Source organism: Sinohyriopsis cumingii, chromosome 19 (assembly GCF_028554795.1).
Source record: "Sinohyriopsis cumingii isolate HCF-2022 chromosome 19, ASM2855479v2, whole genome shotgun sequence".
Classification (NCBI taxonomy): Eukaryota; Metazoa; Mollusca; class Bivalvia; order Unionida; family Unionidae; genus Sinohyriopsis; species Sinohyriopsis cumingii.
In genome coordinates, this window is record NC_142979.1 from 51,565,887 (window position 1) to 51,710,065 (window position 144,179).

General features: G+C 37.3%; 3 protein-coding genes and 1 long non-coding RNA gene across 7 annotated transcripts; 2 read left to right on the plus strand and 2 right to left on the minus strand.

Annotated features, from left to right (window-relative positions):
• The first annotated feature begins 13,998 nt into the window (after positions 1–13,998).
• LOC149775699 (glycosyltransferase 1 domain-containing protein 1-like) lies at positions 13,999–44,486 on the plus strand. 3 transcript variants are annotated; one of them, XM_089943562.1, is made up of 13 exons: positions 13,999–14,037; positions 14,725–14,892; positions 16,303–16,451; positions 19,629–19,734; positions 21,059–21,110; positions 23,628–23,667; positions 27,047–27,202; positions 30,757–30,812; positions 33,522–33,565; positions 34,366–34,486; positions 37,318–37,416; positions 40,564–40,749; positions 41,443–44,486. In XM_089943562.1, the coding sequence occupies exons 2-13, from the start codon at positions 14,819–14,821 to the stop codon at positions 41,458–41,460; spliced, it is 1,101 nt and encodes a 366-aa protein (XP_089799688.1). In that variant the 5' UTR covers positions 13,999–14,037; positions 14,725–14,818; the 3' UTR covers positions 41,461–44,486. The 3 variants fall into 3 exon arrangements, with proteins under 3 accessions (XP_089799688.1, XP_089799690.1, XP_089799691.1); XM_089943564.1 differs by lacking the exon at positions 37,318–37,416; XM_089943565.1 differs by lacking the exon at positions 13,999–14,037 and having other exon boundaries at positions 14,730–14,864.
• Positions 44,487–48,553: 4,067 nt separating this feature from the next.
• On the minus strand, positions 48,554–63,185 carry LOC149775700 (uncharacterized). 2 transcript variants are annotated; one of them, XM_089943568.1, is made up of 2 exons: positions 63,060–63,185; positions 48,554–49,258 (listed from the first exon to the last, which is right to left on the minus strand). In XM_089943568.1, exons 1-2 carry the CDS (start codon positions 63,070–63,072, stop codon positions 48,876–48,878), a joined length of 396 nt encoding a protein of 131 aa, XP_089799694.1. In that variant the 5' UTR covers positions 63,073–63,185; the 3' UTR covers positions 48,554–48,875. The 2 variants fall into 2 exon arrangements, with proteins under 2 accessions (XP_089799694.1, XP_089799693.1); XM_089943567.1 differs by lacking the exon at positions 63,060–63,185 and adding an exon at positions 51,827–52,007.
• Positions 59,264–72,551, plus strand: LOC149775701 (uncharacterized). The gene is made up of 3 exons (XR_016416514.1): positions 59,264–59,341; positions 61,786–62,038; positions 72,433–72,551. It is a non-coding gene; the product is annotated as an uncharacterized LOC149775701 (long non-coding RNA).
• LOC149775702 (uncharacterized) lies at positions 65,944–103,779 on the minus strand. The gene is made up of 6 exons (XM_089943566.1): positions 103,556–103,779; positions 94,957–95,097; positions 84,779–84,847; positions 79,183–79,377; positions 76,198–76,332; positions 65,944–72,563 (listed from the first exon to the last, which is right to left on the minus strand). The coding sequence occupies exons 1-6, from the start codon at positions 103,703–103,705 to the stop codon at positions 72,366–72,368; spliced, it is 888 nt and encodes a 295-aa protein (XP_089799692.1). The 5' UTR covers positions 103,706–103,779; the 3' UTR covers positions 65,944–72,365.
• Between the last annotated feature and the right edge of the window lie 40,400 nt (positions 103,780–144,179).

Here is a 144,179-nt window from a genome sequence, read left to right on the forward strand (position 1 = left end):
CTTGTACCAGGCCACTTGTCAGCGACGCCTAAAGTTAGAACAGCAAGGATACCAAGTGGTGGAAATGTGGGAACACGAGTACGATCACCGTTTGAAAACCGATCCCGAGTTTAAACGCCTCGTGGAAAGTTACCAGTTCATGGACCCGCTGAACCCAAGGGATAGTTTGTACGGAGGAAGAACCAATGCCACCTGTTTGCTGTACCAAGCCGACGAAGAGAAAGGGGAAGAAATCAAATACTTGGACGTGTGTTCGCTGTATCCCTACGTGTGCAAATATTGTCGCTTTCCTGTAGGGCACCCGCAATTGTTTACGGAACACATCGACCTGAAAAACATTCGACAATACGAAGGCTTGATCAAGTGTAAAGTTTTGCCTCCCACGAACCTATACCATCCCGTGTTACCTCACCATTGTCAAGGCAAACTGATGTCTCCATTGTGCCGTACTTGTGCCGAAACGTGCAACCAAGACCAACCTTGTCAGCACAGCCAGGAAGAACGGGCCTTGACGGGAACCTGGGTCAGCGTAGAATTGTTCAAAGCTCTGGACATTGGATACCAACTGTTAGAAGTGTACGAAATTTGCCACTTTCCCAAGACACAACAATACCACAAGGGTGAACCCACTCAGAAAGGCATTTTCGCCCACTACGTGGATGCTTTTTTGAAACTGAAGCAAGAAGCCAGCTACTATCCGTCCTGGTGTCACACTCCCGAAGACCAAATACAATTCAAAGAGAAATACTATGAACAAGAAGGCATCTCTTTAGAGCACATCGAGAAAAACGAAGGCAGGCGATCGTTTGCCAAAGTGATGTTAAATTGCTTGTGGGGTAAAATGGCACAACGACCGTGTTTACCCAAGACGGAATATTTGACAGAACCTTCCCGCTATTTCCAGATGATTCACGACAAAACCAAATACATGAAACACGTGGACGTCGTTCGCGAGGATTTGATCTTGGTCAATTACGAAGAAGATCTGGACTTTGTACAAGACGACCCTTTTGGAAATGTCATCATTGCGGCTTACGTGACAGCTCATGCTCGCTTAAAATTGTACGAAGCTTTAGAACTGTTAGGGGAACGCGTCCTGTACTTTGACACGGACAGTTGCATTTACATCCATCACTCTGAATTATCGTACCAACTTTGGTCAACTTTGGAGTACTGAAAAGAAGCCTTGCAGTCTGGAAAAGATCAACACTTTAAAGTGACTACCTATCAACCGAACAAGATTGTACGTTTACCCACTCACCACATCGTCAGTCGACCCTTGGAAAAAGTCTATCAAATCGTGTACCAGAAGCGAGTGCGACTTCCCAATCATTTCACCTTACCGTATGGACACGTCGGTATTGGTCTGTATATAAAAAGGAACCCTAGGCAAGATCGATAGTTCATTGTAACTACCAAGACCGAGCGAACAAGATGAATACTTTCAGAGAAACACAAAACAAGTTATTTAGAAAGGCACAATTCAAGTGTGGGGCTTCTGAAGTGGAATGTGATTGTGAGCCTTGCGATGGGTACGATGCTGTACGTTGTGACCTTAGCGATTCCGTAAAGCATCATGGGAACTTTAGTGTCACTACCCTATTATGGAAAGTGATGCTGTGCGTGTCAAACCTGAAGGATGCGAAAGCGATCCGCTCGTCCTCTTGGACATTTTACTGGGTTTCGTTTTAAAGGGGAATGTTCACCTTCACGTCTACCCCCCTACGGATGTCATCCAGCCCTGAGCAAACTCCTGTTCATGTCACCCAACCCTCATCGAAACGAACCTGTGAAAGACGAATATTCGTTGCCTGTGCGTTTGTCGGAATACTGCGACTTTGAAAATCGTCTTCAATCGTTCAAAGGAAAATGGCCTAAGTATCTGGGAGGACCGACCCCCGACGAATTAGCCAGAGCCGGATTTTTCTACTTGGGCGAAGGAGATAAAGTCAAGTGCTTCAGTTGCGATGTGTCACTTCACCACTGGGAACCGCAAGATTCGGCCTACGTAGAACATGCTCGATAGTCACCGAATTGTCATTACTTACCCTTAGTGGGACCGAGACATTGAAGTAACTTACCATAATCTGTTCATGGATACTTTACACGAGAACATTCGTGCTTTGCCTGTGGAGTTGAGAGAACGCATTTACCGAGAACTGGTCAAAATACAAGTGAAACGTAAAGAACAATTGCATCCGTTACGTCACCGGTGTTTGAACCACTGGTACCTGAATGCTTTAAAAGGACTGATTCAGTTGAAAGTGTTCCATTGGACAGACATTGATCAACGATCCCCTAGTTTTAAAAAGGATTGGTTTGCTATTGATGATTCTATCTACTACATTGTAAACTTACTGCATCGAATTCCAGAGGAAGAGTTAATTAATTACCAACATCTTGTTCACAATGTCAACTTAGTGAAACAGGAAACTTCTGAACGAATTGTAACGTGTAAATTAGTAACTAAACGATTTAAATTCGACACTGAAGTAAAACCATGTCTGTGCAAACAATACATTTCTTGTGTCAGACAAAAGAGGATTTAGTATGACCTATTCATGGATACGTTGCTAGAGAACATTCGTGCTTTGCCTGTGGAGTTGAGAGAACGCATTTACCGAGAACTGATCAAAATACAAGTGAAACGCAAACGCAAAGTTATTCAACCGTTTTTAAATTATGCTCTGTTTCAAATTATAAGAAGACTGATTATGAGTGGATATTACATCAGACACAAAGGTAAACGAGGCTATTGGCCACCACCCAAGGATTCCAAAAACAGTGTATATACTTATGGATACTTTACAAGAGAACATTTTGGGCTTGCCTGAGGAGTTGAGAGAAAGGATTTACCGAGAGCTGGTCAAAATACAAGTCAAACGTAAAGAACAATTGCATCCGTTACGTCACCAGATCTTTAACCACTGGTACCTGAATGGTATAAGAGGACTGATTCGTCAGAAATTGTTTCAGTGGTCAGACCTTGTTGAACACTTTGAGTTAGTGAATGAACTAAACGTTCGTAATTTTGGTTACTTCGAGATTCACCTACTGCAACGCATTGAGGAAGACGAGTTAAAGGATTACCGACATATTTTACGTGGGATCTACTTAGCGGAAGAGGAAACTCCTAAACGAAGTCTGGCGTTTCGGTTACAGTATGCAAGATTTAGATTCCCTACTGGAGAACGAAGATGTCTAGTTAGAAATTACGTGTATTGCTTCCGAAACAAAGAGACTATAAAATCAGGTTGCCATGCCACAACTTTTATCACATGTTATCCAACAGATTCCGTGGAAGGAACTCAATGACCATATTCAAACCGTGGATCATTACCATCGATTATTACAAGAACTATATCCATTCAATTTGGGTCGACAAGTGGTGTGTGTCTTAGTGACTTGTTTTCTGGGATTTCGTTTACCAGCCGATTCTTTGTGGACTCTTTACGATCAGTACTTACCACACCCCCCATGGCCTTAAATGGTCACGAAAAACTCCTTTTGCTCAAAGCCTTGCGTTTTCATCTGGATACTTCTCGACCTCAACAGGAAAAAAAGATTCGTCAACTTTTAGCTACCGAAGACGTGTATGACGATGTGTGTGTAGCTTGTGACTAAAACCCCCATTGGACAGATGTCCGTGCCTGGAAAGAATGGGATTTTGAAGCTTGGACCCAAGAAATGGCCCAGTATGCACGAGAGTTGTTCAAGGAAAAAAGTTACTTTTCAACCCGTGTTAGTGACGGTGCCAGAAGAACCCGTCACACTGGACGGGACTGTCGTGGACAGGCCTGAAAGACCCTTTCGGGAGGACACTTGTGTGACCTTACCCCCTACTATAGAACTGGTCAGAACTTTACCCAAAACATGTTGTACAGACACTTGTTTTTATTCCACGCTAATGGTTATCATGTGCCTTTTATCCTTGTACTTAAGCCTTTGGCTTTTATGTATGTTGTCCTTCGTATTCATGTTTAAAACATTCAATAAACGTGTTCTGAAAAAAGTATATAAACTCTTGTCTTGTTTGTTTTCGTGTCACAAGTGACATTTCTCACACTATGGCTACCTCTGCTGTCTCTGCTCCCTCTTCCTCTACTGTCAAAGTCATCGACGAACACTTAGATCGTGCCAGTTGGGAGGCTTTGTATCTTCGCCATCCCTTTAACATGCTCAATGCTGGACCTAGCGGTTCAGGCAAAACCGAATTCGTCAAACGTTTGATCGAACATAAACATCATTTGATCGATCGACCACCTCAGCGCATCGTGTGCTGTTACAAAGAGTGGCAATCGGCGTACAGCCTCTTGCGAGAAAGTCAAGGCGATTCCATCGTGTTTGTGGAAGGCATTCCTAAAGAAGACGACGTCATCTTCCTTGACTCCCGTCAAACCCATTTGGTCATTTTTGACGACATGTTAGGAGAAGACGAAGAAGAAATTAAACTGTGGTTCACGCGCAAAGGGCATCACCGTAATGCCAGTGTCGTTTACATCATCCAAAATTTGTTTCAACAAAGTAAAGCCCATCGCACCATCAGTCTCAATGCGCATTACGTGGTCTTGTTTAAAAGCCCTCGAGATAAATCGCAAGTGCAAGTCTTAGCCAAACAGTTAGGAACGCCTTGGCTGACTCAGGCGTACGACGATGCCACTCAAACGCCACACGCCTATTTACTCGTCGATTTGAAACCTACGACCCCCGAGGATTTGCGATTTCGTACCCACTTGTTTCACCACTGGTGTCAAGACGGAGGGCCTGTCCTGTACACGTCTCCGTCCTCGACTTAATTTCACTCCACAAAAAAATCTACAAAAACCTCAGACCCTTTTCGTCTGTCTCACACACATTTTGAACATGACGTTCCTTCAGTCGCATCTTCCCGTCAAATTGATTCGTGCCTTGTATGGCATCAGTCGAGAAAAAAATCCACAAATACGAGCTCGTGTCTTAGAAGCTAGTCTCAAAGAAGTCTTACGATGGTTCACGGTGACGGCACGTCAAATACTCCAAGGAATCATTCAGATTCCTCATCAAACTAAACGCTTTTTCGATCGAAACAAAGTTGCTTTGACAAAACTGGCCGATCCCCGCATCGACACTCAAACCAAAAAACAAATCATTTTGAAACCTGGAGGGAGCGGTACTCTAGGAGGGGTCATCATTCGCTCTCTCTTAAGATGAGATCGTAATGCCCCCAAAGTTCTCCCCAAGAAAAAAGTCAAAAGAAACTCCAAGAAGAAGAAAAAAAAGACCAGGTCCCCAAGGAGAACTTCTCCAGTGGCGAAACCCTCCTCTTACCAGACGCCACCCCGGAAAAAGAAAAGAAGCCCCCAGAAAAAGAAACAGAGAAAAAGTCCCCAGAAAAAGAAAAGGTCACAGAAGAAAACTAGTCGCAAGAGAGGCACTTCTTCTTCGGCCAGGACGCAACCTTACACTCGCAAACCACGATCTGCCACGGCGGTGACAGCGTCTTCGGCAGCCTCACGTTCATCCACTTCTCCGCTGATGACACCAAGAACTGAAGAACTGAAGAGTACTTGGAGACGTTGATCACACCAAGAACTTCTCCGTTGATGACCCCCAAAAGAACTTCCCCAGTGGCAGGACCCTCCAATTTAGTGGCAGTGGCTGCTGCTCACAAAGTACCTTCTCCCAAAATCAAAGTCCAAGAAAGATCGGGCATGTTACAAAGTTTACTGGATTTGTCCAAGCAAGAACTGGCTCGATTTAGTCCGTTGCGAACCCCTCCACGACGTGTCATGCCTGTCCTCAAACTGATACGACGTAAAGACAATCAGTGGCGACGCGTTCCAGTATAAAAAAGTCGGGGGTATCAGTGTTTTTTGGTGCTCCTGAAGACTCAAAGATGTCACCCTCCAGAAAACCCCAAGGAAAGAAAAGGAAAGGACTATCACCACGTTTAGTCAAACATGGGGACATGTTATCTGTCCTGTCCAAAGCTTCTCCACCTCTACGAAAAAAACTCATTCAATCGGCCTCCAAAGAGGTCATCGATACCGTGTGCGAATGTTGTTTGAACGTCTTGAAAGGCACGATCCCTTTGTCCAAACACCATAAACAATGCTTAAGCAAACATCGTCACGTTCTTCGCCAAATGGTTCAAAAGAAAATTCTCATTCGTCAAAAGAAGAAGATGTTGGTCCAACGTGGAGGCATTTTACCCCTCTTGTTAGGTCCCTTGCTGAAAGGAGTCTTGGGAACCATGTTGGGAGGGCTGGTGGGAGCAAGATAAAAAGACCCTCGGAAATCCCAAGATCTCAGAATCGACCCCTGACAACCCCATGGAAGGACGAAACCTAGCTTTAGTGCCTTACAAACGATGGATGGAATACCATCGGTGGCAAGAACAACGCACCCCGCATTTACCTCCCAATCCCAATTTGAGCGAGATGTCCCAGTTACAACACGAATTGCAGTCCTTGATGGATCGCCAAGATTTGTCCGAAACAGAAAAATCGAAAAAGTACGGTCAACTCTTGCAACGACTGCAACTCTTTCACCAAAAAGCTTTAGACGAAAGAGCTCTACCCACTCTGAAAGATTTTAAGACCTTGACGAAAAGTCCAGCACCATCACCAGTACCAGTACCAGTACCAGTACCAGTGACCAAGACAGAAAAAGGAGAAGAAGAAGAAGGGTTTCAAACTCCACCAGAAAAAGTACGCAAGTTAACAACACCACCTACCTCCAGAATTGGATGGATTAAAAAGATGATGGTCACCCCTTCTTCATCACAAGAGAAAAAGAAAGTGAAGACAGAAGTGAAACAAGAACCGATATCCCCCGCTCAGACATCCTCCTCTTCAACACCTATTGCCGGTCGCACACGCAAAGCATTGCAATCCAAGAAAGTACCCCAAGAGAAAAAGAGTAGCATCCTCCAAGAGTGGGTGTCTTATTAACACACAAACACAAAAAAATGGAAAAAGTCTTAGCCAGCATTTACTACGATCCCTCCCATCCTGCAGGTTACGTAGGAGTTCAAAAATTGTATCGTGCTGCCAAAAGTCGACTGAAAAGTCTCCGTTTACCTCAAGTGCAACGATGGTTACAAGAACAAGCTACCTACACTTTACATAAACCCATTCGACGCAAGTTTGCCAGAAGTCGCACCCGAGTGGAAGGCATCGATCATCAATGGCAAGCCGATTTAGCCGATGTCTCTCATTTGGCCAGCTACAGTCGTGGCTACAAATATTTGTTTTGTGTCATCGACGTCTTTTCCAAATTTGCCTGGGTCGTGCCCTTGACTTCCAAATCGAGCAGCGAGTTAGTGCGAGCCCTGCAACGGGTGTTGAAATGGCAAACGGACAAAGGCACCGAATTTCTGAACCAAGCTTTCCAAAAAGAATTAAAGAAACGTGACATTCATTTTTTTACCACCGAGAATCCCGAAACCAAAGCCAGCATCGTGGAACGTTTTCAACGCACTTTGAAAGAACGCATGTGGAAATATTTTACTCATCACCACACTCTGAAATACATCGACATCTTACCGCACCTGGTGCAAGCGTACAACCAATCTTACCATCGAAGCATCGGACGTGCCCCGCGAGAAGTGACTCCCGACAACGAAGTGCTGGTGTTTGAGCGTCTGTTTGGTACGTCCCCGACGAGGGCTGTCCCCACGAAAAGTGTAGAGTTGACAGTAGGAGATTGGGTGCGCATTGGCAAAACCAAACGCACTTTTGACAAAGGTTACTTACCTAACTGGACGACCGAATTGTTTCGCGTCACTGGACGAGTGCATGGCCGTGATCCTACCGTCTATAAATTGGAAGACATGAACGGAGAAGTGCTCAAAGGAACGTTTTATTTGCCCGAGTTACAACGTGTGACCAAAAAAGAAGACGACGTGTACGACATCGAAAGCATTCTTCAACGCAGAACCCGTAAAGTGGGCAAACGACTTGTCAAAGAAGTCAAAGTACGTTGGAAAGGATATCCACCCAGTTTTGATTCTTGGATCGACGCTTCGCAAGTCATCGACTATAAAAAGAAGTGACCGTCATGCCCTTTCACACAGACGCAGCTACGTCGACCACTCCTTCACCCAGTTCTTCTGTGCAAGATTTACAAAAACAATCCTTGTGGTGTGTGTTAATTTCCCTTGTCGCTCAACAGTCTCACGATTTTTCTCCATGTTAATTTCCCTTGTCGCTCAACAGTCCCACGATTTTTTCTCCATGTTAATTTCCCTTGTCGCCAGATTGTCCCACGATTTTTCTCCATGTTAATTTTCCATTGTCGCCAGATTGTCCCAAGGGGGTCTGTAATGCTAATTTACATTGTCGCTTGGGTATCCCACTTAACTACTTTCATGTTCTCTGAATAAATAATGTTTATGCATTAAAATTATTCTTCATTATTGGTTATGTTTCCAGATTCAAATTCGTCTGTTTCTATTCCGAAGTATTCTCTAAAATAAGAACATAAACTAATATTCATCAGGTTTATGGCAGGTCCTTTTTGTCATACCTGTTTTGGCAGAACATGATCTATTTTATTGATCATTATGGTGTCGGTGTACGTGTCTTGTGTCCATCCATTCATCCACACGCCAGATTACAGTTCATGCTAAAACTGTTTGGATTGAGCTCTTTCTCGTTAAAGGAAAAGTGGTCTCAACAAATATGTTGTTTAATATCTCTTTGGGTTTTTCCTATACAAGAAGGTAGACTACCTAAATAGGCCATTGCTGTTTATCAATGTCTGTATGATGCGCTCATAACTAAAGATTCTTATGTTTTTAAGTATGTTATTAGCTAATCATATATTGCTTTTTGCAAAATTATTATCAGTACCAAGTTACCTTCCTCGTCATAAACTCCTCTCTCTCTCATTAGAATGATTTCACATAAACGTTTGATCATCATATGGTGTTGAGGCATCTTGTTACATATTGGTTGAGTTCCCTGTTTAGATTGGCAGCAGTGTGAAATCTGTTTGATATGGATAGGATAACAGAGCATGAATTACAATGTTCACACATTTGATCTCTATCTTCTTCTTGACCCATGTGATTTGGGTCTGTGACATGTCAACACTGTAAGACCAAATAGTTTATATTATTAATGATCCATGACTTTCTTCCTTTTCTGTAGTTGTAAGAAAGTATCGTCCCTGCAGTAAAACAAAATATGACTCTGTTATGTTTAATTTGCAGTCGTCATGACCCATTGATTGTGTCAACATTAACTCGTCGAGAAACAAACACGTCCTGGAATGTTTGATGTAATTGAAACAAAAACAAAGAAAGAAGAAGAAAGAAATTTGTGAAATTTGATGATTTATACAGCACACTGAATTTAAAATATCCTATTAAAGATGCTATGGCATGATAATACATATTTGAAGTCGGTTTGGTTCTCAGCGGGGATGTTGTCATCGAAGACGCTAACGAGGATGCTATCACCGATGACGTAAATATCCGTATTCCACATATTACCAGCACATTATTGGAAAATGGACGTTACGTTGTATGGAGCATTCAAGCTCTTGTTCCTTTGCCATTTGTTCTGATAGATGTATAGGAGACGAATATGTAATAATTATAATTCTCTTTCAAGAAGAGGTTTTGGTTCTGGGCGCGGATGCCATTCGAAACTTGTGCTCATGGATAGACTTAGGTGGATTGTTACACGTCTGTAAATACTAACGTTATATCCTCTCTGTCTAAAACAAGGACTAGTGCTTATTTAATTTACTGGTGCATAGTGTAAAATATCATAATATACAGATATGTATTTTGGCTATCGACTTAGGTAGTGATAAGCATTGCTTAGAATGTCGAGGTTCTGAGCGCGGATGCATATCTTCAAATATACGTGTAAGAACGGATGCAAACATTTATACGGTACTTCAAAGCTCAGGTGCATGAATCATTGGTGTAAGTAAAACAACATGAAAAGAACGAACTATAAGAAATTTGTAGTTGTCTATAGAACACTGAACTTTAAATATGCAAGCAAAGATGTTCACTATTATGATAATTCTCATGACCCAGGCTTTTACAAAGAGAAATACATGCATTGGCTCTGAGCACGGATGCAAACATTGATACGTTATAGTATTGCTCAGATGCATGAATATTTGATGTAAGTTAGAGAACATGATAATCAGGAACAGAATGAAATTTCCTAATTTATCCAGTACACAGAATTTCAAATATGCTATTATAAATGTTACCTAGAGCATGCTATTGCATATATGAAGTTGTTTTGGTTCCCAGAGGGGATCTTATCATCGATGAAGTCAATGCCCGTATTCAACATGTTATCGGCATATGACTGGGACAAGTATGTGAATTTACATGCGGCAGTAAACATCTTATTCATTTTGTCATTTGTTTAGAAAGATGTATGAGTATCGGAACTCTACTTTTGCGTAATTTAATTTCACCAGGAAATCTTGGTTCTAAGCACGGTGGTTATATGTGAACTTGCAGCATTGAACAGACTTTGGTCGATTGTTACACTATATATCCTCGTGAAACGATGTTTTGTTTCTAAAATAAGGAACAGTCCTTTCATTTACTGGCGATTAGTATCAGCTGGTTATTGGAAACAATAGTATTATTGATGTTTATTTAGGCATCAACTTGTGCTGTGACAGGCAGTGGTAAGAAGGACGTGGTTCTGAGCGCAGATGCATCGCTTCAAAGAAACGAGTGTAGGAACCTTGCATAGGAATCACTTCTTGTGGTCAATGATTTAAGAATGAAGCTGCTAAATTATAATACCTAAAGATGAACAGATGTTAGATGATATACATGGAGATAATGTGACGTTTGCAGTTGTGTCAGAAACGAAATGTATATGACTCGGGCTTTTACAATGAGAAATATACAAAATTGGTTCTGAGCACGGATGCAAAAATTGATACGGTACTTTATAGGTCAGATGCATGAATCATTGCTGTAATTGAAATAATATGAAAAGAACGAAGAGTGTGAAGTTATTTGATTTATACAGGACACATATTTTTAAATATGCTATTAAAGATGTTACTTAGAGCATGGTATTTCATATATGAAGTTGTTTTGGTTCCCAGAGGGGATGTTATCATCGATGAAGTAAATGCCCGTATTCAACATGTTATCGGCACATGATTGGGAAAAGGACTTGAATTTATATGCGACTGTAAATATCTTATTCATTTTGTCCTTTGTTCTGAAAGACGTATGAATATCGGAATTGTACTTTTGTGTAATTTGCTTTTTACGATGAATTGTTGGTTCTAGGCACGGATGTTATAATGGAACATGCAGTCAAGAGTAGACTTTGGTCGATTGTTACACTACATACCCTCGTGGTACGATGTTTTGTTTCTAAAATAAGGAATAGTCCTTTCATTTACTGCTGATTAGTATCAGATGGTTATTGGAGACAATAATATTACTGATGTTTATTTAGGCATCAACTTGTGCTGTGACAGGCAGTGGTAAGAAGGACGTGGTTCTGAGCGCAGATGCATCGCTTCAAAGAAACGAGTGTAGGAACCTTGCATACGAATCACTTCTTGTGGTCAATTATTTAAGAATGAAGCTGCTAAATTATAATACCTAACGACGAAGAGATGTTAGATGATAAACATGGAGATAATGTGACGTGTGCAGATGTGTAAGAAACGAAATATACATGACTCATGCTTTGACAAAGAGAAATATATAAATTGGTTCTGAGCACGGATGCAAAAATTGATACGGTACTTTATAGGTCAGATGCATGAATCATTGCTGTAATTGAAATAATATGAAAAGCACGAAGAGTGTGAAGTTATTTGATTTATACAGGACACATATTTTTAAATATGCTGTTAAAGATGTTACTTAGAGCATGGTATTTCATATATGAAGTTGTTTTGGTTCCCAGCGGTGATGTTATCATCGACGGAGTAAATGCCCGTATTCGACATGTTATCGGCACATGATTGGGAAAAGGACTTGAATTTATATGCGACTGTAAATATCTTATTCATTTTGTCCTTTGTTCTGAAAGACGTATGAATATCGGAATTGTACTTTTGTGTAATTTGCTTTTTACGATGAATTGTTGGTTCTAGGCACGGATGTTATAATGGAACATGCAGTCAAGAGTAGACTTTGGTCGATTGTTACACTACATACCCTCGTGGTACGATGTTTTGTTTCTAAAATAAGGAATAGTCCATTCATTTACTGCTGATTAGTTTCCATAAGGCATCAAATTGTTAAATAATGTGACGTGTGCAGATGTGTAAGAAACGAAATATACACGACTCGGGCTTTTAGAAAGAGAAATATTTAAATTGGTTCTTAGCACGGATGCAAAATTTGATACGTCACATCTTAGATCTGGTGCTTTGATGTAAGTGAAATAACATGAAAATCACCAACATTATGAAATTTGTTGATTTATTCAGCACGCAGAATTTCAGATGTGCTAACTAATATGATAAAACATACGTGAAGCTGTTTTGGTTCCCAGTGGGGATTTTATCATTCATGATGTGAATGTCGTTATTCTACGTGGAGATAAATTTACGTCTACAAATGAGAAAGAAACCCAATATATATTAGTCATTTTCGTAGAGAAATACACAAGTTGGTTCTGACCAGGTATGCTAAAATTGAAATGTTAGGTTGATGTGAAGGAAGCCCAGTACATTTTACTTATACACATACAAACACAGATGAATAAGTTGGTTGTTTATACTGGTGCTATAATTCATATGGTACTTCATAGCACATGTCCATATATCTTCTCAGGAACACGAAACAATAGAATTCCATGATATTCGTTGATTTCTGTACATTTGCAGAATAGACTATATTTATTATTGTGTTGTAGAGAAACACGAATCTAGTGGCTGGTTTAAAGTACGGATGCAAATATTTGAGTGGTATTACATACCCCATATTAGTAGGCGCTACATGACAGAGCAAAAGCGCTTCGTGAAGTTCCTAGATTGACTAGATTGATTATTGGACACAGAATTTGAATAAACTTAGGAATGATTTTGAGTATTGCTAGAAAATGCCTTTAATTGTTTGGGTTACTGGTGAAAATGTTATGATCGCTGATGTAAATGCTCGTATTCCACAATTTAATGGTTACAGGATTTAAAAAATACAACCCCCCAGCCAAAAAAAAAAAATGTTCTGAATTTGTACAGTGATATAGAGATCTGAAACTTTGACATTTCTTTTGAGATCTGTATGCGAGACTTATAAAGAAATTTAAACATTCTGAAAGAAGTGGGGCTAGTTCGAGGTGAGGATGGTGTAAGGGAGACTGCAATACGATTTATAATTACGTCCATTGTACTACGAATCGTTTGTTCGTTGTCAGGATTTACCCATATTAATCGAGGATTCCAAAAGGTCCCTTAATTTCACCTGAATTTTGTTAAGGTGCGGTAGCTCGTGCGCTTATTTAATTCATATCGCGAGTGTATCTAAATGAGAGAGATAGAGAGAGAGAGAGATAAATTTGTGAGATTCACTGTTGCTCTGTGTGACGTGTGTGTGTGTGTGTGAGAGAGAGAGAGAGAGTTACTGATGATGTCATATTTAGTAGCAGAAATAAGTTTTGAGGTTAATATTTTGGAAAGAAATGTTCTTTGTAAACGTAAGAAATATATGTGGTGACTTAGTCATGTTGAATTGAAATATCAAATATGAGAGAGAGAGAGAGATGTGTGTTTTCATATGCCTTCGCTTTATTACAGTACTCCGTGCACGAAGAAATATTGTTATTTCACTTTACTTGAAGAGGCAGAGGTAACACATTTATTATCTCTTTTGTTGTTAAGAATCCTATTTACACACACTCACACATGATCTTTTTTGTTCTAGTTCTTCTTCTTCGTACAATTGCTAATAAAGGGAAATTACTCTTGAATTGGTTCTCAGCGTGGATGTTTGGCAGTGGTTCTAGCTGTGGACTTCCGGTTCTTCTCGCGGATGTGCACTGCAAGACACTGTTGATGAAAAATTGTACACGGAAGATCATGACCTGATACACGGTAATGATGGTTTCTTTGAAATATTTTCAAATCGTGTCTACAAGCTTTCGTTACAAGTGTACTTGTATGCCCCAGATGACTGCTGCTTTCGTTTTCCGAATTAATATGTAAAATATAAACGTGTAATAATTGGATCATATTTGTAGAAATTTTGATTAAATTTTTTTATTGAACTGCATACTCTCTAACATTTAATTTGAAGAAATTATGCCAAGTACAGCACTTCAGAATCAGTGCATACTTGATTTTTTTACAATTGTTAGATATATTCCAGTTAAAAATTAGAATATTTGCAGAAGTTAGTACTTTGTTATTCATTAATTATGCCTTTAAATGATAAGAAAAATATATTTCTTCACTTAAAGAGACCTATCTTGTCAGTTTTTGAAAATCAGATATTTTTGCAAAGATTTAAACTGCTGAAACATACTTATTGACAAATATGCACTTATTGTCATTTGTCAAGATCTTGAATTAGTCTACCTGGCACAGGTAAAAGTATAGAAACCGCAAACAAGGTTTATATCACGAAAAATTCTGATAGTTAAAGTTTTTACATAAAACCTATCCTATGCATACTTTTAGTAAAGTTGATCAAACTCCTTGACTTGATTCTGGGAAAGCTGTCTTTTGACATGATCAAATTTCACATATTTGTTGGGGATTTTTTTTTGTTTTTTTCTTCAGGAAGTACATGGTCTGACGTGTTGAGAAGATATACCATTGTGAAATATTTAACATGGTCAACAAGTAGCTGTATAACCCAGCATAGTGGCCAGCAATGACTGTCAGTGTTCTTCTGATCACCCCCATGAAATCTTGCGCTGGTAACAGCACAACCATCCAGAGAATTATGTAATGATAATCAAATAATTATAATACAACAAACATCGAGACAGTATGTCACCGATATTATTATTATTATCATTACCACAATCATCATATGATTATTATTGTAGTTGAATGATGATCATGTCACTCATTTTCATACTGTAATTTCTGCATCTTATCCCAGTTTTAATTGCTTTGTCGGTTTCTAATACGTACAAGAATCCCAGTGTATAGATTCATGAAAAAGTTTAGCCAGAAGTTTCACTGCTTCAGAGAATGAAGTCAGTGAAAAATATAAATTTGATTTTGGTATGTAAGGATACAACTTTTGAAAGTCTTGTGATATTTGTTAATAATGACGTGCACTAGTGTTACCTTTCATCTTATGGACATTATTTGAACATCTTTTAACCAATTACACACTTTAAAGAAACTTTAAAGTTGTCCTGCATTAGTGTTTCTAAAGACTAGCTAATGCTTCCCTTTGCTGTGATGTCACTTGTGTTTCGTTGGGTTGAGATGGCTTACTTGGTATTGTGCCAAGTCTGACATTATAATAATAATAATACCGGTAATAATAATGAGGACTTTGTATAGCGCCTAATCTGAGGTGGCTTACTTGGTATTGTGCCAAGTCTGACATTATAATAATAATAAAACCGGTAATAATAATGAGGACTTTGTATAGTGCCTAATCTTTAGAAGCTCTAAGCGCTTTACAACATTAGACAACACCTATAAGATAAAAAACATATATAATGATATGATTACAAACACAAACACCATGAAATTAGAAAACATAGAAAAAACATGCTTAGAATATTTAAGGTAGGAAACATTATTAGGTCTTTAAGTTTGTTCTTGCAGTCGAAATAAGTAAGTTTTGAGAGCCCTCTTGAATGTGATCACTGTGTCTTTATGTTCAGTGGGCAATTCATTCCACATTGCTGGGCCCTGGTATGCAAAAGAACGCTATCCATATGACTTTGTTTTCATACTAATAACTGTTTGTCTCTTATTTGTTCATCTGGGTCTATGCATTTTGCAGTTTGATCTGATTTGTACATGATTATATACAATATATTACTGTATTGGTTCATGAAACCATATACACATGTATAGTCATTTGAAAATTTGGTAATTAATGAATCATTTATTGAATTTAAAAAAACAGTATGATAACACCTTCAGTCATAAGTTATGAAACAATGCATTTTTTTCTGGCAGCTGCTTGTGCTGTTTTGCATGCAATTTACAAGTGTAGCCTCTGAAGTAAGAGTCACATGATACAACACCAAAGAGAGTGATCTTTTGAAATTCATTGTATATTTTTGTTATAAAAGAGTTGATATTTTTTATCCATTGGTCAGTAAAGGGTTAACTACCTAATTATAAAGATAATGATGTCACAAAATCAGTTAAATATCTTTGCAGATGCCACCTTGAACATCAGAATATAGAGTGTTTTCTCCATGTCCCTGGAGATTTTTCTGACTTGCATCACTTTAAGACTTTTCTGGATGAAAACAAAGTTGGACTTGTCATCGGAATTCATGCTTATAAGTCTGGCATTCTTCTCAAAGGTACAGAAACTTGACACAGTAAAAATGAAAGAATTTGTTGCTTTTAATTAAATCACAAATAAGAAATTACTGTTTGCATCCATTTTTCATTAAACTTAAGAATATTTTATTCAGCATAATTCTTGTTCTGTGCACTTAAAACAATATAAATGGTTAAATTTCTTGAAGTTAAAACTCGTAATGATAAGTGTAATCCAACAAGGACATAAACAGTTCACCATCATATGAATACTCATACTTGGAGAGTTAGGTCTAATTCTCAGAGACTTACCTTTTACGGTGCATTATGTCTATCTCACTATGGTCACACTGTAGTTGTTGTTGTGGGGTTTAATGCCATTTTTCAGCACAAGATAGGTTATGCATAGCAGCTAGTATTAATGGTGGAGGAAGATCCCAAGAGAACCCAGGGAAGAACCACCGACCCACGAGAAGCTACTGGTGGCCATGCTGAAAAAGGATGTTAAGGATCGGTTTTTGTGACATTTTACTGACAGTACCCTCCCCCCCTTGCAAATTGCTTCATAGGATTTTTGCCCCCCCCCCCCACTTGCTAGGGTTGCTTGTGTGGTTGCTATATCAAAGCATGCAGTGTGGTAGGTGTGTTGGTCATCTATTTCTTTCTAGTGCAGCATATGTTTATGGGTGGGTTGGATATTTTGATGTTCAAAATGTGAATAAACTCCTGGATCTTTTATCTGTATGAATTTCCAGGACAACCAAAGTGAGAATCAAAATCTCTAACAATAATCAGGTTGCCATCTGTCAAATTTCCATACTCCAGTAGGTTAGGAAACTGCTTCAAGAAGAGTTATTCAGTCCTTTTGTTTTTCTTTTGACTCGGAGAAGGGTAGTAGAGGTAAAAAAAATTAATGGACCTTCGTTTAATTGTGACTGAGGTTTGCACCAGTTCTAGCAATGTGTATTCAAATTGAATGTTATAGTGTAGTTAAGATAGTGAATTTTAGAGTTCTTTGTGATGTCAGCACTTCCGTCTCCACAGGAGTGGGATGAGAGAGACTTGATGGAGTAACCAGAGGGTGTTAAATGCACTCACTTTGGCTCATTGCCTGACATTTTTTTTCCACAGTCATTTACATTTAAGTAAAGATGAATGTAGTCCCAGGTTGTTAAATCTAATGCAAAATGTAGTATTGAGTGCCAAGGAGTTAATGCAGTTAATGAGGGTCCTTTATAGCAGACATGGTTCGACTAAGTATAACATGTTGGCTTCAGGTTCAAAACAAAAGATGGTTGTAGTTCAAGTGGGACATAATGACTTTGAAAAAGTCTTAACAGTTCTGCCAATGAAGCAAATGAAGAAACACCCAGATCAGCCAATGCATGATGAAACCACCAATGTAGACGAACACAATCAGCAAATACATATGACATAAGAAACAACAAAAATCCAGAGCACCTGCCTCAAGCCTGTTAAGTGATGGTGGCCATTTTAGATTTTTAATGGATCATCCCATTACATAGTTAGGTGTTACAGTGGACCTTGCATTAACTGTGATGATATTCTTTTATTAAGAGAACAGTTCAAGATCAAATCTCATAAGAATGGACATAAAGCCTTCATATACATTTGGGGAATTTTGATGAATATGTGCTTTGGGTATGTTATTCAGGGAATAGCCTACTTACAGTTCTGATTGGTTGTTATTGTTTGTTTTACCAGTCTGATCTAGTTCAGGGTAAACAGTAATTACCAATCAGAATGTAGGCTGTAGTAAAGTACTTAAATCATAAATGTTGGAAAGTCTTTATGTGAACATAAGTCAAGAGTGACTGAATGTGCCAACAGTATATGGAACTTAATATAAGATTGGTATGTGTCAATTATTCATGTTGTGTTTATTGGGAGAATGGATGTGAGTGTTAATATTTTTTCTCTTTCTTTTAAACAGTAATGAGTACTTGTGTTTTTGAGAACCAGACTGTTTTAACTAGCTCATGTTATATTCTCATACTTAAATCACATTGTATTTTGATATGTGACACCATGATGTAGATGCCTTAGCTATCATTACTGTACTGTTCAGAAGATAAAAAAAGTTAAGTGATGGTACATTTAAATACCAGCAGTGTACAACTTACTGTGTGGTTAGGCAGGATTTTTCTAAAGGACTTTTGTATTGTGCCCATGGTGTAAAAACATGCCCTAGATTCAACCCTGGTAATGAATATTTTATGCATTTTGACTTTGGCTGGTTTGGGAAGGAGGAAGAAGAGGAGGGAGGGTAACTTACTGTGCAACTCTGAATGTAATGTGGTTTTATTCAAACATTTCATTAAAAATTCAACTCTGTGAATTATAAATGGGACATAATTTGTTAAAAATTTTCTGAACTGTCATTCAGAAGAAACTTTTGCTCTGTGGCCACAAAACTATTGCAATCTGGGTTTCTTAAGTCCCTATTGATCATTTTTGTCAAATATTTTAAAGGTAATAAAAAATTTTTATTTTCATTGAAAAGGCTGCTTGTCAAGATCTAATCAGATTTTTATTTTATGAGGAGAATCCATTGCCATTTACAATGTTGCATAGACTTACATTCAGTATTTGATTTAGTAAAGGCAGCCATCTGTTTTACGTGATTAAATGATACAATATTAATATTTATATGGTTTTCACAAAAAATTTGGAAAAGAAATGGTTGTGGTCTTTCAATCTGGAATGCCACATTTTTGTTCTGTCAAATACATTTGTACAACTTTTTTGTTTTTTATTCCAAATGGGCAGCATGGCATACTGACAGAACTTTTTATATTGACAGAACCAGTAAAAATGAAAATAATAAAAGTGTTGTGAAGTATTAATAAAAGGGAAATGTGTAAAAACATGTTTTCAAAATTTCATTAAATATAATATTTGGTCAGTATCATTTTATTAAATACTTATCATTTATACTTGCTTGTAATTCCAACTGCAAACATTATAGACCCTCATTCTGTTGCATCGTGCACCAGCAAACTAGGGTTTGTGTTGTCTGTTCTGATTCCTCCGAACAAATTGCATAGACCAATATCCACTGGTACACAGTGTGATTTTAGATCAGGGCTTTATGCAGTTTGTAGAATTGCAAAATTCTTAAGATAAAAGTAATCCTTTACAGAGTAAAATATAAATAGATCTTAAAATCTTATTTCTGTGGATGGATTTCATTTCAGATTGCCAGACTCCATTTTTGCTTGTGATTGGAGGAACAGATGTCAATGAATTGTACAGAGATCCAGAAAAATTTGATGTAATGTCAGAAACATTACACAGAGCAAAGTAATTATCTCCAGCATATCCTTGCCTTTGTCCATAGTTTATTTTGGTCATCTTATCTTTCACCCTGTTTTAGGGTGTGCTTCAAGCAAAATTATAGCATTTACATAAATTATTAGTTGATGGTCATACCATCTGTTTACATTCATCATTGTTTGTGAAGTAAACAACCTGACATCGATGTGGAATTACTAAATTTCAACATGAATATTTAATTCTGCAAGCCTCAGCTCTTAAGGGCAGTTGTATTATTATATTTTGTAAAGATATCCCACCAGTTATTACAAAAAATAATTTCAGCATTACATGTATGGACTGTTTACTATATTTCATTCTAATTTCTTCCAAAAGAGATTTATGCAAAGTGATCTCCCAAGAAATTTGTTATAGCATCAAGATTATTTTTTTTTAAAGTTAAGATGAATTAAATGTATAAGTACATATCTTTAAATACTATGTTTAATTTCACTGAATTATATTATGATTTAATGGGAAACTTATTTGTCTTTGAATTTAAGTAAAATGACGTTCATTGTTTGTTTACTTCCCTATATATTTTCCTATATATTGTCATTGCCCCATTCAAATTAAAGTTGTTTAGACAAAGTCTTTCTGTACTTTCATTTAATTGTCATCAGGTAGTTTAGAGTTCTTTGTGTGATCCTGTTTGTTAACCCACTCTTGATTCTAGTAGAGAATAACCTTTCACAATCAGAAAAATGGAACATAAAATTTATAACGGGATGTACAAAAAGGTACAAAACTAATTAAGTCCTGATTTAATTAAGTGAATTACTGAGAATAAATTCTTCAAAAGTCAAGACAGTGATGTGTTTTCAGATAATCATGACAGATTAACTAAGATAATATGTATATTTCTATCCATTAGGAACTGCATATCAATATGTTTGTTATTATTTAATTTCTTCATTGAATCAACATCGGGAGCTAAAATACTGTTCAAATGTTTAGTGTTTTATGTAGAAACAGTTAGCGCTAGGGCAGTTTGGGAAGTACTTGAAACTAGTGAATAAATGGATATATTTCATCTTGTGGGTTAAATTACATTGTTTTTCACCCACAAGATGAAATTTATCCAAGAATCACTCTTAGCAAACAGATTTTATTTTTATTTTCTGTACAACATATTGACTAGCAAGATGTATAACAGACTGAAGTAGCGGATGTATAAGGTGAAGTTGCACAACAGTACACATGCCATCACGTTATAATTTCCATTTTTTCTTTAAAAGGCACAAGGACACTGAGTTAATATGTGTTTGTGTTCTTGCCTGCATATTTGTATTGAAGCTTAACTTTTTTGCAGGTATACAATAGTATTCAGCAAGTATCTTCAAGACAGAGTGCTGTCTCTCTGGGTAAACTGTTTACTCCTTATTTTTGCTAAACTTTTCATACTTTTTTCTGAAGATAAGAAATAAATATTAAAAACAAAGCTTACTTTCTTATTATTGAAGATGAATTTTACACCAAACACAGATGTGATGGAAAGAATCCAAACCAGAGAAGCTTTAAAATTCATATGAAAACTTCATTTAGTCAAAATGCAACTGTAGCTAATGGATTGATGTCTGTCTGTCAATCTGTTTTGTGTCAGTACCTTGGTAAACATTTGTGTTCAGTTGAGTTTCTCATACTCTGCTATTTACAGTCATGTAGCTTGATTTAAAGCAGCTTCATCAGGTGTATAAAACAAAACTAAATACTGTGATGTATATTCCAGGCTACATTTATTTGTCTTAAGTTTTGCAATTAGTTTCTATGACACTATTACCAGTAGTTCTATGACTTGATACATATACGTGTCTTAATAAGTAATCCACAATATGTATTCAGATAAAACTTCCGATTGCAGTATGATCATGCTGCGATTTTTACTTTTATTTTATGCAGCAGAATTATAAATTGCCACATTTTCAAGAGTTTCTCTGCTAATTATCTATGAGTCATAACGATCTGAAAATTGTGGTCAACAGTGCCTTTGATACCCAGTCAATGAAAATTGCAGGCTGTTATGGTTTACTGTTGTCTGTACAGATCTGTCTTAGTTCAACGTTTTAACTTAGTTCTAATAGACACAACTTAATAGGTGTGTTTCCCTTCAAATGGCTACAAAAAAGACCTGTTCATTTTGAAATTAGTAGCATGAAGCCCAGAATCACCATTCATAAAAACAGATGTTGCACAATAACTTAAGTTTTATTAGTCATATTTCAGAGAAAGAATTTAATCAATTTATGTATCACTATATTAGTAGCTTCAAGGTCAAAGTCACCTAGAAAAAAGTAGAATTTTTAAATATTTCTTTCTTGCACAAAAACCTTTAGTTTGATGGTTAGAATTTAACAAAACTTTATAGAATTGCTTTTAAACCAAAGAAAGAACATTATTAATTCATAGGTCAGTTTACTGAAGGTCATGGTTGCTAAATAAAAATAGTTGCTTTTGCATTAAATTTCTTCTCAGGAACTTAAGTTTATGTTTATAGTATTCAGCATAATTTAAAATATATGATAGTGTAATTAACTTAAAGGTCAAGGTCAAGGTCACTTATACTAAAATAGATTTTTTTTCTTTCTTGTCTTTATATTTCATTTCTGTATGGTTGTTTAAATTCTGGTTGTTGGATATCAGCAGAATAATGTGGGTAAGTCATCAACAGTGTAAGAACCATACCGATATGAGGAAAAGAAGCTGAAAGTATCAAGCCATTGTAACTACACGGTTCAAGTTAAATGTGATTGGTCTTGTGTCTTATGCAGACTTTTATTTGCGACTACCAGTTTTCTTGGAGTTTGTGGCTTCTTGAAACCAGATGAATATGTTTCTTTTTTTTTCTGTGAAACAATACAAAAAATTTGAATTGATGGTTTGTTTCTTGTTCTTCTGTCGATTCTTATCCTCTATCTGGTTTCAACTGGAATAACCAAAGCTCTGAGCATATTTATTTTGCATGTAAATAACACTGCATAGCCATGTGCTTGTTGTGACAGACTGGGTGTATATCATAATTAAAATAAGAATGATTGTTGATTTGGAAGTGTTAATTGATAATGGAATATAGTAGTGTCGTAATACATGAGGATTACAACAATCATCAGGTAACTGAAAATAGTCTTTTTTCTCTTTACATAAGCTACAAATAAAAACCGCCCTGAATAAATACAGTCTTGTACACTGACAAAGTTTCCTATCTTTCATGCAAACACACACAATCTTGTGTGCATTAACTAAAATATGATCTCAAGTTCTTTATATTTTTTTATTGCAATTTGACAATGAGGTTACTGTTGATATAAGAATACAAATTACACTTAATTTCTTGACAAATGGTCTCATATCGTTGCATTCAGTTTACCAATAAATAATACCAATAACTAATACATGTTCACACCATCTTAATCATTTTGCCAATATTACACAATATAACAGCATAACAGTTGCAAAGAAGTAAAATCTAAATGCAGACGAGCTTGCACACTGTGACATTATCCTCTCTCTTTCTCTCTCTCTCTCTCTTTCATTCACTAATAACAACAAGAATCTTTTTGAGTACTTTTATTTTTATTGTAATTGGATTCTTGAGTTGAGAGAAGAATGAGGCTGAAAATATACATTTTGTTAGTTTGTACCGTTAGGTTGTTGAGTAGCTTGTGTTCTATGGAACTTTTTTGGGTACATTCCTTTTACTGTTTGTACACGGTCAATGATAATCATTTATTAACATATAATTTTTCAGGAAATTAATCATGATTTTTTTTGTGTAGGAAAAATTACATAAAATACACTAGTTTGTTTTTAATACATTTTCATATTCATTACCAAGTTTTATATCTAATGTTTCTGATGATAATTTATTTTATTTCTATTCTTAGCCCAATTTGAACAAAAACTGCATCAAGATAATTCCCCAGGGTAAGTAGTTTTAAATATAGAATTTCATAGAACCATTCACATTCACCCATCTGTATCTAACACCATTACCATCATTCTTTGCAAGATCATCATCATCATCATCATCATCATCAGTCTCATGACCTAGTGTGGTCGTTGAGGCATTGTGCTACTGAACATCTGACCAGTTCCCTCCACTTGTCTTGATCATGTGCCAATGCCTGTGTCTCCGCAAAACTTTTCCTGGTCCATTCTGTGATGTTGTCAGTCCACTTTTTTCTTTGTCTACCTCTCCTTCTGCCACTCTGGATGCTACCCTGCAGGACTGTTGTGGATAGACTGTTGGCTCTAGTGACATGGCCATACCATTTCAACTTTCTCTTTTTGACGGTGGTGAGGAGGTCCTCATATTGGCCTACTTTGCACCTGATGGTGTTACGCACTTCTTCATTTGTGATGTGGTCCATGTAAGAGATGCCAAGGATGGTTCCGTAGCATCTCATTTCAAGTGACTGGATTCTTCGTTGTAATTCTGCTGTCAGGGTCCATGCCTCACATGAGTACAAAAAGACTGAGATGACTAGAGCTCGCAATAGTCTGATTTTAGTTTTCAGACAGATATTCTTGTCTCTCCAGATGGGTCTTAGCTTTGACATAGCTGCCATTGTTTGTGCTGCTCTTGACAAAATTTCTGCTCTTGATCCCTCTTCAGTGATTATGGAACCAAGATATTTGAACTGGCTCACTGTTTCCATTTCATGTCCTCTGACTTTAATCTTGGCTGAGATTTGTTTGCCACTATTTGTCATCAGTTTTGTCTTCTCAGCGCTTATCTCTATGTCAAATCTGGAAGATGTTTCATCCAGGTTCTTAACTAAGGTGGCTAGCTCGTCTTCACTGCCTGCCAGCCCATCAATGTCATCTGCAAAGCGGAGGTTGGTGATGTTACGCCCTCCAATGCTGACTGTCCCACAGTGGTTTTCCAGGGCTTTGCTCATGATGCGCTCTAAGTAGATGTTGAAAAGCGTGGGTAACAGCAGACAGCCTTGACGCACTCCCACTGTTGTCCGGAACCAGTCCCCCACAGCACCTTGGGCAATTACTGCACTGGTAGCCTTGGCGTACAGCTGCTTGATGGTATTGGTTAACTTTTGACCCATATTATACTTCTTCATTGTGCCCCACAATGCCTCATGCCACACTCTGTCAAAGGCCTTTTTGAAATCTATGAACACATGATAGATGTCTTGTTGGTGTTGCAAGTACTTTTCGTACAGAACCCTGAGATTGAATATTTGTTCTGTTGTGCTTCTTCCACTCCGGAACCCGGCCTGTTCTTCAGTGATTATTTCTTCTGCTTGTGGTTTCAGTCTGTTCAAGATGATCTTCAGCATTACCTTACTAGCATGGCTGATCAAACTGATAGTTCTGTAATTTTGGCACAGCTGGAGATTGCCTTTTTTGGGAAGTGTTATAATCAGTGACTGGGTCCATTGTGTTGGCCATTCACCTGTCTGCCAGATCTTGTTGCAGATTTTTGTTAGTAGCTCTTTCACTGATTCTCCCCCATTCTTGATAAGTTCAGCAGGGATGTTGTCTACTCCAGCTGCCTTCCCATTCTTCAGTGCTCTTATTGCTGACTCCACCTCTTCTTTGAGAATGGGGAAGTCATCATCATTTGAGGAGTTTGGAACTTCTAGCACCTCTGGGTCTCCTGTGGACTGATGGTTGTAGTGTTCTTTGCAATACTCAGTCCATCTTTCAGCAATGTCACTCGATTCTGTGAGGCATTTTCCATTTTTGTCTTGAATGGTACTGACTCTTGGTTGTTTCTATCTGGTGAGGTCTTTCACAATTTGGAATGCCTTTTTGCTGTTATTCTTTATCAGACTGTTCTCCATTTCTGTGCACTTTTGTCCAATCCAATTTTCTTTTGCTTTGCTCAAGTTTTTTCTGATATTCTTGTTTATTTCTCGATACTTCAATGCCCCTGTTGTGTGTCTGGTGCTTTTTAGTTCTCTTCGGGCATCACACAACTTCAGAATCTCTTCTGTAACCCAGGGTTTTTTCTTCGGGCGATGGAGGCCAATGATGTCCTTGGCAAGATATTGGTAACTTAATAAACAATGATGATGGTCCATTTGTGATGCAGCTTTCATGATATCACAATGCAACAGCATGACCCACATGCATTTTTAAAACTTCATCAGCCTGTATATCAGTCTGTCTTTTGCTCTATATCCTAAACTTATTGGATGGAAATTTACTTGATATTATGGTAATTTTTGTGTAAAATGGGTACTGTTTTGGCTCCATCCCCAAAGGTTCTTGTAGCAAGCCAAGTGGTCAACAGTACTAAATTGTTACAAATATTTTTTTACAAAGCTTCACCCTCTATATGGGTTCATAACAGGAAAACATGTATTAATGAATTTTGGTTTAGTTTTCTTTGATGACTGTTTGGGATGATGTTGCTATCAGAAGGGGTTGGGGTATAATAGGCCAAAGAAGTTTTGTGTTAGGCAGTATGATCAAATCTACGAATTTGCAGTGGCAAGCTGAAAATTATGAATTTTAATTTAAAGTGATGTGCCAACTCATGAGTGTGCTAATCAGGGATCCTAGCATAAATTTGTCAGAATCTTGGCAGCCCAGTTAGAATAAATAATTGGTTGATTACAAGTGATAATTTGTATACAGTCTTTTGCTGTGAGTCTGTACATACCAGTACACAGTCAGTAACAGTTGAGGTCTAAGGTGAACAAATGGTATATCTCTTGAGAACCTTTAAATCCTTCAACATTTTTGGCCCAAACAATAACCATGAATAAGTTTTTCTCACAAGGATCATCAGCATCTTTCCTTTTATTTTATTTTTGCCACAATTTTTGAAACTATTTACAGTCCATTCTCTGCACCAGTCTGTCATGACTCTGTTCTACAAAAAGCATGTCTAAAAAGTTATTGGAATTTTGTCAGTATGATTCAGAATGTTGAATTTTCACCAAATATTTGTACTAATTATGCAAAATCTAAAATCAATGGTTGTCATCTGCTTGCATTGGATAGGTAGCCTGGCATGTCCAACTGTGCAAATAGCAGTCTCAGACTTGGCCAATGTGGTATGTAAGAAAGCTTGCCAGTAGCTTCAGTGGTTCTTATTTGGGGGGGGGGGGGTTACTTGGTTCTTCTCCACCAGTTATGCTGGCTGCCATCAGCAAATCATGTGCTAACAAAGCGTGTTAAAAACAAACAACATATATATTATATAAATGCACATTGTGTCACTGTTGTCATTAACCAGTTCAAAGTTTGTCTAATACCACCATAGGATTTGCTTTCAGAAATGAGTCATCTTATTTCATGTAACACTTGCTTCTGTATTTATAATGTTTTATAGCTGTTCAGGTGGAACCAACAGATAGATGTTTGTGTCAGTACCTCATCAACAACAACTTTCCCCTCCCCAGACCCACTGAAGATCTGAAAATATTCCTTCTTGTTGGTGGAATCAGGGAGGTGAAGGATCCACTTTATCTGGTGAGACAGTTCTCAGGTGATTCTATTTTTTATCTGGATTAGATTTACAACACTGATTAATTTACTCACTAAATAACCTGTATTGAGTGAATAATGGATATATTTCACTGCTAGAGAAAGTATTTGAGTATTTCACCTATGAAATATGTTATTCACTTGGATGATGTTAATGCTCGACATCTTGGCTATCCTAATTTATAACAAATTGAAGTAGTTGTTTTCTTACAGTACCTCATTTGACAACATCATCTGTTTACTGGTTATGTTCTGCTGTTATTTTTATATATATATTCAGACAAAAAATATCTCTAGTAATAGAATTCCCTTTCTTAATTAAATGAAGAAAAGGCACATCAACAAAATAAATAATTGATAAAAACAAGTGTGAATCACATTGGGGGTTTTGAACTTTGATCTCTGGTATAATAAGTGCCATACTTACTACAGTGGCCATATAAGATGGGTGGCCTTTCCAGAGGGGGACAACATTTATGAGATGCATATGTATCTATAATATATGATTGTGTATATACACCACTCCCTCGATAACTCGCAAACCTGCTTATAATGTGGGGTAAGGTGTAGATCCCATTTTTTAAAAAACCAGAAAATAACACCAAAGAATACTGGTCCCTATTTCTTGAACTTGAAAAAAATATCGTGATCAGAATTGGTAACTGAAACATTGATATATCGTTTGTTTTATGGACGAAAACAGTATATATGACTTGGAAACCTTAATTAACATTTTAAAATTATCAGCTTTTAATAAGAAGTCATATAATTGGTTATATTTTCTTTCCAAACGACATTTTTAGTACACCTTAATTAAAGATATTCAAGGAAATTTTGATAAATGAAAATGTCAATTACTCATAGTGTAGGCAGTACATTAATATTTAAATGCCATTTAAATAACTTTTATTAAGTGAAATTTGTGTTTTAATTCTATCTTTTAGTTTTACTTCAGTGTAATCATCACAAATGCAATATGTATTAAACATAAAATGTGTCAATCTACTGTAACAGCTATGTCTGCAAGCATTTCTCTGAGAACCTAATTAAGTGCCAGCTATGTTTTGATAACTGACTTGTGGAAGTATTTGTTGTGATGTTGCAACGAATTAACAGCTGGCCTCCTTTGTATTAGGCCCTATCATGTTAAGTATGTTTTTTGACTCAAATAAAGGAGGTGGAATATAAAAAATGTTAAAAGGCACGCAATTTTCCTACATGCTTAAAATCTAGCAGCCCTGGTCGTATGTCGGGTGAAATCACTTCAATTGATCAATAGAACATGGTTATAAATTTTATTATGTAACATAAACTACCTTTTTCATAAAATAAAGAACTTGGTTTCACAGATATGGATCATTGTGGGTAAGCAATTTTGTGAGAATTTCTGAACTGGCACTTAGAGATATCCTCAGGGATGATAAGAAGTTTCACTATTACTTTCAGTGAAACCACAACATCAATATTGTACTAATTGAACAATACAGAAATTGAGTTTTGATGTAGGCAATTGTCTCACGAAATAAATGTTAGTAGTTTTTGAGAAAAGGAATCTTGTTTGGTGGTATATCAACAGATAGTCTAGTTTCTGGCTACTTTGACTCTCAACTTCCTAGTATACTATTTAAAACCACTCCAAGAACCAAACTAATCAACAAAACACAAAGCAGTGACATAATACACCTGTTTTCACGTACATGTGATGGTTGTTGAAACCAGTTGGAACGATCTTTTACATGTTGGAAATTTTGAAAAAAAATGTTATTTATACAGAATAATGAAAAACTTCATTAGAAAAAGCGTGTTTTTCACAATTATTATCGACGTGATTGTAAAAGGAGGATTCAGTCATTAAACAGCCCAGTTCCCTCCCCCCCACCCATGGTTTTCTCTCTTTATAAGTGGATTTTTTTTAATTTTGGAGGTCCCTTAATAACTCACACCCTCGCTTATATAACGATCTATGTTTGTGAACCCCACTATGCATGAGTTATCGGGGGAGGGGTGTAGTAAGAAATCTATATATAACTTAAAGCAGTTAATATCTTCATTTAAAATTAGCATTAATTATTCAAATGTTCTTGTCTTAAAAACAGACTTATTTGAAGGTAACATAAATTAATAGTTCTTATTCTAAGGAGCAAATTGTGAGTTTGATATTGTTGGCATGCAGAACTATTCTAAAGTGATATTTAAATCTTGGTACATACATTGTTTCCTATTTAAAATAATTCTCTTTCCATTTATGCCATTTTCCCACCATTACAGAATATTCTTCTTATCTGTTACGATATTGTTTATTGGAGTCTTCCCAACGTAAAACTTATAATCAAGTGAACTCTCCCCATTGTTGTCAAGTCTAATGACTTTTACTTTTCCTTCTGGAGTATTATTTCTCTGTTTAGGTGATGACATGTTAAAGTTTTGTAACGATTTATTTGTATGTTGCTAATTGTATGGTATTGCAATTTAATTATGCAGCCGAAACTTTTGTAGACTAAATGAGATTCCTTGATTATCAAGGATGTGATAAATGTACTGTCACATGATTTTATGGTTTTTGTCTGGTACCCTGTTGTGTTCAAAGTTTATTTCTCAATGTGTGTTAATCCACAGAATCTATATTTAGCCTATGCTGTCCATGTCATGATCTTAACAATTATGTCCAGTCAAAATCATTCTCCAAAAAATGCTGTGTGAAGCCCAAACTCTATCAAAACATTGCTGACCCCATTTCCTCTAATCGTTAGCATTAATAATACTAACCGTAGAGGTACATGTACTTTAGCAAAGCACTTCTTTGAGTAAAGAAACATCTGGAAACAGACATCGTGAAAGATAATCGTATTACTAAACTTACTGTGTGAATTAATTATTGGTTTTGGACACATATTAATAATAAAATTTGGCTGCTTGTGAGGGTTCAATTTTACATTTTTGCACAAATATGTTGTCTGCTGGTCATGTTAGAGGGGTGGCCTTTCTTGAGGGGTACTTTTGAACACAAACTCGTCAGTGCCAAGGGATTCTGGCCATAAAAAGTGGGTGGCAACTGGTCGGGGGGGGAGTTCTTGAGGGGAACTACTGTACTAGATCAAATCAATGTCTTAAAGGTATATCAGATTTCATTATTATATATTATATTACATCATATCATATATATCAGATTATATCATTATGTTAATAATGTCTGTCAGCTGCAGCGTAAAAAATATTTTTGGCAATTCACTCCAGTGAATTATGAATTATTTCTCTTGGAAAATCCAGTAATTCATGGCCTACCATCAAATATTTGGTGTCTTACTTGAAATTTTGTAACCAATAAATCTTCCAAGGCAGAAACTGTTGGGAAAAAAGTACCACACTCACTTGCATTTGACATTTAACATTGTACAGATAACAGGATAAGTCTTTTCTTTCAAGTACAGACCTTTCTATGGGTTTTTTAGGATGAAATATTGTAATATCTCAAGTTAGGCAAAGGATGATTTAATCTACTTGGGGGAAAAATTGAATTAAAAGTATTCCAACAACAATATTTCTATATATTTTCAGAATGGAGTCAAAGCAAACCAGACTATAGGGCGATCTTTCTAATCATTGGACCTCGGGTAAGTTAAAAAAAAATTCTATCCAGTTTGTGATGACTCAGTGGTCTTAAACTAAGTAACAGAAAAGAGGGACAACCAACACGTTTTGTAAAATTACACAGTGCTTTACTTTCCTTACATATGAAGTGAATTTTAAAAGCAAAAAAATTACAGTATTTTGAATTAAATCCCAGATAGTTCTTAAAGTTCTATTACAGGTCCAAATTTGGAGTATTCCTACTGAATTCTATTTGTGTAATGAATGAATAACAATATTTAATGTGTTGGTGTGAATGTAGTCTCAGATGTGCTAATGTGTGATCAGTCTTGATGTTTCATAATGATATAGTCCAATATGTCTTTGATTGAATTTACATTAATAAAAAGATTGTGATTTAGTCAAAAATATTGAGCACTTTTTAATTCCAATAATTTAAAAATAAATCCTCTGAAATTAAAACTGAACACTACGAGAAGACTGATTCCACTTTAGATGTTAAGATAGGAATGAGCAATTTTGAAGTAAACAACATTTATATAAAAAGGTAAGACAATAACAGAACCGGAACAAGTGTCATTTTCCAAAAAGTTATAAACAGCTCGCTTTTAAAACATTCTTAATGTCAAATACATGACCTTGAACTCAACATCTGTAAACCTGTTTGCCTATAATTAATAATGATCTTAATATGTAATATAAAATCAAAGACATTTGGACTATTAGCTATGTGAAATGTTATTTACAAAGTAGCAAGGCCAAAGTCAGGTTGGCCCTAAACTCAATTACTGACCAAGGTCAACCACACACACACACACACACACACATATATATATATATATATATATATATATATATATATATATATACACACATGGAGAAAAGCCAACACAATACAAATTAAATTTACATAAGTTGTATGTACTAGACCAGCATGGACCACCCATCCCTCTTTCTGTTTTTCCCTCCATACTTTTGTCCCTAGGTCTATCTGCCCTGAGCTACAAAATCATATGTTCTGATGGTCTTATCCCAAACTATTTTGATAATGAGTGAAATACACACATAATAATGAGGCCATCTTGCATCTGATTGGTTAAGCTTGTTACCACATTTGAAGTTATATTTCTGACCAAATATTATTATTCAGACTTGAAAAATAATCTAATGAGTTAGACATATCATATTAATAACATGATCTTGCATCTAATTGACTGAGCTTCCTTGCCACTCAAAACTGGATTTGTGGTCCAATTTTAATCATACTTGGTAAATAGGCTTCAATGAACAAGGTCTCAGATAAGAACACTAATAAGCAGGATTCATGGATAGTAATGAGGTGATGTTTCATCAGATTGGCAGAACTTTTCAACACTGTAATAACTCTTATCAGTTTTAGATCAAACGTGGTAAATAGGTATTTTTGTGATTGAGATATCCATTGAGTTTTCTTTGGAGCAGGATCTGTGTGTATTAATGAGGTCATCTGACATCAGTTTAGCTAAACTCTTTTCTACTCAAGAATTGGTATTTCCACACCTGTCATCCATTAAGTTTTTTGCATAATCTTTATGCTATTTTTTACTAAATTATATGTTATATTCACCTTTATATGGACTACATTTTTTGGGCATAAAAAAGAAGAAAATGAAGCAATTAAAGGTTGTGTGTGTGTTTATTACTCTCTCTTTAATCTCACACACGATGTACATTTGATAATTAATAATTGGTGGGGAGAGGACATTTGGTGATGACATTTTTGGACTTTTCTGTCAGTTAAATGATTTCTTGAAACTTTAGCAGATTTTCAGACTCTGGACACTTTTGGCTGCATTGGGAGCATTCATATCTTGGAACTACAGACCCAGTTTACTTTATATATATATATATATATATATATATATATATATATATATATATATATGTATGCTCTTGATATTAAGCAGTAAGAAGTCAATGTTTCATGATTGTATACTTTTCAGATCCCCATTTTAAATCTAATATAATGGTTTTTCTTTTCTATTTATTACTTGGTAATTTTTTTTGTCATAAACTTTTAGGTTTAATTGTAATAGTTTTTTAATAGCCGAACCTGTAAATAGTGGAAGGGCAAAACTGGCTATTGCACACAGGTGACTGTTGTACACAGGTTAACCTTTTAAGATTGATATTTTAGCAAATACCTTACACCAAATATCCGTGTCATTATAATTTTTGTTTTCATTATCATTATTATTATGCATCATCAAGATTGTTTTATCGGCACTGTACAACAAAATCATAATGATGGTTATATGTTTTTCTCTCCGAAATCTATGTTCCACTCAAGATTACTGTTTCCTGCTCACTTAAATCTCTCATGGAAATGAAATTATCACCGACTTCAAAAATACACAGAAATATCTGGATTAGTTATTTGCTAACTCACCAAGATCAAAATATGAGATACCTGTAGGGAAGAGAAAATCAAAAGAAGTCTTGGCTCTTTTGCAGTAACACATGAACCAAACCTTCATGTGCCTTCACAGACGCATACTGACTATAGAATTACCCCTAATCCTATTGAAAATAGGATGTAACTCACATCTCTGCTCAAAGATGAACGTTTTTTCTTCTGATACCTTTGATTCACATTCAGATAGATGAAAGTATCTAACTATACCTGCCATGCTGGTAAATAACATGACTTTCATTGATCTTTCATTGATCTTTTCTATGTTTAATCGTTTTAGGTGGAAAAGAACTTTCAGAAGAAGTTCCAGCAAGAGATAGAGAAGTAAGTCATGTATATCAGCTTGGTTGTGATATATAACTGGAAATAAATTGTCATTACATGGGCTTTAGTTCAGGAGAAGAGGCAGTTTGACAGATGGTTGGATAGACAGGATGCTGTAATATTCCCTCACTAAAGTAAGGAGAAAGAAATAGCCAATGTGGACATATTTGTAAGGACTTGAACTTGTTTGGACAACAGAAGGCAGATACAGGATAATATTTCTTGGTTATAATAGGAGGTCAACTTTGAATGTGATTTAAGCTAGTAATTTGTTCCCCACTTCTTTTTGAGGTGGGTGAACATGGTAGAGAGCTACAAAGAGCTTCTCACAAGTAGCAGTTGGATTATCCAATACAGAATTGTTAATTACATTATGCTTAAAATTGCTAACTCAGTTATGTGAGCTGACATTTGTGACCAAACTGCATTTCTTCTGTCAGTCCATGGTATCATTTTTTTAAAAAATGTTCCTGGTTAAGTAGCAAGAGTTGTATAAATTGGATATATTGGGATAGTTAATTAAAAATGTGCTTGCAGTCAACTTTATTTTTACTCCTGTGGTCTGCATGGTTTTCCACTTTAGGTCAGTTGGTAGAGACTTGGGGTTGCTGGTTCAATACCTACCCATGCCAGCCCAAATCAGCTGCCTCATTGTGTCCTGACGAAAGGCACTTAGCTCTCATTTCCTCTGCATGATATACCTTAATGTGTTTAAAATGATTCCAAAACCAACAAAAAAGCATTACCTTCATTTTATTTTAACCTGGTAAAAGGATGTGTATATACATGTATATTGACAGTTTACCCAGAGTTCTGTATATCCCTGGACTTAGCCTCGGTGACACGCATGCTGCAATTAAGGGGAGCTCAGTGCTTGTGAACTCTTCACTAAGTGAGGGTATGCCTATAGCCATACTAGAGGTAGGTATCAGTTGATAATACCTTGAAACTTGATGTGTGCATGCAGAATTTGGAGAACCTCTAATTATTCATGCAAAATATTGGTCATTGAGATCTTCATTTCTCCATTAAATATGTTGCTCTATATCATTAACATTAGGGGATATAAGGCTGCTACCTCCCAAATACAGGCAGGTTATATATATATATATATATATATATATATATATATATATATATTGTCCTTGACTTTTGGTGCACTTGAGCTGTAAATAGGTGTTTGCACCATTTAAAATTAATCTTGATAATAAACATGTTTACAAGTTAGGGGTAATTTCCCACTGGATAATTGAGTCAGGTGGTTTCTGTTGCAATGTGAGATATTGTGAAATATGTCATGTATGAGGTAATGCAAAAAAAGTAGGAAAATACTGCGAATTAGAGCCACAGTGTGTATATAAGAATGATTAAGTGGACAATTGATTCATTCCTATTTGCTGTCTCTTTTTTTAAAATCAGCCTGCAGATGTATTTAATGTTGAGGTTAGACATAATTCAAGATAACTCATTTGTTTGGATTATTCAGTGGAATTACCAAGTATTTGTTGACTCAGGATTGAAATATTATTCTGGGATAATTGTGAATTTATTCAAAGGAGTTTTGGACAATGCCATTGTGATAAATCAAGACTGTTGGCAATGAAACAGTCAGGGAGTGAAAAATCAATTTTGTTGGCAATTAAACACATTCGATGATATTGGTACATCAGCACATTTGAGAATCTGGAATTTATTCAAAACGCTCGATCCTTTTTCATTTATGATTTAACTATTGAGGATTATTTTGGACTTTGTTCACAGTACTTTATGTTCCTCTTTAATTTTCATTGCATAACTTAGACAATGAAATTGTTTAATGTACACAACTTGTTGGTTTTGCTCCTTTCTGTTAAGACCATAGTCATAACATTTTTTCTGTCTATAGCACGTAGACAAATGGCAGTAACTCTTGCCTATGTTTTCCTCTTGCTGTCACTAGATGTTGGCTAGTTTTTAAGCTTCATTGTCAACATAAAGACACCTTCGATAAATCCATGCCAATATTGTTGTGAATTTTAGAATCTATCAAGGAATTTGGGTTATATTTTATGCATTAATCATTCCTCTACTGGTGGTATATGTTAGTCTTCAATTTTTGAAATATTTCCATGAATTTGTAACATTCATGGACTTTGTCTATTTTGACTGCATGGTACAACAAATTATTTTTGATAGTTGTTGTGATTCACATTTTTGTACAAACTGCACATGGTTCACGAGATGCATTGTTAATTTATCCATCTTTTTTATTATTTTGTTGTTTCATTGAAACATGTAAATGAAATGTAATAAATGTGAAAGTTCAAGGCCAGGAAAACACACACTAATCATATGGTCGTATGAGACTACTTACTCGACCACATTACTTAAAACCCTCCCAGCCACCCTGCTATGTGATTCTAATTTTATATCACTCAGGTTAGAAACTAGCAGCACTGGATGGAGGCAAGGGGAGGTAATGTGCAATAGTTTTGTTATTTGTCTTTGTGATTTAGACAGAAAAGATTGATTTTCATACCTTTAGTAGGGCTGGGTTTGGGAGATAGGAGGCTTGTATCCTCTAACACTAATGTGATTGGGTAAGTATTCTCAGAGAGACATAACTTACAGAAAATTTGCTTTCATGTTTAAATAACAAGTGTCAGCTTTAAAAGGCATGTAACATGATGGTCAGGATCCACAAAGTACTTTTGTGCTATGTCTCGTACTGTGCTATATCCAACCAAGCCAGTCTTCTCAACATAATTGATCAAGCTTATTAATAAAATCTGTATTTATGAGAGTATAAATGCCCTCTTTTTTCCTATTGAATACACTTTATTAATGGATCTGGACTTTGAATGGACTGTTTATGGATACGGACTTTGAATAGACTGTGTAAATGTATCTGGACACATTAGCAGTCAAGTTCAGTTTGTAACAGTAAAAACATCTGAGACAAGACATGCAAGAGGGTAATCCCTGAAATAATATGATGAATAGTTTCTTCTTTATTGTTACTTCTAACAGAAGAAGTGAGCCATAGGGAACATCTGCCATTATTTTATGTTATATGTGTGTCACTTTGTACTGTTACAGAAATAATATTCTATGTGTGCCAATATGCCACTTTGTACTGTGAATGTTATGAATGTGTCACTTTGTACTGTTACAGTCATAATGTTCTGTGTGTGCCAGTATGCCACATCATACTACAAATGATAATGTATGTGACACTTTGTACTGTTACAGGCATAATATTTTATATGTGCCAATTTGCACTGTGAATGTGATGTGTGATGCTTTGTACTGTTGCCAATATGTCACTTTGTATTGTGAATGTAATAAGTGTGTCACTTTGTACTGTTACAGGCATACAGGCATAATGTGATTGATATGTCACTGTAAAATCACAGACAGCCAAGACATTGAATGATTTGAAATCTTTTTTTAGTTGTTTACCTGAACCATGAACTAAAAAGGCATGAGCTAAGAAAAAACAAAAACATGAAATGAAATAAGATGCATTATGCCGATATGCATTTTGGTGAGAGAAAACTATTTTAAAATTAGAATTGAATGTGTGCATGGTGAGTATGAATCTCTCATGATAAAACAATTTTCATTTTAAAAAAACTTGCATGATTTATATTGTTTGTAATATAACATTAAAATTACATTAACTTGGGAAGTAATTTTTTGGGAGAATAAGTCTCATTGAATTATGTGAGGTTTTTTTATACTTTTATTCTTTTAATATACTGTATATATAGGCAATGTTGCTAGGCACACCAGTACTAGCCCGAAGAATTCCAGGCAATGAGACTGTCGTGGAAGATGGTCATACTGGTCTACTGTTTGAATCACCTCAGGTCAGTAAAAGCTTGAGAAAAGTCATCAAATATGGTTATACCTATACTATATTAATCTATTCATAATGTGAATCAAGTTTCAAATTATATACAGACATATTGGCCTTCACATTGTTTAACAGAAGATCATGGTACATATCTATGCTGTTGACTTGAAATTATAGATAGATCAGACAGCAGAGACTGATCTACCATTATATCTTGCAACAGAAGATAGGGTATCCACTGTTGACTTGAAATTATAGCTAGATCAGACAGCAGAGACTGATCTACTATTACATCTTGCAACAAAAGATCTGGTATCCACTGTTGACTAGAAATAACTAGATCAAACAGTATAGACTGATCTGCTGTCATATGCAGCAGAAGATCAGAGTATTGTCCACTAGAAATATAGGTAGATCACACAGCACACCATGATTCTGTCTTTTTCTTTCGAATATGTTCTCCAATCACATTAACATTTGGAATATAATCCTCCAGAATCCAGCCTCTCAGAGATGAAAATTTCTCTTTCTGTTACTCATTACCTCCCCTTGCTTACAGGTGGCACTACTTTAAGGCTTTTGGTCATTGTAGTTCACTTTGTCTCCTGAAAACCAGTTGGAGTTTGTATTATATTCATCCATCTATTGAGGACTGCATTATTTTCAGACTTATTACATTTTATTCTACAGGTGGTATACTATATTATTTAAATTTCAGCCATATTTGTTTGAAATTTCTTCACCTATATGGACTTAGTCTCTGCGTTTCTGAACACACGGTTCTCACATCTACATTGTAATAGAATTACATATTTGTAGTTCATGTTCACACACACTGTCTATTTGCACCCTAGCATATTGGGTCTCTACATTGTTAACATTGTTAACTATTATTTTTCCTCTTTAGTCCTTTGTTGTTTCAGACTATAGCAATGACAACAAAATGTACAAAGTGTAAAAAATAAAATCAAGGCCAGCAATGATTCACATAATCCCAGCATCACCTGTACAAAGTGCAAAAAATAAAATAAAGGCCAGCAATGATTCACATAATCAAACATCACCTGTACAAAGTGTACATTGTCAGCTACATGGACTAATTGGTCAGATACTACAAGGTTGACAGTACTAAGAAAAACTTCAAAGAACAAGGAGCAATGGAGAAAATCAAATCCTGAAAGTACTGATGTATTGAGTATCCCCTCGCATTACAGGTGTCTCTCATTGTTTAATGTTAGCGTCGTTAACTATTGGTATTATTATTTTTCTTTCTTTATTCCTTTGTCATGTACATTTAATCCAACAGGCAATAACAGAGTTGATTAGTTCTGGCCATCTTTTTCCTGACCTTCATCTTATTCTGCCCTAGCTGAGAGTTTAAACACTACGAGGGAAGAATTTCCAGCCAGATCTAGGCAGTCCAGTGGTCATACATCCCTCTGCATATCTGAGAATGGCCTTAGGGCCAGTAAGTCTGAGCACATTGAGTTTTTCAATGAATTGAATGAGCCATGAGGTCTCCCCATACCTTAGTTGATGCTGCAACATGCAGCCATCCAGCACATGATCCATACCATTCAGTGACCATATGGCTTCCATGATATACCATACCATGCCTCATCAAGCAGAGCCATGGATTGTTGGATTTGTTGATAATCATATTGATTGATTTGTCCTTTCTTCTATCATTACCACTAAACTGGTAATGCTGCTGTCTACACTACAAACTAAACGACAGACTCCGGTACCAAAAAGTTTTGATTTTGACAAGCCAGCCATACTGATCCCACAGCTTCATCCAACAGATATGCCTAACCATTTACTCACTGCTAACCTCTGGAGCAGTACTGTGACAGCCTTAGTAAAGATGTTCATGCATCGTCTATACCTCAAGATTTGCATTATATGCATGTAAATCTTTATCAGAACAAGAATGACCCACATGAAAGCTCGAACTCAGCTCTCCTTTGAAGAGGACAGAGTATAGTTTTAAAGCAGCTATATTGGTGTTGTTGAACTCAGAATGCTTACTATGCCCTCTACTACTCCGGCATAGAGAGTCAAGGCCTCAGTCTATATTAACGATGAGGAAATCAACCCCTCCTTTTGTCTTCTACCACAGTCAGGAAGAATCAAGAAAATTGCAGGGAGTTTTTCTGCCAAAATCAGTGATTCAGCCAATTTCAAACCCTTTTTACTGATACTCAAATACCAGTATCCTTAATATTTCACTGGTATAGAACTGAATCCAATGCCTTTTCTGCAGATCTCCCAGTGTTAGACAATATCTATATTGTTGTCAATATAACTTTGCCTATTGAGGGATAAAGAAATTATGCATACCACTTCTAAGATTGTTTGCAACATTATGGCCACATTTTTGTTGTTGGTTTCGGCATTGCTGGTGATTTTATGGCTGGTGGACAAGGCAGGCAATGACCACAGCTTGGAGTCTGGTTAGAATATCCAAGATTAACTGGGCAGCCTACTGCTCATTTGTATTGTGTCAGTTTGTATGTCCATCCATCTGCACATTTGTATTGTGTCAGTTTGTATGTCCATCCCTCTGCTCTTTTGTATTGTGTCAGTTTGTATGTCCATCCCTCTGCTCATTTGTATGTCCATCCCTCTGCGCATTTGTATTGTATCTGTTTGTGTGTCCATCTCTCTACTCATTTGTATTGTGTCAGTTTGTGTGTCCATCCCTCTGTTCATTTGTCTGTTTGGATATCCATCCCTTGCTCATTTGTCTGTCTGTATGTCCATCCCTCTGCTCATTTGTTTGTGTGTCCATCCCTCTGCTCATTTGTCTTGTAACATGTATGTGTCCATCCCTCTGTTCATTTGTAATTTGTCTGTTTGTATGTCCTTGTATTTTGTCTGTTTTGTGTATATCCCTCAGCTCATTTGTTTGCAATTCTGTCATAAACTATTGGGTGAAAAGTCAGTGGACTTACACAAGTGTCATGATGACCATTTGCAAGAGGGATATAGTTTGGGGTCTATCTCATTTGCTAGGGATATCTTTGGACCAGATTTCATTGTTTCTGGACAAATAGTTTAATGGATTTGGGTTCCAAGTGGGGTGGGAGAGTGTTCTCATGAGTAAGTTTGATAAGCAAAAACTGTTGTTTCTGCAATTGAATCTCCTCTCATATAGGACTTCATAAAGAAAGCAGAACAGTTACTAGAGGATGAAGCTCTGAGATTGAGGTTGCAAACCGAGGCTATGGAATATGTGAGAAGAGAACACTGTATGGAGAAGGAGGCAAAAATGTACCTCAGCTTGTTGGAGGAAATTGCTGAGGCACAGTCACTTGAGTCAACAGGAAAACCTCACATAAAAGTAAGTCAAGAAATTAAATAGTGCATTGGCAATGAACTTGCTTTACACATTTTTTTCCTACTTTGTTATATCCTCAATATATTGGACCCTATTTCATCTATACTCTTGAAAACTGATACGTGGATACATTTTGACCATGTAACTTAACCATTCAAATACTAAATCAATATGACCTAGTTTGTAAGAAGCCTGTCCATTTAGAGTCAAAAGGTTAAATGTCAGGGTCTTTGATTGAAAGAAGTAACATGGTTTCTGCACAGATATTTTAGTTTCCTGCATAGAGGTCATAAAGGTACTATTCAGAGTACTATTGTTATTTTTAGATATTTGTGTTTTACATCCTCACTATCTTTAACCATGTTTCATATACTTTATGAAATTTGCCATATGGATATCAGAACTAGGTTATTGTGGCCAATATTTCATGCCATGGAGACTTTTCAGCTATTTATTTGTTATATTCTCAGTGTCTTGCACCTCCTTATACCTATCTTATGTAATGAGACTTTGGAAGCATTTCAGGGAGAGTAACTCAACCATACTAAATATAGTCACTGTAGCTTAATTTTCAGGCTTCAGTGACTCTGGTATTGTCTTTTATTCCAGCATGTATATTGTCATCTACTTAAAATGTGCTTTCCTTAGTGAGGGGATTCATGTTCATGAGCGAAAACTTTGTTTTCTCCATTGCAGCTTAATCACAAGATCTGATAACCCTGGAGTGAGGATCAGTCAAGTCGATGAATCTGGCAAGAATATGTATAGGAACTTCTCACAGGCTATATATGCAAGTGAATGAAAAAATTGTGAAATAATAGAGTACTTATCACTATGCTTTAATGCATAAAATTATGTTTCTTCAAAGTGATTTTCAACTATGAGATCAACTTAGTATTCTATACATCATCTTATGAAGGTTTGTCCAATATAACAAATCCTATTTTCAGGTCACTGCTCAGTATTTTATCATTGCGCTATTCTTTTTTATCTGACTTTAAAGCCATTTGAGGGTAAGGGATGAAATTTCGTATATTTATATACGCTTGGTATACTTTTATACTTATATATCATTATTAAAATGTATGTCATGTGACACATTAGATGTCCTAGCCCTGAGATCAGTGTCACAGCTCAGCATTTTAAGTTTTTCATCATTCTTCCATCTCTACTGTATAACTTTCAAGTTTTATTTTACAGATTAATGCTTGAAACTTGTAGTATGTCACAATGAGAAGGTGTGTTGAGTAGTATTACAATGGAGGTCTTGTCTTCAAGATCAGAATTATTGCTAATTAATTTAATTTTCCATCACACTTTCACTTCATAAGTTGCAAGCCGTTTGAGGTTAAGGTGATATTTGTGTATTTATGCATTTATGTAACTTAGAAAGTTTGTTACGAATTGTGGGGTGGGGTCTTGTCTTCAGTGTCATGGTCATGATTCATTATTTCAAGCTTTCTGCTACACATTCTTTACTTTAGAGCTGTTTGAGATTGAAGGATGAAACTGAGTATTCTTATATGCCAGTACTAGAAGGTTTGTTGCACACTGTGACTGTAATGGTGGCTACTTTAATATCAGCACTCTGCAGGAAAAAAATGGTCCCATCTTAAATTTTTGGAAACTCTTTTTGGTCATTATATCCTGAACATCATGATAAGTGTTTTTCTTTTCTTTCAAGTCATATTTCAAAATACAGTTGTGAGCATGTACATTGGTTAATGATAACAAAACATACATCACTGTGTTGCAAATTTTATTACCTTTTCAGAGATGCATAGTTTTATAAACCTTAAAAAAGAAATAACAGTGTTACTACATTTTTAGTAAACATGGTGAAGGTCATCACAATTTCTGCTGCTGCTGTATGATGCTCCCTTTTACCACAATGTATTTAGAATTGCTTCTCAGGAATCAGGCACTGCAGTTGAAATTGGTAAACAGGATAAAATTGGTTAGAATGTCAGTCTCTTCAGTTCTCTTTTAATTTTTACTTTACATATATAAAGCTGTTTGAAATACAGGGATGAAGCATAGTACACTTTTTTCTGAATTTTATGACATCTCCTGTATTACAACCATGGCTTTTTCTTCAAGGCCAATGTAACTAATCAATTGATTGCTCACTTAGCCATAAGGACAAGTGAGCATATGGTATGCCCAGCATCCATCATTCACTATAAAGTATGCAGGATGACCCAGCATCCATTATTCACTATAAAGTATGCAGTATGACCCAGCATCCATCATTCACTATAAAGTATGCAGTATGGCCCAGCATCCATCATTCACTAAATAATATACAGTTGGGATGAGTTCCTGTTATGAGACATTATGGTTATTATATAATAGCTATAAATAATAAATAGTTATTATGCATTAACAATAACACCTCACAACAAATTGACATTAGCCTTCTGAATTGTAATGGTATTTTATGCTAAAATTATTACATATTATGCCAGATTAGTAGTTACCACATCTGACTGATTATTACCTACCAAGGAAGGAGAAGTCATGTCTGACCGAACAGTAGTTGCCAAGAAAGAAGAAATCATATCTGACGGATTAGTTGTTACCAGGGAAGGAGAAACGTCTGACTGAGTAGAAGTTACCAAGGAAAGAGAAATGTTGGACTGCAGATATGTTGTTGGCCATATTCATATATGTGTTCATATTTGTGTACCTAATAGTTGGGTATTTCAGATCTTTTTTTAATGTGACATGTTTTGTTTGATTAGAGTATAATTTCCATCTGGTACTGAAATGGATACAACCAATATTTGATAAATTTAAGAGTGTGCATGACTTTCTTTGGTAAATTTATATATTCATATCCATTTAGTCTTGCAGTTAATTGCCTTATTGTTGATTGTATTTAATATATAATACATTCTTTAAAGCATATCTTTTTAACCAGTTCTGTGATAGTATGGAGCATATGTGATAATATAATGTGTTTCAGTTTTTATAGTGAAATGTTTCAGCGGTAAATCAAGATTTCATTGTGGCTAGTCCATCGTTGTAAAATATAATTCATTCATATAAAATCCATTGTGAAAACATTTATTTGTGAAAGTCATAAAGACGATCTATAAAGTTTTTGCTGACTAATTTAAGGCAACCCTAATTCTTCAGGAAATTTGGTTATATGTTGTAATCACCAGATACAATATCTTACAAGTCCGGACCAACTGCAAACGACATAGACCCAGATCTGCCAATGCATAATGCACCAGCAGATTCAGATCTATGCAGTCTCTTAGGAGTAATCAGTACAGCAAACAAAACTGACCCTGATCTGTTGGGGCATTATGCAACAGCGGATTATGTTCTGTGTTGTTTACAGTTGGACTTAATTTGTAAATGAGTATAATATATGGTATTTCATTAGAATTAACAACTTCACTTTGATTTTAAATTAACCTTTTTTGAGTTGTTAACAATGGTTTATAAAAGGTCACATTTTGTGCACATAAAGTACAGGAATTGAGATGTTACATGTATGACTGTTACTATGTTCAAAAATTGACAAAATATACTTTCTTGGCTTTCTCCATCACCAAAACATTTGTAAATTAATTTGAGAAAATTGCTGTCTTTTTACGCCTGATTGATTTCAATTAGTAGTTCAGTTCTCAATTTTGATTTTGTTTATTTTACAGTACTTCAGCATGCATTTATATCATTATTTTCATAAAACTTGCTGTCTTTTCAGATAAACATTTCATTTTCAATCAGTCTTGTTTCTCTTCTTGGAAACTAAAGAGGAAAATGTCTTTCTATTTATTTTATATTACTTCCTTTTCTTGAAATACCTCTGATTTTAAAGACTCCTCCAAGGGACTTTTTGTCACCTCTTCTCCAGATTAAGGAGAGTAAAGGTTTTAATACACCCACCCTCAGGTGGAGCATGTTATGTCATGATGTTGTCCATCCGTCTGTCTTTTACAGATTTGGCTACCGATCAATAACTTTAGTTGTCCAAACTTTATGGATGACTCGCAGTTGGAACAAAGAACCCTATAATTTTGGGCTGAAAAGATCATAGGCCAAGGTCACTGTCACTGCAAAAAGTAAAACCGTTTGTATACAATTACTAGAGTGCTTTACCATTTACAGTTGCCTAACATTGTGGATGGCTTACACTTGGTGCAAGAAAGAATCCTATTGATATTGGATTCAAATGTTCAGAGGTCAGGATCACTTTAAAAGAATTGAAATATTAGTTATATGTGACATACCTTAACCTCTCACGGGTCGATGGTTCTTTCCGGGGGTTTTCCCAGTTTCTTCCTCCACCATTAATACTGGCTTCCATGTATAGCCTATCATGTGCTGAAAAATGGTGTTAAACCCCACAACAACAGCAACAACATACCTTGACCAAACTTTGTCGATGGCACGGTAAGAAAGACGGCAGTCAAAACGTTAAAGGTCAAGATTACTGGCCGAAAAAAAAGAAAAATAATTTCACAAAATAATGCTAGTTCAGTGTCACATACATGGCCCAAAATTGTTGTATGGCTTGCACAGGAAGAAGCCTATCTGTTGCATAGTCAAAAGGGCATAGTTCAGGCTCACTCTGACTGACAGAAGAAAAATGGTTTCTACAAAATAATTTTAGCTGTTTCTTTTACCTTGACCAAATTTTGTAGATGACTTGCTTTTGAGAACATCTGTTATTTTAGGTTTGAAGGGGAAAAAGGTCAGCATCACAATTATTCCAACAAGAGTCACTCATATGCCATATATCTAGTCCAGTGTTCATTAGCAACTGCAATTTTAGCTAACTTGCATATCAAACAAGGAAGAAAACTACTGGTTTGGGTTCAAGGGATCAGTTGTCAGGTTGACAACAACAGTGACAGTAAGTGTATACATGGGTACTACATCTGTAAGCATTTTGGGAATATCCAATCAGAGAAAGAAAATCCAATCAGAGAAAGAGAGTTTAAATAAAAAGTTATAATGATACTATTTTTACAACAAGGCAGTATTGAATATTTAAATTGTGTCATTGCAATGAGTAGAAAGTGTATTTGATCCAACAAATTTATATTGAGAAATTAATTTGGTTAGTTTTCCATTTTCTTAAGTAAAATATTATTATGAAATTATTGTTCCACACACCTTTTTGTTTAATGATGTTTAAATGAGAGCTGACAATATTTTGAAAAACTTGACCCATAGAAAAGTTTGTTGTCCCTGCTTTGTTTGAAGATAAAGTTAGGATTTTGTAATCATGCTTCTCTATGAGCTTACAAGTTCATGCTTGTGTAAGTAGTGTTATGCAGCTTTTCTTGAACCATTAAAATGGAAACTTGAAACTGGGATAAGGAGATGGTCCATCAGTAGGCACAGTCATTTCAGAATATGGATCCAAGGGTTGGAGCATGTGGATCACAGGGTGATCAAAACATTTTTAAACAATCCACAAAATATTCACCTAGAAATCCACCATCTAAAATCTCAATAACTTTGCTGCACACAAATTTTTAACAGGGACATTAGGCATGTTCATCTACTCCAAAAATATTTTAATTTCCATACAGCCTTGCATTGTCTACATGTACTTTCTGTACAGCCTTGCATGGTATAAATATACTTTCGGTACAGCCTCACATTGTCTACATGTACTTTCTGTACAGCCTTGCATTATCTGTATTTACTTTCCATACATACCGCTCCAGTGGCCTAGTGGTTAGAGCGTCCGCCTCAGATGCGGGAGGTCGTGGGTTCAATCCCCGGCTGAGTCATACCAAAGACTTACAAAAATGGTACTAACAGCTGCCTCGCTTGGTGCTCAGCATTAAGAGGTTAGTGTTAGGACTGGTCGGCCTAGTGTCAAGATAATGTGACTGGGTGGGACATCATGCTACATGTCTGCGGCATGATGCCCCAGTGCTAGACATCACTATAAACTGCCACACTGCAGACATCGTAGCGATATGACTGAAAAATTGTTAAAGCTACTTTAAAAATCCAAATCACACACACACACACACTTTCCATACAGCCTTGCATGGTATAAATATACTTTTGGTACAGCCTCACATTGTCTACATGTACTTTCCATACAGCCTTACATGGTATAAATATAATTTTGGTACAGCCATACATTGTTTACATGTACTTTCCATTCAGTCTCACACTGTGTACATGTACTTTTCTTAGTCTTGTGCTGTCTACATGTACATTCCATACAGCGTCACACTGTGTACATGTACTTTTCTTACAGTATTGTGCTGTCTACATGTACATTCCATACAGCCTCACAGTGTACATGTACTTTTCTTAGTCTTGTACTGTCTACATGTACATTCCATACAGCCTCACACTGTGTACATGTACTTTTCTTACAATCTTGTACTGTCTACATGTACATTCCATACAGCCTCACACTGTGTACATGTATTTTTTCTTACAGTCTTGTATTGTCTACATGTACTTTCCATACAGCCTCACACTGTGTACATGTACTTTCCATAATGCCCTGCATTGTCTACATGTACTTTAATATTAAAGTCCTTATGCAAATTATGTCTAACCAACAAGGTTTAAACGTTTGAATTTATTGGCCACAACCTTTGATCAGATTTGGTCAAGTGTAAAGAAATTTAAAAGAATTAAAAAGAATTTTTTAAAAAATCAGTAAAATTGCTAATGATGCAAATCTGAAAACTTGGTAAAAGTTCACATTTGTATAAAAATCTGTAGGTAGGCTTCCTTTTCACCGACTGGTTAGGTCTCCTTTGCATGCATGTAAAGTGGATTACTGTGAGATGCACAGAGTCACTTTGCATACATGTAAAATGGGATAAAGATTTTTGAGAGAATGAAAGGGTCACTTTGCTTACATGGAAAGTGGAATAAAGATTACAGAGAGAAGCACGGGGACACTCTGCCTACATGTATAATGGTATAAAGATTACTGAAAGAAGGACAGGGTCACTTTGCATACATGTAAAGTGGAATAAAGATTACTGCGACAAGCATGCGGATAAAGCCGCTTTCCAACAGACTTACAGTTGTTTGTGACTATCTTCTTAATCAGGAGATAATGGGAGATATAAGATCAGCTTTTCTATATCAGTCATCATCTAATACACCTGTAAAATCTTGTTTTATTCTAGTCTATATCTTATTAAACTTTCCAGTTTTATATACTTTTGTTGTTTCTGACAACTTTCAGCACATGGTCAACTACCTGGATATGGTTCCATTTTGAAGAGTTAACATTTAGTTGAATAAAATATGGGTTGGATGGAGATTGTGTGTAACATGCAGTAATATATCAATCCTTGCTTTATGATGTGGTTTTTTTACTGTCCATTTATTGCATCTTCTGTGGTAATTCACTTACATGTATGATGGACAAATGTCCTTCACATCATCTGAACTAGAGTAACCACTATAGAACTCTTTCTTTCTGTATAATGTGTACCAGGACTATTAATGAAAGGAAGTCAACAAACTGCTTATTTTACAGCTCAGTTATAGTTAAAATAGTGTTTGTGCCAAAAGTATGTGAAAGTATGAGAATGCTGAATACTTTATGGTTTGTTTTTATTTTATTTTATTGGTTTTATTAAAACATTCAGCACATGATTTGCAATGTCATGCCAAAACAATGGGAGCTAATTGCCTTTCCTAAAGACAATGTCAACCCAGGAAGATCTGATTGGAAATTGAGCATGCAATCTTTGGATTATGAATCAGGTGCTCTACTAAATGAACTACTGTTGTCCCCAGGTATTTTGTGGAAAAGTAAACTTTAAGTAAATTTTATATAACAATGCCGTAAGTTTTACACTTCGCTTTTAATTTCCTAGGTCAGAGTAAAGATATACAAAGAAAATTTACAATTAGAAAATTGCCATGAATAATCTTATACTTTTGTAAAAAGATGTTCACGACTTCTTCAACCATAGCACTGTAGGATGTGGGTCCTTATTAGAAAACATCCATCATGGCATGATTTTAGTCAAAATGAAGTTCACCACACTCAGTGCATGACAGTACTTAATTTATTGTGTCTCTCAAACGTCTGTCATGAGAATGCTGGAAAGACGCGAATCAGATGGTCCCAGTACAAATGTTCTGGCCTGAAATGACTAAATATATTAAGAACTGAACGCATCCGCAGTGAGTTCTGCATGATTTGCGTGCTTGTCGGTTATTACATCTGCAATATCACCTCTGCCAATTTCTTTCAGTGCACGTTCCAGATCTTTGACCTTTTCCTTATCCTTGGAATTGACACGGAGCCTTTTCCAGTGGAGTAAAAGCCTCTGAGTGGTTTCAACACGCATGTTGTCGGAAGCATTTATTAAACCCATATCCGAGGCTTCGTTGGCAATTTTGACAATAGTTGTGTTGGGGATGTTCAGGTACATGGAGAGAATTAATCCATTGAGCTTCTCAGCACCAACTTCACGTGCAAGCACTGCAAGGCTTCCGTCTGTCAAAACGGCTGACTCTTTATTCTTTGATGTAGTGGTGGACGCTGAAATAGAGACCATAGATTTAGAATGATCATGCAAGCAAGCCGACTTCTTTCGGGTAACTGAAGCTATTATAGTGTGATTTGGATAAAAAAATTTAACGTAGCTTTAAAAAAATTTCAGTCATATCGCTACGATTTCTGCAGTGTGGCAGTTTATAGTGATGTCCAGCAGTGGGGCATCATGCCGCAGACATGTAGCGCGATGTCCCACCCAGTCAAATTATCCTGACACCAGGCCGACCAGTCCTAACACTAACTTCTTAATGTTAGTTATAACATTAATAATAACAATAATGTGTTGTTTGTTTGTTTGTTGTTTTGTTGTTTTTTTTGTGTGGTTATTTTTATTTTATTACCATCATATCCCAACATCTTCGGATTTTGAATATAGTTTTAAGATGAATTTATCTTTTGCTAAATAAATGACCAGATCATCGAATATATGGGTCAGGCTTGACAGGCAGGTTATGGTCAGCTACTTTTTTGTTAAATTTCAATAAGCTGTAGTGCATATTTTGAAGTTAACGAAAGGTCACGTACTCGTATGTGTTATTACAGTCACGGATACTTGGTAATGGGTGGGGTATGCATAAAATCTGACAACTTGCAACAAAATGCTGCATGACAGACTGTTTAGCCCATCATGTGATGCGAATAATCCTATATATCACAACTTGGCAACTGATTTTGTTGATCTTAATCTAAATCATATTTTAATCTGAAGTCCATTAAACTGCTAATTTTGAATATGATCACTTCACAAACCAAAACCATTAAGTCAAAAAGTTGACAATTAAATTCTTGATAAAATCTAGCAACGGTGTTGATATTATGTTTGTTTCGTTAGCCATCTTTTCCTTGTACAGAAAATCATAAGAGTTCAATTTTTATGCATTTACATAAACTTTCAGTTGCAGATGGTTAGAGCGTCCGCCTCGAATGCGGGGATCACGGGTTCGAACCGCCCCCGAGTCATACCAAAGACTTATAAAATGGTACTAGCAGATGCATCGCTTGGCGCTCAGCATTAAGAGGTTAGTGTTAGGACTGGTCGGCCAGGTGTCAGGATAATGGGACTCGATGGGACATGATGCTACATGTCTGCGGCATGATACTCCAGTGCTAGATATCACTACAAAATGCCACACTGCAGACATCGTAGCGATATGACTAAAATTATTAAAGCCAGATTAAAAATCCAAATCACACACACAGTTGCATAATATATTCACGCAACCAGCCAAAGCACCATTTGTTTTGCAACTTGCATACAACGTGCAGAGAGCCAACATGAGCACCGGCATGGGGCGCGAGGGAATTCAGACACTAAATTATAATATTTTTTTTATTTTTTTATTTTTTTGTGTTACATTTACATTACATAAAGTTGTTCTTAAAATGGATATATCATTCTCCACATGAAAAAATATTGTAATTGCATAGACAAGGCATGTCAGATGTATGCCGAACGTCATGAACGCAATTCGTAAACGAGTTCAGCTAAATCGAAGTGAGTAGGGTGGGGATGGTGGAAAAAGCTATGAATTGAACATCATATTAAACAACGATATAGTACAAAAAATTAAACTAGCTCTAGGATTTTGTTCAGTTTACCCAATCTAACTGTGATGACCTTTATGTTCACGAAATTTGGTGTATATAATGCCCAGGCCATATGCAAATTTATCCACAACCTAATAAAAATACAACCATGCATTTTGAAAGATAAATTAGTCTAAATTAATCGTGATGTGTCAACTTTCCTCGACCGCTAAGGTTGCCTAAGTGGTTAGAACGTCCGGCTCAGATGCGGGAGTTAGCGGGTTCAAACCCCGGCCGAGTTTTTCCAAACACATAATTATACTTGCAGCTGCTTTGTTTGGCGCTTGGTATTAAGAGGTTAGAGTTAGGATTGGTCGGCCTGGTGTCCGGATAACGTTACTAGGTAGGACATGATGCTGTATGTCTGCGGCATGATCCCCCAGCGCAAGAACTCTTTAAACTGCTCTTTGTTTAAACGCTCTTAATCAACAACCAAATGGCTTGGACAAAATCATTTATTTAAGGGAGATGACTGGTCAAGTTAAGTCAAATATTAAATACAAAAAAAAATCCACAACAACAAAAGTCGAACACGGGTTGAATGAGAGCTTGCTGTTTCATGATGTGATGTGGCCATTATGAAAATGTATTATATTGGCAAACAACTTCCTGATTATGATCTGTAACAAAGTAGTCAAACGTGCTTTGAATGTCACCTTTATTATATAACCATATGCCTTAATTTAAAATAGATGAAATGTACAGATCTTGTTTTTGCCTTATATCTTTTCTGGGAGATAATACTCGGTTGGAAGGTAAATACAACGTTTGCTAGGTAGTATTTTGGAATCGTGTTACCTGGAAAGACCATTTCAATAGTACTATGTCATACACGCTATAAAATGTGGACACCTTAGAAACTGACGCGAAGCAAGAACTTCGATTCAGCCTATCGAGTGAATCTAGTTTTAATAACAATTAAAAGAAATGTATGTGCACTCTGATGAAAATCAAGTGTTTGCTTACGTCTAGATGCTGGCGTCGGCGTTTTCTTCTTTGTGGGCGATTTGGTTCCTTTCGCAATTGGCGGCATGATTCTTTGCACTGATTTTTGTTTTGCAATGGATTGTCCAACTATGCTCCGATTCAGTTTCGTGGTAAGCAACTCAAATCTATATACATAAAAGGCAGAAAAGCCAGCGCAGTGTTGCAGAATATTGAACTGTTTGAGAAGTAATCAATATCGTTGTTGGTTCACTGCACACTTAGACTTAGTCTATTCGAGGTGATCCGGGTAAACGCAGTGCTGTTAACCATGGATAAAAAGTTTATTTTTTTCCGTCTGTTTTCTTTCCAGTTTAGCAAAGGAAAATGTAATGAAATATTGATCTTAATCAGTGAGAAATCCTTGAAAAGAAAATGTCACAAAGTGTGAATGACATAATATGGATTAATAGGATATGTATTACAGAACACTGGCCAGTTGTGACAAAGTAATATTTTACATGGAAATGGGAACCATGCCTAATACGTTATGAAATTTGGTGTGTGAATTCCTTGCGATATTTTGACAGGTAAATGTGACCGACAGCAACTGCGATTGTAGAATATCACAAAATCTTCACATTGTCTAATTTAACTTAGGTTTGGTTGTTTTCGAGAATAATGTAGAAAGTGGCAAATATGGTTGCATTAAATAACAGTCATTTATGGTGATTCTTGTTTGGGTTTTGAAATCACTGACATTGCCAAGTTCGCGCACTCCTACCTTGCTCCGCGCAAACTTTATTCATTGGCTGATAATGCTGTTAAAGGTGTACTTTTCTGCTCTGAAATATATCATTAAATCTTGCATGATCGATCCTTTTTCGTCAGATTTGACATTATGCACTTGTTCGTACATTTTTTAAATTTTTTGTTTTGAAAACTACTTTTTTTAAATACCCCTATTTAGAACATTTTTGTGTAGCAAATATTTCCTAACTGCAATAATAACTATAATGTACTGCTTATTGTATAAAAACGAATGCCAGATCTTTTAGGAAAGACATTTTGATCCATCCACCCCACCCCCACCCCCACCCCCCGATTCGACCTATTTGTGAAAAATTGCTCGTCTGTGCCCCAGCAAACGGTTGCACGTAGCAAACCATGCTTTATTCCAATATATCAGTATCATAATTTTGGTTCAAACCTGTAACTAAGCACGTGTAAAGTATTGGAACCAAAAGACGAAGCCAGATGGTACAATGTGTTCAGAATACTCTGGCGAAGTTGAAATGTGCCAAACCGTGCGTGAATTTTATTCTTTATAAACTAATTGATTATTCAAAAATGACTGACAGAACTCTAGCTTTCCCTCAGTTTTGATACTTTAAGCAACTAATGCCTCCACATATTTGTCAAATTCCGTGCTTTGATGTACTGCTGTCGCTAGAACTGGCATAACAAAACTAGACCCAACTGTCACGTAAAATTCCAATGGTTAAATCCGTCGCAGAAAAAAAAAAGTTACAAGCGTAAAATTGTCTGAAATCTATCTGATTATGCAAACATAGTTATTACCGCAGTTGTTGTTGTTGTTGTTCTAGGGTTTAACGCCATTTTCAGCACAAGATAGGCTATACATGGCGGCCAGTATAACTGGTGGAGGAAGAACCCTGGAAAACCCAGGGAAGAACCACCAACCCACGAGAAGCTACTGGCAGGCTTTCCCACGTACCCACGCTAGCCGAGCCTTGGACTCGAACCCACGCAGACAGAGTTGATATGGCAGTGATCCGGAACGGTGAGCGCTTTAGACCACTCGGCCACTCGGGGCCCCTACCGCAGTTGCTAATTAGATATTACAGTGGCGTTACTTTGTACCCCCTCCTCACAATAAGACAGTCGCCGAGAAACCGGATTGCATACAGCATGAATTTAAGGAATTGACTCTATCACCAGTCCGCCAACTCACCAATCTGTACATCACAGCTATGAACCGGCCAATCACGCGTCAGCAGCGATTGCTGATAGGAACCAATTAAAATACACAAGCCTTAGACATTCAAACAACTTGCCACATTTATTCTGAATTATATATTAAATGACCATAAGTATCCAACACAATACCAAGGTCCGAATTTAATTACCCAAAGTCATGCTATACTTGAAAATTTCGTTAAAAAAATTACAAGTAAAATCTTCATTATGCTAAAAATGAGGTAGTTAAATATCTATAGCTGTAAAATCAATAAAAACAAATACAAAGTGACATATTTAAGGAAAAGGAAATGCCAGTTCAGATTATTGTGGATACATGAAAATTTTCACCAGTACGATCACTTGTGAACTACCACGTTGTCCCCGATTTCATACCCGATGTTGTTTTGCCTTTTTGTTTTAGTTGCCTTCCACAAATTTATTCGCTGTTTTCTCAGAGTACATTTTCATTCATCTAAAGAATCAAATGTGCGCCAACAGTGTTGTGATTCTTAATGGATTATATTGGGCCAATTTTATAATTTCTCATGTAACAGATGTACTGAGAAATGTTAATTGAAGTGTAATAACTAGTGTCTCGGAGAAAATTTGTGCGAACTATAAGACTAGCCACGCCCAAGTTTGAGCACAGTTCGAGAGTAAAAGGGGAGAGTTAGATCCGGGAACTATTTGGATGAGGTGGAAATTTAGTCTTTTTTGTTCATACTGTCACCAAGTTAGGAAACCGTTTTGCAATTCCAACCGAATTCTACACTTAAATGATGTTGTACAGGTATCGCCGAAGGTCTTGAAAACTCTCAATACGTTGACGGAGATTAATCAAGTATGGAGACTTGAATTTTCTGTCAAATTGGGATGTGTGTACCGATTAAAACATCAGCATTCACCACGTTGAATGGGAGACAACAAACAACAGCTCTTGACGTTTGAAAATGAAAACACCTGTTAGAAGTAAATGTATCAAACTATGACAAATTAAATAAGGGCCATGCCGCGGTGGGGAAGGAGGAGGGGCACACATTTGGTTCAGAAGACTTTGTCCACAATATAAATTATAAGATTGTTTGCACGGTAGAACCCATTGGTGGGGATGGTGAAGTCACAGCCATCTACAAAGAAAGTTTTCCTAAAGTTTTAACTGAAATTATTTTTCTAACATGTTTTACGTCCTTTGACTATGGCTAAGGTTTTGACAAGGGTGGTATTTAACGGTGAAGAGAACCGGCAACCATCCACATGGGATGACCAACCATGCATTCTTCCAAGTGTTTGACCAAGGTTTAATCATGTCTTATTGCAGCAATATTCATCATAACGAAAAATTCACTTAAGGACGAAAATCAGTCGGTACACACTATTAAATGTGACCGTCCACACCGGAATATTCAAGTCAGGACACCGTCATTGACGTTTATGTAACAAGCGTGCCAGAAATTGCTGACCAGGTTTTTACAATGACTCAGCCCAAAGGCCTGAACTATGCTTAACAGGTGTTACAATGACGTAACTCAAAGGGATAAAATCTGCTGTCTGCAGTGCATGCGGAAAGGAAAATATGACAATGCTGCAGAGAGAGAGAGAGAGAGAGATATGTACTATAAACAGGCAAATATATGGTGCAGTTGCTATATCATTTGAATGCGTCAAATGTTCATTATAGAAGAATAGAAAATGTAGGAATTTTCCGAAACAAATATAGAGCGCATTGATAAGTTGGTAAATTCTGCAGTGACCATATAAATAGAACGAAGCAAACTTGGACACATATTTGAGGCAAACAAAATTTAGAAATATTGTACATGAAAGAGTTTACCCTCAAAAGAAACATAACTCGCCCACTGTTCCTGACGTTATTGATGAGGTCAGTGAAGATAAATCAGAGCAAGTTAATTAAACAGGTGCTTTAGGGCCATAAGTATAAGAATGACATCCCAACTCAATTTATGCTACAGAGCACATCACTGCATTGCAAGAGAGAGGCAGTGCAAGCATATAATGAAATTTCTAGACGCTCTCTTCAGATACAAACTGGATAAAATTCACGACGACAGGTTAAACATTATTGAGTACATGTGGCAGTCATCCAAAATTTATGCTGCTGCCGTACTTGATGATGACTCATTCGAAAGACGTTTAACTCAGTACCGCAGAAGGATTTTGTTGTGGCTCCTCTGAGATAGGCGTGGTCAATTATTTGGCAAGGATTGACTTCCAGTTTGTGTTTGCTATGGTACAATTGGGAGTGCAGCTAACAGAAAATATAGCGGTATTTTTGTAAAGTAGATAAACTCTCGCACGTCCGTAAAGAGAAAGCTCCATGACATTCGAATACAGAAGCCTTGTGATAACGGAACGCAACGAATGCAAGGCAACCTGCCTTGGAAAATAAGAACTCCGTGGCAGACCATGCCATTACGAGTTATGCAGAACGCGCACACAAATATTACGCGAGGGATTTTGGGCACGACATTGCTTGAGATGTGTCATTGGAGTCAAATCACGGAACCAACTTTGTCAGTGTTCGGAATCTGTTCTGGAGAACTATAAATTCCGCAGACGAAAATCAATACCACAAACGACTGTGGTTGCCCAAGTATAAGCATAAACTAATACAACAGCAAAAGAAATAGATGAAATAATCGCCGGGATTCAAGCAAGCGTAGTTTCTAATCCTAATAAAATATCAAAAAGAAAACGAACCATTGACAAAATTTCACACTTAGAAAGACGCTTTGTCCTCCCCTTAGTAGAAACATGCCTACATTTTCAGAGCTAAGACAGCACGCACGGCAACATGATATCCACATACCAAATCGTATGAGAAAAGCAGACATATTTAAATTTTTAGACCCATATTTGCGTTGAATTCTCAACAGTTACCAACCACAGCACTACAGCAACAACAGAAAAAACTTAAACAACTACAACAATTTGCGCGCAAGTACAATATCCAAATACCCAGTGACGCAATAAAAACCGACATCCTTGCGATACTAGACTTGTATGAACAAAATCGTCTTCGTGCTGAGGAAGAACAAAAACGTCTCGTCTCTGCTATTGCTACTGAAGCGGTTGAGTCTGTTCATGAAATAAACAACAATACAATTGTTCGAATTCAATCTCATAAACGTAGTGTCGAGTTGGAAAATCACGTGGCCAATATCCCGCCCGCCTACACACCACGTAGAGACGCTCCACGACTGCTGACAAATCTGATTCTGAATCGTAGCGGTGTCACAAAACTTTGGTCACACTGGGGTCAAAGCAGGCATTCTCCTCAGCGTTCTTCTGGTTATGGGGCTTAGTCGTGACAAGTGTGTATTTAAAACTACTACTTCGTGGATTTACAGTAGTGTCCGAGTAATCCTTAACCGAAAAGAAGTTCCATCAGCGATGAAATTGCAAGAGGCATCGAAAAGATTCTGGAAACGCTGAAATCAAAACACCAGTGCAGGATCGGGATGGACTTTCAAGAGATACTGCCATTTTGAGATCCATCTCTCACCGTATCACCAGTTTCGTGGATCCAATTATATGGCAATACCAAAATGGGTCCCGCCAAGGTCAAGGATCAACGTGAAATATTTGAGAAAAAAATGTCCTCAAGGGGAAATTTTGGCACCGCTATACCCGCTAGTGTCAATCAAAACGGGCTTCAAAACCAGGCGAACTTGTGATTTTTTGAAGATGAATCTAGTAAGATGTAAAAGTCAAACGTGAACATCTCAAGATATCATTGTCAAGGTGAAAAGGGACTTTGTGGTATATTAAATGGTTGAGCTCACTGACAACGGTGGAATCGGATACAGTGGTGTGTCAGTTGCGTTTATCAAAAATAATACGCGCAAGAAGAAATCGCTAAGTGCCCACACCACCGCGTGAAATAAGTTCTTTTGCAAGATACGTTAAATTGCTAACGTATCGAAACGTAATGAATTTAAAATAGCAACTAGTCACATTTTTTTTACATGTAAATAGTTTTGATACCCTTTAATCTAAAATATTAAGAGCGCCAGAGTCTGGATCGTACTTATTTATTATATCTGGTTATTATAATGAACGAAGTTAGGTAACAACATCAGAAGTAGCCAGCCTGGCCTAAGAGTAGTATTGTGTCACGAACCCGACATCGGTGCTCCAAAGTCTTTCATATATACGATACCATTATCATTGTTAGCTAAAGATAAAATTCAGTTTGAAGCAAAGCACAGGCATTGACTTCAGCGCCAGATGCAAAAGGACTTAGGGATTGTTTCTACAATGGTGAAGTGGCATTCGCCGATGTATCCACCCCAGTTACGTTCGCCATCGAATATTTTAAACCAACACTGATATACCTGAGAAAATAAAGGCCTCGACTGTTATTCAACAAGGACGCACTTGTTCGTGTAACAGTTATTGAGCAAAGACGATTGTTAGTTGGCAAAGGTTCTGATGTAACCGGCGTGTTTTTAATCAGACAGGTGCTAGGCCACCAGAACGTACCATCGCCAGAGATTTAAGTATTCCCGAAGCTGATTTGTTTTTATAACTGCATGGCAATTGAACCAGTTAAACAGAATAACTGGCTATAAGTGCGTGTGCATTTTGCAATTGCACGTGATGATGAGACCGGACAAGGTCTACCTGTCGTGCAATTAAAATACTCAAATGTATTATTAATAGAACTATGACAGACCCTCAGTCTTACCGACTTAAAAAAGTAATCGAAGCAGAACAACAGCTGTGAAATGAGATCACGAAGAGAACCGCGTTGATCGTAAAGTACAAACGCGCCTGTTTGGTCGCAGATGATATTTGTGGTCTTGCTGCGGTAGCAACTGTTGGTATTGGTGTGACTGAAATCACAACAATATCCACCATTGTATGTGTACCAATCAGCATTGTAGTCGGGGCTCTATTAATAGTAGCAAATTTCGATGCGACTGCATTCCCGAGTACGCGTGTTTTCCGAATTGCTTGCGGACACACGGAGCAGTCTCAATACGATCAATGAACTGTATTCGGTGGCAATAGAAGGTAAAATAATAAATGCAGCCGCGTCTGAGACAGTGTTGGCGGAAATGTAAAGTCACGCGCAACTCCAAGCACAGATAAGAAACCGTGCCGTTGCAGATTTACAGAAGATACAAATCGAGTAAAACAAATAATCTTCACACAGTGTGTTTATCAATCTCTACCATAGGTTTTCCTATTTTGAATACAGCTCTCTCACTCTGCAGTATTTTCCTTTCCACAGTCACTGCAGACAATAGTAGTACGGAAATGCTGCTTGACCTTATTCGATATCCTAAGGAGCATGCACAGCCATACGAGACTCTAATCCCCATGTCTGGCACACTCTAGCCACGTATTTACAACTCTAGCTGCCTCTCGACAAAAAAGTAACTAAATATCTATGGGTTGCGTGGAGGGATAGCCTGTCATTGAGGTTAGAGGCGAGAACGGGTGTCCGGTGACATACAGTGTATCGAATTAGGAAAAAATGGTACTTCCGTCCTACTACAACTGATAATATTGTTACATTACATGGATTAACTCGTCATATTAATTCAGGTAAAAATTGTTTCATGTTGTTATTGGTCTTGCTAAAGCCTTTGAGTCTATTGTAACATATATCTTATTATGTAAATTACGTAAGTTAGGAATAAGAGATGAAACATTTAACACTGTACGTCCATATATGAAAATGTCAAAAAACAGAGTGTGATTCAATCATACCTCATTTGCAGAATTTGTATGTGTATCTACTGTGTGTCAATAGAGTGCTGGTCACCATTTATATTTTATATGTTTATTAATGACATTGAAGAATTTATTAACAACTGTTTTCATAGTTTACATAGTTTCTGATTTTATACACTTGTGACCTAGTCATAATTTTCAGTCCAAACAGGGTCTGCAAAAAGGCCTAATTGTTCTGAGAATATATTGTGACAAATGTGGCCAAAACGTTAATACAAACAAAAAAAAGTATGGTTTCCTCTAAAGAAGGAAAACTATCAAATGATTATGTATTCGTCTATAACAGTTTAGAGTTACATGTTGCTAGTAAATTTATTTTCTTGGAATCGTTTCTTTCACATTTTCCTCAGCAAACTTTATGCGCACATTATTTGCAATGGATAAATATTTATACAAGTTTGTAAATGTGTCCCCCAAAGATAAAGTGTAAAATATTTTACAAAACTAATTTCAACTACCCTTAATTATGGATCAGAAATGTGGAGATTCATTGAAGGAAATACTGTTGCACTTTTGTACTTACATTATTGTAATAAATATTCTTCTTATTAACAACATCTTAATTAAAATGGCTTTGTATATGGAGATTTGGAGAGGACACCCTTACAGATCAAAAGGTAAGTCCGCGTTCAGAATTACTGAACAAAGCTTATCTCCTCTGATAATACAAAATATATATGTCATGTCTAACCGGATGTTTACTGACCTAGATAGCCGTACTAGAAAGAAAAAACAAAGATTGGGCATGGTTAGTCTCATCTTCGCTAGCCATGGTTCCACCTTGGCATATCGAGCAGATATTTCTGCGATTCGAGTCTGTGAATTTCATTGGATACGTCGGCAATCCACCGCATCCAATCAAAATTAAGTTGTTCAAATTTGAACAACGTTCGTATGTGATCGAGATAAGGGGAGCACACAACTCGAATGGACTGATAAATAAGCAATTTAATTTTCAACTGCTCATCTATGCTTGCACAAATACCTTTCACTCAAATAGACATGTAATGGCTTCCCTCTGGTACATAGTCATACTTTGGATGTTAAACTTACAAATTATCATTTTTTAGGTCGATCGCCACCACCGTTTTCGGCCGATGTACGATGCATCACGCTATTGGTTAGTTCAAATTACATACTAAAGGAGGCAACACTTGAAATCCAATAGGTGTCGCAATGACAAAGCAACTATATAGTTAATCGATCCGCCAAGGTGTAGATAGAGTTATCGGAACTTCGCAAAGATGGGTTTGTCTGGTTTTTTTTTTTTTTTTTCAATAGCCTTGGGCTGGGGGAAGTGTGGATAAATCAAGTTTTTTTCTTTCAATTTTTATTAAAAATATTTGGTCAAAGCAACATTAGCTGACCAGCATATTCAAAACTGGCATTCTAGAATCAGAGGATCTAGAGGAGCTAGTTTATTTAGAAATATGTAATCACAGTTTGACTATAATGAGCATTAGGATAGAGTAATAGGGACACACTACTTAGAAATGCCCTTTTAAACTGAAGGATCTCGGCCCATAGTTTACAAATTTAATCGGGGAGGTGGAAGAGACACCATTAAATCAAAGGACTTCTTATAAAGTGATGGAAGAATATTACTTTGAATTAAGTTGTCATTTGCTGGTAATAAAGGAGAATATAAACTCGTATTTATGGAAAGGCCTGAATATGCTGATACGCATCAAATTATTAAATTCAACGAAACTTACAGAGGTTAAAAATCTGCGACATTATCTCCATAGAACACTAATTGAACATAATAAAATAATGAATGCAACTTAATGCCATTGTTATTGTTATTGTTATTATTATTATTATCCTCGTGTCAGGATATTTTGACTGAAGATGCTACATATCTGCGGCAGGATGCGCAAGTGCTAGACTTCACGATAAAATGTCACACTACAGACATTGTAGCGAAATGACTGAAAAATTGTTAAAGCTACGTTTAAAATCCAAATCATACACCCACTCACCCACACACGTGTACAAAGAAAATCATTTTGAATACTGCCTATATATTGACAACACTGTTTGTGTCTTCACCCGAAAAAGCCTAAATCGTTTTGCAGAAACCATTTTTCTTTGTCAGTCACCTTTTTACTACGAAATCAACAGTCAGTTTTTATGTTACTGTACACAGTGGAGAACTAAGTCAGTGTGTACAATACATTTTTCTTCTTTCAAGCACAATGACCTTGACTTTTGACTTTCTGACCTTGAAATCGATGTTTCTTTCTCATTCCAAGGGCAAACCATCCACACCATTTGATAACTTTAGATAGTGGAGGAGTCGAATTATAATGCAGAAACCATTTTTTATTTCGGTCACAATGACCAGTGAATTTGAATTCGACGATGTTCTTCCTGACCCAAAGTGCAAGTCATACACCAAGGCTGTCAGCTGTACGTGGTGAACAACTTGACTGATTGTGCGGAAGCGAAATCAATAAAAGATAGACGGGCGGACATCATAATACAATACGCTCTGCAGTATCCAAGGTAAACTAAACACATGTTCTTATATAATGATTTAAGTAACTTTGCCAGGATAAATTACATAGAACGAGTGTGATAAATCATCTATGTCACATTACATCTAGGTATATAAACCATGTCATAACCCGGAATATGTAAGAACATTTTCTTTTTTCAGCATGGAAAGTTGCCACAAATATTTTCAGACAGGCTGGAGAATATTTGGAAAACAAAGCAGTAACGACAAGCATGCAATCTTCCGATTTTCTGTTCTTCATTTCTCTTTTATTGTATGTTGTGTACACCCTAACGAGTTAGACTGTGCCTTAAAAATGCACTAATTGACACAACAGCATACTCGATATATTGACTGAATTTATAAAGTTAGTCGTAACGAGAGCTAACTTTATTTAACAGTGGACAGTCGGAGTGTGGCACATATGTGGTTGGGTGCGGAAGAAAAAGGATGCTTTTGGTGTTTGTCCACAATTCACCTATCAGGCCAATAATTTTTAATCAAGACAATATCCACCAATGCACTGATAAAATGACAAATGAAAATGAGATTACGACAACTGATATTTGACAATTGGATCATGCTAAAGAGCCGACACTTGCATCTGCTTTTTCAAATATAAATTTTACTTTCAATTAACAAGGACACCTTGCTTGCATATAGCAAGTTAAACACCGTGTAACATGAGTGACCAAGTCACAACACAGAACGATGATTGGCGTTGTAGACGAACATAAATGTATCTTGAAGTAAAGAACACCCATCTATTCTAAATCTAATTGCAATGAAAATACAGAATATACTGACTTACTCAAGTCAAATTCATGCACACATTTCTTCAGATGACTCCATGACTCAAATCTGAAATCAACATTCACAAAAATGATGCATGACAATTGACGTTCACTCCCTCGGTAAAGATCAATCAAGTAAATCACGACCTCTTGTTTTGAAATCGGGTTTAAACTTCTACCTAACTGTAAACAAAAGCAATTAGCGCTAACGACAAGTATATTAATTACAACCCACCTTCTTCTGCCATTGTTTAATCCTTAAGATCACTCTTCCAAGGTTAGGCTTGGGTAGATATTTTCAACAAGATTACCTGTTCAATAGTTAACTCTTGTACTTCAATTGTATTGATGCCTAGCGACGCGTACATAGCAACTGTGATTGACCACGTGTTTTGTGTATTGTACTCTTACCAGGTATATACACTTTGTACGTTGGAGAGAGAGAGAGAGAGAGAGAGAGAGAGAGGTAAATATAATGTGTACTTTGGTTGGGGAGAGGGGGGAACTTCATTGACAGACGTGTAATATGTTCATGTATGACTGACGAAAAAGGTTTCGAGTACACGGAAGCAAAGCGCAGACGGAGACAATGTGCTCAACTTTCACGGAACCATGGATAATTTAACTGCATTTTGATTTTATTTAAATAGGAAATATAACGAATTTCAATGTATGAATGTATGTATGTATTATGAACTTAAGGCACCTATATTCCGTTTTTGGATCTAACTTTAATAAGTAGTTGAGGATTCCAGGTTACGCAGTAAATACTGGAAACTACTGATGGAAATTTGTCTTTGCAGTCAGCGAAGAACAAAAAAGTCCATGTCCCAAAATTCCATCAAATCTAGAAGAATAAAATGTCCACTATAACTGCACGAACATCGAATACGGACGGTCATCTGGTGGCGCATATGCAACTATCATTTTCACGATTTTATTTTTTGTCGTTGTGAGTGCGTGTTTGTTGTTGTTCTAGGGCTTAACGTCATTTTTCAGCACAAGATAGGCTATACATGGCGGCCAGTATAACTGGTGGAGGAAGAACCCTGGAAAACCCAGGGAAGAACCACCGACCCACGTGAAGCTACTGACAGGCTTTCCCACGTACCCACGCTAGCCGATCCTTGGACTCGAACCCACGTAGACAGAGGTGAGATGGCAGTGATCCGGAACGGTGAGCGCTTTAGACCACTCGGGGCCCCGTGCGTGTTTGTGCTTGTATTACAAAGAATTAAAATCAAAGTGATCTGAAAATCTAAGGTGGCCTTCTACAAAGATGCCTATATATTTTTCATTTGTCACGTCCAAAGGTTAACAAATTTGCCCAATTTTTAAAAAATATAAATGTTTGATGTAATACACCTTGCATATAATCAGGTCATCTACATATAATATATACAACTGTGTCTACTAAATGTCATTTATCTACCTTACGTTTTTTTCGCAAATGAGTTAAGAAAGTTTCGTTAAGAAAAGGGTAGAAGCCAAACAACTTTCAAAAATGTTTTTTTTTAAAAAATTTTTTAAAACAAAAGACAAATTGCTGTAATATTATGATAAAAAAACCCCAAGGTCATGTACTTGTGACCGCGATTAAATGTTTAATTTTACACTTCATAGTTTTGGTGCTAGCAGGCTTAAATGGATAAACGGACGCACAGACGTACTCCTTACGCATGGCATGCATCAAAACAATGGACTAAAGTGGAAACGCAAAGAAAACAAGTCACCCCACCCCACCCCAGTTGTCGTGGATGAAATTACGTTTAAAACTTATGTTGTGTGTGTGTGATTTGGATTTTTAACATAGGTTTAACAATTTTTCACTCATATCGCTACGTCTGCAGTGTGGCAGTTTATAGTGATGTCTAGCACTGGGGCATCAAGCCGCAGACATGCAGCATAATGTCCCACCCAGTCACATTATCCTGACACCAGGCCAACCAGTCCTAACACTATCCTCTTAATGCTGAGCGCCAAGCGAGGCAGCTGTTAGTACAATTTTTAGAAAGTCTTTGATACGACTCGGCCGGGGTTCCTCCCGTATCCGAGTCGGACGCTCTAACCACTAGGCCACCGGAGCGGTCGTTTAATACGCATAGTAAGTATGCTTATATCAACAGTAGCGGGAATAGAGCAAGGTGTGAAAGTTGTGATTGCACCGGGCCAGCAAGCTGGGGGAGATGGAGGGGATGGGCGGACGAAATTTTTGGAGTTTATTTAAAACAGATTATAACTAAAGCATATTATTTACAAATAAAATTTGATTTTGAAAACAAACCTGCATGTTCCTATGAATATTTCACACAATTTCTTCAGTGATACAGAAATTAGATTTTGGGGGTCCATTGTTCCCATTTGGCATCAGGCCCACGCAGCCCTAAAATGACCACCGATATATAAGTGGCAGTGTTCATTGTGTATTTGCAGATCTAATCTTAAATGTCCCTCCGCCCTCCCACCAAAGTCTTAATCCACCCCTGCGGGGTGAGGTTACAGCCTCTATCGAAAATTCTTTTCCGTTCCTTATGTCATTATTTTAACAATATCTGATGCTTCGGTCTCTCTTTGTTTAGTTTACACTCCATTGTGGAAAACCAGAACAATATGGAATGCCAAGTGTGGATGTATCATGTCCTTTTTTTAATTTTTAAATCAACTAGTTTAGTGTTATAGGCAAGTATTCTCGATGAAAACTGTACGAGATAGAAATTTGCATAAACATATGACTTCTAATTTGTCTTACTGGTTGATTGGCTCTGTCTCACCAGATCTCTCTCTCTCTGTTGCACAACTCACTGTGTTTTCCTACATGCATCATATGCCTTTCAGTGTGTTCCACTGAGTGCAAGAGAGTGGTGTAATGCATCTGTAAACACTGCTGTTACTCACTGATGCATGTTAATCATGATGATCTTGATGACTGTCTTTGAATATTCTTTAAGATTCTATGAATGGGATTTAGGGACCTAAGCACATGCTTAATAGTAGTATTTTAGTTTATCTGTCCTGACTCCTGAGTAAATCTGCTCCATGTACATAGTCTTCAGTAAGATGTTTCTGAGGATCACATATTTCTGATCATGTACCTTAACTGCATGAACCAAAGCAAAGCAGAAATTGTAGAATTCTTTATTTGCCAGTAAGTACTGCAGGCTACAATCTTTTGAATTCAATTCAGCTTTACAGAAATGACGATCAGCAAACAAATTTCAATGTATTCTCTAACTGCAGCAATTTGTTGCCATTTTTCTTGTGTTTATCATCATTTTCCAGTGCATGACAGACCACACATGATGGCCAGTAGGACTCTGGAGAGCCCTGGTAAGAATCACCAACCCATGGGAAGCTACCTTTACATACCCACCTTGGCCAATCCCAAGACTTGAACCTATGCAGATGTGAGATGGCAGTGATTGTTAATGGCAAGTTCTTGAGATCACTGGGCCATCTGGGGCTCCTGCTGCCAATGTCTTTAAACCTATTTTCATGCATCAGGCAATATGTATTAATCACTCAAATCCATACAATTAAGTACTTACCTTTTCTTTACAAAGTAGTGCTTAGATTATATTGGCAAAAAGAAAGATAAGTCATCACACGTTTTTTTCAAGATGAGGGTTTTATCCACAAACGGATAGAAATTTACAAATCATGTCTTTATTTTCACAGTGCAGTAATATTTTCTCAGCCTGCATAGACAATCAGATGCTTCATATAGCACCTATTCAAAGCATACTGAAAAATTTTGACAGAAGAGTCACTACATTTTCAAGTCACCTTTACAGTAATCTGATTAAAATCACATAAACGTGAAAATCTGACTCAGACCTCTTAGGGGTAATGTTTTGGTGACCTGTTATTATCATCATTGCTAATTTTATCAGCCAATCAGAATAAATCCTATAGTTTCATGTCTGGGAGACAGCAGTGTGGTGGAAGAACATCAATGTGTGCCAAACGATTTGATTCACTTTTAGATATTTGAAAGCTGAATTTCCATTGGCCAATTCAAAGGTCAACAGAACATGACAACTATGCAGTCACTGTTAGATCTTCACATAGGACAGAGGAGATGTGATTTTTATCAGATTGCCTTTACAGTTGTTGAACTATTATGTAGTGGTCAGGAAGTTTCAGAACGGATTTTTTAGGTTGGCCAACAAGGATGTATTGTAGCCCATCTGCATTATACTGACGGCTACAAAATAAAATAACAAACCCAGGAGTTCCTTAAAGGGGCATACAGTCTACTAGGCTAAAAGAATTTCCAGAAAATCAGATAAAACCATTTCAACTTTTTATATGCTGAGTGTTGAAACATCTCTTATAGTCTTCAGCAATAACAAAGTTTTCCAATTAGCTACTATGGTGGACATAATGTATGTGACATCATTAGAATTCTTTTGGTGAAACCCCATGACAAATTGACCATGCCCGTCAGGGGAAGTAGTGACAGCAAGATTTTCCCAACCGCCAACATGGCAGTCATACTGGTTGAACTATTTTCATTTAGCACCAACTAGGTATCATAAGAAGTCTATTTATGACAATCCTATGTTGATATACCTATCCAGCTGAAAGCAGGAGAGACATCATTTGAAAATGGCCACCCTGGCCATTTTGAGTCAATCTGCATCATTTTCATTGGGACCAACCAGATACCATAAGAACTCTTCTGATGATAACCCAACATCCAAATCAATTTCCATTTAAGAGGAGTTGCGATAATAAAATATACAAGATAGCCACCACAGTGGCCAAACTGGACATCAGATTAGCACCATTTTAATTAGGACCAACAAGACATTCTAAGAAGTCTTCTTATGAGACTTTTTGTTTTAAAGTAGTAATAATAACAAGACTTTCAAAACAACTGTCCTAGTCACCATACTGGATATCAGATGCACTCCTATTTCCATTCAGGACCAACTAGACATCATCATTAAGTTTTCTGGTGAACACGCAATGTCGATAGGACCAGAAGCCATAATAATATTTTCCAGATGGCCATTGTCACAGACATATTGGAGGTCAGAATGGCACCATTTTCATTTTGGATTTAACTAGACATCATAACAAATCTTGCAGTGAAAACCCCACACTAACATTATCATTTTTTCATGGGAAATAGTGATAAGATTTTTAAATGGATACTGTGGCTGTCATACTGGACAGACGAGTGACATCATTTTCAATCAAGACCAACTAGACATCATAAACGATTAAAGATAACAAAATTCTCAAAATGGCAGCAGTGGAAGCCATAGTGGATTTGCGAGTGGCACCACATCCGTTTAGGACCAATTAGAAACGATATGACAATCAATTTAGGTGGTGTAGTGAAAAGATTTTCAAGATGGGCCCTGTGGTGGCCACATTAGACATCTGATCAGCACCAATTTCATTAAGAACCAACTAAACATCATAAGACATTCTGGTGAAAACTTCATATCAATATGACTTTCCATTCATCTGGAGTAGTAATTACAAGGTTTTCAAGGTGCTGATGGCAGCCATATTGGACATTAGATCAGCACCATTTTCAATTAGGATCAACTGGACATCATACAAAAACCTTCAGTAGAAACCTCATGTTGACATGACCATCCATTCATGATGAGTATTGATAGCAAAATTTTCAACATGGCTGTTGTGGCAGCCTCGTTTAATGTTCAAGCTGCACCCTTTTCATTTAGAACCAACAAGACCATGTAATGAGCATGTGTGTTAAGTTTCATGGAAACCTTTCAAGCATTTTAGGAGGCGGCGACAACAAACCTGCATTAACAGCTGGATGAATGACAGACAAAAAATCATCCCATTAGCTAATCTAGTCTATGACGAGTGGAGCCAATAAAAAATTACTTAATGAACCATTTTTACACAGTCAAAAGCTGATAAGGATGTGAGAAAATATTGAAAATTACCATCGTTACATGTACATGTTAAGATACAAAATGAACACATACACATTCTCTGAGTTATAAACCATACTGTTTTATATAGTTAAAAATGTTTATAAAGAACAGAAAAAACTAAACATCTATATATCAGTCACTGGAACAGTGCTCACAGCTGCATAAAATACATTTAGCACATGTACATTTTATTTTATATACAATATCAGTATGAATAAACACTAAGTTTCCTAGTAAAATACAAACACCAATGTAAGTAAACATAAAACAGTATAAATGGTTAGTTCCTTTTCTTTCACAGACAAGTAGATATTGCCATCCGTGAAATGCTATAGCGCTGCAAATTGAAATATGTACAATGAATTGTCCTATGATGGGAGTATTTTCAGGACTTATTCAGGACTTTTTCAACACAATACTAGTTGAGATCAATATCACATGGAAACCTTTTACAAACAAAACCAAGAGCAGAACAAATTAAAAAGAGATTCCAATACTCTGGTACAGTATGTGGAACAAGCTTCCACTACATGTAAAATCTGCTGAAAATATTAAGAGTATTTAAGAAGAGATATCATGAGCATGTATGTGCTTCTAATAGATAATGGAATTTAGTATTATAATACTAAACATGTTAAACAGTAATTATTGCTATCTTCATATAATGTGCATTTTTGTACTCTCCTTAGAAGACCTATAGGGAGAATAGTATTTGACTAATGAGTCACCCTCTATAAATAAAGCATTGTTATTATTGTTAGTATTATTATCATTTTACTTGACATTATGTCTGGATATATAATTATAGGTTGCTGTATGTGAATCATCTAGATAAATAATGATTGATTATTGTAGAAATAGTCTGGATATATAATTATTGGTTATTGTGTGCATACTGTTAAGATATATTGGTCATTGTGCGCATATGTGGAGATAAATAATTATAGGTCATTTTGTGTGTATAGTCTGATATCTTGGGTTCATGATTGTTTTTGGCATGTGGCCAATGAGATTTTTAGTCAACTATGCCAAAGAAGAGATCATTTGAGAGACCCATTCCTGACCAAGAAGATCATGTTTATCGGACAATCGAACAATGAGAATATTGTGCATGCAATCACTGCTTTCAAACAGGTAGAACATATTCTAATATGTATATTAAGTTCACACCTGCAAAAGCAGGTGTGTGTTCTCAACATCAGCACACATTCTGGGTATAATGTTCAAGATGTTTGAGTGCCAAGAACAGTAATAGAACAGGTATCAGTGTGAAGAGCTGTCCTCTCGAATGCATCCAGAGTCCATGCAAGATATCAAACTATTATATACTCAATTTATAATTAGCATCAGTTACCAGATCTCTTCACATTACTATTAGAAATAATTACAAATATGCCAATAAATATACTCTCTTTATTTTTAACTTAATTTCTACTTTCAATTATGACATGTATGTCTGGGACTTTGGATGACATAATAATAATGTAAAAAGTTGTATGACATCATGTTGACATAATTGCTCATTTAACACCTATGTTAAGTATATTGGGCAAAATCAGATCGTATACTAAGAAATAATCTGATCTGTACTAAACAAGAGGGTCTACAAAATGTTATCTCACCTGTGAATTATTCGTTCACATAGCCCACCCCCGAATGTATCTTAGCTGCAAGAATGTAAACATATACTTTAAGATTCTTAATAATGACATCCCTTCCATCTCCACAAAGAAATGAATACCTTTACCTCATCACACTTAGGTAAGTGAAACAAAAATATGGTGATGGGCTAAAAGTATATACCGTAATTGATAAAAAGCTATGTCTTCAGTGAAACCTGTCAAATTAAGACAAATAAAACATTATAGACATATGCCCTTGATATGAATAAGTTTTCATAATCAGGTCTCTTCTGAATATTTTCTTTAATAGGTGTCCCTTACATGATCAATTCCACTAAAAAATAAAAATGAGATATTTTTTTAAAAATCCCTTAAAATAATGTTTTCAGAGTTAAATCTGATCTAAAACTTATAACAATGACCATAATCTAGTGTGAACTGAAAGATGGACAGATATGTAAACGGACAACAAAGTTGTTGCTATGTCAAGTTTCCATAGAGAATACAACTGCAGGAATTGTGAAGTGCATGATAAGTAGCTAAGATATAATACATAACCATATATACAAAACAGGATGCTGCCTCTGTGACTTGTTGCAAGAAATGCTATTTCCAACACTGAAGTTATGACTGATTTACAATGATGCAAAAGTAGTTATCATTATTTCAAGCAAAATTTTAACTGAAAATGATGTGCTACCCTTCGGTAAATAAAAACTGATATAATGGTTCAGCACAAAATAAACATTAGTCATTAAGATTAAAATGCATCTAATTTTTATGAACCAAAAGAAAGTAGCGGTAACAAGCCATAAATATTAGAACCAAGTCAAGGAGTTGTAATGCTGTGTTCTTTTTTCTTTCCTAAATAAAAATAATCAGAACTATCCAACAAATCCTTCCCAGGAGTACAGTGGGTATGTGTGTGTATGTGTGATTTTGATTTTTAATGTAGCTTTAACAATTTTTCAGTCATATTGCTACGATGTCTGCAATGTGGCAGTTTATAGTGATGTCTAGCACTGGGGCATCATGCCGCATACATGTAGCATGACGTCCCACCCAGTCACATCCTGACACCAGGCCGTCAAGTCCTAACACTAACCTCTTAATGCTGAGCGCCAAGTGAGGCAGCTGTTAGTACCATTTTTGTACGTCTTTGGTATGACTCGGCCGGGTATCGAACCCACAACCTCCGGCATCCGACCCCAGTAGATGGTTAATTGGGCTTGTTTTTTCCCCACAGCTGAAATGTCCTCATGCCAAGAAGCTTGCTGTTCATATTTGATACATTCTGTTCACTGGGTCCAGAGAAGTCTTATTTAAGGTTTTTCTATTTTGTGTAACAGTGGTCATATCTGAGACCAGATTGGCATTACTTATATAAATCTGAATGGGCTTTAAAGCAATATGTTTTCTGTCAAGTTTAGCCAAATATTAATCATTAGTTTACATAGGCTTCAAAACAGCAAAATTGTTGATCTGAACAATTTGAACAGCCAAATCTACATGATGTGAAAACACCATAAGTTAGACATACAAAGATGAACAGTTCAACAGTACAGGCTTAGGTTTTACTGAACATATTTCTTGTACATAGCAAGACATTTTTTAAAATTTATCTTTTTTATTTTGCTATGTGACAATGAAATTTATTCTAAATATTAAATAGAACACGAGGTCTGAAATAATGTCAGTATTAACTGAATCTTAAACCATTTTATTCTTTAATGAAATCCTTCTGAAATATAGATTTCAAAAACTTTAAATGTTTATTTATATTCTTTAATTAATTCTAATTATATAAAAGTTTCATTGCTGAGTATACAGCATGCCAAAAAAGAGAGGAAAAAAAAGACTTGGAAATCTTAACTTAAAGATAAACAATGAAGATAGGAACTTTGGAAATACCAAATAATATTGCTCCCAAAAACCAATGAGCAATATTGCAATGGTAACTAACCACCATTAAGGTGATTATTAAACTGTTACAGTTTAGGAAGACTTAGAACGTGTAAAATATGAGCTATGCATAGCATTTCCATCTCTGCCATCTTTCCAGATGAAGTACATGCCAACCAAGATCACCATACTGGGAACCACACCAATGTGTAGGATCAGAGACTCACGGAAGCTGAAGGTTCCCTCAATAAAAAAGGCGATGGCCAGGGTGACGCAAAACAAGAAACTGGTCTGAAATATTAAACAGTACATCGATTAGATGAGAATGTATTATAACATTTGCTTTTTTTTCTTCTAAAATTAAATTCATACATTATCTTAAAGCACAAAGAAAGACAAAAACATTAATTTTCAATATATCTGATGCGTATAAGGACTAAGGCTAGACTAATGTACAAACCAAATCTCTCCATACAGAATCCTCCTATGATCTTGATATGACAGTCCATGGTTACATAATTCTGTTATGACTCTATGGTCTTAAACTAAGTAACAGAAAAAGCAAAAACCTTCAAGTTTTTTAAAAATTCAACAAATTTATTTCAACAGAACAAAAAGTGAAAGCTTAAAAACAAATTACATTATTGTGAATTAAATCCAAAATAGTCATAAAAGTTCTATCACAGGTCCAAATGTATTAAGTTCCAACTGAAGTCCATTGGTATTCCAAATAAATTCCAATAATGAATGTGATGATGTGCCTGTTGTATCAAATGTGCTAATGTGCCAATGGCCTGCATTGTGGTGATGTGCTAAGTCTTGATATATCACAATAATATAATCCAAAATATTCTTGTCTGAATTCACTATAATTGCAAATTAATGTTTTAGTCCCAAGAATATTATTGAGCACTTTGTAATTCCAGTTAACAATAATTTGAATAAATAAATCCATCCAAATGAAAAACATCACAACAATAAGATGGATTCTACTTCAGATGTTATGACAAGAAAGAGTAACTTTTTGAGTAAACAACATTATATATAAAGCTAAGACACAATAATAGAGCCTGGATATAGGTCAGTCTCCTCTATAAAACATTCAAAGTTGTGAACATGTTTAGGAATTTCCAAGTGAAAAACTATGTCCTAGACTTTGATTCAAATAAACATACTTACCTCCAAATGTAATGATCTGAATATTTAATCCACAAAGAAATATTAGCTATGTATTATGTTGTTTAAAAAAATAATTACTGGTCAGGTACACAATGACCCTGATTTTGGGCAAAGTCAGCTACAATATAAAGATGTGCATAACATATAATCATTAAGAAAAACCAACAAATAAAATAAATTAAATACACATAACAATTGTCAAAAATTGTATACATAATCTTTTGGTTAATGACTCAGTATTTCCATTTGAATATCATGCTCAATAATAAGGTCATTTTCTAAGAAGAAGCATCTATCATATTAAGGTCAAATTCACTTGCAAATGTTAATACAATAAACTGCTGAATATGCTTATTTAGGATTTTGTATCCTGTTTGATGATTGAGAAAAGTCTTTAGATCTTTCACTGAAAGTATGAATAGTTTTAAAAATCCTAAAAAACTGTTTAATTAGATTCTGTTAATGAGTCTTTCAAAGGGGCTGATGCTATACTGGCTAAAAAAAAAATGTATAGAATTCCATGCAAAGACCATTTCTGTTATCATGGACAGATAATTTCTGGGTTTGTGTCAAATAATGCCAACAAGCAGCCATATAAAAAGCTATTTTAATCCATAATTAAAACATTTTTTTAAATAGGCCCCAACTGACTGAACTGGCACTGTTCCGGATTCATACCATTTTCGTGTTATCATTCTCATCAGCCATCACATTATCGTCTTTATTCAGGACCAATCACATATTGCAAGAGATATTTTAGTGAAGACCCCGTGTTAATGTCAACCTTCATTAAAGAGAAGTGAAAAGAATTTTTTGCCATGTTGGAGATCAGATAAATACCTTTTCATTCTGGACTTGATGCATATATCATAGTGTTATAGTGAAAAGCAAATTTGTCTAGAAAATTATGCTTCTTTGAGATCAGATCAGAATAACATAAGAGATATAAGCCTGCTACCTCCTTAATCTAGCCCTACTTAAAAGACGACAATTTGTCTTTTCTGTTTAAATTACATAGGCAAAGGGTAATAACTCTTGTCCATTACCTGCACTTGCTGCCACCAAGTATTGCTTATTTTTGAGCTCAGCAATATACCAACAAGGATGCTCACATAGCGGGGGTGGGGGTGGCTAGGAGGGTTTTAAGTATTGTGATCGGGTAAGTATTCTCAGACAGACAATCATTATTTACTGGAAAAATTTGCCTTTTCCTTCAAATATGTTTCCGGATCACATAAACATTAGGATAATACGCAATAGGAAGAGGGAATGCTGAGCATTCTACTTTTACCTCGGGTATACTTCTTGGGAAGAAAGATTGGATTCCATATGTGAATAATAACCTGCTCTCCTACTCAGTGCAACACAGCCTATGGTCACTTGATCAGTGACTGCTAAATCAGGCTAAGGAGATGCTTACTGAAATCTTCTTACCATCAAAATTTCTCTGGCAAATCCAGTAAAGCTAAGAGTCTGTGTTGGTTTTAATTGGATCTAGTGGCCATGGGCCCAGCACCTACCAGATTCAGGTTTTGTCCTGGCAATGCTAAATTCCTGAGAAAAAAACCTGGAGAGGGTTGACTCTGGATGTTAGCCAACACCTATGATGTCTTGGATTGAATGTTGCATTCGAATGCAATGCTTGCAGAGATTGCTCTGATATTTTAAGGGAAAATCCTGATGATGTGACTATGATCTGATTGTATCAAAGGTCACGACAAGTAGGTTCAAACTACCCTGGCATATTATTTTTTTCTAAAACTGGCATCCACAAGTCCCACGTATATTTCATTGGAGCAACCCTAAGAATGAAACCAACTATGGGGGGGGGGGGGGGGGGGGGGGGGGCGGGATAGAGAGAGAGAGAGAGAGAGGGAGAGAGAGACAGAGAGAGAAGAGTTTCTATTAAATTATATGCATGACTGAAAGATAGGTGATTGCAATTTCAGGTTGAGTTTAGATGTAGGTGATCTATCAAGACAATAATTCTGCTTTTGACTCACTGGTCCAGGACACTGCCCAAGTCCGTATAAGCCAAGGACTGGTCCAACAGCAAAGTCTGACAAACAAATATTCATTCGAGTGCATTATAAAAACATTTGCTACAATGTATTAATATTAATAAAAGACAGGAAACAATAACAAAATGAATGAAACATTAAAATTCAGACAACTACTCTATACTGCAGATCTGCCAACCCTGACGAATCCGTCTCAGTAAGGCAGTTGATTTTTTTCCGTAAGCAAATATTTTTATAATATGAAGTAACCATAAAAAAGATTTCAAATATGGTTGTCAAAGGTGATATTCTGTTGATTAGATCAGCAAGGTTTCAATACGTAGGACCAACTACATACCGCATGTGACCATCCCTTCAAAAGAAGCAGCTCTAAATGGAATTTCACTACTGCACTGAGGAAACAATTTTGGAAGATCAAATTGGAACCATTTTCATTAGGACCAACTAGATATTGCAAGCAAGCCATAAAATACAGGTCACACAGATCTAGTTTTCAGATACAGTTGTAGTACTAATCAAGAAATGGTTACAAACAAAGCTGTGTGATTCTACAAGCAATAGTATTTGAGAAATGATCTAAATGTAAATCTTAACCTTACTGTGTGACATCATACAGATGGCAAAACAAACATCAACCCATAATCCTTTGCAATCTGACCCCAAAATTATAATTGGGAATGAAAACTATGTATATTCTATGCTTAATAATGTAAATAAAAACTTACAAGGATCTGTGAGATAAAAAATGCATTTTTGTTCTCATCACTTCGCCAACTTGGTGCATACCATGCCTGGATGGAATTGCCAAATAATACAGCTCCAATACTCCGCATGATCACCATATCCAGCCTCTCCAAGGACTAAATACAAGAAAAATAAGAATTATTATATTCATGTGCTGAAAAACTACTCAAATCTCGTTAGGTTTGTAACCTGTTTGTTCAAGGAATAAAGGAAATTTTTTATTTTGAAGAATTCAACATTTATAGATTTTATCCAAATCCTTCATCTTCAATGAATGTTTGATGCCAAGATGATGAATACTGTGAAAACAATCAGCAAATGCACAACCTCAATTTAAGGAACAAATCATGAAGTAGAGTGAAGGGACCCTTGTTCCACACGCTATGTTGTTTATTGTTCACCACTGTGCATATCCGTTTTACAAGAATGTGAGCAAATGAAACTGAATATTCAGATTGCTACTCTGATATGGTCGAATTCAGTATAAATCGTTACTGTCACAGGCAGGATTGGTGTCTGTCAAATGTGTGTGTGTGGGGGGACCACACCAAAAAATGTCAGGGTCGGAGACTGACCACTTGGGTCGGTCGGTGAACCTGATCCAACCATATATTTTGGAAAGTGGGCCTAAACAGCCTACACTACAATCTGATCAAGTGGCACACAATGTGTTATGCATATTTAATTCATATTGTTTGTTGGCTTTTCACCATGATTATATCTTACATATATCTTGTTCGAGTGACCTTGGTTATTAATCAAGTTAAGGGCCTACCTGTCTAGGGACATTTATTTTGTAAACAACAATAATATGTAGCTAATATTTCTCGATGATTAAAGATAAGATATTCTAATCATTATTAATGTGGGTAAACATGTTTAGATCGTTAGTTTTTCGCTTGGAAATTCCTGGTCTTGTTGACAACTTAGAAGGTTTTAGAATGGAAGTTAAACTCCATCCTGGATCTGTTATTGTGTCATAGCTTTTTATGTTAATGTTGTTCCCTCCAAAATTATTAATTCCTACCTTAACATTCGAAGTGGAAGTCTTGTGTTCAGTTTTTAATTTGGGAGGATTTTTCTGTTTACATTATTCACTGGAATTATAAAGTGCTCATTAATGCTTCTCGGCCTAAATAATTATTTTGGAATTATTGTGAATTAATTATTTGAAGACATTTTGGATTTTATCATCACTGTGATACATCAAAAATGCTGGAATATCAGCATGTTCAATATTGGAATTTATTCAGACCACCACTGGAATTCATTCAGACTCTATACATCTGGACTTGTGATAGAACTTTTATGACTATTTGGGATTTAATTCACAATAATGCAAGTTCTTTTTATATTTTCACTTTGTATTCCTGCAAAATAAAAGACAAAGATTCCGTCACACTAGTACATGGCAATTTTTGAACGTAAAATTTGTTCTTGTACCGGAAAAAATTAAACTGTCAGCATTTGTGTACAAACTGTAAAATTTGTTTTAAGTCTTGAAATTGAACTGTCTCAACATCATAATCTGTCAAAAGATGATCTATTCAGCACATGATAGGCTATACATGGTGGCCATTAAAATTGGTGGAAGAAGAATCCGGAAAAACCTCCAGGAAGAACCAGCAACCCATGGGAAGCTACTGGCAAGGTTTCTCACATACCCACATTGGCAGAGCCCAAGACTTGAACCCATGCAGACAGGCGAGATGGCAGTGATCCATAACAGAGAGCACTTTAGACCATTCAGCTTCTCGGGGAACCAAAACTTAATATAGCTGCATATCTTGTGATGTCAGATCTGTGTCTATTCTGTTCTACATACCATTACAAACTTCACAGAACTCGATCTAGTGACACATTATCTGATGACAGATCTAGGTCTACACTGTATATGTGACTTCACGCAAACAACTTAGAGCCTGATGTAGCAACACAGATGTGATGACAGATCTGGGTCTACACTGCTCAAACGTTTATGCATATTGTTACAGATATCTATATCATACATATATTATTTTTAAGTTATACGGTTAATGACATTTTTAAAAAGATTCGTCAACTCTGTGTCTGGCCTGTAATAAAAGATTACACGTACTTTCTCAATTCTAAAAAATGTTCCAAAAAAAAATTTAAAAGAAACGTTATTGCAAATTAAATCACAAATGATTGTAGAATTACAAAAACAAGTCCTAATGATTAAAGTTCTCAATAAACTTTAGTGGAAATCCAAATTAAATTCATCAGTGAAAGCGATGTGCCTGTGGTGGCCCATGTCATGGTGATGTACCAAGTCTTTTGTTGGATCACAATAATGCAACCCAAAAATTAAATCCTTATTTGAAATTCAACTATAAATTCATGTCTCTATTTCCAGAGATGAATTACTTGAATTTAAAAAATTTAATAAATTCCCGCTCAAAAGAATTTCTGGACACAACAATAATACAATTGATTTGGCTAGTGAATTAAAGTACAAATTTATAATTTCATGAAAAACAAGATTATATAGTCCTCTACTTGACCTCCATTCACAATTAGCATTTTGTAAAAGAACAAAACTATTACCTAATGGAAAATAACCTTCCATAAGGTTCATAATGTTTACAAAATAAAATCTTAGTTACAATTAGTACTCAATACAATGTCCTTGGCTCAGGCAAAATTAATAATCCTAATAGTTAAACCATACCCATAGGAATACTATTTAGCTATGTTTTTGGTGTTTACAGAAAAAGAAAATAAATCAGTGATTCAGGTCAAGTAGAAAATAAATTTAATTTTGAACAAGGCCAAGTCCAGCATATAATATTACATTATCAATAGCATACATCGAAAAAATACTTGAGCTAACTAACAAACAACGCAAATTAAAAATACATAACAGCTTGTTGTGTTGTACCTTTTCTTGTTACATAGTTTAAGCCCCTAGGACATATCAATATCATCATTGCTTAATATGATACCTTAAATGGTATCATCACTGCTGGGAAGGCCATGCAGCACAATCCTGAGAAGAACAGGATCAGGAAGTAGATTCGTAGAACAATGCTGACAGGTCCCTTCTGTTCCCGCCCTCCAACAGCATAACGGCCTCGCACCAGGTAACAAATGGTGTTGCCTAGCAGCAACAGAAATCCAAGCAGGTCAAACCACACATTCTGCAATGCAGAAAAATTGAGGATTTACTGAATGTGAATCAAATGTAAACAAGACTTTATACTTCTGAAGACCATACAGAATATCAGAGGTTGTGTTGCTGGATGTGAGATAAATCAATCTGGATGGAAAGCAAATTTTTAAATAATGAACGGTTCTTAGAGAATACCTACCCAATCACATTATGTTAGGAATATTAGATTGCTACCTCTCGAATCCAGCCTTAATAAAAGACGAAAATTATCTTATCTTGTCCATTTCAACAGATAAAGCTTCTCGAGGGTCGGTGGTTCTTTCTGGGGATTTCCCGGGTTCTTCCTCCACCATTAATACTGGCCGCCATGTATAGCCTATCGTGTGCTGAAAAATGGCGTTAAACCCTACAACAACAACAACAGATAAAGGGCAGTAACTCTTGTCCACAACCTCCTCTTGGCATCACTCGGTATTACTAGTTTTTAGCTAAGCATGATGCTAACGAGGATGCTTGCAGGGAAGGGTGGTTGGGAAGGTTTTTAAGTACTGTATATTCTCGTGTATAAGCCAAATAATTTAGCAAAAAATAAAGGCCTAAGAGAAAGGAGGGGGGGACTTGGCTTATCTGCGGGCCAATGTGTAAATTGGAAAATTTTAAAGATTTTTGTTGACTACCATAATGGCTGTAAATCCTGGGACACGAAAACATTAACTTTTTTGTGGATTAATATGTATATGTAAAACAAAAATACATTTTCAGTGTCCCAACACTTATAAACTACTATGACTGTTTTTGTTATTATTTTGCAGGTGCATATTTTCTGATTTCTCAAATACAAAATTAAATAAGGTAAATAAAGACTTCATAATTCACAGGCTGGTTCAAGTCTATCCTGGAGACCAGGCTGTACTAATAATATACAGTACTTAAACACAGTGCAAAGCGTGCATAGTGTCACTTAAATCCTTACTTATTCTCAAACATATTAGATGCAGATTGTGCTTTATTCATTGTTTCAACCAAACTGCATTCTTCCAAATAAAATTTCAACTAGTAAGTAATAGCTGTATCATTTACATTGATCCCTGCGTTCACCTTTTTCAATGACAAAAGTGATTCTTTGTTTATAATTGGCAGATATGTCTGTTATTTTCCGACAGCAGATTAAGCTGGTTATTAAAACCGTGAAAATGGCTTGGGTAAAGAGGGAATTTTGACTGGCAACTATACCAGTACTTTGATGTGTAATTGTCTTTCACTCCATAACATTAGCACAATTACTGTAGTATTGTAAAACTGGGTTTAAGGTCACTTACATCAAAGCAAACAGCTCAGTTTTTTTGGTATAAGCATAAATATTGAAGCATTATTTCTGAAACATCATTAATACATTTTAAAGTTATCATTAAAGCTGACAGTGGTGCCCATGATTTGAATCAAAGGGATGTACTTTATTCAGCCTGTGTACAATGTACATGCGGGGGCACCATTATGTAAATATGTCCACTAGCCTATGTGCAAGTGTTGAATCAAATCCTATTGTTGTTCATTACTGTCATACTGGGATCACATTTTTAACGAGTTAGGTATTTACAATTTCAAGGCACAAAAATACGTAATTACTAGTGCATTGATATAAAAAGTTTAATGCAGTAACACAAACAAACAATAACTGAGCACATAAACAAACAATAACTGAGTCAAAAGAGAGTGATAGTGTTACAAACACCTTTGAATGCTCAATTCTTGTCATTGTCTGATCAAGTTATACACAAATCTGAATCAGGTTGAAACAATAAGAAAACAAAAAATTTAAATAAATTTCATGAATTTCAAACAAATTTGTACCATTTCTATTATACATGTCAACCCTGAGAGAGGTATATGTGTAATTTTTGCTAATATGTTTGCCTAAACAAATGCATTTGGAACTTACCACACAGATCTTGTGATGTCTCCCACTTGTTGGTCAGTTTATATGTAGGTCATGCATGTTTTAGTGTTTATACCAGGGGTCATGCTACCAGGCGAAGCAGGAGATTAAGTCACATAAAAATTGTAAACTTCACCTTCTTCTGTTAGGAAAGCAAAAACAACTTTGCCCTGTGATTTTTTATGGAGCACTGCATCATTTTCCTTTTTGAGATGATCCCTCGACTTGGCCAGGTTAGTTCCAGTGTTATGTTATATATAGCTCAAGATGAAATGTAGACTTCCAGCTATCAAACAGTTGGTGTTGATATCAATTACGCCGACAAACTCATACACATTCACAGGCATGTGTTTTCATAGCTGATTGACCATTAACCATTTCCTGAGTAAGTTAGTAACTATTACTCCTCGACTTCCAAAAGTTATCCTTTCATAATAAAAGATAAAAAAATACAAACTTGTGTTTCGAATCTTAAACTTAAGCAAATAGCAATTTAAGTTTTAGCAGAATCAGTAACATGCCTATTTTAACTGCCTCTTTTCAGACATAATTTTGGTATTCCACAAAAAAAAAGCAGAAAGCTTGAAAGGGGTTGGATGTTCTCTCCCAATGGAGTCTCAAGGGACAGTGCCCCCGATCCGGGGGTTCATGCATTTTACAATCATAAAACAATCATAAAACCTGCTCCTGGTGCAACTTATTATCATAATATATAACAAAATAATCATTTGTAAAACTAACAAACTTATTGTCACATGAATTTGTTCTCCAATAATATTGGTGCTTAAGTTATTTCATGTGGATGTCAGTGTTCAGATCGTAATTAAGTCATAACAATTTCTCAATGCTATAAATAGAAACCAAGGTCAAAAGTTTGAATGTAAAATCAGCATGTTTCTTGGAAATAGGTCAGCTGCTACAAATAGAACATAATACTGTTAGGAAAGTGCATGAAAGGATGGACAAGTGTACTCTTATGTTGTAGTTACGTAGAAGCCATCTTTTCTAGAATACAGTCTGAAAGAGTTTTTTGGGAGGCAGACATACCAAAAATGCGTAATCCAAATATGTTTACATGTAGGGCATAATTTAGTGCAAAAAGTGTAATGATTACACCAAAAGCATAATGGTTGGAATGTATGTGTTAAAGGACTTGAGCAATCCTGGCAGTCACATCCCAAGCATAGCTATCGATGGATTGTTTGGTGAGCCAGAAGATTGCCAATGAGGCCAAATCTAACATAGAGGATGTCGCCATGTTGTCTGGGTCAGCCTGTAGTTGTGCAGAAGTCATGCAGGATAGTATTGCTGACTCCGACTGGTTATATTTAGCAATGTCAATAACTCTCCCTTGAGGGTAGGCAGTGAGTAATTGAAAGTCCAACATAGGTGTCATTTCTTCTGGTGTGAACGGTGTGGTCTGCCTAGGTTCTGGCAATATATAAAATGGTCTGGGAACCCCAGGTACTGGCTGCTAAGAAGGCCTGGCTGAACAGACACATTTCTCATTACAACTCTCCAGTACGGTTGTGATAAGATGCAGACAATGCGGACAGATCTATCACTATGATCCCCATATCAACTATTCGGCTGAACCATTTCAACAAAAATGTCCCCATGCTGGAATAGCTTGACTGCCAGTGACAACTAGACAGCTGGTGATCTTGGGAAAGCCAGTGACAGCTGGTAACAATACAGCAGTATTAAGAGTTGGATCTAATGGATCCGGCATGAACCCCATGCACCCTGACTTACAGGCACAAAGTCCATGCTCGGACATGCAGGGGGATTTAGGCCTACTGGGCTGCCTAAAATTGGGAAAAACTCCCCAATTAGTCTGAATCGCCAACAAGTAACCATAGGTGTTTTCCTTGATTTATTCAGTATTTCCTTTCCTTCAATGCCGAATGGACTAATACTCCGAATGAGCATTTCAAGCATTTAGTAAACATTTCTCCTGAAATGACAAAAGAAGAGAAAGCAAAGCATAGATTAGCAAATCAGTGTGTGACTAAATAGCTAAAATATTAGCCAACACTTCCTCTAACCAAGTATTACAGACTCTGCACATCACAGATGGTGTATACTTAGTACAAACAAAACAAGAGTCATGGCAGAGTTCCATGCTCTGAAGTTGCATATACAGCATTTAAATGACATTCTGCTGAAACAACACAAAAAAGACAAAAAAGGCTGGATTGTCAGAGGATGTCCTGTATGACATGTGCTCTCTACAGAAGCAGAGCTAAAAACTAGCGACACCTGGCAGTGCCAAGGAAAAAACTTATATTTGTCTATTTGAAATGGACAGGATAAGGCAGTTTTCATCTTTTAATAGGGCTGGATTTGCAAGATAGTAGGTTAATATTCCTAATGTAATGTGATTGGCAATGTGGAAACCATGACTAACATGGATGAACTTTATCAGACCTATTCTCTCTCTCTCTTTCAACAATTTCATAGCCAACATTTAGATTTTGTGTTAAAGTTTGGTATTTAAGTTTCATTTGAAAGCCATTAAACGTAGACACAATTTACAGATGAGATACAGCAGAGTTTCATGAAATCCTTATTGGGCAAATTTTACAAGATCTTTCTTCAATTGCAACAATGAACATATGTCCCTAAAAGTCGTGATCTCTACTGGCCACAGCCAAAAAGAATTTACAGGAATTTAAGATAAGAACATTTCTTACCAAGTGCTGAAAGTATCTCAGACCATCCATTCAAAAGCGAAAACAAGATCTTGAAGATGGCCACCATAATGGCCATAGCAAACTTCAATCAGAACCATTTTTATTTAGGACCAACTAGATATACGACTTTCTATTCATGAGGAGTAACAATAAAAAAAATAATCAAGATGGCTGCTGTGGTGGTTATACTGGACATCTTATCAACAATATTTACACTAGACCATGGAATGAATATGTGTAGCATTGTAGAGCATTTCTTCAAGTAGTTTAGAAGTGGAGACAACAAACCTGTGCTAACAGATGGAAAACACACAAAAGGTCACCTCATAAGCTATCCTGGTTTATGTCCAGTGGAACCAGAAACTAATTTGTGGAGCAAAATGTTTCTATGATAATAGTTATCATTATAATACATTCGGTGAGGTTTGCTGATATATCTATTTATATATTGTGAGTTGTTTACCATGATTTGTACAATATGTGGCAGAGGTGTACCGAATCACACCCTAGTGGATGACTCAATAGATAGAGATAAATATAGATACAGAATGAGTCCCACTGAGGTATCTGTTAATGTACATTTGAGCAAGGACCTTGACTTCAATTTGCTGTAATCAATAAGGCCTTAAATTGAAACCAGCATCTACCAGGAAGTTAACCTGTGATTCAATGATGTCTCATTCAGGAAGCATAAGGTACTCACAGTTGTGTCATGCTGTGGAAAGTGGTGGAAAAAATGCAACCTTAAGGGCAATCTGATATTTAGGAGGGCTTAACTAGTAAAGATAGCACAATACCTTATTTGATGGTGATTCCTTGGACTGCCAAAACCCTTGGAAAACCACAAGGAGGAGAACCAAAATTCCCTGCAAAATATAAAAAAATATACATCTGTACTCAATTTTTGATTGAGTCCAACTATATTTTTTATGCATGCATCTTGATGGCCAAATAAATTATTAATCATTCCTAGTGCATTATAAATAACATGAAAGTAAAATGTTAACTTCAATAAATATTAGCCAAAGTACACATGTGCTTCCCTAGCTTTAAGGTAGTGTCCTACTGAACATGTCAAATGTTCAAAACATTGAAATAATATGCTGTTTTATTTGTGCTATTACTATAACATAATGGAACAATGTCCTTTTTAACACATAATAAATAGGTTATTAACTGAATGTTGAAATATTAAAAAGTTTTGGGGACTTGTTCATATGTTAGCAAGAGAGAGAGAGAGAGAGAGAGAGAGACTCTAGCGCTCATGGTTTTGGCACCCAAGACCTTTGGTGCCTGGGACAACTGCCTGTCTGCTACCCCCACCCCCTGTTAGTACACTACTGAGAGGGAGAGAAAGAATTACAAAAAGAACAGAAAGTGTTATCATAAGATTCTAGAGAATGCTAGATAATACTAGGCAGAATTAATAATAATACAAATACAAATAATATTATGATGCAGGTTTGAGAATTTCTAATTAAAAATTCCCTAACCTGTATAATCCAGTGCGACCCTGCAATAATGCGCCCCGCACTAATGCAAATTCGGAATTTCATATATTCATTCACACATGAAAAAATATTTTTTTGTTCCAAGTACATGAAATAGTGCATAAAAAATTTATTATCATTTTGGGGAAGATATTGCATATGAATTAAATATAATATGATCGTGGTGTGGTTCCTGAAATTTTAAATACATGTACATGCATTTTTCTCGTACAGGGATTTTTTAAAAGTACAGTACATGAAATAGTGTGTAAAAGGTTTATTATCGTTTTGGGGAAGAGTTCACGTATGAATTTTAACTTAATATGATCATGGCGTAGCTTCTGAAATTTAACAATTTCACAAGGTTCTTGAAGTGTTATGCCAAAATAAACATTATCGGAAATGTTACTTATTACTGGTCCAAGAGGAAAATCAGTAAGTTGACTTTGTGGTTGTCTTCAATTAATTCTGTATACCATCCTTGCTCAAACAATATCCAACGTGTTTCTTCTTTAACTGCATACACAACCAAGCAGCAGACAATGAGGTGGTTGATAAAAGATTTTCACAATTTAATAAACATCAAAAAACGAAAGCCACCAACAGTTATCGGACACAATCAGTTGACCAGTAAATAATGTCCACTTTATTAGCTGGAAATTGAAAGAATATGAAATTGTACATGCATTCAGCTTAATTTTTTTTATCATATAAAAGCAACTCGTGACTATTGCAGGCCCACTCCACTTAGTTCTCTGGTTTTACATGTGTATGGCGTTTCACTGTTTGTTTACGAACTTGTTATTACTTTCCTACTTTTTATAAAAATATTTTATGGAAAAGCAAGTTCACAAACACAAGTCGTTCTCCGCACTTTGCGCAACGATTAGTATAGTAGTTTTCACACATTTTTTTTCGATATTCACAAAATCTGAAGTAAAAGATATAGGCACGCTGAAAGCTTGTGTTGATTGTGAATTATTCTTGCTGTAGTCGTTCAAAAACTAGGCATAGAAGCATTAATTATTGGAAATTTGCAATGGATAAATGTACACGGAAATGCATGAGAAAATTTTAGCAGTATGAAATTTGTACAGACACCATTCATAGACCCTGAAACCTAATGAACCGTACTTGTTCTTCAGCTTTCTTAACCTAATTTTGCTGTTAATGCTTCCCATTGAATTCAGACACATAATGATCTGTGACAAAATTATTGAATAGTTTATATATGCATACAATTTTTGTAATGGAATTACATTATGGAATAACTGCAAGCCTCGACGGCAAGTAAACGGTGTTACTCTGTTCATGCTGTATATTAGACGTTGAATTCAGACACAATGATCTGGGACAAAATTACTGAATATTGTAAATCTATGCAATTTTTCAATGGAATTACATGCATTATGGATGAACTGCATGCCACAACGGCACGATAGTAAACGGTGTTGATACCCTATTCATCATATACATTAGACATGAATACCTGTATATGTGCCAATGACTTGTTCTCTAAAAAAGTAAAATACTGTAAAACCCATCATTAATGCGACCCCGATATTAACGCGATCCAATTTTTTTTACCCCAATTATCGCGTTATAGCAGGGTTCCACTGTATATATATATATATATATATATATATATGATCCTGCTCAAAACTGAAATGTTAACCATTATAAATTAATGAATCACCAAACTCTATACCTAATAATTGTTTTTTTTATATTATTATTCAAAATTCAGTGAAGCACTGACCACTGCCAAGCCAGGCTTTGTGTGATTTAATATGTAACGGAGTATCAGTGCATAGTTCATCTAAGAATAAGGCAGCATAGCTCAGTGATGGTCTGACACTTTGGTTGCTTTTGGTATACATAGAGTATAGGAAAGCTCGGGGATTTGAAGCTCGTGCGAGCTCGATAATTTTTTCGAGCTTTCGAGCTTGAGTAGTATGAAAAATAATTTTCTTTATAATTTATTTAAATCTCATTCTTGTTAATATAATAGTATTTCAAAAAGACAAGAGCATGCAGAGATTTATCCGATAACTTTGATCGCAATTTTGTACAGAAATTAGTAGCAACTGAAAATGCTCTTTCTGAATCAACTGAAGTCGGTTTGATTGTACTGATGGCATCTGATAATCGCCTCAAATTTTCAGTCAGTTCACCATTACTTTTTGACAAGGAAAATTCTTGGCGTAATTTCTTAAATCAATCGGTCTGAAGAGATCCCTGAGTGCTAGAAGCTTCCAATCGAAATCTAAGTTCATCTTCAAGTGAGAGCTCGTTATGGTTAATTGTTATTTTCTCATCATGTGCTTCTTCATTTGCAGTATTTGCTGATGGAAATAGCTGCTTCATCAAATTTGTCGCTAATTCAATAGAAGTTTTGGATGGAACATTATCCAAATGGTGCAGAGAAATCATAAGATCCATAAGTTGTTGATTAACTCTACCGTCGATGTAATGATCAATATTTTCTAAAAGAGTACGACTGATCTCTGTTCCTTGTGCAGACAATTTTTCCCTCATGAAGCTAACAGCAACATAAGCGGATCTCAGAGAAGCTTTTTTTTCGCACATAGCATTAAAAGTAGCCTCAACCGGTTTCAACGCCAAAACTATGGATTTCAATAATTTTATGTTCAAATTAGTTAAGAGATGCTCGGATCCTATTTCACTCAGCACTTCAATGGTGACATCGTATTATTTAACAAAGATTTCTAGCATTTTTAGCATGGAATTCCATCTAGTTTTGCAGTCGAGGGACAGTTGCTGTTCTTTGTTAAATTTTTCTGAGCTTTTAACAAAGAACAACAACTATCCCTCAACTGCAAAAGTTCTGATACTTGTCCATTCGTCCTATGATATTGAAAATCTCTTTGATTCTGAGAGTTCTTTCTTAATGTCCTGTATGACTTGTTGCTTCACTTTTTCTCAAAATCGCGAATAAGGGCCATCACCGATCTTTCATCAGCAGGTAGCTTCATTCAACTTAATGACAGCGATTGACGAATAAATTCTGAGTGATTTTCCGAATCGAGAATCCATCGACTGCAGCGAGTTTCGAGACTTTCTTCCAGTGAAGTTTTGACAACAAAGTTATCCATTGTTCTCATTTTCTTCAGCTCTATTTCAGACTCATCCTTGTTGACGTCAATATGATGAATGCTAAGCAGATGTCGATGCATTGTTGAAGTGTTTCCTTGTGGACATGAAATTGTCTGCTTACATTCATTGCAAGCTGCGAAATTATCCTTTTCGCGCTTGTTAAAATAAGTCCAAACAGCTGATTTCTTACTTTTTGACATCGCTACTGCTTTAGAAATAAAATATAAGTAAAAATTAACAAACAAAGCGCAGGTACAATATGAAAAATCGCTGATAACACGTTTATGTTGTTTGAACTGTTCAAAAATCAGTTTAAAAGAAATCCCTCGGGTGTCAGTTGTGCGCCTACTGCCTCTCCGGCACCACTCATTGTCAGGCCAAACGCTTAAGAAGTTCACCGGTTCTCTCGCTTGCAGAAGTTGAAAAACCCCTTCTCCCAGTCAGCCGCAATCATAATAGTCGGAATTATTATCTTAGGAGCCCCCAGCGATGACCGTTGCAAAGCAACGACTGCCCACTGGTCGACCAACACATGGGGAAGTGTAGGCCATGTGAATCTGTAAAGCCGCTCATTCCCACAGTCAACTAATTATTGCACGGGTTTATCCGGTCCGATAATATCAAAAAGCGGAGAACTTTTCTAGGCGTAAGCTCAAAGCTTGTCAAGCTTCGAGCCCCCGAAAATGCTCCAAAATTAACGAGCGTTGAGCTCGAGCCTAGGCTCGTCCCAAACTCTAGGTATACATGTACTTTAATAACAGTACCTTCTTTTACTCAGTTTATGTGAAATTTATAACAAGAACCAATAAATATTCTCTAATGTTGAGGTAACAGTTTAATAAACTACATAACTTCAAAGAAAATGATATGTTAATTAACAGACCTGATTACCTCTTACTTAGTAGAATCATTAATTAGTGTCAAATTTGACAAAACATGAAAGGCATGTTCTCATTTGGTGTGTTTTGACTGAACACTAGTAAATACAAGGCCAGGGCAAGTATGATCCAACAAATAAAGCACTGCTGTAAGATGTGTGACCTTGACTCAAGGTCACAAGGTTGAACAAGCATGTCATAAAAGTAATTGTCTTAGCTATACAATGATTCATCCAATGTATAAGACCCATCAAAGGGCTGAGTAAATCTAAGCAAATAACAAAAAAAACTTACAAGAAACTAAATGCAAATTTTCTATAAATCTGACCTTGTCCTGAATTGATGCGGCTAAAACTTTCATTACAGAACGAATTCCTATAGCTTCATAATGATTCATCCCAATTATTAAAAAATGGGGTTTAGGAAATATAAGCAAATCAAAAACATTCATCAAACTTTAATGTACTTATTCATCAAGCAGTGTAGGAGATATAAACTCAAACAAACCAAACATTTTACCAACACCTTAATGCAAATTTTCTAAGACTGAGCAATAATGCATCACAGGGTACATACAGATCAGGAGAACTGAAATTCAAGGACTTTGCAAACAACAATTTCAGTTTTCAATGAATACTCGTAGTATCAAGTGCTCCAATTCAGTTTTTAACTTAAATACAAGAAACAAATTAAAAACAATACAGAAATAAATAAATGTAATGAAATATGAAATGGAAATTATATTTATAATAAAGTCGCTGTAACTGGACCCAGATGTTAACTTCTCTTTAATTGCTGTGCTTTCTCCTCCTAGTGCAACTCAAATGCTTTCATTTGCTCTTCTTTTTCTTTTCCTATTCTTTGGAGACCACAGGACTTCGATATTAGCGTGAGCGTTCCTTTCTATTCTGTGCATCTGCCTGTTTGTCAGCTGCCTTTTCCAGGCAGCTGACATTTTCTTCAGTCTGCATTTCTAGTCATGTCAGAGTAGCTTCAGATGGGCAGTTCTTCTCACAAGATAATTACAGTAGAGATTAGCTGTTAATTTGTCACATTAGTTTCACGGCTGTTTACTAGCCTTTAGCTGTTTCGCTGATTGGTCATGGGGAGAGCATCCCAGATGAAAATGAGGTGTGTCACAGCTAAATCACTACCTTCAGCTATTTAATTATTTAAAATCAAAAGAATAAGATTATTCAGCTTAATGACACTTAAAATATTTCAGCCATTGGCACATCACTGCTATGTATACAACATGTCACCGAAACTGTACCCCTATTGTCAGTTGTTTAACTTGCAGAACCCACTGATCAAGTTGAAACCAACTTTTCTGATGCAGACAACAGTAATAGCAAAGAATTAGATGTATTTTGTTCTGACCATATGAATGCTGACATCAAAACAGTGGGCTCATGTATTTTCATTACTTCCAATTGTTTGTTTCCTTTTCTGTGGCAACTTTAAGAGCCCACTCTTGCAATGTTTTTCTTGCACACTACACAAAGTGTTCAGTGCTGCGAGGTTGTATCTTTCCTCAGCTGCTTTATAAAGTCCCCTACATGTCGCCAACTATCGGTGAATGTTCATTTTCCAGGCTTTATGCAACGATTGCTCATTCAAATGACTGTTGCAAATAAACCATCCTTGCCTGGCAGAAAATTTTAAACTTTGTGACATGAAAGGGTGCAGATGTGTTAATGATGTCATATGAAAGGGACATTATGCATGATATTCAATTACTTCTTGTGGATTCTGATAATGAAGGAATGGCTAGCATATGATGGAATGTCAAATCCATACTTAAAATCCTCAAATAACGTAAAAGAAATGACTCATAAGTGAGATTTTCCATCATATTTTCTTTTAAAGCAAAATCTTTCAAATTGTCTTTCAATAACCTAGGTGAAAAATCAATGACTTTCAAGGTCTTGAAATCAGGTGCTCATTTCTCAACAACTTTCAATGACGTTCATTGAAAAGTATGAAAAAAAGATGGAAATAAAATCAAAATAAAAACCTTAATAATAAAAAGCAAACGTACAATAACTGTGATCACAAGATAAAGGGATCATACTGAACAATGATTTGTCTTAACGAGTAGGTGTGTGCGATTTGGATTTTTAATGTAGCTTTAACAATTTTTCAGTCATATTGCTACGATGTCTGCAATGTGGCAAGTTATAGTGATGTCAAGCACTGGGGTATCATGCCGCAGATATGTAGCATGATGTCCCACCCAGTCACATTATCCTGACACCAGGCCGACCAACATTCATGGTATATCAAACTGTTTTATGCAATCCATTTAAAAGCCATGTTATTTTTAGTGCCTGTGGGATGTATGTGCATACATGTATGTGTGTGTGCATGTATATATATATATATATATATATATATATACGGAAAGCCAGAGCTGTCTTGAGATAATTTTTTATATAATGTGCAAACCTCTTTATATGATGTCGAACTTCTTTATGTGCAGTGCCTTCGTCTCTATATGATGTGCAAACTTTTTTATTTAATGTACTTTAGTCCTTATATGATATGCAAACTTCTTTATAGCAGTGCTTTCGTTATGTGCAAACTTCTTTATATGCAATGCTTTCGTATTTATATGATGTGTGAACTTCTTTGTATGATGGACTTGTGTCCTTATATGTGCGAACTTCTTTATATGATATACTTATGTCCTTCTACGTGCAAACTTCTTTATATGTGGTACTTTTGTCTTTATATATGTGCAAACTTTATATGTGGTGCTTTCATCTTTATATATGTGGAAACTTCTTTATATGTGGTGTTTTGTCCTTATATGATGTGCAAACTTCTTTATATGCAGCACTTTTGTCCTTATATGATGTGCAAACTTCTTTATATGCAGTGCTTTTGTCCTTGTATGATGTGCAAACATCTGTATATGGAGTTGTTTCATCTTTATATGATGTGCAAACTTCTTTATATGTGGTGCTATTATCCTTATATCATGTAGTAAAACAGAAAAATCTTATATTCGGTCAAAATGTCCTTATATTCGATGTGAGCATCTTTATGATGATGAGCAGAGACTGAACTTTCACAGCCGTGCAAAGAGTCATAATGGGGATATAGTGTCTTACTACACCGATTAACTTGTGTAGTGACTGCAGTAAAGTAAAATGGCAGACTCTTATGCCATATGTTCTCAAAGAAGTGAATTTAGATTCTTACATTGGAATATTTGAAGAACAGAAAGTCTTGTCCATTAATGTGTGAGATTTATAAGGATCTGACATGCTTCTGGTGCAAAAGAATGTTCACGATTTCAATATAACACTATTTGTTCATTTTAACTCCTGAGTGTTTAAACCATCTCTGATATTCTTCAGCAGTGACAAGATTTTCAAACCAGCTGCTCTTTGTCACATTGGCAACATGTTAATTTATAAAAAACCAAGACATTATTGAGGAAGAAAGATATTTTAAGAAGTCTATTGTAAAAGCAAAATATCAGTATGAGTTATCTAGAAGTTGCTATAAGAAGAAATTCAAGATGGCCATTACAGTGGCCATATTGTAAGTCTGGTCAGCACCATTTTCATTTTACAACCATCAACACATCAAAATAAATATTTCAGTAAAACATCATGCTGGTATGACAGTTCCTTGAGAAGTAGTGATACAATTTTCAAGATGGTGAATGTGGTGACCATACTGTATGTCTGAGCAGCAATATATTTATTTAAAATCAACTAGAGACATCGTATGAAGTCCTTCATTGTAAACATCATGTTGACATGACAATGCATTAACTAGCAGCAATAAAAAGATTTCAAGATGACTGTTGTGGTAGCCATATTAAATGTTGGAGCGAAACCATTTTCATTTACGACCAAACAAGACCATAGAATAAATGTGTGTATAAAGTTGCATGACAAGTGTCCAAATTAGCTTACGATAAGTGGTGATAACAAATATACTAATGGACAGACATCATGCCATCCTAAAAGCCTCGAAATTAATGGTAGTCTGCTTGTCCAAGTATATTTTCTGTCTGACTAGCGATTTACATAATTTCAATAGTTCAATGGCTAGTTAATCTTCATAACTGTATGACTGTGTTGTTTGAAAGACCTGAAGGCTTAGCAGGACAAGGAAATTTCTCATTCTACTAGTCCTTATGGCTACAAAGAAACGTATTTTCATTTCTGAGCATGTAGGTTGCTCATTTCAAATGAACGTTATGAATCAAATAATTTGAAACGATGAGACATTTTTATGCCAATTCTGAACTTTCTTTCCAAGTGAGCACAAAGTAACATTCTGTTTATCATATTTAAACAACCATTGCTTTATTTCAAATAGAAGCTAACTTAACGCTGGTTAGTAACTGAATAGAAGAGAAAAGTAGACCCCTAGCAATGTTACCAGCCAAGTTCTCAGAAATACCTAAGAAATGAGAACAGGTTGAAATGTAAAGTATAGCACTATACCAACCATATAATAAATATTTTGTGCTACTGCAACATATATGGGTGCATAATCATAGCCTCTTTCACAGAATGTTTTTTTCTCCAATCATTATCAATTCTAATGTGCCATCTTTCACTGAAAATCTTCATTCTGTGTGTTTTTCTCACTGAACTGTTTTCGTTCTAGCACATGAGTAATCCAGTGCAATTTTATTGTCTGGAAAAAGTGTGCAAAATAAATTGCCAGCAACACTAGTCATGGAAAGAGGAAGGTTCATTTCTAAAATACATTCAGTAAACTGAACTTAGATCAAATTACATCAAGGTTCTCTCTGGTATTGATAAGTTTGGGCTGAGTTGTTGACAACAATGCAGCAAGCTGATGTTTAATGGCTTTTTCATGCTGTTTTAATGTCATGGGCACCTCCATGCCCAATAGCAAAATCCCATTACACAATTTGCAAAACACATAGTTTTCTCCTTTACTATATAAATCTAACCATGACGGCATAATTTTCTTTTCAGTTGTGTTTTCTTTTCGTTGCTGCAGAAAATTCTGAATCTTCTGCTTTCCTTTTCAACATAAGTTGAATATTACAAAGATGAGATCCACTGATGGCAGCAATTGATTTGCGGAATCCAATATGGTGGTTAAAGACTGCCATGGTAGTCTTGATATATATATATATATATATATATCCCACTTACAATTCAGTCTAGATACGGGGCCCCGAGTGGCCAAGTGGTCTAAAGCGCCCTCTCTCTTAAGGATCACTGCCATCTCACCTCTGTCTGCGCTGGTTCGAGTCTCGGATTCAGCCTATGTGGGTATGTGAGAAAGCTTGCCAGTAGCTTCTCATGGGTCGATGGTTCTTTCTGGGTTCTTCTTCCACCATTAATACTGGCCGCCATGTATAGCCTATCGTGTGCTGAAAAATGGCGTTAAACCCCGCAACAACAGTCTAGATACAAGAAACAGGTTGATACTACTTTATCTTTAACCTCTCCATCTTCACATATGTTTTTGAAAATTTTAAATTACCATCAGTCTTGACCAGAGGATTGTCCCCACAACAGCATCATCCACAGTTCTCCTGGTCAAATACCAGAGTAAGACCTGACCCAACATGAGGGCACCAAACAAACGGACAAGATAAGATTCCATCAACCCGCCAGATTCCAGCTGAAAAAGACCATAATTATAATGAAAGAAACAAATCTATTCACTCTAAATTTATTATTTTAACGCTGATTTCAATTAATATTGACTGATCTTCCAGGTCCAGTAAAGGTGAAATTCTCAAAGGATGCGCCAGAGGCACCTGTAGAAACATTGGGGGGGGGGGGGGCAATGGGGGGACTGGTAGTGGTCAGCCATTAAATTTGATGGATGTAGGCAGAATATGTTTAAATGTGAAATTGGGGGAGGCGGATATTGCCCCCACCCTCTAGCCCCAATATGTGAGCACCCACGGGACGTGCCAATTCTCCCTGTGAGATGCCTTATTTTCCCCCAGGCCAAGCCATTTTCATATTCTGATCAGCTGTGACTAAACTGCATAAATAGCTAACGGTTCGACTTAAGTATGCAAGCATAAGGCCAGTTGAACAGTTCAAATCTGCAGTCACAAGTTACTGTACATGTGGCAACTGTTTCATATTCCACCTTATTTCCTTAGCTTTCATTCTTCAGGCACATAACACTGTTTACTAAATAAAATATTGACTCTCAAGTATTTCTTTGGGGGCACATACTGAGTGGTATATTTTGATTTATTCCTTCTTTTAATTTAATCATGGTAATTAAAGTTTACATATACAGCAATGGAATGCCAGGTGTTTATTGGCTGTGTTTCTTTGGCGGAAATGGGAGATAGGATTTTATTTGCAGAAAAACTATTTTACAGCATTCATAGAGATCATTCATGAGATTAAAACTAATTGGTGACAATTTTTTTTGTTATAGTACTGTTATCAGGGATTAACAAATCTGAAATTTACATGACTAATGTTGAATCTTAACATTCTGTTTACTAAATTAAAAAAAACTTTGAAGCATGATATCAAGTATTTTGTCACAACAGTATTCACAAGTGATAGAATATGGCATCTGTGGATTGCATACTATTTACACCACTTCAGCCAATTCTGCACTTCGGGTACTTCTGTGCAACAATACATCATTTCTGTAAACATTGGATCATGTGTTGTTTTTGGTTGAATATACAGTTTGTATCAAGAAAGAACAATCATCATTTTATTCATAAAGTGTACAAAACTATCCCACATTACTACCCTAACTGCATAAGAAAATGTGATTTCTAAATGTCGACATGAAGACCCACTCCATGGCCTTCTTGAACCTGTAATCCAGAAAATCATATTTACTATGTATCTTTTAGAATCATACAAATAAATATATTATTTAAAAGATGGAAATTTATACCTTAAAAAAATTCATCTTATTCCAAGTTTTGAAGTTTGCAAGAAGTTGTCCCACACATACAAAATTGTCTGCTACCCAACGTGTCAACTTGCCCCTACAACGAGATTCTCATGAAATTCCCTGGCGAATAGTCTGTTTCTAAATTCATTAGTATTTTTTCCCCACAAACAAGACGTTGTAAACATATTACATCCTATTCCTTGTTTCTCTTCCACATAATAGCTTATTTTTTAACTATAAAATGTTCAAGATGACCAATTTTTTTTTACAAGCTCAGTTTAGTTTGCATAATATCTCTAGCCATTTATTGCATTGTTACATTGAATTTTGTAAAACTAGCTATAAACCTGACCTAATTACTTGACTGAACTGCTGACAGAAAAAGTCCAAAGTAATGTATTTCATTTCTATAGCCCGATGGCTAAACATTACATCTTTGCAAAGATGTGCGCAGAATAGGCTGACATATCGCGAGTCATGAAAACATCAGGGTGGTAGGAAAACGGGGGGAGGGGGGGGGGGGGGGTGGAGGTGGGTGGTATCCCATGTGTCCAAAATTAACATTATTTTGAACAGAATATTCCGGTGGCCAAATGGTAAGCATTGCAATATTTTATTTTCATCAATCGGTCAAATTCTGTATGTGTTTTGCTTCAGTATTGATGACGGAAACCACAGGTGTGCAGATATGCCCAACAGCATTGTATCTACATTTATTTATGTATGGTTGGGTTGGGTTTTTTGGGGGGAGAAATGAAATTTGACAGAACATAATAATAGGAAGTTCTCTGCAAAAAATCAGGATATGAGATCAAGAGGTAGGTGTGGAAATACCTCCAAAATCCAGAGGTTTTTCTCCCCACTTGAGAGTTGACATATGAACTGTCCAGGCTTGTAAATTTATTTAAGTCACAAACTCACGGCCTGTGTCTAAAAAAGTTTTTCTTTGAGAGCTGTAAATATATAAATTATTGATTAGCAATTCATTTTGTATTTAACAAGAATTTATATACATGTAATTAAATCTGCTACAAGTGCGCTTTCTTATTTTCTTATGATCTATTGTCAAATCTGGGCATAATTAACATGTACAAATTTAAAGCTCCAGAAATGTCATGGATTGAAAGCTGAATGGGTGAGCATTACAACAATAACCAATGTGACTACACTGACAACATTCACAATGACTAATTATAAATGGTCCAGGATAAACAAGAAATGACAACAGCTTTACAACCTTTGATGCCAAAACCTGATCCACACCAGGTTCTGAGACGTTAACAGTGATCTACCAGGGATATCTGTTTAAAGCCACCAAAAATAAGCCACATAATAACAGCAGTCAGTGCAATTATAGATAGATTTTACAGCCCTGGCAAACACAATATTTTTTGGCATGTTTCTGGGCAGTCAAATGTCCCAGTTTCTCATTACTAACCATGGCAATCCCAGCCCCCGTTAAAAAAAACATTAAAAATCACATTAAATTTATATAATCATTATATATATTTAATGTGAATTTTGGTGATTCTTTTAAATGTTTAAAAAAATGTCTAGCCTAAGTTAAAAACTGTTGCAATAGGAAACGGACCTTTTCTTGGACTTGGCCATTTTAGTGTCCTATTTGGCATTATTGATGGATGTATTGAGCTTGTGCCTAACACAGTACAAATTAAACAACAGAATGGAGGGGTTGGGTGGGAAGAAGTATGAACAAGAAGATAAAGCTCAGTGATTAATCTACCCATGCCAGACCTAACAACTGTAACAAGACCATGTCAGTAAGGCAGACATTTTCTTTCTGTAAGATGGGCAAGTTTTCAGTAAGGTGTAAAAAAAAAAAAAAAAATATAATGTACTGCTATTATCGAGCTGGAAAACATGCATTTAAAAGTCCAGAAGTGTGATTCAAGACTATGTACCGATGGTAACCTTCATGTTTAACTCAAACGTTTGTAACATTTACTTTAACTAAATTACCTCTAGTAGTTTGACAAACTGTAGCTCCAAACCCTACGGACCTCAACGGCTTCTTGTTATCTCTCAAGTCTGAAGCAAAAAGCCGTGGCAACAGCAATCATATTTCCCACATTAAGGTACAGTCTTGTCTCCCAGGTAAACGTAAACCAACCATTAATTATGATGTCTTTATTTACATTTATTAATTTCATGTTGGAGAATTCAGAAAATATGCACATGCAAAACAATGACAAAAACAATCACAATAGTTTTATAACAGTTTAGTAAGTGTTGGGACACCAAAAATGTATTTTTTTATATATATGTAAATAAGTCTTAGGGCACAGAAAATTCTTTTTTTGTATGTCCCAAGATTTACAGCCATTATGGTAGTCAACAAAAAAAAAAAAAACTTCAAATTTTCACGTTTAGACCTTGGCCCATGGATAATCCTCCCCTCCCCCTCTTCCAGACATCAAAGTAAAGTCCATTTAATGCAATATGACTTTAATTTGTAGAAAAGCATCAATATGGATTGACAAATGTGGGAATCCTGAACTTCTTGTTCTGATATTAGTCAACCTCAGAACACACTACACAGTGCTGGTACATGTATTTAGGTAGTAAGACAGCAACCTAAAACACATAAATATCAGGGGAGGTGTCTCACATTGTAGTACTAAGCAACCAGTAACGTGAGGAGAAAAAAATGCAGTAAACTATGTGTTGGTCTAGGAGTATTGGCTGAAACTACAGTTGAAATTTAATTTTAGCATCTTTTTGTCTTTTACGCCCCTTTTATAGGCTCCACTGCATGTTATAGGATCACTTTGCAGCCTGCTAAGGGCAGTGTATATATACTCATTCATTTAGTCATACACTGTAAGACATATCACGTGCTATTTGTTATGGTACAATGTCTTACTGCCTAAATAATCTTCTAGTGTAGCGTGTTCCCGAGTTGACTGAATGTGGGCAAAATTTCAGGAATATCTCAATCACATTTGGCAGTCCATATTGGCACTCTTCCACAAATTAAAATCTAACTGTTTATACTTATTTGCTGTCTTTATCCAAATGGAATCAAATGGCTGACGGAACTTGAAAACATGTCAATTTACTTGAATGCGAATTTTAATTTATTAGAAAAAAATGTCATTGTAAAGTCGGACTAAAACATGACTTTAATTTGTAGAAAAGGAAAGTGTGAAATATTTCTGAAAATTCGACATATTGTTCTGATATTAATCAATATCAGAGCACCTACACTGGCCGTTAACCAATTCAGCCCTGATCCCGTCTGTAGGCGTGATGAGGCTGTACCCTACTTCCAAGCTCTGCAGCATCAAGGTCATTTAAGATACACCAACGTGGGTGGTATTAAAAAAAGTAGACAGATATTAATCTGGAAGTTCTAGTTGCACTACAAACTACAGAGAGAAAAACCTCATCTTTTGGACCCATTCTTTTTTAACCCAAAATTTGCTCGAGATCAGAATGTGATTTTGGGTCCGGATTTTAGACCTTTAGGCCTCAGATCTAAGGCATACCGGTCTGAACTGCACACATGTGAACCTTTGCAAAAACTAGGTTAAGGCGGGCATTTGGAATAAATTGCGGTCTCCATACGAAAATGATGGGTCCATTAAGCAAAAAAATATAATAAAAAATCCAACTTTTACCTTTCTGCTCATGCGCAAGCGAAATAACCAATGGAAAATGATGTTTCTAATACAACAAGGCATTAGTCTCATGGAAAATCTGTTGAAAGCCGATGTATTACGATGTATTCAGAAATAGCCCCCCAATGTCTTTCCTATGCATATTTCAGGCAAAAAAGACAAAAACCTCTGGGGCCGAATGAGTTAAGACTTCAACACCCAAGACATAAATATCTAGGGACAACAGGCCAAATTTAAAATATAATCTCAGGTTAATAAATATGGTATTTTTGAGAAGGTCAAAGCATCAGAAATAACAAATTAGCAAATAAAGTATATTCCTTTCATGGTTGTTTCTCTTAGCAAGTGCAAACAACTTATTTTATTGCAACAACAAAAAAAAAATCTCCAAAAGTGAGCATTTTTTTGGTACAGTGTATATACGGAAAACAAATCTAATAATGGAAAGTTTTTCTGGGTTAATTAATGAAGCAGTCACTAAAGAATATAACCAGACTGTTCTTGAGGTATAATTTACAAATGTGTGGTATATAAAAGGTAATTTTGGGGGAAATGTGCCTTGGCCAATGCAGAATTTGCAGCTTTAATTACTCAGATTAATTACAATTATGAGTGTATGTCTAATCCAAAAGCCATATTATGTGTAAAGCTTGTTTTTATACATGTTTTATTTGTGTGAAAGTGAAAAACAAGAGATTGCTAACATCTGCCTCCTTACTTTTCAAAAGAAATCTATAAAGACAATGTAATAAGACAATCCAGGTATTTATTCCTTTTAAATGCCTACCTGATTTAGAATTTGTTTAGATGAATTCATCTAAAAATATTGTTTTCATGACTGAAAGTTTACAAAAAAAAAATTGATTTTTCTCTAACATTTCTGGTGAAAAGTTAAATACAGTACTGTACATACTTTTTATATTTATTTATTTATTTTGCAGTTGCTTTATTGCATAGTTGCTGTTGTTGTGGGGTTTTAACGCCATTCTGCAGCACATGATAGGCTATACATGGCGGCCAGTATTAATGGTGGAGGAAGAACCAGAGAAAACCCCGGAAAGAACCACCGACCCACGAGAAGCTACTGGCAAGCTTTCTCACATACCCACATTGGCTGAATCTTAGACTCGAACCGCCGCAGACAGAGGTGAGATGGCAGTGATCCGTAACGAAGAGCGCTTTAGACCACTCGGCCACTTGGGGCCCCTATTGCATAGTTGCAATGTGCTGGCCTTTTTTGTCCTAAATATATTAACTTATTTTTAAAAAGTGTAAAATAACAATAAAATCAGTAGCTAAAAATCAGACAAATGAAGATGCTTATGCATGGGTATGGATGCTACAATAGCATGAGCTGTGAGTAACCTAAAACAAATTTAAAAGTTTCTTTTAAATTATTATGGGGGGTGGGTGTCTTATTCTTCAAATAGAAAACCATCACATCTCATCTGTGAAGATGAGAGTATAAATTTGTATTAATCTTTTTTACTAATACATTAATTTCATACCCAAAGGTATCAAGCAGGTTTTATACTATTTCGTAGCAGTAATAAAAACTAACTGCTGGTTACAGTTACAGTAGCGGTAGCAACGATATTTATATTCATTGAGTATATAGTTGCTACCGAAAGAGTCTGACATTTTGTCAGTAAAGTATCTTACAATAAATCACCTTAATGTACTATAAATACATGTATATTTATTATATTTTTGTGGTTATTTGGTGTTGTCACAGATTTCGTTGTACTTTTTTGATAAAATGCCAGACTCTGTGGTTGCTACCTCTACCTGGTGCTCAAGAGAGAACTGACACACATTTCCGGTTAAAGATATGGGTATGTTATAATAAAACCCTATTCCCATGAAACGAAGATAAGTACCACAATATTCTTGCCACATTCTGTATTTAGATACATAAATGAAACCTCTCCCCTTAAACACCCTCCATGATCCACACGTTTTGTGGATATTTCATGAAAATATTCGCTGAGCCATATCAAATTCTCACCAATAATGTATAGTTGGAAAGAAAAGCCAAACGGTTTCCTTTGTGCAGGTTATCAAGTAAAATGTTCCCGCTATTCATGAAATTATCCAAAGTTAAAAGAATGTAGTGATAACAACGTAACTAGAGGGCGCTTCAGTCAGGCCAAATGCCACCATCTTACTATGTTTATGGGGCTCCCATTCTTTTAATTTTGTTTGATAATTTCATGAATAGCTGGAAAATTTTACATGATAACCTGTGCAAAAAACATTTGGCTTTTCTTTTAAACAATACGTTACTGGTAAGAAGTTGATACTGCTCAGAAAATATTTTCATGAAAAATCCACAAAATGTACGGATCATGGAGGGTTTCATGTTGTAGGTTTTATTTGTGTATCTAAATACAGAATGTGACAAGAATATTGTGGTACTTATCTTTTTTCGTGGGAATAGGGTTGTATTATAACATACCCTCTGTCTCATCTTTGTGTCAGTTCTCTCCCTTGAGCACCTGGTAGAGGTATCAACCACAGAGTCTGACGTTCTTAACAATAAAGTATAACAAAATCTGACAACACGAGATCACCTTATCAGTATAATACATATACATATTTATAGTACATTCAGGTGATTTATTGTAAGGTACTTTACTGACAAAACGTCAGACTCCTTCATTAGCAGTTATATACTCAATGAATATAAATATTGTTGCTACCAATACCTGTAACCAGTAGTTTGTTTTTATTATTACTGCTACAAAATAGCATAAAACCTGTTTGAAACCTTTGGATGACATTATTGTAGTAGTAAAAAAAAATTAATACAGATTTATACTTGTATCTTTACAGATGGTTTTCTGTTTGAAGAATAAGACCCACCCACCCCACCCCAAATAATTTAAAAGAAACTTTTGAAGTTTTCAAGGTTACTCACAGTTCAAGCGGTTGAAGCATCCATACCCCCCTGCATAAACATCTTCATTTGTCTGTGATTTGATTGTAATTTTACAGTTTAAAAAATTATGTTATTATTATGACAAAAAAATGCCAGCACAATCCAACTATGCAATAAAGCAACTGCAAAATAAATAAATAAAACTAAAAAGTAAATACAGATTTGTATTTAACTTTTCACAGGAAATATTGGAGAAAAATAAACATTTTATTTAAACTTTCAGTCATAAAAACAATATTTTTAAATGAATTTGTCTAAACAAATTCTAATACAGGTAGACATTTAAAAGGAATACATACCTGGATTGTCTTATTACATTGTCCTTGTACATTATTTTTTGAAAAGTAAGGAGGCAGAAGTTACCCATCATTTTTGTTTTTCACTTTCACATGAATAAACCATGAATAAAAACAAGCTTTACACATCATAAGGCTTTTGGATTGTACATACACTCATACTTGTAAATTCACTATTTGCCTCTCCATTTTAATATATCGTAATTGTCTATGCTGTCAATCTTTTTGTTTAAAGCTCGTATAGAGGTAGGGTTTTCGTGTTAGCAGACTACCGACATTAAAGTTAACGTATTGTATCTTAACTAAAATGAACTTACAAGGCTTCCAGGAAAGAGCGAATACCCTAAAGCATAGCTGCCAACAAGCATCGAATCGGCCAGCATCCATGATTTTCTGTCTAAGCGGGCGTTAAACACAAATGCCCCAACTAGTACTACAGCTCGAATTATGTCATATATATTTGGCATCGTTAATAATAGCTCGAACAGAATGTAAAAACAACAATGATTTAACTGAAAAGCCGCTCAAATCGCCGCGTTGACGGTTTACCTTATATAAAACTCATTTTTTAAAAATCGGCTTTATATTCGAAAACCAGTCTAATGCTCATAGTCATATAAACGCTTATTGAATACTAATAAGTAAACAATATATGTTGCTGCTTCGCAAAGCGGGATTCAAATTGTATTACCCGTGCCCTGTTATAGGTATCATGGTAACAATAGTTTATCCATATACCTCAGTGCTGATGTTTTATTAAATAAATTTACTTTCTATCCTACCTCATCATCTGTGTCACACACTGCCGTAGAGAACAATGTTAGCTTGTCAATTTGACAAGTACGGAAGCAGGTGCTAAGATAATGGAAAGTTCCAGCTGCAAAGAACTCATCGAGATTACTAACAAGCTAGTGTCAAGGAGCAAATCTACACCACTTCCAACTATCTTCTCTCCAGTCGACCTTCCGCACAAACCATCAGAGATAAACTTGACACCACAATTTCAATTGACTCTTCGTCACCATACAGTTGGGATACAGAATTTCAGTGGCAACCATTAGCACCATTTGAACCTGTTTATGGATTTCGTACGTACAATCCTGATGAAGAGCGCACCAAAGTCATGTGAACTTGATCCAATTCCAACATCACTGCTGCTTGAGTGATTAGATCCAGTATGACCTTCACTAACTGGTGTTATTAATACCTCTCTCATCCTGGCAATTCCCGTCATTTTTCAAAACTGCCATTGTAAAGCCTCTGCCGAAGAAACCAACACTAGACCATAACGATTTAAAGAACTACCGTCCAGTTTCTAATCTCCCATTCATGTAAAAAAAAAATCTTAGAAAAGGTTGTTTTATCTCAGCTTGTATCTCCTCTGAATTCAAACAGTCTCTTTAGCAGTGGACAATCTGCATATCGCCCTTGCCACAGTACTGAAACTACTTTTCTAAAAATAGTTAATGACATTCTCTCTGCTTTGGATAGCGGAAAGATTACAGTCCTCACCCTCCTTGATTTGTATGCAGCATTCGACACAACAGACCATGATGTATTCACCGTCTCTAGCATGTATTTGGCATTCATGATACAGCCTTTCTGTGGTTCAAGTCCTACTTGGTCAACAGGACACAAATTGTTTCTGCAAATGGAATACACTCCAGCCCATTTAATCTATGCTGTGATGTTCCACAGGGGTCTGTTGTTGGACCTGTTCTCTTCATTCTATACACTCGGCCACTCTCGAGTGTCATAGATCATCATCCAATGTATCACAAATTGTACGCTGATGACACCCAAATATACAAATCTAGCCACCCAACTGAAGTTGATGCTGCCATCCAAGGTGTAGAGAGGTGCATTTCTGATGTGAAATCATTGATGACATGTAACAAGCTGCAGATGAATGATGATAAAACTGAGGCCATTCAGATCACAACACAAAGACTTTCTCATCCACATCCTTTACCTCAAACAATAAATATCAGCAACACCAACATTAAATTCACAGTCAGTACGAAACCTAGGTGTTACTCTGGACAGTACTCTCACATAGCACCAGCATGTCATGAACATTTGCAAGGCTGCATATCTTGAGTGAAACGCATCAGCTCCATTCGCAAATATCTGTTAGTTGATGACACTAAAACACTTGTGTGTTCATTAGTACTTTCAAGACTGGACTATTGTAACTCAATTATGTCTGGTTCATCTCAATATTTACTCCAGAAACTTAAAAAAGTTCCAAGCACAGTTGCTCGGATCATACTTAGAGTGCCGCGATCAGAGCACACCTCCCCGCTGCTCTGTACCATACACTGGCTATCCATTCGTTCCAGAATCAAACACAAAATTTGTTCTCTGCGCTACGTTTCACTGACGGACTCAAGTCTAACATACCTAACCGACATCACTTATGTGTATACACCAGCAAGATACTTACGCTCCTCTTCTGACAATCGTATACTCATTATTCCCACAATGAAAACGAAGTCACATGGACAACGTTCCTTTGAATAGCAGGGCCCAGTAACGTGGAATGAACTGCCCACTGAACTTGGACACAATGACACAGTGATCCCATTCAATAGTGCTCTTAAAATTCGCTTATTTCGACTGCAAGAACAAACTTAAAGACCTGTTAATATTTCCTACCGTAAATATTTCAGCATGTCTTTTTATGTTTCTAATTTCATGGTGTTTGTTATTTGTAATCATATCATTATATGTGTTTTTTTATATTATAGGTGTTGTCTAATGTTGTAAAACGCTTAGAGCTTCTCAAGATTAGGCGCTATACAAAGTCCTCATTATTATTATTATTACTACCTTGCATTTAAGAGAGATAACTCTGCGGGAACTAGACAGGGGTAAGAGTTATCTAGTCACAACATACACGTTTTCAGTCATGTGTACCACATTAAAAAATATCATAGCAAATATAAATTATGATCTAGATAGGAATATAATCTCACATGCTGTCAAGAGGCTCAACTTTTTTAAAGCCAAACAGAAAGACAACGCCTACACAATGCGCCAATTACAGTTATTTTTGTTGTTGATTTCTAAATACAATGTTCCTTACACATTAAGTAACGACCACCGGCGAATGTACAATTAGTACCATTATACCACGAGCAGCACAGTGGTTGAGCAAAGAAAATGGCGACCTGACATGAGTGAAAATGACGCAAAAAAAAAAAAAAAAAAATATCCGAGGCTCCATTTCAGTAACCAATAGTTGAAACAAAAACTTCTTGTTCTCTCCGTTGTGCGATTTCGTTGCTTCGTTGTTGTTTTCTCATGAATCAAACAGGGTTGATATTTATGTCACCGGATGACCAAATCATAGCTTGTATTGACAAAAGATCTTCAATTAATTTACTAATTAAATATACTGAAAATTTATTTTTTGATTAAGCCTCTTCGATGTAGACGAATTGGTTATAATTTCGGCTACATAATGTACCGAGTCAATATGAATATCAAAGTATTTTCTAGCAAAAATCAAATTCTATTATTTAGTTTGTTTTCAATATTAGATGATTTAACAGGCTTTTGGTGTTTTAGAGTGTTTCCCAGCATTTCCACGTATTCTATTTTCTCTATTTGTTATCGCCTGTAGAATTTCCGGATTTTCTTTTTATCAGAGTTGATATGATTAATAACAAAACGATCATGAATCAAGCCGTTAAAGCACTAGTAAATCAATATAAGTGCAAAATATTGTTTTAATTACCAGCAATTATACTACCAATATGAGTATACCCTGTATTTACGACATTTCCAATTCCTTTTTTTTATAGACAATTTCGTATAACGCCAGCTCTGCTCGCTTCGTAATTAGTAAATATTGGGTGCTTCACAAACTCATCATAACTAATTTCAATCTTTGCTTGTTTCATTATATAATAGTTTTGTCTCTAGTATGACTTTTCTTAATGTATCTCTCAACATGATCTCGAATTTCTTTTATTTTCACACAATCATCAGCGTTTGTAATCTTTAAATATTTCTTTAGCGCTCTGCAACGTCGTCCTCCACAAGCTACACATAACTGAGTTTTACCCTTGACATCCACCCCACAATTCAGATACGATAGACGTCATGTACTTCCACCTCGAATACTCTGTAAATGAATAATAATAATAATGAGGACTTTGTATAGCGCCCAATCTTTAGAAGCTCTAAGCGTTTTACAACATTAGACAACACCTATAAGATAAAAAAAAAAAACATATAATGATATGATTACAAAAACAAACACCATGAAATTAGAAAACACTAAAAAAATATGCTGAGAATATTTAAGGGAGGAAACATTTTTAGGTCTTTAAGTTTGTTCTTGCAGTCGAAATAAGTGAGTTTTGAGAGCACTCTTGAATGGGACCACTGTGCGCGATATGTCGTTGTTGTAGATCTGGATTTTTATACACGATATCATGAATATGGCACGCTTGATCAATCGCATTTGCTGGACATTCAGCAGATTTTGGTTGATTGTTTCGTCAGTTCTAATATCAAGGCGAGTTCCAGGACCACAATAATTATATTCTGAAAGATGCTTGTCAGCAGGATATTTAGCCCATGGCGTTCTATAAGTTTTCCCGAGTGCCTTAGCAATATCGCCGCCCGCTATTGCAACAGGAATACTCACAAACTTATATTTTTGTGTGCCGCAGTTTACACATTTACCTGTAAGTGCTGGCGTGTTATTTCTCAACGTGGCTGCTCTCAGAAATATTGTACCAGTGACTGTCTTGCATCCAACACAATATAAACCCATGATTATAAATAATATTATATTTGTACATTATGAACGTGATTGAATTTTCAGCAACACGTGAGCAAGCGCAGGTCAGGAATCATTCAATGCTACCAGATTACATTCGAGCTATTATAATTGGTCCATCTATATCGGGTAAAACCCAGTTGTTGCTCAACCCGATCAAGAAATGGCTCAACTGGGACAAACTTGAGTTAGTAATGCCATAAGTTGATGACCAATGATGCTATAATGTTCTTAAAAAATTTAATAAATCGGCGGCGGCTGAAGACGATGTTATTGAATTAATCACAGACATCGATGAAGGGCCGTTCGATGAGGATCTTAACAGGGATATCAGTAATCAAGTGGTTTACGATGATGTCATGCTTGACAAACAAGCAAATCCAGTCATAATATTTTTATGGGACAGACATAAAAAAAACCACAGATAACATTTACGTTACTCAGAGGTACATTTCAGATTCCCAAAGTGGTCAATGATAACGGTAATGTTTTGGCTATTTCTAACGGGGTTAATACACATGCGCTTCAAATATGGTATCCCGGTGACATGGACATAAACGAGTTTAGGGATTTCTTCGCATATATTCAGAGAAACCCGCATAGATTCGTCACGATAAGTTTACACGATCCAGCAAGACAGCATCGAATTGGTCTCGATAAAATCTTTTTTTGAAGAAATGCATTTGTTGTATAATGAACCATGAAAACCTTAACGAGATTATCTCTACGATCGAACAATTGCAACAAGATGGTCTCGCGGTTCAGCTCAAAGTTGCAATAATCAACGATGATTTTAGATGTTACAGCAGTAACGTGAAGAGGGTAGATATACACTCGCGGTTGAGTACAGAGTTATCAAATTACTGCAGGGTGAAATGAAATTGTCATTGGCGGATTTACACGAACAACATGATATAGCTAAATTTAGTGCTATTGAGAAAATACGACAAGATTTGATTCGACAATATGAAACTCGAGCGGTTGAAAGTGCACATCTGAGGGAACTATAAATACTTATATTGGAATATATTAAGATTCCCGAATCAGCCAAGGAGGCATAGCCCCTCCACAATTTTTTTTTAAAAAACGGCAGACAAAAAATTAGTGACAAAAATATTGAAAAAAAAATTGTTTTTTGTGTTATTGGTCGGTTAGACGAAAACGTATTTGTGACAGCGATGGATTATGACCTCGTAAATAAACATGATTAGTGGAGACCGATATAATCAAATGTCCCGGTTGGACATCCGGAGAAAAGCTGTAAAGAACATATCCCTGCTGAGACTGCCCTAATGCTTGCCCAGACGCGTTATAGCTAGGCCGACTGCGTCACAAATAGCAGCAGAGGGGCTGTACAGACCGAAACTTTTTGCACAATAAACCCCTCCAGGAAACTATTCCTCGATAGAGGGCTTATTTCGACGAAATAAACCCTTCTATTCAGAATACAGGACAAAAAAAAATGTCCCCCGAAAACTCGAAGAGTTTCCAGGGACAAACTCGTTGAGTTTGCACTGACAACTTGGGTTACTTCAATAAATCTGAAACAGTTTCCGTGGCGGGGTCGTTATTGAAAAATCCATGGGTCGGGTCCATCCCCTCTGCTGCTCTGGGAAATGAGTTTCCAAGGAAAAACATTTTTATGTTGCAAATAGTGTATCAAGTCCAATACGGTATCTTGTTCTGGGATCGTGTAAATTTATTGTCACAAATCCGTGAGGTTTTCTTTGAGCATGACTGAAGAAATTTTTAAATTTATTTAAATCCATATCGCCACCACACCAGGTTTGATGAATATTTCTCAGTGTATGTGTATCAACTCCATTGAATATCGCAAGAAGATTACAATTATCCCTGATTACTTTAGGAATTTGTGTATAACGCTGAGTAACATAAATCACATCAGTGTTTTTGTGACGTCCCCGGGAAAATATTCTTGCGGGATTTTTTTGCTTGTCCAACATAACATCATCATACACTACTAGGTTGTTAATTGATTCATCAAGATCCTCGACGCTGGGGGCTTCTTCGATATCAGTGATAAATTCAACAACATCCTCACCGTCTTTACTCAGCGCGCTTGCACTCTCATTAAAATCTTTTATAACGTTATAGCATCGTTGATCATCTACAGATGGAGCTATCAAATACAGTTTATCCCATTTCATCCACTTCATTATCAAGTTCAGCAACAGCTGTGTTTTACCTGAACCGGATGGCCCAATTATAATCGCGCGGATAGAGTTTGGTAGCACTGAATTATGCTTAACTGGCTCTTTCTTTTTTGTCGCAGAAAAATCTGTAATTTCCATTTGTATATAAAGAATAATAATTATGGATCTATATTGTGTGAAGTGTAAGGCACGAACCCCTACGAATGATCTAACAACCATTACAACAAAAAATAACAGACAAGCACTTTCTGGTAAGTGTACGCGATGTGGCACAAAAAAATTTAGATTTCAAAAAAAAAGCGAGAATTTAGCGGAGGTGACATTGCAGCCAAACTTGGAAAGCTCCCCGGAACTCCCTGGGCAAAGTATCCCGGAGAAAAACATCTCCCAGGATACAATTACTGCGGTCCAGGGACCCGACTAGATATCAGACTTGATGAACAATCTAAACCAAAACCGGGAGAGTATCCGATAAACGCTATCGACGCAGCGTGTCACATACATGATGTTGCTTATCGAAGTAAAGATCTACAAGACAGGCATATCGCGGATGTGAAATTAATTCATGCACTAAGCGCCATAAAAAATAAATCATTTAAGGAGTCACTCGCTAATTGGTTAGTAAGATCAGCGATGAAATCTAAATTAGTATTAGGCGCTGGATAATTAAATAAAAATGCAAGCGATTTATTATTCCCCAATCGGATACTGGAGAGGTAACTCAGCAATTAATAAACTCGCCAACGCGGCATCAGTAACACGCGAGGTTGCCAAAAATTGGCTATCAAAACAAGCAATATGGCAAATCTACTTACCACCACCTCGACAAATCAACTTTGCACATTTTGATGTTAGTGTGCCCAATGAAGTTCATCAGGCTGACATACTATTCCTGCCTCATGATACTGTCCGTAGAAAAATATACAAATACGCGCTAACAGTAGTTGATGTTGCCAGTAGATACAAAGAAGCAGAACCGTTAGCGACTAAAACAGCGTCCGAAGTCGCCTCTGCGTTTAAACGAATTTATCAACGAGGACCTCTAAACTGGCCACGATTATTACAAGTTGATCCTGGCAAGGAATTTCAGGGCGCGGTGTCATCACTGACAAAGCAGCATAACGTTACCATACGACGAGGACATACTGAAATTCATCGGGAGCAGGCAATTGTTGAGCGATTTAATAGAACACTCGCTGAGAGATTATTCGGATACCAGTACGCGAGGGAATTCATTTACGATACGAGATCTCGTGAATGGGTTGCAAGACTGCCAAACGTGATAGCCGCACTGAATAATGAAATTACCAGAACAACAAACATGAGACCTGTAAATGCAATCACAAAAAAATATATACCCCGCGTCAGTGAACGCGGACAACAGCAACAAAATGTTTCAACGCAGCCAGGGACGCTAGCGTCCCCACTGCTGGGTAATGTCACCGTTAGGTATTTATACGAACCAGGCGAACTAGAAGGAGGAAAAAAAAGAGCAACCGATCCCACATGGAGTGTTACTACACATAAGATATCCAGCATAACCAGATCAACTGGGAGAAACGCAATCTACAGATTAGATTCGACTGCTCCTCAACGCGGATTTAAACGCGAGCAACTTCAGGTGATTCCCGAGGATACACAATTACCACCCCGATCACTAAAGTGATCCGCACTGAAGTGATTCAATCATTTAAATAACTGCAGCAACACCTCTGCGTCGGTTACACTCAAGACAGGTCAACATCACATTTTCACGTGTATGACCGCGACTGCTATCTATTCTATCTACGGTGAATTGCCTTGGGTCGTTTTTCGAATACTGCCACAGCAATAAACAATTACAACTCGCACAGTGATTATTCTGCTGTTGTTGTAATTGTATTACAAATTCAACATCCAAACTTTGTTTGGGATCAAACTCTCTACCATTTTTTTTGTCGCTCTGTTTGTAACCGGCTAATTTCTTTCTTATTGTGTCATCAGCGATTGAGCTGTCGTTGACAACATCATCTAATACAATTCTTCGTAACTGACCTATCCTTCTTACTCTTGACACGGCTAAATAAACTAAATTTGACCACTCGATGCGATCATCAACAATCCAAACTGTTGTATCTGAAATAGTTAGTCCCTGCGAACTGTGGATGGTCATAGCGTATCCTAGCGTCCACGGGGATTTGCTCATTTTCAGTGCCTGTTCAACAGCATCAACATCAACTGTGACAATATCATTTAATACTAAATTCTGTTTCTCCGGACCCGACGCAGTCAGGCGCCCTGGAATATCAACATCAATATTCTGCAATCGCGTATCAGCTGGTCTATAACACAACGGCACTGGCAACATGGGAAATTTCTTCTGATGTAACTGAAATAACCGCTGCTGAAGTGTGTCCCTGACTATCTTTCTACTTGCCACAATTAAATCACCTGGTTTCCACGTTTCCCAAAAGTCGCTCAGCGAAGTCTCTGGAATTATTTCACGCATTATCTCACACTGGACTTTATTGGTTTGTAGCCTGATCAGTGCCTTAAACTCTTTCAGCGTTTCATCGAGTGCTCTAACATCGTTAGTTATTTCCTCATAATAATCTACAAAAGTTTTCAGCCACTCGTGTGGAGATTCACCTGTAAATGGGGGTGGTTGACCATGATCGCCGCACATCACCACTGCGGTATTTTTCTTTAGCAGCCAATCCAGAAACTGTTTTAATGTATCCAACGGCACAGTGTCTATCTCATCCCAGATGATTTTCTCGGGAATATATTTCGTTCCCATTCGTTCAGGTGTCCACGTGCCGCCGCTGTATTTGAAAAAACTGTGATACGTGCACGCGTTAACATCCCGTTGTCTCATCTCCCTGGCAAGTCTGTGTGTGGGTGTTAGCACAATCATGTCAGAGTTTCTAAATAATTCAATCGCTCGAGTTGTTTTACCAGAACCACCAGGACCGTTCAGATAAACTGTTTTGTGTCTTGTAACAGGATCGTGCACCGGCGGCAACAACGAAGTTGCCCCCGACGAAACCATCGAAGATATTTCTGCGCTGCGATACTCATCCTCGATTTCAACATCAGCCGATTTACAATATCCGTGTAACATTTCATTCTTTATTCTCCACGAGCCCCACGATGGATCATCCGATATAACATTATCCAACAGCGCTGAGTGTTTTTTATCAATATAAAATGAATCCGTTGCAACTCTCACTGCGGCAACAGGGAATCTATTGATCATCGACAACAAATTTATGGATACATAAGCCAGCATCGAAGATCTCAAATGTATGTACTGAGATGATTCTCCGTCAATATAACTAAAAACAGTCCCTAGTTTTTCCCCGTTTGACAGAAACACATCTTTGCGGTTACAGAACATGTTGTTCGTGGCTGCATCAGCGACAATAAGATCCAATTCAGTCTTGTCCATGATTAATCGACTGTGATGTTGTTTATGATCATACGCTCCACCTTGAGTGAATTTCCCTATTATTCTTCGTCCTAGATCTTTTGCTGTGCTTTCATCATTTCTGAGTTTGCTTTTAAGTACTTCAGGAGCTTTCTTGATGATAGCGTCGATAGAAGTTTCTGGATATTCTCGTGACCAATCTTCGATGACTTCTTCTAACGTAACCGGCGTTGGAGTTGGCAACCAAACTTCGGTTTGACGACAATAACATATAATCGCTTCGCTGACCGTCAGCGACAACAGTATTCGACTGTCAAGCATGTATCGCAATAACACTATCGGTGCCCATCGCTTCTCAACGAAATGTCTGCCAAACCAAACATAACACACAGGATGTAAATCCTTAGCGAATTTAAACGACGACACACAAGCAAATCCGGTCAAGTCAAAATCGGGTAAAACACCGTTGACAGCTACTCTTGTCATGGTATTGCCAGCGTGGCCAAACCGTTTAAAATATTCGCTGCATTCTCCACGCCCAAGGAAACTTCCTGGATAACACGCCGTCATGTCCACGGATATCATACCGCGGTGATCATACTGAGTATTCCACAAACCGCCGTGTCCGTATTCGACACAGCTCTGCTGGATATCAGCAAGAAAACTTTTCGGAGTTGGTCTCCATGAATTTCGTTCCCGGGCTACATGCGCGACAACACCCGGGACAGTAAAACAGTGTGTCAGTAACGTATCAGTGTTGCCAGCATGATATTTTTCTGCGAGTTTTTTCATTTCCTGCTGTAACGCCATTGTTCTGTATATTTCCCCGTTAGGTCTCACAAACTGATCATATTCTCCATCTTCGCTACTTCTGAATAACCACACAGACACTGGATCGGTTTTACTTATCTGATAAATAAAATCAAACATGCTCCCAGAATTGCTTTGCAATTCCGGATAATACTTCACAACACGGTCTTGCGGAAATATCCTAACCGAGTCAGTCCAGGCGTGACTGTTATGATCGATAATAGTTATTGGTGTTCCACGGGAATTGTATTTACACTCATACAATACCTCACCGGTTAACGATGAAACCGTTATAGGAAATTTTAGTAATCGCTCTAGCTCAGCAACATCATTTATTGACGCTCCTTTATCCGCTACTCGTGTCGCCCACGCTGTTATTTTAGTTTGTCTTAGCGGTGTTAGGCCGTTTCCTCGCATTGCATTTTTAAAATGTTCCATTACTCGCTCAGCTACACAATTCAACACCGACACCTTCATCGGTTTGAGTTTATCAACGCGTGGTTTCTTCATCGGATAAATTCCATAAACAACTGCGGTCACAGGATACGCTCTGGCATAATATGGTATATCAATCCCAACAAGTACTCCCGGTTTTGAGTCTTTACTTAACAGAACGGTTTTTCCACGAACGCCTCTGGCATCAAGAACAGGGTCTAGTTTGTCTCTGATAATCCACGTTCCCTCGCCGACTCCAACAATAAATTTTATCTGTACGAAATATCTTCTATCGTCGAGATACCCAATTATGTTACGCGCGATTGTATCGTTCATGGTAGCATCAATGATACGGTCACGAGAAATGCTCGCGTTTCCGAGGATAATTTTATACGAAGACCACGTGTGTGCGGCACCATCACGACGAAACTCTTCTTTGGCATTCTTGATAACACCAATTACCTCTGCTAACTCTCTTCGTCGTGGATCAGCGGTTAACCGGTCAAGATCGAATCTAGAACCTGATATGGGTTTTATTCTGGATAGTCTTTCAAAACCCATTATTATAATTAAGACAAATATTTAAATAGACAAATATATTATATGATGAACCAATGCAAGTGGATCAAACTAAATTCATCAGCGCCGTGTAGCAAACCCTGCAGAGGCGAATACTGTGGACAACATGCTCAACAGGTCCGCGGTGGGAGTCTAGGACCGATACCGTGTATCAGATGCGGCATTGGAGTACGAGGAAAAACGCAATTATGTTCAGCGTGTGGTGGAAAACGCTATCGAGAACTAAAACGGTATTATGATAAAAAAAATCCAGACTGTGATAACGCTCTCAAATGCGAGCGTGATTACATAAATAAGTTTTCAGACAAATTATGAATTAGACAATGATTTGCTTATAGTATAATGAATCAAGAATTCGTCCGACATCCAACTATTCCAAATTATGAGGCAAACCGAGATGGCATAGTGAGAAACTACAGGCTGAGGAAACAAGTTGGTACAGTTGATAATGCTGGTTATTTAAGATTTACTGTTAGGAAAGGGAGGTATTTATGTCATCGTTTCGTCTATGAGGTTTTTAACGGAGAGATCCCTAAAGGCCTTGTCATTGATCATATTAACGGGAACAGACTTGATAACAGTATTGAAAACCTTCAAGCGATCACTCAGAGCAAGAATACCATACGAGGAAGAGTTAAATGTAAAACAGCTATAAGAAGAGCAGTGAAATCTGTGAATGTTGAGACTCGTGAAGAAATAATATTTCAATCAATGAGCGCAGCCGGTAGGTATTTCGGTATTTGTCCACCTTCTGTACAGCATGTCGCAGATGGGATCTACAAAACAGCATTTTCAAAGAAGCTCAAACAGAAGATTTCATTCTGTTATATAACTCTTATCGTTGACACAAACGACGATAACTCCTCCGAGAGTGTGTAACGCTTTGCAGAGTTGTTGCTGGTCAGAGGATTTGCTCCCCCTAAGAAAGCCACCTTGATAAAATATTTTATCGAGTTCATAACATGTAATCATTTATTTACCGTAGAATATATATTTTTTTACAAACAATATCCTCGTTTTACTGAATATATCCGACTGTTTTGCTCTTCTGTGCTTGTTATATGACCGCGCTTAAGAAAACATACAATTAAAATATTTTAAACAAGTCCCGCCCACTGCTAGAGCGAATTTCCAACTCGCAAGTAACAGTTGGGTTATATACGAAATCGCTCCCTAAGACCTTTGGGTCGATCGAAAGTCAGCACGCGCAAGCAAAACCATAAATTTAATCCGCCAATGGCGGGTGTCTTTTGTGCACCATCCAATGGTCGATTCAATGGATGGTTTTGCTCTGCTGCTGACCGTAGAAAATGACCCACCTGTGTATGTTTGTGTCGTCATAGGATAAGGTCTTAGGATAAGTTAGGATAAGATTACATGTTCATTGTGCCTTTACTTGCTGTCATACTCGAATCAGAGGTAAAGGTTGTCTGTTCTGTACCGTCTCTTAGGATAAGATTACATGTTCATTGTACCTTTGCTTGCTGTGATACTCGAATCAGAGGTAAAGGTTGTTTGTGTTGTCAAATAAATGTTTGCCGGGCCTGCTAGAGAACTCGATCCTAGAAGCCAGGGCTGTCTCGTCTTGTAAATAAATGTGCCTCTGAGTCACTTGGCAGTCAGAGGGGTCCGTCCTTAGGATAAGTTACGTGTTATATGTTTGTCCTTGTCAATTCACTAAACACGTCCTCTTGAGCCTATAGATATCTAGAGGCTCTTGCAGGGGATAAAGTGTTTCGTGTTACATGTTGTATTGTCATGTCGGAAGCAGTCCTCGTGGGGTTCTAGAACGTTATTTGACGATCTAGGCCCTTGCAGGGGATAAATGTTTCCGACTGTCTCGTTTTGTTTTGGAAAGCTAGCGTTTCTCATGCAAAGTGTTTCTATTAAAAATATAAAAATATATAATAATATGAATCACGAAAATATAAATACCATACTTGTTGAAATTAAAGAATTACAACAGCGAGGTTTTAATATTTTACTAGACACTGAAACAATTATGTCAGATTTTGAATCCTTGAATGAGCTATCACGCTTGGGGAAGAACAATCTCCCTGCTCGTTATAGGTTCATTAAGGGTTTGCAAGATCGTGTTTACAGATCACTTGCCGGGATAACTGAAAATCAGGTATCTGAATTTATTCCACTGTGCCGTGCAGTTGAGAAGATTCGTCTTGGATTGTCACAAGAGTATGAGACTCGAAAATTAATTAGCACCAGGGTGAGACGGTTAAAAGGTTATATAAAGAATCTAGACACGGAAATGCCTTGCATTTCTGACAAAAATACTAGTGTTTCTGACTACGAGGCCGACAAGGAAGTATAAACCGCATAGCGTGTGACTCACAGCACAAAGTGAAAGTAGAACCTGAGAACGCTAGCGCCCCCCCCCCCCCCCCGCTTGGAGTGTAAAGCACATTTCCACGGGTAAAAAAAAAAGTGTATTATTTTTTTTGCCCTTGGAAACTCAAAGAGTTTCTCAAGTGAAGGGCGCTTTCAGATTTTCAGGATTTGCTTAAGCGTTTCAACATCAATACAGGAATGAGAATAGTTCATAATCTGTTCTCGTTGACACCAAACTATGATCATATGATTTTGCTGTAGCTCTGTTAATTGTGACGGAGTTAACAAGAAGTCTTCGTCACCATACACGTCAATAACTATTTTAACGGGGAAATACTGTTCTGGGAATGTCTGTATTTGAAATGCGGTTTTTATTGCCTCGTAAAGAATTTGCTTATCATGAATATGAACTCGTGCATGAATGTACTCGGGTTGATACATTATACACAACCGTTTTTTTTTAAATGCGTGCTAGCACTTTCAACGATAACTTATGCTGGTTTTGATAGGGTATTTGCACGATAAAATGACGAAAATGGATCAGTGCAGAAAAAAAAACTATTATAAATATTATGGATCCCTTGACTTAGGACTTCACCAGTAAGTTTATACTAACAGTCTCGTCACGCAGGTCCAACAAATTCCCCCTCTGGTCGGTGAGTTTGAAATTTATCGTTGACAACCACGGGTTATGACACCGTAGATAGACCGGATTGATTGGTTCTTGCACAATCAGAAAACCAGGGGGGTCTCTTGGTGTGAACGTATACAGGATAAACCCCTGTTGTGCCGTCGTAGTATCTGATGCGCTGTAACTGCCATCGATGACGTCACATACAAGATTGACCGCAATAACATCTGTGATATTTACGATCCCGGGTGAGATGTGTCTGCCATCGGATGCTGTACTGTTGTCGTGCTTGAGAATAACAGGTTGTGGTTTTATTCGTTCGTACGCGGCAAGAATATCTTCGAAAGATTGATCGATGAGATCAGAGACTGATTTTCTCAGCTCGGGCACGTTATATCCAGGAAATTTAAAATCTGAAATATCATTCACTTGAATACCATATTTAATTGCAAAATCTGCTCTGGCTATCTGTCTATAATTATCATCGATATAGTCTTTAAGATCCAGTAAAGCCTGAATTATTCTTAGATTTATAGTTTCCATGGCCGATGCGAGTTTGTTTAGTTTTTCTATGGTTGTGATAATATTATCACGCGGACTTGTTAAATCAGAAATATAATCTTGGAAATATACTCGCAGGAGTTGTAGCTGTTGTTTATGTACTAGATTGATCGGAATAAATAATTCAGATTCTATATCATCTAGACGGTAAACACGGAGCTCCTGCCCCCCCTTAACACGTGGAGCTTCTATACTCCAAGTATCGGGCATTAAAGTACTTTTTCTTGCTAGTAATTGATCTGCAAGGAGTAAATAATAATTGTACTCGAGGTCGTGTAGTGCTTCTTTATAGGTCATAAAATCCGATTTTTCAGGTTTTGGTGGACGAGGTTTAACCTCGGGGGCCTTTGGCCATCCTAATAATGTTCGGATTGAGCTGTTATAAATATCCACGGCGTATCCTGGCGTTGAGATTTCAATGACCGCAGACAGCGTTGGTTCATGAGCTGTTATAGATATTTTGGCTTCCTTGCCGGTGATTCGTTTTATTTGGCGTTGTATCTCATTATTGATTTCTTCGATCTGATAACTCCCAGTGGGAAGTGTAATTGTATTCCAGTCAAGTTCACCCTGTTCGCCGGAGTCGGCTTTGCTTTTCCCGAACACGAATGAATTATTTGGCTGCAGACCACCAAATGATGCCGACCTAACATTGGGCCAGCTGTGATACACACTGAGCTTTGCTAACGCGATTTCACTCACTGGAATTGGAGTTCGAAAATTAATACCGAATTCTGGTGTCGTCGAGGACACTGAGATCATTGTGGTCCTTACCGGTGTTGTGTTTGTGACTATTTGTTGAAGCAGTTCTATTGACATTATTTATTTGTTTAGTTTTCAAATAGTCATTGTACGCATCTGACATTAGTTTGAATTCAGAATCTGATATCGTAGCGTCGCTACTTTGCACGTCTAACGATGATGATATCAGCGATGATAATTTCTGATATGCGGTCGTGGCTGTATTTAATTTTGTCGTGTAATCGTGTAATTTTGTGTTAGCACATGATGATATTTTTTTTGCTATGATGCCGAAAACTTCAGCTGTTGTTGTGGCCGCGGAAACACAGATCGTGGCGGCGACTGCTGCAGTTACCGGAGTGACCGCTGATAGTATTGCTCCGGCAGATGCAACAACGGCAGATACTGAATAAACCATAATATCCAGCACTGTTATGCGGCGCTTGTATTTTTTTACTTTTTGACTAGTTACTTCGATGACAGTTTTTAACTCAGATTGCCACTCACGGACTTGATTGTATCGATATTGTTGAGCATCTGGCGTCGTTGACATTATTCAATTACGCGGTAACCAATTGAGGCGTTGCAGCGACGAATTCCAAACAAAACCAGTAAGATGTTGCTGTTAAACTATCGTCCTCGGCTTCAAGCATAAATGTTTCCTCGGTTCCGCTGTTTAGTATTACAGTGCAAACCCCGGAATACTTATCGGTGGAATGTCTCCAAGGATATGTTGTGAAGATTTCAAATTTAGCGGCTGAAAACACAGACAACCTGTAAACACCGGTGGCTGTTGCTGTATATTTGATAGTGTTATTTTGTCGTGACCATGTTGCGAATCCCGATGATACCGTGAATACGATGTTGGTGATATGCCCCGGAGTAACTCCAGTGGGAACTTTAATCAAACTGGTTTTGTTAACGATATCAGGAATACCCGATACGATATCCTGCTGTGTTTGTTTGATCGTGTTAATGTCGGTCTTTACATCAGCGAGTTTTACATCGACGACTGGAGGAGTCCCAAAGAACTTATCCACGACCTCATCAGTTTTTACGAAGTTTCTTCGAAATCTTGTAAACGCGCCCACGTGAACATCATGCTCTGCACGCAGCGTATTTAGTTTACCGTTGACGATGTCCACGTATTGTTTGTTTGACGCATCCTGGTCGGATTCGGGATTCGCTAACGCGGTTATTTTGTTGCCGCTCATGCTGAGTTCGCCTGTCATCGTGTCACCGGCTTTTTTCACACATTTATCAACACCTTTATCAATACTGTCTTTGATGCTTGCGATTGATATATTCGAGTCCTTGATCCGGCCGCCATCACTAAATGCAACGAAGTTATCCTTGGTAGCTCCAAGAACTCTGCGAATTATATCATTCCACTTAATGTTGCTCGTTCTTAGTTTTCCTTGCCTGTCTTGGAAAATAGCAACTTCATCTGGGTCAACTCCAGCTATATTCAAAAGATTATCGACTTCATCTTTGGTCGCATATTTTGAGAGATCAGCATCTGTGCTTGGTTTACCTCCTCGTGTGAAAGGTCTTCCGTAAATATCCACCATTATTCTTATTGCTGTTTTTCAAATGCTAGCATTTCTCGATGCGGTATATTCATACACTACTTTATGAGGAGGAGTTGCTGGATTTCTTGAGATTGCATCAAGAACATTTAAAACCTCCCTCCCACAAATGGGCGGATCAATTAATGTTTGTGTTGGTAACGTCGACTGCCACACTGGAACATTAGAAAATCTGCTGACATACTTGAGAAACTCAACTGGCGGTGCTAAACCGTACGAATCAAAATAGATAATTCCACGTGGATCGATCGCGTAAGCAACCCAGTGAGTTCCCGGACCATCTTTGTTGTCGAGATTGATAATGCCAGTTTCTGGATTATTCGGTCGTTGCGGTAATTGATCTCGCATAAATACGCCTCTGAAATGTTTTACACGCAATTTTTTAACAGCATCGAGTAAATCAAAATTGCTCAACGGCGTTAGAATTTTTTTGGATACCATGATGGTGGAGTTCCTGGTAGTCTTAGACCGCGTCCCTTTTTTTTCTTGTATCCTTTTCCCGTTGCCTTTTTTAGTGCCATTCCAGCTGCAGTTCCAACTGCACCGAGTGCTGCGGCTTTTGCTACGGCTGGTGCTGCCGCGGCAATCAACGCCGGTATTGCTGCGAGAAGAGGAAATATTCCACCGGTTTTAGTCATGTCCTTGATAGCTGCAGCAGAGAAATCAAGTCGGACACCGGTTTTTGCTGTTAGTGCCTTATTAAAATGTTTAAGCTGAGTATTAGTCAACGACAATTTGTTTGGACCACCAGTAATCTGATCTCGTTTTAGTGTTATTGATGTCCCGCACGTGCTTGCGTTCTTTGATTGCAATTTCTTCGTTTGACCGGAAGTCAAGGTGACATTAACATGACTGTATGACATTATATCCTAAGTTTGATTTTAATTGCGTTACATATTCTCGATTGGAGCGTCGATGACCCTCATTCGTCCGCCAACACCTTCAAGCAGCATTGCTTTATCGGAGAGTATGACAGCAATCGCTCTGTAACCACCAGCAGGAACACCTACACGAGCTCGGAAATGTAGGTCGACAACAGATTGTTTAACCAGATCAAGATGTTCCAGCGAAAAGTAATAAATCGGATATAAACTCATAAAGTCTCGCTGTGATATTTGCAGGCCAGTGTCTACATTAAGGTCGCGCCCCATAAATGACATCAGACGATGATACGCGCGTGCGACACGATGATGTTCGAAATCTATTAATATATCCTCAGATGGCTCCTGATGCCCATTTATTCTCAACGAAACTTCAGAAACTCCAAGTGTATCAAATACCATTGGATTTCTTTCCTGGCTATCTGTTCTAGCACGGTATTGAAATGCAATGAAAATATGTCGTGGTGCTGATACTCCTTGTTGCGATGATATATGCCATGTAAACAACCCACCATTATCACCCTGAATAACGTCTGTGGTTGTTGTTTTCCAGGATAGCAGTGATTTACCGCCCGTGTCCATGAAAGACAACAGTCGTTGTTCTTCGGTGATTGACGGAGACAACACTGGCATCCACAACCACAGTTTAGTTAGTATTACCTGACCAGGGGCAACAGCAGCATCTCGCCAGATAGCGTCATTATCATCAGGTTTTCGCACAAGTACAACTGTGTGTTTGGCACCGAATATGACCTTGTGGACATCTCTGCAGAATCCAAAGATGTGAGACAATGGAATCACACCTGAGAACTCTTCATCTCCACTTAACATCGATCTACGTGTTGCAAAACCCAAATTAAAATTTTCGTTCATCGATGCAACTGCGTCACCGGCATTATTCATTGTTACATTCCTGTTCTCGGGGCTGTCGGTTATATCCTTTGCAAACATCATTGATGGTCCGGCTGATCTGGTGTAATCATCCGAGTATCTCGCCAACCCGAGAATTGTTGTGGCAACGTCGACGTTATCATGAATTGTTTCAATTTCTTTTCCATCTATCATGTAAATAGCGGATTTAAATAACGCCATGATGCCGTTGTTAACAAATCCAACTCGGTCGCCGATTCCGTAGTTAGTGTTATCATTCTTTAAAAGCCTACCTTCAACTTCGATGAAGGCCTCAGCGGGCAAGAAGTATCTACTTGTATCCTGGACCTGTAGTTCAATTCTTCCGCGTTGGTTAGGATCACGTGCTTCATAAGAATAATATTGAAAATCACGTACAGAATCATCTTTAAGTACTGGTTTGGACATATCAAACGCGTCATTGGATTTTCGTGCAAACATTATTATTATTTGTGATGATCTAATTAAAATGTTATCGTCACCGGAAACCACTACCAGCTATCAAATTAGCAGTTACACTATCTTGCAACGCTTTGGAGGTAATTCCTGCTGTTGCGATCTCAGCTAATTTCTGATTTACGGCCTTATTTACTACGCTACTAACATTTGCCGGCATAGCTTCAGTGGATGGTAGTTTTACTGGCACCAACCTCTCGACTGGGTTTTTTTTTCGTATCAGCTGTGCTAGTCGATCCTTGATTGATTGAAATGCTTTCCCGGCAAGACTACCAACAGTGCCAATGGCTTTATCCTTGACAACATCAGCGGCTTTCATCGCGAATTGTTTTGCTAACGGTCCAGCTTTCGGAGCGATTCTTGTGACTAAATCCCTAACAACATCACCGACTCCATCTCCGTAAACAACCTCGTATACTGGTAATCGTGAGTTTACTACTCTGACACTTCTTGGTCTGCGAAAAGAATCGTGTAGTATCATTTTATTTAATTATTGTTTATCTAACTGAATTTGCTAGCAAATTTAATTATTAGTCGCTGTGGTAACCGTCTGCGAGTTCATCAATGAGCCCCCGGTAGATGCTGATATCCATGATGCCACGCTGAAATAGTCTCTGACAGATATCTGCGGCTTCATTTATAATTTCCGGAGAATTGTTTCCGGCACGTCTTCCTCCGATGAGAACTTCCAACCGTGATACATCATCGATGATATTATTAGGGCAGGCAATAAAACCGGATCCTAAACCCTCCCCTGTTGATGGTACAATTCTTGGGGATAAAATGTCTTGAGGCAAACTTTCAGAAGATGTTGTTAAGCTAATTATCGGCGACCTAGTTTGTTTGAATTTTTGGCCGCGCGGACTTCCTTCAGATGCAGCCTCGTATTCACTTAACGGAGTTAGGTCAGGATCTATTGCTCTTCGCCGTGAAGGATATTGTTGTCGTTCTGTGTGTTGCAACGGTGATTTTTCTTCTTGAGGTTGCGATGGTGGAATTTCAAGTTTACGTATAGCATCTACAAGTCTATCGTATTTTGTATCGTCCCTGCTGATTTGTTTTTTATTTTCACGTATACGATACGAATATTTGATAAAATTATCATCTGTCATAGAACCGTGTTCTGGGTTTAAAGACACATCTCTTCTAATCAATCCTAACAGTATTGTCTCAGGTAATTTCTCTTCTGGTACATTTTTAAGAAGTTCAATATAATCCGGCGTAAATCTTTTGGCGGGGTCAGTAATTCTCCCTGTTACTCGCTTACCAGCAGGTACTGACACAACAACTTCATCGGGTGGAGGCGGGGGTTTAAGTCCAGCTGAAATATCCTGTAAAATTTTCCTTTGCTCTATTAAAGCCTCTTTGGTAACAGCTGCGGATTTTTCAGTAGCTTTGGTCACGGGTTTAAATAATTCCTCCGTAGTCTCTGCAAAGCCTTCCCGTGCTTGCTGTCTTAGTTGTAATTTTTGTCTGACACTATCACGGACAGGAAGAAATTTCTGAATTGCTTCGAGACGTTCTCGAGCTAATCTAGTCGTATGTGCTTCTCCAATATCTGCCATTATTTATTTGTCAATGATTTAATTCCGCTAACATAAAAATGTTTTTCCTTGGAAACTCATTTCCCAGAGCAGCAGAGGGGATGGACCCGACCCATGGATTTTTCAATAACGACCCCGCCACGGAAACTGTTTCAGATTTATTGAAGTAACCCAAGTTGTCAGTGCAAACTCAACGAGTTTGTCCCTGGAAACTCTTCGAGTTTTCGGGGGACATTTTTTTTTGTCCTGTATTCTGAATAGAAGGGTTTATTTCGTCGAAATAAGCCCTCTATCGAGGAATAGTTTCCTGGAGGGGTTTATTGTGCAAAAAGTTTCGGTCTGTACAGCCCCTCTGCTGCTCAAATTAGATTTACAGAAATCGTCGACATGACGTTGACAATACCCGGCGATACATGACGACACCACCATCCGGATCGTTATTATGTCGGAGAATTACCGGAAGACCCCACTTTTTTCCGTGTGGTGTAAATTCTTAGAAAGTGTTCGTCAATTAAGTCATTGATTTTCTGTTGTAATTTATCGATTTGAACCCATTGTATTTTGAATTTGGGCAGTTTGTCTAAGGTGATCTTGAAATAATCAAGAAAATGAGTTTTGTATGACACTCCTTTTATTTTCACATGTCTCCAGTTGTTAATCACTGACTCTACTAGAGGTTTTTTTAAAACAAATTCTAATTCATATTCTATTGCCCATACTTTCTGCAGAAATAAAACAATTGTTTTTATTTGTTTATCAAAAATTCGAATATTAAATCTTCTAGGGTACTGTTTTATATACTCAATAATTTCTCTTATCAGTTCATGTTGAGGAAATTCGCAGTGAATCTTCCATAAGATATATGTGATCTCTAAAATAATTCAATTCACGCACAGGTAATTTCACCGGTTTCCTAATATCTTCAAGTCTGGAATCTGGTACATTTACCAGGGTACGACCATCGTGTAGGATAAGTACTTGATTTAAATATTATACGTGAGGGAACAAATCCTCTTTGAAACACGATAATACAAATAATGGTTAAAATAATCTTCGATGGCCTTTATTATTTTCTCTGGAAACAAATCAAATTTTTGTGGTTCTGATTTTTGTATAGCAACAACTGGTGCTACCAACGGTCATCCCAGCACTGTTCTGATGGCCGACTTATACATGTCAGCGGCATAATTTGATTCCTCAGAATCCTCCACTGATCTCTTAATGGCGACGTTCAACGTTGGCTCGTGTACCTTGATAATGATCTTTGATTCTTTTCCTGTTATTGATTTAATTTTACGCTGAAGTTCGTCATTGATTTGTTCGATTTGAGATGATCATGCTGGTACGCTGACGACTCTCCGATCTGGGATTGGCTGCCCATTCTCATCAAGCTTGGTTTTATGCGATAATACCAGTGCATTGTTAGCGTCTAATCCATCAAAAGATTCTTCACTGATATTAGGCGAACTATAATAAAGTCGTAATTGTGCCAATGCAATTTCAAATGACCGACCATTATGATCCTTTATCGGAGTTGGAAATTAAATATCGAATTCTGGCTGTGTTCATGTTGCTGATGTCGTTGTGGTCGTCGGTGGTGTTGTGTTAGCGATGATCCGCTCAGCGAATTCAGCGAGCTTAATGTTGAGGAACCATGGATTGCTTCTTTGCATCTTCATCGTTTGATTTTGGTTCTCTCACATTACCAATGCTATTTCCGCTCAAGTCGAGATCACCAGTCATTGTATCACTGGCTTTATCAACACATTTACTGATCTCAGTTTTGATTGTATAGCTGTTGTTGTCCACGTATTATTTTTGTTGCTATATCATCGTCTGATTTTGGTTTCCATACTGATAACTGCATTTCTGCTTATGTTGAGATCGCCATACATTATTACTCCAATTTTTCTAATACGGTGAGCAAACTTTCCCATGATTGTTAAAAATTGATTCCTTCGAATTTTCAATTTTATCGGTTTTAGTAAACATCGCTAAGTTATCTTCGGCCGCCTCCGTAATTCGCAGAATAATATCTTTCAACGAGATATTGCTCGTTTTTAACTGTCCTTGCTGTTCCTGAAAAACAACAATTTCATTTGGGTCAACATCGGTGAGACGCATCTGCAAGTTCATCTCGTGTTGCATATTTGGATAAACCAATGTCACCCAGGGGCTTCCAGCCAGCAGCTCTTCCATAAATATCTACCATTATAAACAATTAGTCTTTTTAAAACGACATTGGATGGCTTAGCCGTCTGGTGGTATATGCATATGCACAACTTTATGATGAGGCGATGATGACCTTGACACAGCATTAAGTACAGCAAATCTTTCTAGAGCGCATATTGGTGGATCCGTTATTGTATGTGTTAGTAATGTGAAAACCAGATTGGTATGCCACCGTCAATGCCACAATAACGTAAAAATTCTTTTGGTGTCGACAATCCATACGAATCTTTTCTAACTAAGCAACACCACAACCGCGTATGCAACCTAATGAGTACCTGGGCCAGAACATCCATCGAGATTAATGATACCAGTTTCAACATGGTTTTGGTTTTTTCCGGTAACTGTTCACGCATGAAAACACCTCTGAAGTTTTGTATGTTTAATTGCCTTGCAGCATTAAGTAAGCCAAAATTGGACATGGGAAGCTTTAACGAAGATTCTTTGGCAATCTCATACCTTGACTACACCGCGTTTCTGGTAATCTTAGAATCCGTCCTTATTTTGAGGTGTGCTGTTGCTTTTTTCAGTTCCATACCGGCAGCGGTTCCAACGGCACCAAGTGCATCTGCTTTTACAATAGCTGGAACGTCTGCTGAAATTAGCGCTGGTAATACTGCTAGAAACGGAAATATACCGCTAGTTTTTCTTGTGTCGCTGATCGCATTTGTAGAAAGATCAAGTGGAACGCCGGTTTTAATTTCTTGCCGTCATTGTATTGTTTGAGCTGACATTCAGTCAACTGTAGTTTATTTGGACCCTACAACGCCGCTGATTTCAGAGTTATTTTTGACCCAGAATTCTTCTTCGATGCGGATTACGGTTTTTTAATCTGTCCAGGTGTCAGAATAACATATACGTTATGATATGACATTATAACATCATGAATGATCTAATTACAGATCTCTTGGGATCCAATTACATGTTTGGAAAACACTTACATATTCGGAAAACATTTACATGTTCGGAAAACATTTACATGTCCGGATAACACAAATTTTCTACGGGTGCATCAATCACTCTCATTCGTCCGCCATCATCTTCAGGCAACATTGTTTTGTCTGACAGTATAACAGTGAATGCTCTGTAACCAACAGCTGGTAATCGTGTTATACGAGGTGTATGTCAACGACAGATAGTCTAAACAAATCCAAATATTCCAGTGACAAATAACAGATCAGATGCAGAGTCGAGAAATCACACTGAGATATCTGGAAACCAGAATCAACCTTCGGTTCACGCCCCATAAATGACATCAACCGACGATACTAATTTGCAACATGATTGTTTTCAAAATTTAATAACACTGCTTTGGATGGTTCGTGATGTCCATTTACTTTCAGAGAGACTTCACTATAAAAAAAACATTGTTCTTCAACGAGTGATGGAATCATCGTTGACATCAACAATGAAAGTTGTGTCAATCTCACTTTACCGGCACCAACTGTATTAAGTCGCCAGATTGCATCGTTGTCGGTGGCTTTTCTGACAAGGACCTCTGCGTGTTTCGTATCAAAACGTTTCTAACATGTCTGCAGAATCCAGATATGGGTTGGGATACATTGTTGTCCAAAGGAAAAATTGAACCGGAATTGCTCACTGACATTGACAGCATCTGTTTATCTCGCGATCACTTTGTGGCAAAATATCAATGTCCTGTCACAGATACGAACTTGTCAACAACCCCGCTGACCCCAACAGTTATATTATATGTGAATAACCTTAAATGATGGGCAATGATGCAACCACTTCATGTGGGTGGATTTCAGTAGATCCAGCACATTTATCTAAACAACACTGGATGATTACAACATCAAACGTACAACGGATACGTCTCTGAAGTTAATCAGGAATATGTTGAGCATTTACATGACGTACACAACGATTATTCGCCGTCACCAGAAACGCCCTCTGTGCCCGGTACACTGCTGTCCCCTATATCAGTTCCTAATTGTCCATGAATCCGAATGCAAATACACTGAATGAACCAAACTGGTGCCAAGTCAAAGGACCGAATACAATTATTTATTACACGCAGAGGTACATGCGATTATGTATGCCTGTCAGCAAAATCCCTCGAATGATTTGATTTGGTCAGCAAGCTTAGATTTCCCCGTACAGTGAGAAGAATACAGATCTGAAAACAAAGGACACCAATGACTTTGAGATGGACTTTTTCAAGCCCATGCACAACGCCGTGTTTGGGAAAACCATGGATAATATCCGCAAACGATCTCCCGTAGATCTTGTCCGAGGTAGTGAACAAGACAAACTTCGAAGGCTCGTCACCGACCCCGTCTTTGAATCCAGAAAATATTTTGATGGTGGACTTATGGTTGTTCACAATAAAAGAATAGAAACTAACACTGTCTATGTTTGTTCTTCCGTGTTGGACTTGTCGAAGCTGCTTATGTATGAGTTCTACTATGATAAGATAAAGGATCATGATTGGGCCAAGATGATGTACACTGACGCTGAGTCGTTGCTGAGACTTATCACCACAAATGATATGTACGCGGGCATGGCACTACAGAGATTGGTCAACGAATCTGAAACCAGCGAGTAGCCGAAGTAGCATCCATTGTTTAGTAAAGCCAATAAAAAGACGAATGCTTAGGTAAACAAATCGAAGATTACATGGTACTAGCTTGTGGCCGGTGGCTCCAGAAACATTAAAATGCTAACGGAGTTCCACAAGTGATTGTACAAAACAATATCAAACAACAACTATATGTGGAATGTCTTCGAGACCGACGTGAATTAGCACACACGACAAATATGTTTGTGTCAGAAACGTCGCATGAGTGTATACAAATGCAACAAGGGGAGTTTGTCCCCGCTTAAAACCATGCGATGGATACTCCTCTTTTGGTCATCTTGCTGTTGGGGAAAATAAAAACGTACAATTGATGGTGTTTAACGTTTCAACAAAAAAACCTGGTGGCAATTCCGAATTTGAGAGAGTGACTTCAGGTCCTCTCCCACAAATGCACGGCTAGGAGGCTTTATTCCACGGGGTGACGGTCCAAATCGGTAACGTGCTTGCTGTCCTGGAGTATCAACTACTTCCGAAATCATAAACATAGCAACCGAGTCATTAGCACGACTTCTATATCTTCAGGTGCATACAAATATAGAACAAACTTGTCTCCGAGTGGTTGTAACGGTGCTGGCCGTAAAATGATCTTTCTGAGTAAACGTGAGCCTTTTGTGAAATCACATCTGCTGTTTTTAATCCAATCGTGTGTGTGATTTCATAGTTCAACGCTGCTATGCATCCAATTCCTGCGACCTCAGAGAACCTCAACAATTCCCGCGCGTACTAATCACCGAAAACCTTATGGAAGAACGAGATTAAATTGCTTCATAATAGCTTGGTCATAATGCACGTTAACATTTACGACAAGTATTCACAGATCGTGTTTTGGTCAACATAACATCAACAAAATCACGAAACTCTTTGCTCGTAACAATAGTGTCCATGTAAGCAGTCCGCGCGTATAAATACGCGTGAGTGCATCTGCGACACTTGCAGTATCTTTTGATGTCAACGGCTCATCTTCTATGCATCTGCTGGTCACAAATATAATGGTTAAGGCATACTTGTATATGCGTAATTCACCTTGTCTAACATGGACACGATCCATGGACATGGAAGAAACAACAAATCATCCTGATAAACTTCATTCGGTGTTTGGTCAACAAACATACCACTTGAAATCTTTTTGGTACTGGTAGGTAAATTTGTCACGACACTTATTTGGTCAACCATACACGAGCAATCCCATAAGTGAACTTGACTGCACAGGCTAACTGTTCCACGACGGCTTCACCTCTCCAGTACCAACGCGCACAGCAGAATATTTGTATCTATTGCTTGTATTAATATTAATTTTAATGAGTGGGATTTTGTTTAACTCCAAGTGTAATCCTGGTTTCACACCTCCTTTAAAGATCCATCTTGCAACTCGTTCTCCCAGTAATGGATTAATCGCATTTAAGCCATGGAAAAAAGCCACGTCAGATATCGTTGGATGCTATACACATTTTCATGTTGGTAACAGTCAGCAAGAACGCGGTTGGTAGGTGCCTCACTAGGCTTTGGTTGTTTGTTACAATCATGTTGTATACCTAGCCATGTGCCACACCCACATTAATTGTATCCAGGAAGGTATTTCTAACCCGGATATTTACTCAATGGTGTCTTTGGCAAGTTTGTTACTGTAGTGTTTTTGTGCAACAACAGCACACAATAAGAGGAAAATATCGTATTACTAATTATTTTATTCAATGGCGTCACGATAAAGGAAATTCGCAGATGCTTTTAGTAACAAGAACGATTTCAGAAAAATTAACTAATTTTCTATCATTGACTTTTCTGCACAAGCAGCAACTAAACCGTTAAAGCATTGCGCCCTGATCATTGGTCCTGCTGACTCAAGAAAAAAGACAATTGTTGCTGAAAATGGTTTTTACGATGGTTAACCTGCGATCGGTTGCAGGTGTTTGCGCCATCGCCTGATGATCAACGATGATATGAGATTTTAAAAGACTTTCAAAAAGAGCTGATTTGTAAAAGATCGTTGAGAAGCGGTGGTGTTACCACGCGAAGCGGAGCATAGATGACTTTGTCGTCAATCAATTTATTTTCCCCTATTGTCGCAGCAGCACCAACGATTGACAATTTGGATAAAAGCAAAAACAGTCTTACTGTGTACGACGCGATGATGCTTGAGAACTAAGTCAATCCCGCTCAATTATTTTCACGAGGCAGGCACAAAAACACTGACGTCATCTATTTGACTCAGTGATACACACACATGCGTAAAGTAATCCGAGACGACTGTAACATGCTAATGATATTTTGTGATATTGATGTGCTTGGTCTTTGAAACATTCATTGTCTTTGGTGTACCGATGATCACATATGGGATGAATTTCGTGAAATTATTGAGCCCATCGCCTGGGATCAGTACAGTATTCTCACCATTTGTTTGACTGGAACTTGTCGGGGTAAATATCGTGCGGGTTTGAACGCATCAATTTAATAATAAAAACAATCATGATATCATAGAAGAGCATGGAAAGTGACGCCGTAAAACCGATCAGAAACAGCAGGAATTGAATCAAAATGTTATAAAAGGTTATAAAAAGGTGAAAGATACGTTACAGACTGTGAGGGAAGACATTCCGGCGGGCTGTGAACAAATATTTATGCCGCTGATTTAACATAAAATGAAAATATCCGAATGTGCCAAGGACATTACGAAGGCACCAAAGGCCACATTTGAACAAGTGTCAGCGCTAATGGGGACAGAAGAAGCACCTGATCTAGTTCGTAAAATAGCTAAATGCACCAAGGCTATCAGAAAAGCAATATATGCAACTGCAGAAGATGTTATATGGTTGCCGGAAGTGGTGGCTGAAATTAAAAAGAAACAGCAAAGAAAAGTAATACGTTGGAAAACCTAAAGAGTGAGCCATCAAAGAATCAATTGCTACACCACCCAGATACCGGGCTTTGATGTATGCATAAAAACAAAATTTTAATGAAGATGGTCGCCAGTGGATCTCTGGAACCTCTTTCTAGCTTAAAATATTCCCACCCCATTGGAGATATTTAGTGATCAAAGAACCATCAAATGACAAAAAATAAATGTTTGGATCATATGGGTGTACAGGGAATTTTTCTGGGTCTAAAAGCCTCTGGTAGTGTGTTTGATTCTTATAATAAAGTGTTTTGCGTTATGAAAGCTGGAAAAAGTAATAGAGTACCTCAAGCGACACCATATTTTATGGGACTCCTGCACAGTAACGAGGATATCAATAGTATATAAAACGGAGACAAAACATTTGTATCGGACAACACCTGAAACCTGTACCTCTTACATTGGAAAACAAATCAGAATAGATAGACAAGCAGGTACAAAGCAACCGTTACCAAGATGTACAACCACAAATAAAGAGAAATTCTTAGCGGATTGTGTGACCCTAATGATCTTGCTGATCGATATTTGTCACGGAATTAAATTATTTTATTTATTGAACACATGTACTCAGATTTCGTTTTTTTCTTTGTACAACCATGCCCGAGGGTGATTTATGTATATTGTGTCGTATTTCAAAATAATGAGTTCGGTTTATCCGATTCCGCACGTGCGAAGTGCTCTCGATGGGACGAATTGAATGCCTACAATCCACAGACTATGTCCGTGTATAAACACCTCTCCGTACGTAAATCTCTTTACAATACAGATAAGTCTTGTCAGCCAGCAGTCTGTTTCAAGGACTTGCCCATCTTCAGCTGTAGAGGTATGTAAGTTTATTAATTTATAATCTATAAGTTATAACTACTGTATTACCAGGTTTATTTTTGTATGTTTGCTATGTAGCTTTGGTGTAAGCAGTATAATGCACATATTTCTATTCTTGTTTTCGACTTAGCAAGGGATATATATTAGTAATCTAAAGCTACATTTTTTAAAGAGCTGTTTAATATAGCAGGATTCTTATCAAGCAGGGTTAGGTTTATTTTTGAACTTGTCATTTTGAAATTATTGTGCTGATAATGTAATCTATATAACTTACCGTGTATAGTGACATTACGTTATTATGCCCGTGTCATGTAGTACACGGTATTGGATATATTTTCAGCTGTCTAATGTCTGGGGTGTCCGGAGAGTCTAATGTCCGGAATGTATATTGTCCGGGGTGTCCGGAGTGTCTAATGTCTCATGTCCGGAGTGTCCAATGTTCGGAGTGTTCGAAGTGTTTCGAGTGTCCGGAGTCTGTAGCAGCTGTGAAGCTGAACTGTAGCAGCCGTGGAGCTGAAACTGTGTACTGATGACGGAGTGTATCTCCTTACATTTAATTTGTTAGCCGTGGGCTAATTTTGGTGTTCGTAAAACCCAGTGTATCTTTCGGGACTGTAAAGATAAGTTGTATATCTGTCCCTTTTTTATCACCATAATTTCACTGAGTGAATTCATTTTACTACACGAGTAAAATTCTACATCGTATACTACCTGAGTAAACTATATCCATCGTTTCATTGTCAAATCGTTATGAATCATTCACCCGTTGTCTTTGTATCTGTTAAATTAATTTATTTGTATTTTTCATCATTAAGTCTGTGCGCTCTTATGTTAATTAAATACAATATTTGGATTATATATACACACACATATTCATAATTAATTGCTCATTCAAGTCATCCATTATTAAACATTGTATTTATATCATGGTCAAAAGTGTTCTCTTGTGAATCCGAAAATCCCACCCGGTTATCTTGTTACAATATTTGAGAGCGGCTACCACGATTTGTGACTCGAGCGTTATCAAAATCAATTTATTATCAGAATCAATCATGCCTGCAGTTAAGTCATTAATGAAGCCCATAAACAACTATTATCAGATTCAGCGAATGCAAATCTAGCAAAGGGGACTGTATTTAAGCAACAAGCTGTCACGCAGTGGTATTAAAGAAAATAAATAATGTATACGTATAAACTAAAGTCACATTATGGCTCAGTTAAGATATATATCTGATCTAGCATTTAATATGGGTGCACCTGTGTTATTGGATCGAAGCAAAATATATTTTTTAGCATTTTGTTTTTGTCCAGCCAGGGATCCCAATATCAAAAATAAAAATTGCAAGTGCAGGACACGTCAGGGTTTTTCATGCCATGTCAGGTAAAACTGGTACAGAATGATGCTAATGGGACGTATTATCCTGCCAATACCAAAGCTAGTTTTGATTTCAATGGCATCATAGCGTTGTTTAGCAGTGCACGTTATTGCATGGAAAGTAAATTGAATAAACTTTGGATAATGCTGATGTGGCCACAAATTTTTTTTTTTTTTTTGACTTGCCAGATACAGCGATGATTACATGAGAACATCTGGTCCAACAGTGAAGTTTATCAAGGATACATCTGCGGATTTTCAATCGTATCCAATTAGGTGACCTAAACTACACAATAACGCTGCTAATGATGAAGATGCACAAGCTGTATTTGTAGGCATTAACGGCGTTTTTAATAGCGGATTTGCTCAGCAACACAAAAACAACTTTGTCAAGCCTCATTGCGATTTTCGTGCACACTTTTTGGTCACATATTTGGGTTTTGCAGAGATGTTTGCAAAGTTATTTTCGAAGCCTAACTTACCGTCACATTAGTAGTGAATGGGGATACCCTACGTACAATGGGAATTAGCATTACAAACCACCCGGGGACACTCTACGTACAATGGGAATTTAACATGGCGAAAAATCGTGGGTCACTCTACGTACAAGGGGAATTTAACATGGCGAAAAATCGTGGGTCACTCTACGTACAAGGGGAATTTAACATGGGGGAATAGAGTTTGGGTTTGTTTAGGGACAAGGGGAATTGAACATGGGATTTTTTTTTAAAAAAAAATTTTTTTTTAAAATTTAAATTTAAATTTAAATTTAAAAAAAGGGTAGGCAATGGAAAGGTTATCTCTTTTCGAGAAATATGGCTGGCCCTGAAAAGGGCCTTTGGGTTTCTTCTTCTTCTTCTTCTAACTCCTTAACTTCTTCCACCAAGTCCTCACTTTTTCCATTATTCCTTTCTTCTTCTTTTTCTCCTCTGGCATCCAGTCTGGATGGCCCAAGGCTCTAAACTTGTCCTGGACTTTGATCCAATTCTTATTCATCCTCTCAAACTCTGTCTGTTTCGTTTTGCTTTCCACATCTTTTCTTTCTTCCCTCCATTTCACTTTAATCTTCTCTACTTCTTCCTCCATTACTTTTCTCATCAGATCTTCCCCTTTCTTCCCCTTTTCCAATCCCAATTTTACATTTCTCCACTCTGTCCAGTACAATATTTTTTCTAGGAAGCACCGGACTTGGATGACATGATCCAGTGCTTCCTTCAAACTTCCCACTCTGAAGTAAGGTGGGTTAATGAAGCCTCTTGACTTACTGACTTCTTCTTCAATCATCCCTGCTATGATATCTCTTGCTGTCTTTAGGCCTTGAACTTGACTCGTTACAAAGTCTTTCATATCTCCATGCCTCCATTCCTCTTCTATTCTTCCTAAAACATATTCTACATCCATTATCAGAAATAGATGTCTCTCAATAAATTAAATAGAACTGATACTTGAGTCATTTTGTCTCAGTTATTCCTTAGAATGGTTCCAACATCAAACTTGTGGATTCTTATAGTGAAAGCGCGGACGTGATGGAAAACATCCCCTAAAAACGTAAAATTGATCTTACCTAGATCATGACCAAGCAACGCGCGGACGTGAAGGAAAACATCCCCCACTTTTCTCATTTCATATAATCAAACCCAAACTATACTCTCCACATACGCTAAGAAACAATAAACAAAATCCATAATCTACTATCCACACAATCGTACGTGAGCGGTTACAAAACCCAAACTATACTCTCCACATACGCTAAGAAACAATAAACAAAATCCATAATCTACTATCCACACAATCGTACGTGAGCGGTTACAAAACCCAAACTATACTCTCCACATACGCTAAGAAACAATAAACAAAATCCATAATCTACTATCCACACAATCGTACGTGAGCGGTTACAAAACCCAAACTATACTCTCCACATACGCTAAGAAACAATAAACAAAATCCATAATCTACTATCCACACAATCGTACGTGAGCGGTTACAAAACCCAAACTATACTCTCCACATACGCTAAGAAACAATAAACAAAATCCATAATCTACTATCCACACAATCGTACGTGAGCAGTTACAAACACAAACACACAAACACATACCCTCGCACTATGAAAAAAGAGTTAGTGTTTATAATCACACTACTCTACCTACACACACACACACACATTGGCAAATCGATAGTTATTTCTTTTCTAGAGTATTGGGTAGCCCTTAAAAGGGCTGTTTTTTTGAACTCCAGATGCACCTATCTAATGGTTGCACCTTCCTGGCCTGGCGCCACACACGCATCTTCTTCCCCAGTCTCCTTTCACCTTTTTTCTGGGGAGCGCAGAGGGAGGATGATTCGCTTCAACACCCCAATCCTCTGTCTCGGGAATATTGTACGACATCCTCTCTTCTAGTTTCTTTTCCTCCTCTTCCCTCTGTCTTCTCTCCTCCTCTTCGTTCTTCATTCTTTCCTCTTCTACTATAGCCTCCGCGGCCAGTTCATTTAACAGGCGCCTGACATATTCCAGATGTATCTGGAGTTCAAGAAGTTTGCTTATTCTGCTATTCATTCTTGTGTTGATCAATCAACAAGGGTAGCTAGACTGCCCAGCGAGTTTCAATTTATAGTGAAAGCGCGGACGTGATGGAAAACATCCCCCTAAAAACATAAAATTGATCTTACCTAGATCATAACCAAAAAACAACAACGCGCGGACCTAAAAGAAACACTCACTCACTTTTTTATGCTACCCATCACTATTTTAAAATTTTTTAATAAATCACTTCAATAGACTATCCACATACGCAAAGCAATCCAATCTAACTCCAAATATACACCTCGAACACCAAAAAAGACATCATGTTAATCTACTATCCATACCAACTTACTTAACCACTTACAAACACAAACACACAAACACATACCCTCACATTTTTTTTAAAAAGAGTTAGTGTTTATTTTCACACTACTCTACCTACACACATTGGCAAATGGATGGTTATTTCTTTTCTAGAGTATTGGGTAGCCCTGAAAAGGGCTGCTTTTTTGTTTTGCTATGGCATTCTTTTTAGTTTCTAAGAATGCGATGTCCTCTGACGATACACTTTCTGGCGATAGGTCTGCTTCTTCGAAAAGAGAAGAAGAACTCTTTGGTGTCGATACGACAATCGACAAAGCCTCTGTCAGCTTCAGGTTGCTGCTGCTGCTCTTGTTGTTGTTGTTGCTGCTGTCTCTGAAGTCTGTACTTCTCTGTCCATTCTTCTTTCTCCCTGTTCATTTCTTCTCTGAAGAGCTCTTCTATCAGGTCTTCAGTGATTTTTAACATTCTCACATTCTCTATTTCTTCTGGCTTCGGTATCAGACTGTGTCTGACCCTATGCAAATTCACGTAGGCTTCGTTGAGTTTAGCTAGTTTGGAGCACATCTTCTTAGGAGGATGAGTCGACAATGGATGGTTAGACTGGAAACAACCCCGGTTCTTAAAGTCAAAGCGCGGACGTGAAGGAAAACATCCCCCACACGGTTTTTGAGTCGCAACGTTTAGTGAGTGTCATGAGAGGGATAGTAAGAAATGAAAGAGCATCAATCCAACATTCTTATAGCTAAACAAAAGACAAAGGCATTTTTTTTCAAAACACAACATTTTTTATTCAAAAATCACTTAACACTAAACAACAACTCTAACATTTTTAACAATAATCCAACATCATAACATCAAACAATTTTTTTCAAAACACAACATTTTTTCCACAGTCTCATCACATTCCATCTTTAAAGTTTCTCCACTAGGTAAAGAGGGATAACAGTCTTCCATGGTTTCTAGTAATCTAGGATGACTTCTCTCAAACTGTTGATTTATATGGTATTATCGAATTCTGCATACAGGATGACGTTCACCGTTTCATCAGGGTCTCGGTCTTTAAACTGAATTTCCACACGAATCTGGCCGGATTTTATAGGGTGGAAATGTCCCTCGTCGCTGCCTTGGTCTGGAGTGAAATCGAAAGCCCACAAAGCGTAGCCTCCTGCATAATCCTCGTACGTAATACCGTAACTGGTATTGGTTCCTAACTGTCCGGTGGCTTCGTACAGGGACAAGTACGATCTCAAGTAATTCTTCTTGGTAAAGTCAGGTTCGAAAGGTCGGGTACACAAGGTCTTGCCATCGCGACTGACTTCGATTTTGGACACGCCAAAGTGTTGAAAGTAGAAAGGATTTTTTTCGGCAGCTCCGTTGAAGGCTGTATTCTCGACGATACCAACGATCAAACGTTTGGGTAACTGTCCTTGGAACAGATGATCTTCGATCATGGATCGCTGTCCCTTGGGAATGGTGAAGGTTTTCACTTCCACGAGTCGTATGGGATACTTGGCGGTCGTTCTGCTCAACGTCTGACTGATGTCGTTTCCCACTTTAGGTAACACTTCCACACGGCGTACGTAGAGTCTGGCTTCTAGGATTTTGGTTTTGTAACCGTCACTATCAGCCATCAAATGGAAAGCGGCACTGTTACGATTCAGTCTCAGGCGGACATCCACCCCGTTCAGCAAATACTTTTCTTGCAACCACATGTCCAAATGCAAACGATCCATCAGTTCTAAACTTGTGTCGACTCCCGTGATTCTCTTTCTTCGTTCTACAAATCCATCATTGTTGTCTTTCTTTTCATCAGTTTCCAATATTTCAAACTTGGTAGGTTCGTCAGCTTCCCATACCACACAGGCATTGAGATGAGTGTTCTTGGCATCTATTCCGTACGTCAAGAGATTTTCCAGGTAGGCACGATAAGGGTAAGTATCCATGCTGCTACTGACCAGTTTGTTATTCAAGTACAAGTCCACTCCACTGAACAAGGAATGCATGAAATTGTTGACGGGAGCTAGTGCTTCATCGTCTATAGCACCTCCAGTCTTATCTAGAATTTTGACTTTCAGGTACAAGTAACTGCTATTCAGATCGATGTAATCTTCGGGCTGTCCTTTGATTTCAAACTCGATGGGAGCGGAATCGGTCAGTGAGGAGACGGGGTGAAATTCCACCCACTGGGATTCTTGCATGGTCATCATTGTGGGGGGCATGGCAAACAGATCCAGTTCCGTCTTGGAACAAGCGCAAGATTCTCGGTGCATCATTTTTTTGTCTCTTTTCTCAATAATCGAAAACGTCTAAGTCTCGAACGGTTCTTCTTTTCTTGGCCTTTCTCGCTTGAAGTCTGGTGAAAGGGTGTTTTCTTCGTCGTCTCTTTCTGCCTTGTCCTTGCTGAATGCCTGACTCGGTAGCGTGCAGGGCATTTATAGGTGTTTCTCGTTGGCCTAAAATGTCTTTGCCCGTTTGCAGCAAGACATTTTTGCCTGCCCTCATGAAGGCTTCTTTAGGGTTTTGTTTGTCGATGATGACATTTTGGAGAAATTCTTTGCCTTGCGTCAGTGCCGCATCTTTCAAGGCGTGCAATCCGCGTGTCACCATCGGTTTCAACACCGGGGCCACCGAACGAAAGGCCGATTTTAACATGTCTCCTAAGCCGTGTCCTCGCTGTCGAGCAACCCCTCGGTACACTGGATACATGACTTAAGAGTCGTGAGAGAACCGTTTTCGAAAATGGAGTTTCACCGTGACTTTTCCTTTGGTGAATGGAATATTTTGTCCCAGATCTCCTTTTATAGCAATGTTGACCGTGTCCAAATACGACTTACTGACAGGCAAATAGTGAGGATGGACAAATTCGCGGTGGACGTGGTAAGTGTTTCCACCTTCCTCGTCAGCATCTGTGGCAGAATCCACTTTGAAAGGAATGACACGCAGTAACGATACGGAGGTGTGTCCCACCACGTTGTACTCCACCACATCGGAATACACAAACATCAAATTCAGTCCTTGGTTCAGTTCTACCGGGGCACGAAATAACTTGCTAAAAGACTCGTTGTCGTAAACGATGGGTAATTCGTTTTTCTTGAGCATGGTCTTTCTCATGTCCATGTCTCCGCCCAACATGTCAAACAATTCAGGACAAAATAAAATGGACATGATTTTACTTCGTTCAAATTTCATCAAGAAGCGACGAGCTGCTTTGTGGTACTCCATGGTGACACTTTTGTTGACATGCTCCAAAGCTTTCAGAAACACGACATTAAACCTGGAGGTTATGGTGCTGACCAAATGTTGACCACTAAAATAATAGCCTGGGGGAATGAACAAGTGATAGGTGGTGTACTTTTGTGTACGGGTTTTCTTGTCATATTTGACATTGCTATCCATCCACTGTTGCATTTGCTCGTCATGAACTTCCACATCAAAAAAATTTTGATTGGGAAGGACATTGAGGACTTGGGTCGGGTGAATGATTTCTACTAAAGCCACTTCCCAATGGGCTTCGTGATCTAACTGGATGGCTTGAGGTAATTTGGCCGTGTAACAGCACAACGTGTTCTTGGGAAACACCTCCATGGAACTGTCACTGGGTAAAGTTAAGTAAAATTGGTTTTCGTGACTCATAATTCCAGAGTTCTGTGGCTGTCCGAGGGGTTACTGGACGTCAGAGGCGTGTCTCCGTCTAAAATGGGGTTCTGGTTGTGGTTGAAGTGGTGACTGGCACTGGCACTGGACACAAGGTTCCCGGGGTTCCCGTTCGAGGTGAATTTCAGGGAGGGATTAGGAAGCAGGTAACCGATGCAACTGCTCAATAAAATGGTCCACAATTGTTTGTCTCCTTGTTGCAAACTCAAATTGGCGATGGCTGCCCCGATGACACAATACACCACGAAGATTTGGCAGAAAAAGACGATTTGCGTTTTAGGCACACGTTCTCCACACCACACCCACAAGGGTTGTTTTTGTAAATCTTGCACAGAAGAACTAGGGGAAGGAGGAGTGGTCGACGTAGCTGCGTCTGCTGTGTGAAAGGGCATGATGGTCACTTCTTTTTATAGTCGATGACTTGCGAAGCGTCGATCCAAGAATCGAAACTGGGTGGATATCCTTTCCAACGTACTTTGACTTCTTTGACACGTCGTTTGCCCACTTTACGGGTTCTGCGTTCGAGAATGCTTTCGATGTCGTACACGTCGTCTTCTTTTTTTGGTGACACGTTGTAACTCGGGCAAATAAAACGTTCCTTTGAGCACTTCTCCGTTCATGTCTTCCAATTTATAGACGGCAGGATGACGGCCATGCACTCGTCCAGTGACGCGAAACAATTCGGTCGTCCAGTTAGGTAAGTAACCTTTGTCGAAAGTGCGTTTGGTTTTGCCAATGCGCACCCAATCTCCTACGGCCAACTCTCCTCTTTTCTTGGGGACAGCCCTCGTCGGGGACGTACCAAACAGGCGCTCAAACACCAGCGCTTCGTTGTCGGGAGTCACGTCTTGCGGGGCACGTCCGATGCTTCGATGGTAAGATTGGCTGTACGCTTGCACCAGGTGCGGTAAGATGTCGATGTACTTCAGAGTGTGGTGATGCGTAAAATATTTCCACATGCGTTCTTTCAAAGTGCGTTGAAAACGTTCCACGATGCTGGCTTTGGTTTCGGGATTCTCGGTGGTAAAAAAATGAATGTCACGTTTCTTTAATTCTTTTTGGAAAGCTTGGTTCAGAAATTCGGTGCCTTTGTCCGTTTGCCATCGAAGAGGGTGACGACCGCTTTGTTTCAACACCCGTTGCAGGGCTCGCACTAACTCGCTGCTCGATTTGGAAGTCAAGGGCACGACTCAGGCAAATTTGGAAAAGACGTCGATGACACAAAACAAATATTTGTAGCCACGATTGTAGCTGGCCAAATGAGAGACATCGGCTAAATCGGCTTGCCATTGATGATCGATGCCTTCCACTCGGGTGCGACTTCTGGCAAACTTGCGTCGAATGGGTTTGTGCAAAGTGTAGGTAGCTTGTTCTTGTAACCATCGTTGCACTTGAGGTAAACGGAGACTTTTCAGTCGAGTTTTGGCAGCACGATACAATTTTTGAACTCCTGCGTAACCTGCAGGATGCGAGGGATCGTAGTAAATGCTGGCTAAGACTTTTTCCATTTTTTGTGTTTGTGTGTTAATAAGGTACCCACTCTTGGAAGAGGCTACTCTTTTTCTCTTGGGGTATTTTCTTGGATTGCAATGCTTTGCGTGTGCGACCGGCAATAGGTGTTGAAGAGGAGGAGGAGGATGTCTGAGCGGGGGATATCGGTTCTTGTTTCACTTCTGTCTTCACTTCTGTCTTCACTTTCTTTTTCTCTTGTGAGGAAGAAGGGGTGGCCATCATCTTTTTAATCCATCCAATTCTGGAGGTAGGTGGTGTTGTTAACTTGCGTACTTTTTCGCGTGGAGTTTGAAACCCTTCTTCTTCTTCTCCTTCTTTTCCTTTTTCTGTCTTGGTCACTGGTACTGGCGGTAGTGGTACTGGTACTGGTGATGGTGCTGGACTTTTCATCAAGGTCTTAAAATCTTTCAGAGTGGGTAGAGCTGTTTCGTCTAAAGCTTTCTGGTGAAAGAGTTGCAATCGTTGCAAGAGTTGACCGTACTTTTGCGATTTTTCTATTTCGGACAAATCTTGGCGATCCATCAAGGACTGCAGTTCGTGTTGTAACTGGGACATCTCGCTCAAATGGGGATTGGGAGGTAAATGCGGGGTGCGTTGTTCTTGCCACCGATGGTATTCCATCCATCGTTTGTAAGGCACTAAAGCTAGTTTTCGTCCTTCCATGGGGTTGTCAGGGGTTAATTCTGAGATCTTGGGACTTCCGAAGGCCTTTTTATCTTGCTCCCACCAGTCCTCCCAACATGGTTCCCAAGACTCCTTTCAGTATGGGGCCTAACAAGAGAGGCAAAATGCCTCCACGTTGGACCAACATCTTCTTTTTTTGACGAATGGGAATTTTCTTTTGAACCATTTTCCGAAGAACGTGACGATGTTTGCCTAAGCATTGTTTCTGGTGTTTGGACAAAGGGATCGTACCTTTCAAAACGTTCAAACAACATTCGCACACGGTATCGATGACCTCTTTGGAGGCCGTCTGAATGAGTTTTTTTCGTAGGGGTGGAGAAGCTTTGGACAGGACAGATAACATGTCCCCATGTTTGGCTAAACGTGGTGGCAGTCCTTTCCTTTTCTTTCCTTGGGGTTTTCTGGAGGGTGACATCTTTGCTTGTGGGTTCCGGGACATTCACCAAACAGACACTAACGTCG

Coding starts and splice junctions, on each gene's coding strand:
- LOC149775700 (XM_089943567.1), bottom strand. CDS start 51,893: ATGCCGCCAATTGCGAAAGGAACCAAATCGCCCACAAAGAAGAAAACG. Junction 49,259..51,826: donor GCCGACGCCAGCATCTAGAC/GTAAGCAAACAC, acceptor TCTCTATTTCAG/CGTCCACCACTACATCAAAG.
- LOC149775699 (XM_089943562.1), top strand. CDS start 14,819: ATGACTGTCAGTGTTCTTCTGATCACCCCCATGAAATCTTGCGCTGGT. Junction 14,893..16,302: donor ACAACCATCCAGAGAATTAT/GTAATGATAATC, acceptor ATATCTTTGCAG/ATGCCACCTTGAACATCAGA. Junction 34,487..37,317: donor TGCCTATAGCCATACTAGAG/GTAGGTATCAGT, acceptor CTGTATATATAG/GCAATGTTGCTAGGCACACC.
- LOC149775702 (XM_089943566.1), bottom strand. CDS start 103,705: ATGCCAAATATATATGACATAATTCGAGCTGTAGTACTAGTTGGGGCA. Junction 76,333..79,182: donor CAGTGATGATACCATTTAAG/GTATCATATTAA, acceptor TCTTGTATTTAG/TCCTTGGAGAGGCTGGATAT. Junction 72,564..76,197: donor TTTTTATCTCACAGATCCTT/GTAAGTTTTTAT, acceptor TTAATATTTCAG/ACCAGTTTCTTGTTTTGCGT.